This window comes from Ambystoma mexicanum, chromosome 3q, assembly GCF_040938575.1.
Source record: "Ambystoma mexicanum isolate Mex_15411 chromosome 3q, UKY_AmexF1_1, whole genome shotgun sequence".
NCBI classification, from domain to species: domain Eukaryota; kingdom Metazoa; phylum Chordata; class Amphibia; order Caudata; family Ambystomatidae; genus Ambystoma; species Ambystoma mexicanum.
Genome location: NC_090926.1, coordinates 352,238,084 through 352,382,262, shown reverse-complemented (window position 1 = coordinate 352,382,262; position 144,179 = coordinate 352,238,084). Strand labels below are relative to the sequence as shown.

Below are 144,179 nucleotides of genomic sequence, written 5' to 3'. Positions count from 1 at the left end.
GTTGGCCTTCCATGCCATAGCAGGCATGCCAAATTGCATAGGTGCAGTCGACTGCACCCACGTTGAGCTGACAGCACCACGTGCAATTGAGATGGTGTTCCGCAATAGGAAACAGTATCACTCGCTGAATGTACAGATAGTATGTGATGCCACGCAACTGATAACACACTGCTGCACACGTTTCCCAGGCTCAACCCATGACTCAATGGTACTGCGGAATTCCACGCTGCCACGGTACATGGAACGCTATGCCGGACAAAGCACATGGCTATTGGGTGAGTACAGCTGCCAATGCACTGACCCTGTTGAAGTGGTGTGTGTGTGTGTCCAGGCCAATGAGCAATGTGAGTGTGCTGCTGTGACTGCACATGCACCCCCCCCAGGCATTAACTGAATAGACAGCGGATCCTAAACATCACAAAGCAACACATGACAGGTCACCACAGTGTGCCCCTACACACCCTGCCACATGACACACACAGCCGATACTATCACTGTCCCATACACCTTGTGCCACTGCAAACACCCACCGACAATATGGAACACTGCCCTCCCAATGCACATGATGCCTGTACATGAGTCGTCCTGCATCGACTACTTCATCACAGTGGAGTGACTCTGCCATGTGTGCACATCACTGCACAATGCCATACTCACAATCAAATGTCACCCGCAGGGCAGAGTACACATGCACACCAATGGGTTGGTCAATGTCCAGTTGCCAACGTCCTCTGTGATGGCCAAAGAAAAAACCAACCACTGCATGGCACATATGCATGAATAAACAATGACACAAGATAGCACAGCATCAGATGAAGACATGATACCACAAACACTGACATGTCCCCCCCATCTACATCCCATGTAGGTGATGCTAGATATGCACTCACACCATGGATGATGACACCTGTACGGAGGCCAAGGAACAGGCATGAAGAGGCGTACAATAGGGCACATGTACGCACACATGCAATGATGGAGAGGACATTCGGACTGCTGAAGGCCCGGCTCCGCTGTTTGAGCAGATCTGGCGGATCACTGCTGTACAGCCCAGTGAAGACGGGTAAAATCACGCTCGTATGTGCCATGCTGCACAATCTCTGCCTGCGCAGGAACATCCCAATGGCCCCAGACGCAGATGAAGACGATGGGGATGGAGATGGGGATGGAGATGGGGATAGGATGGCACCACCTCTTCCTGGGGGTTGTCATGCATCAGCCCTGGAGGTTCGTTCACCAATGGAGGTACCACTAACATGGCCGACTGTTACTCGTTAACAGTCTAGTCTTATTTCCAAGATGGCCGACGGGATCTATAAGTTGCAAGCCAGACCGGCGCTCTGCGCGTTGTATCGTATAACGTTACGTGCGCTGCCAGTCTCTCTTAGCGACTAGCCTTTCAGCGTATTTCCAATACCCCGCTTTCCTCTGGCCTCTGTATTTCACCACAGCCTTCCCGCTACTTTTTCACTTGCAGTGATTCCTGTTTCTCAGGGAAGGTATTGGGGACTCTTTCGCTATCCTTTCTATCACGGCGCGGTTAGTACTTTTACTACGCGTCCTCAGTTTGTATGTCTATCGAGGCTAGCCTTCTCAGCCTACATATAGAGTTCCGATTTCCTTCTACTCTGTTTGTACGTTCTTTTGATCTATATTTTCCTAGTATCCTCTTTCCATTTCTTTCCTTCTTATCTGTGGTCTAGTAGGAACATCTCTTCCACCCCGTTCCATCAGTTTGATTTATACCCGCTTACTTGATAAGTATGCCCGGAGGACTGTGACCTCACTCCGAGCTTGTTAGCCCGGAACATTTTGCATCTACTCTTCCTCCTTGCAGTGGGCATCATCCATCCAAGCCATCTTAAAGCTACGGTACCTAAACATTCACGGATACTTCTCCAAGGACGGACTACATTTCGATTGGGTTTTTTTCTGCCATCTCGGCTTTTTCCCCATACAAAGGGCGTGCTCCCCATGTATCCTCCAGGTTTGTGTTCCATTCAGATCACGGAGGCCACCGAGGGAGCACGACCCTATCTACGTAAAAAAAAAGAGAAGAAGTCACAAGAAGGAGTCACGATCAAGAAGAAGAAAGGAGTGGCAAGATTGGAGGAGGTACGAGAAGAAACAGGTGAGGAGGAGTCAGGGGAAGAGGAGGCTCAGCTTGACAGGGGTCCATTAGATGGACAAAGAGCACGGGATGAACTGATTCGCATTTACTTTTGAGACATAGCACATTCACAGCAATGCATGGATATGGTGATGCCAATAAATGAATTGTTGTACAGCAAATGAAATGATAGATGTCCACTCATGTATGTTTTTTTTAAATGATGATATATTGATGAATTAACAACAGGGGTGGGGGCGTGGCTTGGCAGCCATGGAATAGGCTGCATATCCTGTTAGCTCCGTGATCCGACAATTGATCTGAGGAAGCACGTGCAATCTGAATGCAGAGCCCTGCCTCAAAAGAACACCAAGCGTACATGAAGGAGCAGGGACCATGTGACGTGTACCAGCGGGAGAAATGATACACTGTGGCAGAAGAAAATGCACTTAGTAACTCGGGTCGCGAGCCGTGCAACTGGCAACAAGATGGCGGTGACCCGAGACTGAGACCCTCTAACAAAGCTATTGTGTTGGAGAAGCGGGCCGCCGGTGAACAGCTGGCCTGCACGGCACCGGGTGGAGTGGAGCGGCTGCAGCAGCGCTGCTAAATTGGCCTAGGAGGGGAGGGGGCTGTGGATGGAAAAGCCTGGTTGCGGGCAGCTGGCGGCCTGGCCGTACAGAACATTCGGCGAGCGCTCTGTGAGCGCCCCGCAAGTGAAGGACGGCTCGGCGGTAGGAGCCGCGGCCCTGCGTTGCTGGCGGCGAGGCAGCAACCCCGTGAGCAAGTGTGTAAACGCCCAGCATGCTGATGGATGGAAGACACCATGCTGAAACACTTCCTGGCACAGGTGGCCGCTTTCCGCTGTGTACAGCGACCCCCTTTATTTAAGGCTAGGCAGGTTCTGAAGGCTCCCGGGGGGTGGCTCAAAGTGCACCCGTATCTCTCTACTCCGGCCGACGCTTCTAGGAGGAGCTGAATGGCGGGTGCGGCGCGGCTGCACCGGACAAGCAGAGCATCGGATGCCCTCTGCCGAGGGCGCTTTGGGAGTACTGTGGGCGGTGAACCGCTCAGCAAGCTGGCCGCGGATCTGGCCGAGAGCCCAGCAGTGCAGGAGACACGGCGAGTTGCGCTCAAACACTGGCTGATGACGGCTGCACCCAGGGATGCACCTATGGTGGGTGCAAGACTGTAAAAGAGTAGCCAGAATTGGGAACCCCACAGCTCATTGTTCCGAGCAGGGCTTAATAGCCTTAGCAGGAAAATATGCACACGGCCCGTGGAGGGGCTTGAACTGGAGGCTCCAGGGGCAGCTCTTCACACTGTGGGACGGAGAGAGGGCTGGGTACCCTCTGCACCGAGCGGACTGTAGTGACAACCAGGTGGGCAACCCAGGAAATAGGTCATAGCACACTGGCCCCAACAGTGGTGCACAAGGGCAAGACTTCAGATGACACAGGGCAAACCCGGCATGCGTAGTCACCACAATCATGCGTTGCACATGTGACGCGCCCTAACACACATTGGCATAAACTGTGTTGTACAAGGACATGGTGTGTTTGGGTGCAAGTCTAGTGGGCTTAACCTCACGCAGTGCCCTTGTGGCCATCTGACCTGGATTTGTGAGGGCACTTTGAAGTTGCACCACGGCGGTGTAACGAAACTGCCGCAGTGGAGGACGAGCGACCCAGAAAAGCATCTGAACCAGCGAGATGGCCGGGTGGGGGTTCGTGGGCAAGAACAGAAATAAACAACCCACTTTGGAAACGTTCGCTAAGGTACAGCTCTCCCCAGCGACCACCGTGCCTAAAGGAATGCCAGCAACAGCAGCAGAGAGCACTGTAGCTACGGAAAACCATCAGATTCTAGCAGCTATCACCGAGCTGAGGGACTCAAGGGGGGCAGCAATGGCGGACCTACGCACTGCATTGGAGGCCAAAATAGACGCCGTAGGCATTGACATTGCCTTACTACGACAAGATGTGAGGACATTGTTGGAGAGAACGAGCAGTCTGGAAAGTACAGTGAAAATTAACTCAGACACCGGCGCAGACAACGCAAAGGAGATTCACATATTGAAACATCAGGTTGTTAATCTGGAGAATCGTGCGGAGGAGGCGGAAGGGAGAGCAAGGAGGAACAACATTTGTGTGGTCGGCCTTCCAGAGGGGGAGGAAGGCTGTGACCCCACAGACTACATCGAGAACTTACTCTTGTAAGAAATAGGGGCCGAAAAACTCTTGCAAGGTTTTACCGTGGAGCGGGCGCACAGAGCCCTCATGAGGAGACCACAACCGGGGGCACCCCCCCGGCCAATTATAGCGAAAATACTGAACTATAAGGATCGCAAGAAGGTTTTGGAATACTTCCGCAAAGGAGGAACCATCGAAAGGGCTTTGTCCACCGTCACGGCGTATCCAGATTACACAATGCTGGTCCAAAGGCAGTGGTATAGCTATGTGGCGATCAAAAGAAGGCTACCTGCGGCGGGGATCAAATATATGCTGCTGTACCCTGCGAAGTTAAAAGTGATCCACAAGAGCAAGATCTTTTTTTTCCACACTCCCGAAGAAGCAACGGCCTGGCTCGACCTTCAGGGTTGTACGGAACAGGAGGCGGATCAAGCTCGAGAATAATACGATAAGTGTCCGGGACATTGCATGTGGCGGGATATGATGTGCAGTGGGTACCCATTAGAACTGCGGGTGATAGCTATGGCTAAGGGGTATCACGGGGTACGGGTGGCACCCGAAGCAGATCCCACGGACTTGGGCAAACATAAAGACTTGAATATAGCAAAGTGCATATATGTGATAACTGTACAGTTAAGTGCGCTGAGTTTATTGCGAATAGGAGCAGCAGGACGTGAGCACCCTATCCCCTCATACTAGTCCTAGTAGGCTAGCCACTAGGGCGGCCTTACCCTGCGGAGCATCGAGTACAGGCAGAAGCCAGAAAGTGCTAGATGCGGGGGAGCCTGAGATCCAGGGATGGAGCTGGGCAATAGTTGGGGAAGGGTTTGGGGGGGTTGGGAGACGGAATGGGGGGCGGGAGGCATGGGAGTTGGGCGTGGTTGGCCGGGATAAGGGGGAGAACGAGTTAGAGTAGGGGATTGCGCGGCCGGGGTGGGGTTGGGTATCATATCAGGCCATGGGGGACCTTAAAATAATCATGTGGAATGTCAGGGGTCTAAACAGTTATTTGAAGAGAAATAAGGTTATGCTCTACCTGCGCAGACAAAAGATAGACATTGCGCTGTTACAGGAGACTCATTTGACAGAAGAGAGACTGGGTATGATTAGAAGAAAATGGAAAGGGGTGGTGGTGGGCTCAACATATTCGGCCTATGCGAGAGGGGTCCTAATCTGGGTGGCCCTGCATGTCCCCTTCCATGTGTTACAGGAAACTGCTGAAGCGGATGGGAGAATGGTCATACTTAGGGGATTAGTAGAGAACAGAGAGATAAGTATAATCAACACATACGCACCCAATCAGAATACAGTGACGTATTTCAGAGCTCTGAGTGCTAACCTCGGTGTGTGCATGGGAAGTGGGGTAATCTGGGGTGAGGATTTTAACTGTGTACTAGATCCAAGGGTGGATAGATCAGATCAAAAATTGGAAAAACCTGTCCCGGCAGCACGTGTGTTACAAAAGCTGCTTAATGACTTTGACCAGGCAGATGTATGGAGAATGAAGCACCCCCTAGAAAAACAATACTCTCACTACTCGGCCCCAGACTAGACTGTGGGCCTCATTACACGGAAGGCAGTGATCCAGGGTGCTATTAGCACCCTGGACCATGCCGGTAAATTACCGGCACCGCCTTGGCGGAAAGGGGATTTACCGCCCCATTCCAAGGTCGGTGGGGCGGTAAATCCCCCTTCCGCCATTGCCCTTCCCCATTCCCATTTCTGCCCCATAGGGCTCTATGGGAATGGGGAAGGCGCTAATTACGGCACCGCAATTTTGCGGTGCCGTAATTAGCTCCGAGGTCCCTTAGCGGGTTGGTTTTTAACGCCTGCAAAAAGCAGGCGTTAGAGCACCAACCCGCAAAGGGACCTCGTAGTACGGCGGTAAGGGGTAACGGTCACCGTTGCCATTAACGGTGACCGTTAACCCTTACCGCCGTCCGTGTAATGAGGCCCTATGTCTTTGTTACGTCAGGCTTAATAATGGAAATGGTGCGGGTGGAATATAAAGCGAGAGTCCTGTCGGACCACTCGCCCTTAATTGTAAGCTGGCAATACTGCCCTCCAAGAGCAAGGATCCCGACATGGCGGCTCCGAGCGGAAGCGCTTAAAGATCCTGTGTTCAAAGAAGAGGTAAGGGAGGAGATCATAAATTACTTTGAGGAGAACACGGGTAGTGTAGATTCAGCGTGCACGTTATGGGAGGCTTTTAAAGTAGTGCTGAGAGGCGTAGCCATAGCAAAATCCTGAAGTCTGCAAGGCGGTATCCTGGCTGACTTACAAGCGGCTGAGAGGGAGTTGGAAAAAGCGCAAAGGGAAGATGGCGATACTGGTTTGAATGCGGAACTGATCCTTCAACTACAACAGACGTATGGAGAGCATTGGGATAGGTTGTGTAAACTGAATTATAAGAAATACATAGAGAGGCAGCACGCGGGTGGTGACAAGACAGGACGGCTTCTGGCGTGGTTATATAAGAGCGAAACCCCCAGGCCCACCATCAGGGCAATAGCAAGAGACGATGGCAGTGTGGCTGACACCCAAGAGGGAGTTAATCAGGAATTTGCCACGTACTACAGAAAACTGTATGAGGATGGTGAGGAGGATAATCAAGAGAGGATAAATGAGGCACTCGAAGATATAGGACTGCCCAGGATAAGTGCGGAAGAGAAGGAAGAGCTGGATGCACCAATCACCTTGGAGGAGCTAGAAGCGGTGGTGAGACAATTGCCTACTAGTAAGACCCCAGGGGCGGACGGGTTGCCGAGTGAGTTCTATAAAGCATGCATGGCACAAGTGCTCCCTCCGATGCTGAATATGCTAAATGAAGCGTTTGAGACGGGACAGCTGCCAGAGTCGCTCAGGGAAGCAATTATAATCCCGCTTCCTAAACCAAATAAGCCTGGGCACAGTTGCGGTTCCTACAGACCACTATCGATGCTGAACCAGGACAGCAAGATACTAACAGCTGTTTTGGTGGGCAGACTGCAGAGAGTCATAGACAAACTCATACACCCGGGTCAGACGGGGTATGTTCCAAACAAGAACATAACTCATAATCACCGGCGACTCCACAGAGTCATTGAATGGGCGGGGAGTAATGAGGGTGACATGGCAGTAGTGTCCCTGGATGCGAAAAAGGCTTTTGATTCTGTCAAGTGGCCATGGCTGCTGTCGACTCTGGCGGAATATGGGATGGGGCCCGGATATATAAGATGGGCAAAGATGTTATACAGTGCGCCGCTCGCTAGAGTTAAGACGGGAGCTGTCATTTCAGAGAGATGGCGGTTAGGCAGAGGCACTAGACAGGGATGCCTATGGTCCCCTATGTTATATATATTGGCATTGGAGCCTTTGGCCATATACCTACGACAGCAGTATGACACCATAGGCATCGAGGTGGGAGGAGAGCAACATTTGATCTCCCTATATGCAGATGATATGCTATTGTACCTGATGCACCCGGAGGAGAATCTCCAGTATATTTTGGAGGTTATGGATCGGTATGCGGGGCTGTCTGGAATAGCTGTGAATCCTCAGAAGTCTGTAATTTTCCCATTGGGTAACTATAAGGGACCCCCCGTAGAACAGCTGCCGGTACTGCAGGCTCCTTGGGCCGCTGATACCTTTCGATACCTTGGGGTAGATGTGTATTATACGGTTGAACAAGAACATACGCACAACACGGAGGTGGCCATGAGAAGAATTGCGAAAAGTATGCAATTTTGGGGGAGGCTGCCGCTGGCTATGATGGGGCGCAGTGCAATGTTTAAGATGGTGGTCTTGCCCAGACTCCTGCATTATTTTGCAAACATTCCATACCTCATACCTGGGAAGTTTTTTGCCAAGCTCAATAGTATATGTAGGGACTTTTTGTGGCAGGGAACCAGATGCAGGGTGGCATTGTGGAAACTGCAAAATTTCTACGAAAAAGGGGGGATACGGCTCCCCAACTACGAGGCTTACTATGTAGCGGGCCAACTGCAGTACGTTGCTAAGTGGCTCTCGGATGAATGTACCCCTGAATCCAGATTGTTTAGGGCAGACTGTGCCCCATTTTACTTAAAAGAAGTGATCTGGTTATCCGAAACAGAAATGCAGGAGCGCCCCAGGATGATGATGCTTGGGTGGAGGATTTGGCGCCGCGCGTGCAAGATGATGGAAATCCCGTCTCCGTGCTCCTCGCACATACGGCTGGTGGCACTGGCTAAGGGAGATGTGCAACTGCGTAGGATGATTAGAAACCACTGGGAATCAGTGGGGGTGGCAACGGTGGGAGATGTTTGGCGGGAAGGAGCCATCTTAAATTATCATAGACTGGCACGGGAAATTAAGAAGACTTGGCCCGAAACTATTCTTGAAGCAGAGCCGGATGGTAGTGCAGACGCTATCTATGACATAACGGAGGGAGGGCACGAGATTTCAAGATTGTATGATATGCTGATGCTTAGGATTGGTAAAGAACCAATGCAACTTAGATTAGATTGGGAAAATGAGGTGGGGGCCCCGATGGAAGATGGGATGTGGGAGCGAGCTCTGTGGTATCATCAGAAGGTGTCGAGAAACGCAAGGTTGAAACTAATACAATTATATATTACGCACAGGGCGTACATGACACCCCTGAGGATATCAAGGTTTAAAAATGCGGGTAGACAAGCATGTCCCAAGTGCGATGAAGAACAGGCTGACATGGCACACATGTTTTGGTCCTGCCCTGTGGTTGGGCGCTTCTGGAGAGAGATAGCAGCGAAACTGGCAGATAAAGGAGTCACACTGGTTGTGGAGTCAGCTTGGGCCTGTCTATTGGGGGGGTTCCCTAGATCGCAGAAGCTGAAGCATGTTAACAAATTGAAGGATTTGGCGTATGTGTTGGCTAAGAGGACGATCGCCATGGGGTGGAAGACTTGTCATAAACCGCAGGTGGAGTAGACCATGGCATGGCAGGAGTCCAGTATGATGGGAGGGGGAGAAGAGATAGGAACCCTGTTGGCCTGGAAATTACTGATAGCGGAACTGTTTGGAACGATGCCAGACTTGGCGAATTCCAATGGAGAACAGACCTCACCGCGCAGCCCGAATCCAGAGTAAACAGACTTTATGGGATTGTAAGGGGGGTGGGTTTTGGGGAACAGAGACCAAATTGTATAATGTACAAACTTGAAATTGTATTGTGGCATCTTGCACTGTACATGTGGTCTGTATTGTTTTGTTGGTTGAAATATAATAAAAAACGTTTAAAAAAAAATTAACAACAGGGAAGGAGGTGCAATGGTTAGGGAAGCTGTACACACATGCCCACCCACCACCCAAACGTACCCACCCCCAACCAGGCCCCAATGTTCAAACCCCCCAAACGACCTCCCCCACCACCCAAATGTCCCCACCCCCAACCAGGCCCCAATGTTCAAACCCCCCAAACGACCTCCCCCACCACCCAAACATACCCACCCCTCACACCCTTCAAGTCCACATGTGTCCTGCAGTGCCCGACACACATGCCATCACTTCCGTGTGCGCTTCTGTGCTTGTGCATCCTTGCCCGAGAGCCCTGTTAGCCGACTCGAGCGCCTCCTTGGACTGGCAGTGGTGGAGCTGGATCGGGTGGTGGTAATGGATGGCACAGAATCAGGAATAGATGGCATATGTGCAATATTTGCCAGTTGGCCAATCAACATGGACTCTATGAGCCTGGCGGTGTTGTCATTGCCCTCCCGGACATGGCGTGCCAGGCTGACTATAGTGCTGGCAAAGTGTCCAATGGACCTTGAGAGGCGACGTACTGACGTGCTGTAGCACTCCCTCTGCAGCCTAGATTCCAAGAGCTGCCTCTCCACCAGCTGGGTGAGGGTAGCCTGCTGCTCCTCCATCCGCTGCATGCGGGAATTTAGCCCTGCCATTGATGGGGTGGGTGACCTCATGGGACTTCGGAGTGATGTGGGGCTGAACTCCAGCTGATGGAGGGATTCCAAGTCATCCAATGTGGGCATCTCCCCCTGTGGGCCAGTATCAGACTGCACTGCTGGGGCACTGTTGTCACTACATGCCACCTCCTCTGCAGTGCAGCTGCTTTCTGTGGTGGGTTGGGTGGGCATGATGGGTGCCCGTGGCACCTGTGTTGCGTCAGGCAGCGTGGAGACGGTGGGGATGTCGGTGATGGTGGCTGGCACATGTGTTGCAGTTGCTACTGGGGGCAGAGATGCCGAACTGCTGGCAGCATCCTCCTGTGCAGGGGCGCTGGCTTGGACATGTGCCGGTGCTGATTGCCTGGGCTGTTGTGCAGTATCACTGTCACTTGATACGGCTATGGGGACACAGAGGACATGCAATTAGTTATGTGGTGGTGCCTGATGGGTGCATCACATGCATCATACAGATTGATCATTTAATAGTGGTAGTTACATGCATCTGCTTGTTGGGGGTATGCATTGTAGGGATATTGTTTGCCATATGGATCATGATGGGTCCTTTGGCCCAGTCATGCACTGCCTGGGCGGGGGGTGGGGGGTTGTTAATGGGTCCTTTGGGCCAGTCATGCACTGCCTGGGGGGGTTGTTAATGGGTCCTTTGGGCCAGTCATGCACTGCCTGGGGGGGGGTTGTTAATGGGTCCTTTGGCCCAGTCATGCACTGCCAGGGGGTTGGAGGGTTATTAATGGGTCCTTTGGCCCAGTCATGCCATCAATATATACTCATATGGCATTCATGTTTGACCACTTACCAGCATCTGCAGGTGGGCTCACTCCTGCCTCAACCTCCCCGATCCCATGGATGCCCTCAAGGTGGAGGACACTGCTGCAACGCTCCTCCCATGCTTGCAGTCTCAGTGGGGAAGGGGGTCCTCCACCTGTCCCACTGCTGCGTTGGCGGTGTGTGGAGATCAGATTCCGAACCCTCAGCCTGAGGTTGTCCCACCGCTTGTGGCAGTCCTTTACACTCTTCACAGTCACGCCCACAGCGGTGCACTTGCATGCTGCTTCCGCCCACACTTCCTTCCTCCGCTGCTGTGTGGCACGCCGTTGATCGGCACTGAACAGCATCTCTGCATGCTCCACTATGTGCTCCACCAGAACGGTTAGCTCCGCCTCACTAAAACGCTGTTTGCGGTGCCTCTGGGCTGGAATCCTGGCAGACATGCTGGTGGTCCCTTTTGGCTTCTCACAGTATGGATTCTGCTTGTGCTGACTCTGGATGGCAAATGGATTGTGCTTTATATGATGGCCGCCTCTTTGTTTTCTGTTTTGTCGATCATGGTATTTCCGGTTCCGTGTCCGTGGCGACGGTGGCGGAAACGGGTTTTGCGCTACTTGTGGCAGCGCTATGTCCATTTCCGTGGCTTTTTCTGTGATGGCGGTAACAACGTTTCCGCGTCCGCGTGGTTCGCACGACCGACAGCACGTAATCGGACGGTCTTTCCGCAACCTTGCGGACGCAGAAACTTTGTTACCACCGTCACGGAATCACTGCGGTCCAGACCTGAAAGGTTGTAATGAGGCCCTTTGTCTTGTATGTGCATCTTTCATGAACGGTTTTTGAAAAAGAAAATGGAACATTTGTGATATCATTTTTCTGAGTCTTCTACTGCTTAAATTGAGATTTTGATGTTTGTTATACATATTTTTTAAAGTACACCATTGTATTAATACAATTTGTAATATTTCATCTTTATATTGATTTTGTAGTATTCCATTGATGGATTTTTTTAGTACAATAAAATTGTGAGAATAAGATGAATCGGATGTGAATTGAATTTTTTCTTGTCCAAGTTCTAAATGTTGGTTGGAATTGAACACTGTAATAGTGGTGGAGATTTCTGTCTACTTGCATTCTCTACACAGATGCACTTTAACTCCGGTCCTCTTTTTTGTCTTTATGTCGGTTGAAACTAACCAGCTATGACGGGAGATTAAAGTACCTGGTGTCCCCGTTTACTCTTGTGTTTTGATGGTCTCGGCATCAATACCAATTTTAACTAGTAAAAGTTATGAATCGGTAAGAGCAGTAGTCTCACCTTCCCAGATTTTCAGCTCATGTTTAAAAATTATTGCCACACCACCTCCTCTTCCTTCTGCTCCATTCTGGCACAAAATACTGTAGCCTCCAGGGATGGGCAGGCCCATCAATGGACCAGCCGCACTGTGACCTCATGTTTCAGTTATGGCGCAAAAATATCAGTGTATTCTTCTCAATGTAAGTGGCCACCTCCAGGGCATTTTTGGAGAGAGATCTACTATTGAGTAATATACATTTTTAATTTCCTCTCTGCATTTTAGCTGACTCCAATGTCTCTTTCCCATGTGTACTCAGTAGGGCTTTAACTGTAGGTGCAACTACAGATGCAGAGTCCAGTCCCTGCGTAATGATATGATATGATTGGTTATTTATAACGCGCTTAATACCCAGAGGTTTCTAAGCGCGGACCCGGGGATTGAACCTGAGTTGCTCTGTGTCGTTTTGCTTCAAAGGCGAGCACGTTGCCGCTGAGCTATCATCCCGAGACACATGCCTAAATTGCATGTGCTTTGCTGTACAGGGGTGTAGTGTATTTCCTTAACCTCCTCCCCTATTTCAGTTGTAGCTTCCTCCACCTGTTGGGGGTTATCCCTATTAGCATGTGAATGGGGGCCCGCCAGATTGTAAGGCAGAGTAATCCCCCCACCACCCTGTAGCAGAGGGCAGCCCTGTCCCATTAAACATGTCCATTGTTTAATACAGTGGTTCACTTCTACTCGCTGAATATTTTACGCTATTGGCAAAGGAGCTGGCTACTGTTACCAGCAAGGCTCGCAGAATGCTTAAGAAAGCTGTGCTTCACTCACCGGCTTTTCAAGCGTTTTCTCTGAGGGTCGCATTGCTTTCGCGACTTCTACTACAACTTCTGCTGCTTCTGGCTCTCTGGGGACCCATGCCCTTTTCCTGAACAGGTGTCTCTGGTCCGGCCACATGTCTTGGGAGTTTCCTCTACTCATGAGACTTTCGACTTCTTGCCTCAAGGTTCGACATGCCTAAAGCTTGGCCACCACAGCAATGAGGCTCACATGGGGAAAACTATTTCTCCAGCATGTCTTCCAGCTGTGCAGCCTCTGCACTTCAGAGTTTGGGAGGACAGGACTCTCTCAGAACATGTAGGTGAAATATGCGGTTCCTTGTTCTGGCATGCCTCTTGTGCTCCCACTTCTGTTTGGTTTTCCAGCCTTGTGTCTTCCTTTGGCTTCCACTGCCACAGTCTGCACTTCAGCCATCGTTCCAGCTCCTTCCACTCCTTCCGCCTTTCTCTCCATGATAGGGCCTTTTATGCCTCCCAGATTCAGTGATAATTTTCAGATGTGGGCTATGAGCCTCAATCGCCTGACTACTGCAATGGCTACTAGACTTAATTGCCTGACTTTGACAACTGCCTGCCTCTTCAGCCCTCTTCCTCGTCTCAGTCCATCTAGAATTCTGGGACTTGTAGTTTCCTTCCACAAAGTTAGATTTTAGCAACACTTCTACATCCCTTAATAGTGTACCCTTGGGTTTGAGGAAGGTATTTATTTTGGGATACCAAAAAGGATCTTTCTTTTGGTAAAGTTTGGTCGGATTTTACAATATTAAGGTCCACAACTCGAGATCTAACATGAGTTAGGGACATTAAAATTACAATAAGCCATTACCTCTTCGGGTATCTTGGGAAGATCCTTCCTTCCAGAGGAAAAATTGTTACGCTCACCTGGCTCCCACAGGGGCGTCGATCGGACCCGGACAGCTGCGACCTCCTCCAACGTGAAGCGTAGTGCAGAGATGACAGACTGCACTGGACCGCCTAATCTCGTCTGCTTGACCCGTAGAAATATTCTCCTGCAAGTGGAGAAAGGGATTCAGCCACCCGTGGATTTTAGTAATGGCACCCCACTGTTCTCCCCACTAATCACCACCGATATTCACTTTCTGTAAGCTCACCTTATGTTTGTAAATGATGAGCTCTCCATCCTGCGTGGAATGCAGGGGCGCGTAGATACCAGTTACTTCACTGGTTTGAGGGCGTTGGAAGAGTTCCGGGTGAATATTGACTCTGAGGTTCCAGACGAGAACCCGTAAGTATAAAGTTCAAAGAGTTCAATATGTCCGATGTTCACTCTTGTACATTCCTTTCTTGTGTTGCAGCTGGGTCCAAGGGAAGATTGTCTTGTGGCAGCTGATGGTGTAGAGGTAAGAGACTGTATTACCCAACACTGTCCGGCAAAAGATGCGTGTGTTTAAATTGCTGGTTTCTCTCTCCTTACAGGTGCGGTGTAAGAAGTTGCGGTTTGTTACAGAATAATGCCTCTGGTTGTTAATCAGGTAAGTCTATGGTGGAGAGGTTGTACTTGTTGGCTCTCTTGGCTCACCTTATCTTTCTTTTGTCCCCTAGATGGTGGAATTCGGCGGAGAAAATGATGGAGGCTCCGCGGGATCGAAAAATGCTGTGAGGACTGGTGAGTATGGCTCGGCGCTGCAGCTGACGATGTGACGCATGTAGAATAATGTCCTTTTCAAGTTCGAAGACGTGATGGATCCGGAATTCAGGTAAGGATTGAAATAATATCTGTTTTCTAACCTTTCCTTCTTCTTTCTTCTATTGCTAGGAGCTCTGGATTCGAGACGGGCGTGGCTGAAGACTGGATGCTGACTGCAGGCACGGTGAGCGTTACGCTGCTGGATGCAGAATAACACGAAGCATGTGCTGCTGTTCGGGCGTGGTTTAAATAGCCTCCAAAGTAGTTCCAGGTAAGAAGTCCCTAGAACCACACCCGAGTAAAAAATAGTCCCTGTAGAAAAATAGTCCCATCCAGGCCTCACGTTGGCTTGGATTCATTTGCAGCATGGTCTGCATGAGGTAAGTAAAGTCTATGAGCCTAGCGCCATAGGCACCAGGACTGAACCCAGACAGCCCCCAGCCGGGGCTGCTGGGGTTTTATTAAATACCTGGATGCCTGCTCCTGGGGCTGATGGGCTTGATCCGGATGCCCCGGGGTAGGCATCATGACAAAAATACTGTGTCTCACCCAACAAAACCTCCTCACCACCCTGGGCCCTGTCTCATCACAGGTGATCCTTGCAGTACACCACCCCCAGTGTTAGGTTCAGAAAGTGTCTGCCTTCCCCCGGCCACCTCGGAGGAGACTTTAGGCAGGGTTTCAGTGAGGGATCCATAGGATTCTTCACACAGGCAAATTACTCCCTTCTAAAACAATCTCATACATCTCATACAACCAGGGTGAATGACTCCCTTACCCTGGTCTTCTCTCCATTTGGTTTCACACTTACAACACCCAACTCTGAGTGTTAAGCAGGCCCATGGCCCTGATTTCTCTTCTTCTTTGGTTTGGCCCACTTGGTTCACTTTCCTGCCAAGTACTGACATGAGGAAGATGACTTGTATCCTTCTCTTGGTTTGTGTCCTCGACCCTTGTTTCTCTCCCCTTCTCTTTAAGTCCCCTTGGCTGCCTCACTTGCCAAGCACTAACACTAGGATGATAGTCTTGCTCCTTATATCAGTATAGGTTTTTTGCCTCCTGTACACTTCCAGCCCCTACTGGTTCCTGTGACTCTCTTGTTACCTTGCTTGTTTCTGGGATCCGCAGCCGTTTCTTCCTGGGGTCTTTCCCCCACTCCTTGTGCTGTGTGGGCATCTCTGTGTCTGGCTGCCTTCACCTCGTGGATCTCCTGCCTGATCTTCGTCCGACAGTATGGACGCTGCCTCTTGTGGTCGTGCCACCGTCTGCCAGCCTCCTGTTACTGTCTGGATGCCGTTGGGCAGAGAAGTTCTGTTGTCCCCTTGACTCCAGGAGTGGACAGCTCATGGCTCCATCCTGGCCTTCTCTGTGTCTCCTTCATACTTACCGGTCTCTCGTCCTGGTTGGCTGTGTCTCTCTGATAGGCAGTCCTTCTTTGGTTTTTATGGCATAAAAGGAACCACGCCTCCAGGGAAGTCTATACCACTGCAGTTTCTTCTTGGTATTGCCCATTTTGTTCCCTTCCCTGCCAAGTACTGCCACAAGGAAGGTGACTCGTATAACTCTCTTGGGTTGGGTCATCGACCCTGGTTTCTCTTCTTCTTTGGTTTGGTCTACTTGGTTCTCTTCCCTGCCAAGTACTGCCATGAGGAAGATGACTCCTATCACTCTCTTGGTTTGGGTCCTCAACCCTTGTTTCTCTTCTTCTTTGGTTTGGGACCCCGATCCTTGTTTCTCTCCTCATCTCTTTCTGTCCCCCTGGCTGCTGTGCTTGCCAAGAACTGACACGAGGAAGATAGTCCTGCTCATTATATCCACACAGGGCTTTTGCCTCCTGTACCTTCCAGCCACCACTTGTCCCTGCGCCACTCTCATGTTACCTTGCCTGCTCCCAGGATGAGCGGCCAGTTCTTCCTGGGGTCTTCCTCCTACTCCATGTGCTGCATGGGCATCTTTGTGTCTCAATGCCTTCACCTCTCAGATCTCCTGCCCGGCCCTTGGACCAATGCTATGGACACTGCTTTTTGCGTACACGTCACCATCTGCCTGCCCCCCGTTACCGTCTTGACGCCTTTGGGCAAAGGAGTCCTGTTGTCGCCTTGACTCCAGTAGCAGACTGTTCTTGGCTCTGTCCTGACCTTCTCTGCATCGCCTTCATACTTCTTTGGTTTTTATGGCATAAAAGGAGCTACGCCTCCACGAAAGTCTATACCACTGCAGTTCCTTAGTGGTATTGCTCTTCATTGTGCCTGAGTCCCACCTCGTCCCAGTACTTGGATTACCTATCTTCCTGATGTTTTTCTTTGTTTCAGTACTTTCCAGAACCTTGAGGTAGTCTGCTTTATAACAGTAAAAAGGTCTACTGTCTACAAAGAGGTTAGCAGAAGAAGGAGAGGCTAGAGTGTGTGAGGGTCTGATGTTCTCTTAAGGCCTATACTATAGATGGTGGTCCTTCTCCCGTGGGGGTGGTCCCTACCATGAGATCCTTGCACATTATACCACCCCAAGAGGGACTATCGGGTAGCAGCCTCACCTCCCTGACTTTTGCGCCCCCTCGGGGAAAAGTGACACTGGTCACTGTGAGAAACCAGGTGTCTAGTCTGTCATCCAGGTGGCCAGGACACGGCCATCGCTTTTGGATCCAGTTCCAGGGGGCGAACCAGTGCGGGACGAGGGGTCTTCAGGGAGTGGAAGTGGGACACCGGATGGTGAGACGTGGTATCCCCTTCCATATAACACCTTTGCCCCATCCTACCAAGTACGATATTTAGGAACTCTATCCCCCCACACCCCTTTACAACATGAACACTTTCTCACGGACAGCCCGCAATGAGAGAAAACGGACTAACACCCGAGCCGTATACCTGACGTGTCCCAATACAATGGTGAGGCAAGGTCAGGCAAATACTGGCCATCACACACACCTGACTTAAACTAAGCTTCCCCATACAGATAAAAGGCGCCGCATGAGAGCACACTCTGAGCGAGGAAGAACACACGAGGAAACAGCAGTTCCAAGATTGCAGTTTAATAAGAGAAGAATGACAGCAAAACAGAAGGGGATCGCAAGGAGGGAAGTTCCCTTGACCTTTTCGACAAGGAACCTTTGCTTTCATGAGCCCTCGAGATTTGAAAACAGGCTGAAGAATGCTGCATTGTGTGTCGGAGATACCCGGGGCCCTCCCGTGTAAATAATCAAGGCGGGGAGAATCACCGGCCGCCGTGGTACTGTCCTTGGCTCCAAGAACAAAGCAGCATCAGTGAAATCAACACAGCCGATGAGTTGGGAAGACCGATCCAAGACCAGTCTGTGTTGAAGCCAAGGTTGCAAGCAGCACCATTGTATGGCGAGCACTGGAACGATCATTGTTTGAAATACGTATGATAAAAGACGCAAGCAAAGTTGAACTGCTGATGAGTGATTGAACTTTGAAACCAAGATACGACACCTTTGACAGAGTGGACAGGCACCATTTGTGTACTCAATCAAACGTCTCTGTAAGGTATCCAGCTGCAAGTGAAATAGTTGTAGAGAATTGTGAATCGAAGTGGTCCTGCGATGGGTCAAGCTAAATCCTGCGCACAGTCAAAATTCTTCCTTGTTGATACAGTAAAGAAAGTTTGTGGCAAAGTAGATGAAGTTGGTCTGAGCCTGGCAGAGGGAGATCAATTGAAAGCTTTGTGTTAAAGTGGGTCTGAGCCTGACAGAGGGGGCCCGGGGTGAAGCAAAAATCACCCAACAAGGTTTTGTGTTAAAGTGGGTCTGAGCCCAGCAGAGGAGGACCAAGGGTGACCAGAAAATCACCAGAAAATGTGTACATGTGAAATCCTAAAAAGAAACAAACTTTGATGCTTGTTGTGTTGCAGCAGGCCCTCTGGAAATGAGACTTTGAATGGCAAAGAGACTTTAGCACAGAAGGCAATGATGTTTAAGTTTTGAATGCGCCCTCGTGCTAGAGAAACCAGAGACTGTGCTAAGCTTGATTGTGCCGCCTTGTCCTGTGCTAAAAACGTGGGGAAGGGAAGCCAATGGTTTGAATATCCTGGCATATCATTTCTTGAACACTTTTCCTTTGCATAATATTGTTTCCTGCACTATTTTTATTTAGAAGTAAGGATTGGCAATATGTCTATTAGTATAGGCCCTTTTATTTTGACAGACTCGACTAGGACTGCGTTATTATTATTTGATGGTCGTAGCTTGCTCCATCTTTAGTTTTAGGATTAGATAGGCGTTTTTCAAACCCAACTGAAATTCAATAAACACCCTTGAACTGTGATCACTTGTGTCTGTCTTACTGTTTGATACCATGCCTTCCTTACATCACACAGAGAGTTAGCTGGCACATTTGGGTTTCAGGAACCAGGAGCCAGACAGTGCCCCTTTGTTGCTAAGCTAGTTAAAAGATGTAGGCTTTGATTAAAACTCATACTTCAATTTTTCACCTAGTGCAGTGCATGGCGTGTCCCTGCAGCACCATGATCATCATGCACATTTGGTATGCGTGGTGATCCAGGCCTTCCTGCAGTCTGGTACGGTGTCAGGAGTAGGGGAAGGAGAAGGTATATTAAGACATGAACTACATTACCCAGCAGTCATGGGACCGTTGGTAGTTCTTGCCGTGCGCGCGTGTGTCCAGCTGACACTCATTAGCACAGTTTATCGAGGGCCAATGGGGCACGGCAGGTGTGGCTTATTCTATTTACTGGGGCAAAGCCATGCTGGAGGACTCAGGGAGGCTGGTCGTGCCTGTATTGATTCTCTCATAGACGGGCACCGTGAACTTGCAGCATCAACCGACGGAGAGATTCAAGGTCGGTGTTCATGTGCGAGGAGCAGGTGCGGGACGCGCAGCGGTGAAGAAAAGACACGCGCGTCTTCTACGGCTACTCAAGATTACGTCCGGGAAGGTGTTTCGAGCTTCCTGGACGAAAAGATAAGTGCTGCATTGAGTTTCCAACGCTTGTATTATACAAGCTATGTTGGATGTTTACTTGTAGGGTATAGCATTGACTTTTAATAAGGAATTGCTTAAGAGCACGTAATGCAGCAGTCCCCTTCTATTAGGTTGGAGGAATACACGTTGCTCTCCCCACATGGTTTTCGTTATGTTGTTTGTGCTATCATGTAAGGGACATTAGTTTTGAGAAGTAGCACTGGTGGGATTTGAGTATCAGTGCTGTAACTAGAGTAACCATAGGAAATTCTGGAAAAACATCAATGTGGTGATGTCAGTTTCATGTCCATGCCAAGTTATGTTCCATGTTTATATGTGTTCTAATACTTGCCCGTAGGGCCATGTGTTACGTTCTTCATGCTGGGAAAACCTCCCAATGTGTATGTTCCATTTTTGTGCTTGCTTATATGTTTGTCAGACAAGTGTATGACCACCATTGCCTGTAACAAGAGGTACTAGATAGGAAGTGATCAAGAGAAGGGTACCAGGAACCATATTAAGGAGTTTTGCTGAACCTTGAATTGTATTGATGTTATATGGTATATTAAAGGAATTAGGAAGTATAGGGTTTTTTCCTTGTCTCTTCCCCAGTCCTATCCAAGCTAGGTTTTCCTTAACCCTCTATCCAGTGTTCCTAATATTCCCCTTCTCATCCACAACCTCTTCCTAACCCTCTTCCCCCCATTGTCTGCCACGTGGTATCCTGTAATTTGCAAATCAGGTATCTGCGCCAACCACGGGTGGAGGGTTGACTTCATTCGGCTTCTGTGGTTCGGGGGAGAGTGTTGACATATCTCACCCCATTATTGTGTTCCGGTTTCCTGACACAAGGCCCATGCTTTGTTGCTAAACTTGGGCTCGCAACAGTGACATATTTGGACACTCAAAGGATCATAACCTGCAATGCTGATCTTGCTCCTTATTTTCAGTGAAGAATGTGTTAGATAGGGCAATATTGGCAGATGTTGTGTGCTTATAGTGGAAAGACTAGCATAACATTGTGGCCAAAGGTCAATGAAAAAAGTGCTTTACTGTGGCAATGCGGGCATGTAACCACGTAAGAGTGCTTTACAGTGCAAAGGCTGGCATGGATTATCAGCACAGTAATCATGAATATGTACTTCATAGTGGCAATGCCAGAATACATTCTGGGTGCAGTCATTGGGACATTTTGTTGTACAATTCTCCTGTACAGTGTTGGTAACCTAGCATCTATTGCATGTTTTTTTAATGTGTTCTCCAATAGCATCAATTATAAATTGTAGACCTCTTACTAACCTTTCTGAACTCTGTGCTTTAAAATTTACCATTTCAATGCACTATTTTAAAAATAGTTCAAGAAGAGCACTATCCAGTACAGTTTGGCTCTCTTGCTACAGTGATTGCTCCACAGGGCTCTTTGGTGTGTTATAAATGAGAGTTTGTATCTTTATAGCATTATTGATGGGACCCATGTGCCCAATAGGATGGGATGTATGCTATGCAGGCATCAGTTCTGTACTACTGGTCAGTCTTGAGTTCTACACGTGTGTATTGGTACCATCTGCGGGAGGCCTTCAGGTTTATACTGCATACAAGTAATGTTATTTAAGTGATTTTTGTATAGCACCCTTTTTGCCACTTTGGTGGTCTCTTTACACTTGGTTCTGTAAGAAAATAAGGGTGGGGGACAATGGAGGAGGCAGATATGAAACCTGTGCTGAAGTACCTGGTTCCTGTGTGCCAATCTCCTATGGGTTTTGCGGAGAGACCAGGGAATATGATATCCATAGTGAACAGCCTAAGAGCTAATAGACTACATCATTTTTGGGTCTTGTTAGCTGCTCGTGTGGGAGGTTATGATAGTGCTAAAGCACTAGCATACCAGGGGACGCAGCAGCCCCCACAGGCCCCACCACCCCATGTCCGAGGAAAGAGGACATGTGGGAGAATATGCATGATGTGTATGAATGAGTGAGTGTGTGATGTATGGGTGGCTGGGTGGGCTTATTTTTTATTATTATTATGTGGTTGAAACACACACAAAAATCAACCTTTAATAAGTTACATTGTCTTACTTGGAATCAAAAATGTACATTACAAAACATTACTGTGGTACATTACGTAACCATCAGTAAATTTCATATAAACATCAACAGATTTAATGAAACAAAAAAATCACTAGCAAACACATACATATCATTAAAATATAAAACATAAAGCATAAAGGATATATCATCAGGATTCCCAAGCACGCTAATAAGATATAAAACAATAAAATAAAACACAGCGTCAAAATCAGTAATAGGCCCACCACCCTCTACTCCAATAGAAAGTCTTCCAGTTTCAGGGCAATTAATATTGATGTGATTCGCCCAGTAAGACAGAACAACCATATTTGATTGTCTACATCCCGTGTTAAAATTTGAAAACGTTCTAAACCAAGCAGAACGCAAGTTTACCAGTTTCTTACAGTACATCAACCAATGTTTAACTGACTCCGGAACTAAATTACAAAATAGACGAAGGTCATTAGCCAAATTGATCCTACTATAGCGAGCAAATACTTGCTTTCAGGCAAACAGATTCCAACGGAATCGAAGAAAAGTTAATCGTACAAATCTATCAGGATAAATACTTAAGTGCAACAATGAAGGATAAGAATACAGAAATTCCTGCATATTAATTCAGTCATACCTATATAGAATACATTTTACTCTCGCAGAGCTTGAATCAATTCAATTATGAAGCAATCAATGCTCAACAGCATCAACATACATAAATCCTGGATATCTTTTATTCTTGGGCAACCCCTGGCCAGATAAATAACATTAAATTCTAGATATAAAGAATTCTTAGCAGGACATAACATCTTACTCAATAATGATAGTATCCTCCAGTGTGCTCTTGCCTTTAGTGAAACCTTTCCCAAATCATATCTTATTGCGTATTCTAGGAGTCCGTTTCCATATTTTCCCCTCCAAAACTGGGAGAAAATCCAGCAACTTAAGAGGGTAGGTCTCTATGCCATATAGTAATATTTGAACAATCTTTGTTTATTAGTATCGAATTGCTGGCTTCAGAGAAAATTTACCAAATTTGGTATCTACTCTCGCTAGTTGACTAGCCATGTCAACTGAACGGGTTTTAAACCACTGATAAAGGTTTGTCCTACTTGGGCATGCATTAATCAGAAAACCGTAATACGTCATTGATTACACCCTAGAGATTCTGACCTTCCTAACAAATCAACTATACTTTGTTTTTTTCCTAGATTTAGTTAGATGCATAAATGTTGTCTTTTCTGGGACGACCCTCCACGACAGACCTTCCACAAATTTCACATATGGGTTGATCACTCGCTGAAAGCCGACTGCAGTAGAATCAAACCAGAGATAATCGTCGGCACATGCCAGCCATCTAAAGCACACATTTGCTCTCTTAGGGGATACCAAGGCTGCGGGGACAGGTGTTGATCAATATCAGCCAAGTAAAGGTTGAACAGACAGGGGGCTAAAATGTACCCCTGCCTAACACCCCTCACAACCTTGATTTTTCTGATAGATCCCCAGAATGATTCAAACGCACTTGCATATGAGGGTCTATGTGCAAAGAAATTATTCACTTTAGCAGGCCAGGTGGAATACCCCACGCCTGCAGTTTGCTCCAATGCCTCCCCCTACTAACTGCATCAAATGCGGCAGACAGTTCCAATGAGGCCAAATATATTCCTTCATACGTACCATTCCATGTCATTTGTTGCAAATAATTAATCGTGAACCCATTCAATGATGTACCCATATTCCGACAGAAGCCTGTTTGTAATTTCTCAATTCTGCCCGTTGACTCCAACCACGACTCTAGATGAGAAGCAAGGCAGATGCAAACACATTGCTGTCTCCATCCAGAATCGAGATGGGTCGATTACTCAATGGCTGTATCCTTTTTTTTATAGATCAAGACTACATATGCCAACGACCAAGTGGCAGGATATAATTCTGCTTGGAGGATGGTCCTAAAAAGGGATGATACAACTTCTGCCAAACTAACCAAAATCCCCTTTGAACAGGTAGTTAGATAGGCCGTTGGGTCCCAGTGCTCTAGAGACACTAATTCTGCATAGTATCTCATAAACAATCTCAAAACTAACATCCTCTTTAGAAAGCTCCTGACTGTTAACCTGGATTGGCTGTTCAAACATTTCCGCTGGGAACTCTGCAAAAACGTACCTAAAATGTGTTACGCAATTTGCTTCGGTAACACCATTTATCTGAGAAGCGGGCTGGGATGAATCAACAGCATTAATCAGTAGCCAAAATGTTCTTGAGTCTTTGCCTCTTTAACAGTGCAAGCATGTCTTCTGCGTCTTCTTGGGACCTTCTGGCTCTTTATTGCTGTACCAATTTTCATACTGCTGACGCACATACTTTAGCACGGCCAATCTATCCTCAAATGAGACAGAAGACAACTTCTTCATATGGCAAATCTTTTGCCTCATGATTCTTTTCTGGGCGACTATTTCCACATTATAGGTGTGCAGATGATTATCTTTCCGACCCCAAGTCATTACCTTTTTTCTGATCCGCCCTCCCTTCCAATAGTAAACCAATAAATTGTTCAAAATACGAAGGGGCTAAGGTCATGTATTTCCATTCATCTGATATCTATCTTAAATAGGAGGCCAGGCATGCATTGACCCTCACAACCCCCAAATTCCAAAAGACATGGTTTCCCGCAACACTGGAGACTATAGTCTCTTGAGCAGCCCCAATGCGGTGCACTTGCCCCACAGCCCACCTTAATATCAAAGGAGGTTTCCGGTATCGCGTGGTCACTGTAGGAGGTTAAATTAGTAGCAAAGTGTATACATCTCACAAAAGTCCACTCATCGGTAAAAATGTAATCAATGATAGTTCTTAAGTGCCCATTTCTCCATATAGCTGATTGATTGGGAGGCGCAATACCATGATCATTTAAGCATGAAAGTCCCAGTTGACTTAAGCACACAACCTTAGTGTTTCCCATTGCCCTTCTTATTATTACACCAGGTTCCCTTCTTACACATAGCTTCCAGTGTCTCAACATTTATGCAATCTGAATTAAGGTCTCCGGTTAAGATCAAATGGCCTGGAGGAATGAAATCCATTTTACGAAAAATAGGGGGGGGGCGAAAGAGTGAGTTAACAGGGAAGTGCCCTTGGTTGAGGGCAGAATTAGTTTAAAGGAGACAACAGGGAGCTGCTGTGGATTTACCCACTTGCAGCCATAAAACAAGGCTGTGAGAGAGGACAGAAAAGGATAGAGTTGAATTTCTGAATCTCCCTTCCTCCTACCCAAATCTGTCCCTGTGTAGCGCTGGTGTATCGCCTACAAATAGGGGACAGAATAAGAAAATAAACTATTTCCTTCTAGTTGTTGTTAATAACATTCAGCCTTGTTGAAGTCATGCTCCTCAACCACTCTCTTCCACTATGTGTCTGTATTGGAAGAGACAAATAGCCAAGTTAACACTCAGTAGTGTAGTGGTTGAATGTGCACACATCCTCTGGGTTACAAAATCTTTAATGACCCAGGGATTGTGTAACAACCACTCACACCGAAGTTTAAAAAGAAACACAAATAAAAACACAAATTATCAAAAACTCACAAATTGTGTTTCAAACCAACATAAAGACGATCCTCACTTCACTATGAGTTTCCCTAGATGTTATTCTTACTGCATCCAGTGGAGTGAGGTAAAAAATTGCTCATATATAGAAAATTACCCGTTTCAGCGACAGCGTGTGTAATGTGGTCGCTTTCTTCAGGACAGTCTTATGGTTTTCAACTCGGAGGTAGGTCTAGTTAGCACATACCAATGGTTGGATTTCAAGTAAGTGAAGAAAGGCGGGAGAATTACTTTACCACCTCCTTAGTGTGTCTTCTGGCTGAGACAGACGGGTGACCCTGTGTAATAAAAACAACAATATACGCACGTCACCGTTTGGTTTTTAACTGCCATTAATGGCTTTTGAATGAACAGTTATATTTGTACTCTTCAAACTGTGAATACACAACACAAGATATGATTGATTCTTGCCTATAATTATAATTCTCAAACTGATGTTGGTCTATGATCCAATTACTATTTTCCAAAGGAAGCCCCCACTTTGCAGGTTTACGACTACTGGTGTCGTATTTTGTAGTCTATGTGTGTCATTTGCAGAGTGCTGTTCAATAGGATCCTGGTATCTATAATATCTATAATATACATATATATACATCATGTCGCATTGACGACCATGAAGGATCACTAACCTGCGTGTTACAGTTGAATTGACATGGTGTTTTCATCTGGGGTCATGCAGTAAGAATCCTTCAGTGAGGTGTATCGTCGGTGGTTGGAGGTGGAGTCCTGACCTGGCAAAAGAGGGGGAGCGGGGGTTAGTATGCCCCCTTTCTCTATGTTCTGGTCTTTTTGCTCTCAGAATTGGAAAACAATTAAAAAACAATGCGGGGAGCATGATGGTAAAAACGGCCCGAAGCCGTAAGGTATGTGACGCGAGTCACATGCTCCCGGGCCGTAATCCCTCTGCATTTGTCTTTGTTTCTGACCCGTGGATATTAGGTCTTACCTGATTGTTTCAGGTGCTGTGTGCCATAGTTCGTCCGTGCACAAGAGGACATCTGCAGCATCCGTCTGCCCGGCCCGTTGTGCAGTCCGTCACTGGTCATGTGACTGTTATGTCGAACGCATCGCGATATAATATCTACCATGTACGTGCGCTAGCCGTCCGCCGCAGGTCATGTGACGACTGCCAGGAAAAGGTTGCATTTTAAAGGTTGTCGCGAATACGCGTTCCCGGAAGACAGGCACCGCTGTCAGTCAGACACTGGTGCCTAATCACTTTGGTCTCGGCTCGCCATGCACATATTATTGTGCCGGGGCCGCGTTGGATAATTAAAGATGGGTGCTCTCCCTTGTTCAAGCTAATCTCATTCCTTGTCCATATGTTGTTATATATGTTATCTTATAGCCCAAAGATGAGATGGCTTGATTCCAGGTCTATAGGTTATCACTGTTTTTTTAAATTTTTTTTAATTTTTAAAAAACGTCATACCTGCACAATGTTTTGTGGGTAAATATCCACATTTGATATGGATTAGGAATTTGCGGACATGGTTCTGCACGTGTTGTGTACATATAGGTGACTGAGTTAATGTCATTTGTTGTCATATCTGGGGGACACTTAGAACATATTGGGCCTCATTACACGGTAGGCGGTAACCATGGCGCTATTAGCGCCATGGTTGCCGCCGGTATTTTACCGTGTCCGCCTTGGTGGATGGCGGAATTACCGCCCTACTCCAAAGTGAGCGGGGGCGGTAATTCCCCATTCACCAAGGCACTTCCCCATTCCCATTTTTGCCCCCATAGGGCTAAATGGGAATGGGGAAGGAGGTAATTACGGTACCGCAAATTGTGGTACCGTAATTAGCACCAAGGTCCCTTAGCGGGCCCGTTCCTTAACGGCTGGTAAAACCAGCCGTTAAGGTCGGGTCCCGCAAAGGGACCTTGTAGTAAGGCGGTAAGGGTTTGCCGGTACCGGTGCCCTTACCGGTACCGGTAAACCCTTACCGCCTACCGTGTAATGAGGCCCATTGTATCTTTGCCCAGAGACTTGCTGATCATAGCTAAAGTTTGCCAGGCGATATTCTCATTGAGCCCTAATTGGTCTGATCTCAAGCGAAAGACCCAACACTACTGAGTGTTAACTTGGCTATTTGTCTCTTCCAATACAGACACATAGTGGAAGAGAGGGGTTGAGGAGCATGACTGCAACAAGGCTGAATGTTATTAACAACAACTAGAAGGAAATAGTTTACTTTCTTATTCTGGCCCCTATTTGTAGGCGATACACCAGCGCTACACAGGGACAGATTTGGGTAGGAGGAAGGGAGATTCAGAAATTCACCTCTATCCTTTTCTGTCCTCTCTCACAGCCTTGTTTTATGGCTGCAAGTGGCTAAATCCACAGCAGCTCCCTGTTGTCTGCTTTCAACTAATTCTGCCCTCAACCACAGTAGTTTTATTCAGAAAATAGGTGGCTTACCTGTTTTTGGAGACCAGACGTGTTTTGGTTTTAACCAAATTAGAATCACAGCTGGCAATTGCCCTACATTTTCGTGCAATAAAATCCATGCCACCACAGCATCCTCAATACATTTTAACATGGAGTCCAAGACCCCCAACACTTCATGCCAATATACATTGATAATTAAAAGGTCAATTAACCCCATATTAGTATTGACTTTAATGTGTCATGCCAGAACTCCCCAACCAACCCCAGTTGTCCGCATAACCGCAACTAAACTTAAGTCCTTGACCATTGTGAGGAGTCCCCCAGATGGACATCCAAGTTGTCCCTTCTTAGCAGCCTGAGAAAAAACGTGCTAGCCCTCAAAAGACGGCTGATTAATCAACCACGTCCCCTGAAGAACAATTATCATATTTTTTAATAATTTAACGGCCACTTCGCATGAAGAAAGTAAAGCCCACATGGGCCCTGATGTTCCAAGAGAGCAAATTTCATTGGACATAATTATCGTTTACTTTTATAACTTCATGATTCTTTCTCAAGCGCTGCATTCAACAACCATACCCAGTCATTTTGCTGTTCTGATTGGAACATTTTTGGTTTCAAAAGTGAGATTGCGACCTGAGTGATCCGTTGCTTGACCCGGCCCACCATTAGTTTTAGTTAGTTCCACCCAGTATTGGTTGACATCGAAGCCATAAACTCTCAAACTATCTCTCTCCTTTAAAATAGCCTCAAAGATGAACCTTGAGTCAAACGCAACTAGAGCGCGTTCCGTAGAAGCCTGATCAATGAAATCAACTCTCTGTATGTCAGCTGATGAAATTCCTGCTAAGCTAGGAATTTCTGACAAGAGATTCAATATCATTGATCGTCTCAAAATTATTGATTTATTCTCTAGGTGAACACTTTCTATAAGCAATACATGCAGGCATGTCTTAATATCCACCGCTGGCTTAGTACTCTTTTTTTTAAAAAAATTGCTTTAAAAGAGACCCTACTTACTCCTGGGTCTTGATTACCTTTCCTTAGCCCCGGTCCAAGTGGTTTATTCTCCCATTGGGGTTTATCATTATTAAGTAGATCCATTTTGGTCTTAATAATCCTATCAATTGTTCTTCTACATTCGGGCTTAGTATACTTAAGGAGGAAGACGAGTGATTTTTCTGATTATAGTCACCTTTATTCACACTCGGAGAGGCCACCTTTGGGCTGGGATCTCTTAATCCAGTCCCACTCAATAAACCCGATATAGTCACACACTTATATGGTGAGGGAATCGAAAGGGCGACCTCATCCTGATTAACAGACAAAGTGTTTCTCACCAGCCCTTTACTCAGCACCCCACCACTTGTTGCACTTTTTCCTCTTCCCACCCCGAGTGAATATCACATGTATCTCTCGGTATGTTAATCCCTCGCCTACTTCCGACCCACCCAGCATAAAAGATGCAGCTCCTCCTTGTGCAACTGCTCTACTTGAACTGTGGTCCTAGGTACCCTCCCCATGTTCGTCACCAAGTGTTTTATAAAGCTTCCACTGTTAAGAGGATCTGTGCCTAACCACGTCTGCAGAGCCAGAAATGGTAGTGAGGATAATGCCTGGTTTACCCAGGGATATTTTTCCAAGGGGTACCCTTTATCCAACCGGGCACCCTTAGCTAAATCCTCCCTCACAATCGGTTGTTTCAACAAAACATTAATACTTTGGCCCTCATTACGACCCTGGCGTTGGACCATGGTGCTAATAGCACCATGGTCCATGCCGGTCTCCGCCATGGTGGATGGCGGAATTACTGCCCCATCACAAGATTGGCGGGGGCGGTAATTCCCCATTCACCATTTGCCCTTCCCCATTCTCATTTTGTCCCATAGGGCATAATGGGAATGGGGAAAGCGATAATTACGGCACCGCTAATAGCGGTTGCCGTAATTATCGCCAAGGTCCCTTTGCGGCATCCACTTGAACGGCTGGTCTACACCAGCCGTTAAGTACGGGTCCCGCAAAGGGACCATGTAATAAGGCGCTAATGGTTTAACGGTGCCGCCGCCTTTTACGGCGCCGTTAAACCATTAGCGCCTGGGTCGTAATTGTTTCGAAATACCACTCTTATTCTTATTATCAATACAGTTCTTGGATTTCTTAGTATGCTGTGCTCCATTATTTACTGTTTTCTATCTTTTTCTGGAGGTGTGAGTTACAAATGTAGGTAACACAGAGTTCTTAAGTTCAAAACATGACACCTCCACCTCTGAGTCAATTTCTAGGAGACTTGTCGACGAAAGAGAATCCAAAGTCATTTGAGTTGGTGTGCACCGCTCTTCCACCCTTGTTTCTTGCACACCAACTTCATGGGAGTCTCCTAATCCTAGGCCAACCTTCTTAATGGATCAGTGGTCACAGTTACATTTTTTTTACTGATCTGGATGTGGGTAATGGTAAAGGAGCGTTTTTACTTTCCTTAACCGTTTCCATGGTCCTAGTTATGTCAATGGTTGGGGGTACAGTAGGCCCAAGGGGGGGCCTTACTGTTCACATTTTCATATACTGCATCCTCATACACCCTTCAATACTTTCCATTTTGCAAAGAAGAGATTCTAAGGTAACTGAGTTATTTACAATTTCCACTTTGACAATCTCATACAGAGTAACCATGATGCAAAGGACCTGGTTGATTTCAACCAGTGTCTCATCAGTCGTAGCTTTCCAGCAGAAGTTGGTTCCCGGGGTGCATAATGATGTGCATCTCAGTTATTCTAGGGGAAGAGGTGTGTATCAAAAAGCAAGGACTGCATCCCATTTCCAAATTCCTCCCCCCTACCCAACTGAAGAATCCTTGTCGCTGATGACTGTGAGAAACCTCAAGGTGTCTCCCTAGCTACTCCCCGGGGATCTGTCATCCAGGTGGTCAGGACACAGCCATCGCTATTGAATCCATTTCCTGGGGGTGGTCCAGTGAGCAGGATCACCTGGATGGGGGGTCCTCGCGGACTGGGACACTGACGGATGAGACGCGGTATCCCCCTTCCTTTGACACCTGTTCCCGCTCCTCCCAGAAGGCCATAGGAGAGTCGCCGAAAGATGTCAAAGTGGTCATACAGGAGGTCTAGTAAAATCCCTGTACAATTCAAAGACTTTGATCTAAAAACTAAGTGAAAGAAAGGGAAATTAATCCCTCAGTGGGAAGAAATAAGGGAAGCAAATCCCAAGAGGGGCAAAGTCTGAAGTCCCAAGAAACAATAGCTTTGAAACTGTTTAAAAAGACATTAAGATTTGTGGAATACGATACAAAGTTTCAACGCCCAGAAGAGAGGGACCCAGGGGTGAAGCCATTACCCTACGTGAAACTGTGATAAATAATTGAGAATGGTCAGCACCTAGAAGAGGGGGATCAAGGGGTGAACCCATCACCCAACGAACATTGTAACCAAACTTTTCATTTGTTAAAGGAACTTTTGTTTTGTTTTTTGAACACGTCAGGTCCTCAAAGGCAAGAGACTTTCAAGTGAAACAAGACTTGGCCATTGACGCCCCTGATAGGTGACAGCTCGAGAGTGTGTCCTGAGAGCTACCATTGGAACTGTCGTCTTGTGCTGGAGAAGCCTGAGACTATACTGTGCTCCAAGCTCCCATCTTACCCTGTGTCCAAAACGTGGGGAAGGGAGACCCAGGCTACCGCATCCTGACATATTATTTAAGAACACTTCTTTCTTTTCTTGAGAACTATCCCACACCCTTTTTGTATTAGTTGTAAGGTTTGGCAATAGGTTTCTTAGTAAAGGCACTTTTATTTGACACAACACCACTAGGACTGCCTTATTTTTCATTTGATGGTCGACGCTTGCTCCCATCTTAGATTTAGGTTTAGATTAGGCGTTTTTCCAACCTGCACACAGCATTCATTATTTAATAAACACCCTTGGAACTGTGATCACTTGTGTCTGTCTTACTTGTTGTCAACATGAGTTCCTCACATGACATCTCGCTTCTCCATGTTGGGCACTGATTTTAAAGTACTTTGCCCCAGCTCAGATCTGGCCCCAGGGAAGACTTGCACTGGGAGAGGCCCTACACACGTTCCTTCCGTCTCTAAAACATTATCCAAGTTCTTGACTTTAGTGATAGACTTTTTAGAAAAGTAAGAAGTGATTTCCCTGTTGTGCTTCAATCTCGGGGGAGTCACCGCCGCCTGATGGCACTCAGTTATTAAATCATTCATAATAGACAAAGCTCTCACTCCTTCCCTGGGAGGAATCCTCATTGCAGGACCTGGGCAGCCTTCCGGTGAAGGAGGCATTGGTAGATTTATGGCAATAAGCATCTCACCGTCCGTGATATAGGGTAAACAGTTTTTCCCACTGCACAGGTCATAGATTTCAAACCCCATCTTGGGTAATCGGTGAGTAAGGGAGCTAAAAGGCACTTAACACGCACAGGCACCCCCCTACTTAATCTGATCACAACAGAATAAGTCACAAGGTGATAGTAATACCTCACCATCCAGATGCTTGTCGTCCTCTGCTTTGCTCTGTTTTGCTTGATCTTCGAAAAAGAGACATACAGGAAAGGCGGCACGAGTTGTCCCTGACCATCTGCCACCGAACATCAAACACGCGGCTCACTCCATCACGCTACATATCTCCTGGAGCTTTTGTAAGTGGGTGGGTGAGTAGTAGAGAGCAAAGACAGACCCTGAACTAGAACACCCCCTTATGTCTGGGAAGTCAAACAGAAGCTACACCAACACTCGGCTCACTCCCTGGGTCGGCCAATGTGTGAATGTATGGTGAATGGGTGGCTGGGTGTGCATTTCTGAGTGTATGGTGAATGGGTGTACCTGTAAATGAGTCAGTGGATGGGTTATGAATGTGTGTGTGCTTGTGTTTAATGCTGGGCTAAGGAGTTGATTTTGTGGGTTGGAGAGGTGAGTGGGAGGGAGAGGGGACGTGTGGGTGGAATATGTATTTTCTGGTATGTGCCTGAATGAGTGAGTGTGATGTATGGGTGGCTGGGTGTGCTTATGTGTGAATGTATGGTGAATGGGTGGCTGGATGTGCTTGTCTGTGAGTTTATGGTGTATCTGTAAATGATTGAGTGGGTTGGTTATGCTTTTGGGGGTGCTTGTGTTTAATGCTGGGCCAAGGAATTGATTTTGGAGGTTGGGGAGGGGTGGGAGAGGGGAAGTGGGGGCGGAATATGTATACTATGTAATGTGTCTGAATCAGTGAGTATATGATGTATGGCTCGGTGTGCCTGTGTGTAGGTGTATGGTGGCTGGGTGTGTGCGTATGTGAGTGTACGATAAACAGGTGCACGTGTAAATGCGCAAGTGAATGGCGTGGGTATGCTGTGTTTAATGCTGGGCTGAGGAGCTGATTTTGGGGGTTGGCAGAAGGGATAAGTGGGGGGGCATATGTATTATTATGTAATGTATTGAAATGAGTGACTGTATGAGCTATGGGTGGCTGGGTGTTTGTGCCTGAGTGTATGGTGAATGGGTGCATCTGTAAATGAGTGAGTGAATAGTGTGTGAATGTGGGTGTGCATGTGTTTAATGCTAAGAAGCTGATTTTGGGGGTAGGGGATGATGGGATGTGTGGGGAGCATGGGGGAGCATTACAACGTATGTTTAATGGGCAATCAGGCAAAAGCAGGCAAATGTGTTATTAATGGCTAGACTGGCATATTGGGACAGCCAGTCTAGCCCTTTCTAACTGATGGACAGCATTTTTTACATGGCATCTATGATAAACCAAGCATGATATGTGTTATTACTTGGCGAGGCTGGCATTTTCATGCAGCCAGTTTATTCATATTTTTTTATTGTGGCATGGCATTTTGAATGGCAAAGCCAACAGGTGTATGTCCTTGTGTGGGGTACTGCTACATAATGGCAAAGCCAGCCTGGACATGTTTTCTTATAGTATCATTACAAGCATTTTGCACAAAGCGAATATATATTCCCATGTTCTAATATGGGAATGCTGGCATATATAGCTGTAGCCATCAAGAACTTGTATGGGCCCAGTCATCGTCAACGGTTTTTTATACTGGCATACATTGTGAGCAAAGGCATAATGGAAATGTGTTGGGGAAATGCTCCTGTATCATGTTGGTGAATTGATTTTTGGATTAGAGTTATCGTAAAAAACAACTGAAAACTGTCTGGCTTTTTACCCAATTTTTCACTGAAAGTGTGCTTTATAATGCACCATTTTGACCTATTATTCAAAAATATTTCTCGGGGAGGGAGAGAACTCTCCCAATCCCCTGAACCACCTTTGGTTTGGTGGAAATCCCTCGCCACGGTCGCACACTCTAGAATATTTGTGGGAAATGTTTACAACCCTCCAATTAAAGTATTCCCCAGCGCTAATGGGTGAGTGGCTGTTCGGTATGAATGTGTGTGTGCAATGCTGGGGTTCAAGCAAGGTGCATTGGAACATGGGCGTTTTTATACGTTTACTGGTATTTTTGGGGAAAGCCAACTTAATGAATGTTATTACATGGAAGAAGTTTTTAGATGGTTGTTTATAGCACAATGGGGCAGGCAGACTGGACATTTTCTTTCGTTGGCATGCCATTTTGTACTCACATAAGGGACTAGGCCAATATGATGTGTGTTCTTGCATTGGAAGGGTGAGGGCACGTGTGAAGTCAGCAAGGCATTGCATGTTTTATTGGGTTTGAAGGCAAAGTCAACATGAGTATTCTTACATGGTGGTGCGGGGGTTGGGCAAGCATTTGTGCAGCAATAAAAAAGAAATCTTCTTGTGGCAGGAGAGCCTAGGTCCTCTCCCACCTGGATGGTGGCAATGCCCTTTTGGAAAGCCTTCCGGCGACTACCCTGGCACCCCTGAAATGTGTCTTGCATCGAGCAGCAAGACTCATTAAAGGATTCTGCAAACTCGACCACATCACCCCTACCCTCATCGAACTGCGCTGGCTTCCACTGCAAGCCTGTATCATCTTCAAATCCTGTTGATCTACAAAGCTGTTATCCTGAAGCCCCCAAGCTACCTCACTGAGAAACTTAGCATCTCCGGAGGCCTGCGAACCACCAGAAGTAAGGAAATGTGCAGACTTGAATTACGATATTGCAGGAAGGAAAGAACCAGAAGACAGGCATTCTCTGTCTACGTTCCAAGACTCTGGAACCTCCTCCCCATCAACATCAGACTTGACCCATCACTTCTACAGTTCAGGAAAAAGCTCAAGACCTTCCTCTTGAAGCAATGGCTCCTCCTTAACACCTAGGTCCATATACCCTGCACTCCCTACCCTACCTAAAGCTCAATTATCTACTCCCCACTGTCTTCCAGCCCATGCTGCCAATTGGTCACCCTATGCTGTTAGGTCGTTTTTGCTCTGGTTGCCTCGCTGTGTTCCTCCCCCTATGATTGTAAAGTCCCCCATTGCATCCCAAAGCTAGGTCTGCGCTCAATAAATACCCTAATAATAATAAGAATTTTACTGGCATTAAGGGCAAAGCCAACAAGAGAATGTTCATACATGGGGATACTTGCATATACTGGTAGAGCCAGCATGACCTTGCTTTCTGATATCATTACTGTGCATAATATGACTGGCCCCACAGAGAGTTGGCTGGCACATTTGGGTATCAGGACTCAGGAGCTAGACTCAGCCCCCTCATTTCTACACTAGTTGAAAGATGTAAGGTTTGATTAAAACACATATTTCCATCTTTCACCTAGTGCAGTGCATAGCGTGTCCCTGCCGCACATGATCATCATGCATATTTGGCGTGCATGGTGATGAGGCGTCCCACAGTGTGACACCGCCCATGCTTTGTTGCCGAGCTTGGGGGAAGGGGCACAGCATGGTTCACAGGGCCCCCCCCCACATTTTATGTTATGCCACTGTGCTAAAGAGCAGCGCTTAGTCATGGCTCGATTAGTGTTGATATGCTAACGGCCAGTCCTTTGGCAGCCCTCTCTGGGGCATTTGTTTAAAATGTGTGTAGTTTAAGGTGATAGGAGATCTTAGAGGGGAGGCAAGAATATTTGGTTCAGAGAGAAGACTGGTTGAAATTTTAGAGCAGGCATCCGACTATACCTTCTTAAATATGGTGGTGGGCAGTCCGAGGGACTCTAACATGCTAAGGTTCTGTGCTCTATGGCCTGCTTGGAATTTGGCCTGTCAGGGGCATCGCCCTTTGGGGGCAGCGCAAGGAGTGTGTCAAGTAGTCAGGGTGCAGAAGACCTGTTAAGTTTTACTACAAGGAGAATAGGAATTATGGGCCATAAGTACTTTTACTGCACTATGGAGAGGAGTCTGAGCCCTGCATATTTTTACTACAATAAGCATGAGCGCTTTGGGTCATGTAGCTATAGGGCCTCATTACACGGTAGGCGGTAAGGGTTAACGGTCACCGGTAATGGTACCGGTGACCGTTAACCCTTACCGCCTTACTACGAGGTCGCTTAGCGGGTTGGTACTTTAACGCCTGCTTTTAGCAGGCGTTAAAGTACCAACCCGCTAAGGGACCTTGGTGCTAATTACGGCACCGCAAATTTGCGGTACCGTAATTAGCACCTTCCCCATTCCCATTATGCCCTATGGGGCAAACATGGGAATGGGGAAGGGCAATGGTGGAAGGGGGAATTACCGCCCCGCCAACCTTGGAATAGGGCGGTAATTCCCCTTTCCTCCAAGGCGGTGCCGGTATTTTACCGGCATGGACCAAGGTGCTATTAGCACCTTGGTCCACCGCCTACCGTGTAATGAGGCCCATAGTCTTCTATGGAATGGATACAGGCTCCAATAAGCTTAACTGGTGCTTATATTGCAATATGAATCGAAGCCACAAGTCCTCCATGTCTATGCTGCACTGTGGATAGGAACTGTGGGCCTGATAGGTCTATCCAACATTATGGGCCTCATTACGAGGTTGGAGGCAGCCATGGAGCTATAAGCTCCATGGCTGCCTCCAAACCCTTCCGACTCCGCACTGGTGAATGGAGCAATTACCGGTCCATTCCGAGGTCGCAGGGACCGGTAATTCCCCATTCACCAGGGCCATCCCCATTCCCATTTGAGCCCCATAGGGCTCAATGGGAATGGGGAAGGCGCTAATAACGGTATCGCAAATTGCGGTACCGTTATTAGCTCTAGAGTCCCTTTGCGACTCCCGTCCTTAACGCCTCAAGAACCTGGCGTTAAGGAAGGACCCGCAAAGGGAACTCGTAGTATGGAGGTAAGGGATTACCGGCACCGGTGCCGGTAATGCCTTACCTCCCACCTCGTAATGAGGCCCTATGCATTAAAACCCTAGGGGGGTCATTACGAGTTAGGAGGTAACCATGCCGCTATTAGCGGCATGGCTACCCCCTTACCGGGTACCGGGTCCGGGTTCCTTGAATGAGGAATTACCGGGCCATTCTTGGAGGGCCCAGTAATTCCTCATTCAAGGAACCCATCCCCATTCCCATTCGAGCCCCCATAGGGCTCAATGGGAATGGGGAGGGTGCTAACAACGGACCCGTTAATAACGGGCCCGTTGTTAGCATCGTGGTCTGCTCGCAGGACCCGCTAAGGACGCCTGGTTTTACCAGGTGGCCTTAGCTGTTCCCGTGAGCAGAACTCGTAATGAGGCGGTAAGGGGTTCACGGCTCTGGCACCATTCCCGGCGCCGTTAACCCCTTATCACCTAACTTGTAATGACCTCCATATGTCTTACATATTTACACTGTACTATGAATGGTGGACTCTGGCCCTGACAATATATATGCTGCACTGTAAGCTGGCGCTCTTAGTATAATAGACAGCTCTGTGGCACTGAAAGTCTGTTACACTGAAAGTGCTTCTGTTAGTTGGTTTATGTGTGGTAGGTCAGAAGAACTAGACAGACACAGAGGTGCCATTTCTACCTGAATTTGTATTCAAATGATAATCAAAAGGCCTATCTAGCCCTACCAAATGGTTTTCCCCACCTAACAACATCTAACTAGAGTGTTAGTCATCAGTGAGGTCGTCCAAATCAAAATAGTCCGTCCTCCATCCAAAAACGACCCTACTCTGAACCTACCACTAATTATCAACTAACAAAACAAAAAGTGGTTCCAGGAGACTGACTCCCTTGTCCTGCACAGGCTTTCTCAGCCTTAATAGTCTATCTGAGATAGTTCCTTGTAACGTAGTTAATCAGTTCCTGCAATTCCTTAAGAGGACTCTTCCACCTTCTCTCAGGTGTCCCCTGTCTTGACATATTTACAGTTCCTCTTTTCTCTACTCAATGCTCTTGACCTTTATTCCTCTGGATTTCCTGTACATCAATTTCTCTCTCGCTTCTACATGTTTCACAGTCTATCACTCTCCAGAGACCAGTGTCCCTGTTTTCTTTGAACACTTCATTATCTTGTAAATATTTACTTTTTTGGGAACCACCACGTAGATTCTTCTGTTCCTCTTTGCTATTGTCTTGGTCTTCCCAATGATTGAGACAAGTATTACCAGTCTTTTGACTTTCTTCCCTATTTTGACTGCATTTGTAATCACGGGGACGAATGTGGCAAGTTCCTCTGGATTCGCTATATAGTCTGCTGCTTTCACACTTACTGGGACGAATATAATGAGTTCCTTGGGATTCTTTATATGGTCTGCAGCTTTCACATTTACTGGGATGAGTATAATGAGTCCCTTAGTATTTGTTATACTCTTTGCTGTTTTCACACTTACTGAGACGAGTTTGATGAGTCTCTCTGTATTCGTGATACTCTCTGCTGTTTAGCGTCTGCCTGTGGCCCCTGCTAGTTCACCCGCCATTCCCGTTACCTCTAGCTTGTCGGGTAGGCATCACAGGTTCTTCCAACAGGGTCGGGATCACGCCATCTCGAGGACCGCTTCCATTGTCTTCTTTTCCTTCTCTGATTCGGGCTCCGCTGAATATCTTCCTGGATGGTCTTGACGTCGTTGTCGGACAACGTAGTCCAGCTCCTTGAGGTTACGCCACCACCTGGCAATACTTGCCACACACACACGAGTTGGCTCCCTGCTGGTTCCTGCATCGCTTTTCTGCTTCGCTCTGCACGTCCTTTTGCCCGATGGCCTCCTGGAATGCTGTGGCTTCTCTCTCCCAGGTTTAAACTTCCCAGGTTTCACCTTTGTGATGAACACCACTCTCTTTAATGCAAGTTCTTCTTTGATTTGTATATATCTTATCTGGGTCCTACCCAGCAAAGGATTGTTGTCTTGCTTCTCATTCTCTGCAGCATTCTTTCTTACTCCATAGTTAACACTATTCACAGTATTTTCTATTTGCCATAGAGGAGCGATCAGCATTACTCCTCCACTTTTCTTCTTATCAGTAAATTTGCGTTGCGTTCTGATAATGGAAGTGGTATAACAATAGCACACAGTGGTCTGTCCCGGTTGTGTCTTCTGAGGCAGTGATGGTCTGAGATGTTCATAGGAAAGTGGCGGAGGGAGTCACGGAACAAGAGTCCTTGTCCCCAAGAAGGGGAATCCCTCCCTGTGAGGTCCCGCTGACCACCACCCCTAGGGGGAATGTTGCATAGTGGGCTCACCTACCTAGAATCGATGAGATCCCATGAATCGTCACATATGCCATTGTATAAAAATCCCAATGTATGGACCTCCTCCTTTACACCTCAGCATGCAGAAATGTTACTTGAAATAAGAACAAATACAAGAGTCACATTTTATATTTTATTGTTTTCTAGCAAATATCAAAATATGTGTAAGTGTACACAGTGAGAACAATGACCGGCCTCTCCTGTGGGCGGACTATGGCAGTGCGGTCAAACCTCAGATATCTCTCTCCTGCTTCAGCAACTCATCAGTCCTTATCCTTTTTCTTCTTCTTCTTTTCTCCCTGTGTGAAGAAATAAATAATGTATTAGAAGTGAGTGAGCTGTACAGCTTCTCAGAGAAGCATCCTAACCCCCAGGTGCCTGTCAGGAGGGACAGAGAATCACTAGTGAATGAAAGCCAAGGCCTTTTTTTCCCCTTTGTAACTAAAACTCTCCAATTCCTTCGACATGCTTTTTCTTTCTATTTAAAATAACGTGTGTATCTGTTTTTAGAATTCCCTCTGTACGGAGCTTTCTGGCAAGTTTCCATGCTCTTCTCATTTTTACAGGTAGTACTCCCATTTGATTGGGGTAAATCAGCCTGAGTGGAGAACTGCTGCAGGTGCTATCCTCCCACCTCATTTCCCTCTGCCACTGGGGACACTTGGGAAACAGCTGATAGAACCACACTTCTGTCCCCCTACTCCTTGCACTCTCTATGCACCTGTGAATGTAAACTGGTGGACCTAAAACTGCCAGGCAGCGGAATGCCCCTGACTCCTGGTGTGCCATGGCAAGCCTAGGAGGCTGTTCTGAGAGCATGGCAGCAGATGGTGAGAAAAAACGCCATAATGAAAGGAATGTAGCCCAATATAAAAGAGTGCTGACTCAGCAACCTGATCAGTTACAAGACTGGGGCTTCTGCATCTGCAGACTCATGTTCTTGGGCAACCTAGTTGAGGGAGCATTACTGTCCTTCCCCAATTGTCATGAGGGATTTTATACCCTAATCCAATTCCTTCTGTGCCTCCACCCACATTCATGTTGGTCATCTGGGTAGAAATTAGGCCGCCTTCTTTGGTGCAAGACATTACCTCTCACACCACAATAAATACGCCATCACACAAAAATCGTATGATGATTGTGACAAATCGAGCAAATCCGTCTCTTCTCTCCAAGGGGGAGCCTCCCCCTTTGAGGCTAGGGAGGTGAGCCTGCTCCACAAGACCCTCCCTAGGGGTCTTGACAAGTGGGACCTCACTGGCAGAGACTCCCCCCTTAGGGGACAAGAACTCTCATTCCTGTCAGGAATTCCCAAAGCCATTCCCCCACTGGCATACGTGGGACTAACTGAGAGGCAAAAAAGCAACAATTCTAGACCATGATCATCAATGAATAAAATCTGTCTCTTTAAGAACAAACTTCCAATCAACTGTGATGAGGAGGTTATTATTATTATTATTATTATTATTAATTTATTACGCTCAGCTCGCCCGTAGGCCTCAGTGCGCACATATAAGAACAGACAGACAATATGAATAAAAAGAAGTCAGGCAGCAAAGATGATAAGGAAACCAGAAAATCATAACAGTACCATGGATCCCAATCAATCACTGGAGTTTAAAAAAATTGTCTTTATTGCCTTCTTAAAGCAGAGCACACTAGGCAAGACACAAAGACATGTTGGTAGGTTGCTCCAAAGATCAGGTGCACACACATTAAAACTTGTTCTGCCAACGTTTTAAAGTTTAAAACGGGGATTGTGGAGTTTGTTCTCTCCATTGGATCTTAGTGATCTAGATACAGGAGCATCGTGCCGGCTGAGGCGGGCAGTAAGATAGCTTGGGACTTTCCCAGCTCAACGCTTATAAGTAAGTGTAAGAATCTTATATGTGATGCTGCGGCAAACCAGAAGTCAGTGAAGTGTTCATCTAGCTTCCGTAACATGATCCATCCTGCCCAGTCAACAAACCATTTGTCATGCATGCTGGACGCTACGCTCGTAGAACAGCTAGACCGTTCTACTCCAAATGGAAGCTATTCGATACGTTACCGGGAAAACGACGTTTGCACTTTTCACGTCGCTAACTTCACGTGACTTTTGCTTCGTCACGTGAACTACGGTATTACGTATTTAAGCAGCGTAGAAACTTCACTCGCTGCTTCTGATCGTCTCTATTGGCGTTGTGTAGCTGAACCTCTGATCTGCATCCTGGCATATTTCTACAGCTACTTTTGGGCCTTCGATAGCGTGTGTTCCGCCACACGCTGATTCCTGGAGCTATCCCTTCGCGTGATAATTCACACGCGTTCTCTGTCTTCAAGCGTGGCTGGTCCGGACTGCGGGAATCCTGCCCGCGTGTAATTCCACACGCTCACGCTGTCTCTAAACGCAGCTGTTCTGGACTGCGGGAACACCGCCCGCGTGTTATTCCACACGCGCTCTCTGTCTTCAAGCGCGCCTGGCTAAGGCTGCGTAAATCCTGCCCGCGTGTAAAATCCACACGCGCTCTTTGTCTTCAAGTGCGGCTGGCCAAGGCTGCGTAAATCCTGCCCGCGTGTAAAATCCACACGCGCTCTTTGTCTTCAAGTGCGGCTGGCCAAGGCTGCGTGAATCCTGCCCGCGTGTAAATCCACACGCGCTCTTTGTCTTCAAGTGCGGCGGCCAAGGCTGCGTGAATCCTGCCCGCGTGTAAAATCCACACGCGCTCTTTGTCTTCAAGTGCGGCTGGCCAAGGCTGCGTAAATCCTGCCCGCGTGTAAATCCACACGCGCACGTTGTCTTCACACGCGGCTGGCCCAGGCTGCGCGAATCCTGCCCGCGTGTAAATCCACACGCGCACGTTGTCTTCAAACGTTATTTTCTTCGAGGCTGTTTATAACCGCGTGTACTTCTAACTCCTGCATCTGTGGAATTAACAGAAGGATTGATCCCTATAGTGGGAAGGAAGCCTTTCAAGGATTATTGGAAGTGACTTTGAACTGAACTTTGGACGCTATCCTGTGGTGAATTCAACCCGTATCTAACGTGAGCCTCGTTCCGTTCGGGATAAGTCTCCCTTACTAATTTTCCCTTCCCTGTCGTTTGTTCTTCATTCAAATCCATCAAGAGACTTCTGGATTATTCTACCCAAATATAAAGGTCAGTGTGATCATTCCTGTCATTATCTAATTCATCATACTCAGGTTGGAGCAGTTATTCATGATACTTTAATTTGTCCTAGGCTGGATTACTATACCTTACCCACGCCCTTTCCAGTGATCCATCGCTCTGCCTGTTTTATCAGCCAGAGGGTTGTATCATTTGGAAGGTCTTTTATTGACTTCACGACTATCAAATCGTGTGAACAGGGATCCGGAAGACCCTACCTCCTGTATCCTTTTGAGTATTGTATCCTTTTCAGTTAATACTTTGGTACATTCTGACAGAATCAGAAGCCATGGAGGGTACGGATCCTTTAACTGTTTTGACACAGTTGATCAACGATTTGAGAAATGAAATGGTTACTGCACAGGACATGTTACGACACCGTATGGACGTTATGCAAGACGCCCTACATGGTAGTCCTCAGGGAGCACAGGCGCCGATGGCTACTGCATCTGGATCTGGGACTACGGCACCCCCACAGGAAACTATTAATGTGGTTATGCCCACTCAGTTTCCCTTGGCCCCTCCGGAAAGGTTCACGGGTGATCCCAAAACCTATAGAACCTTTGTAAATCAGTGCCGGCTCCATTTTCTTTGCCGTCCTACATCTTTTCCTGATCTAACCACAAAAGCAGCCTTCGTGCTTTCCCATTTAGGGGGCACAGCCGCTGCTTGGGCTAACCCTTTGTTGGAAACAAATAGCCCTTTGTTGTACGATTGTGACGATCTCTTGACTGCTATGAGTAAAGTCTTTGACATGCGTTACTCCACTCAAGCCACAGATTTAGAGTTGCTTAACCTACAACAGGGCAGCCAACCCCTTATGTCTTACGTTGCCCGGTTCAATCAACTGACGGCGGAAACCCAATGGCCTGACAGCAAGAAAATGGCTGTTTTTTACAAGGGTCTTTCTGAAGAACTGAAAGATGCCTTATCTACAGTTCCTGTGGTTCCTACGGGTTTCCCAGAGCTGCTCGATTTGGTTCTACAAATCGACGCCCGAAGGAATGCTCGAAGGGGAGAGAAAAAGCCCTTCATGCCAGTCTCGGGGCGGTCAGAGACACCAGCAGTCATCTCTAACGACCCTGAACCCATGCAGATAGGTGCCGTGAGAGGCCGATTGTCCAATGCAGAACGGGAGAACTGAAGAAAAAACCACTTATGTATGTACTGTGGTTCTTCCGAGCATTTATTGGCAACATGTCCTAAAAAACCCATCAAGCGTGCGGGAAACGCCAAAACTCGACATTAGCAGGAGTCCCTATGTCGAGTGTTTCATCGGACTCCAGTACCATTCCTAAACATGCGCCTGTAATAGTTCAGGTGACGTTACGTTGTGATGAGCGAGAAGTGGTTTCCAAGGCCATGGTTGATTCTGGAGCCACCAGCAATTACATAGACATCACTTATGCCAAGAACTGTTCCTTACCCCTTGTAAACAAAAAAAGACCTGAAACGGTGAACACCGTGGACGGATCTGTTTTGATTTCTGGTATGGTAACCCAGGAGACGGTACCTGTTCAGATGACGTTATCAAATAACCATTCAGAAGAAATCATCTTCGATGTTATTGCTGCTCCGCAGTACGAGATCATACTTGGTCTTGCATGGTTAACCCTTCACAATCCTGCTGTTGACTGGGTTTCGGGATCGCTCCATTATCCTTCGACTCATTGCAATGAACATTGCTTTACCAGTCAGGAGGTGTCAAATAAACAACACATATTGGCCTCTATGGTGGAGGATTCTACTATCAGCGTTGTACATCAATGCGACAATATCATACCATGCGAATACGCTGATTATGCTGATGTCTTTGATAAAGGCCAGGCAGAACAATTACCTCCTCATCGACAGTACGACTGTCCTATCGAATTGATTCCTGGTGCCAAAATTCCTACAGGCCGTGTTTATTCATTAACACCTAAAGAAGATGTCGTGTTAAAAGAATACATTGACAAAGCGCTAGCAATGGGCTTTATACGGCCCTCACAATCTCCTGCTGCATCTCCTCTATTCTTTGTTCCTAAGAAAGAGGGAGATCTCAGACCATGCATTGATTACAGGGCACTTAATGATATCACCATCAAAAACCAATACCCCTTACCACTAATAAACGTTCTGTTGGATCAGTTAGGCACTTCCAGTTATTTCACCAAATTGGACTTGCGAGGTGCATACAATTTGGTTCGCATTCGTGAAGGCGACGAATGGAAGACCGCTTTTAAGACACGGTATGGTCTTTACGAATATTTGGTGATGCCTTTTGGTCTGTGCAATGCTCCCGCCACATTTCAATTCTTCATGAATGATATATTCAGAGACATAATGGACCAATTTGTGGTTGTCTATCTGGACGACATTTTGATCTACTCATCATCTTTATCGGAACACGTCAAACATGTTTCTACAGTCCTACAAAGACTTAGGGAGAACCATCTTTATGTGAAAGCCGAAAAATGTGTCTTTCATTCACAGGAAGTGGAATTCCTTGGTTACGACATTACCAATCTAGGTGCTCGAATGAGTCGTTCCAAGGTAAAGGCCGTCTTGAGTTGGCCGATTCCGCATAACGTCAAGTCACTACAGTCTTTCTTGGGCTTTGCGAATTTCTATCGCAGATTTATCCATTCCTTTTCCAAAACAGTAGCTCCTTTGACGGCTTTAACTAGTTCCAAAGTTCCTTTCTGTTGGAACCAACATGCCCAAGCAGCATTCGAAAAGCTGAAGGAAGCATTTACCACTGCACCCGTGCTTCAACATCCGGATCCTGATCGCCAGTTTGTCGTTGAAGCGGATGCATCCAGTGTCGCTATTGGTGCAGTGCTCTCACAAGTTTGCACAGAAACCAAGGAGGAACACCCAGTGGCTTTCTTCTCTCGCAAACTCACCTCATATGAACGGAACTACACCGTTACTGAGCGGGAACTATTGGCTATCAAAGATGCTTTCCGAGAATGGCGTCATCATCTTCTTGGGGCCAAACAACAGGTGTTGGTGTACTCTGACCATAGAAATCTCCAAGCATTCAAATCCATGAAATGCCTTACGGCCCGTCAGGCCAGATGGCATGTCTTTTTTGCCCAATACGATTTCCAGGTCACCTATCGTCCTGCCCGAGAACATGTTAAGTCGGACGCTTTGTCCCGTATGAGTAAAGAGGCGCAGGAAGAAAAACAAGTACAGATACAGCTGTTGGCAGATCATGTGGTTTGTAGTTGTTCGGTTCAACCATCCTTAAAAACCGAAATACAAGAGTGGGTAAAAAATCATCCACAAGTAGTCCAGGATATGAATCTGGACGTGCATAACGGTTTACCATTCACACAAGGAGTACTTTATCTACCAACTCCTTCAATGCGGAATAAAGCCCTCAAATGGAATCATGATTCCTTGATTGCAGCCCATCCTGGACGGAAGAAAACACTGGACCTGCTCAAAAGGTGGTGTTGGTGGCCATCCATGGCAAAAGATGTTATAAACTATGTATCTTCTTGTTCTGTATGTATCCAATGTAAAAATACTCCTGGTAAACCAGTGGGCTTACTCCAGTCCCTACCTGTCCCTAACAAACCATGGGACATGATATCTATGGACTTTGTGGTAGAACTCCCCCCAAATCAGGGATATGATACCATATGGGTCGTAGTGGATTATTTCACTAAATTGGCTCTATTTATTCCCTGTATTGGTTTACCAACTGCTACTGTTCTGGCTGAACTATTCATCCAACATATATTTCGTTTCTTTGGTCTACCATCAGTAATCATTACTGACAGGGGCTCGCAGTTTGCGTCACGTTTTTGGAGAGCTTTAACATCTGCATTACTAATTGATGATAGAATGTCCAGTGCTTATCATCCTCAAACCGACTGACAGACTGAAAGGGTCAATTGTACTATGGAACAATATCTGCGGTGTCTGTGTTTGCAATACCAATCGGATTGGCTCACGGTACTGCCGGCGGCTGAATTCGCCTATAACAACTCTTATCATAGTGCCATAGGCACTTCACCGTTCTATGCTCTCTATGGACAACACCCCCGATCAATACCTCTGGATTCCGGTCTATCCTTGGACACACCTGCCGCAGGCCGTACTCTTCGTGATCTGAAGAGATTACAAAGAAAGGTGAAGCAGCAATTGGAGCAGGCTAAACGACGTGACAAGTTCTATGCCGATGCTCATAGAGTATCCGCACCTGTCTATAAGGCTGGTATGAAAGTCTGGCTATCCACTAAGAACTTAAGAATTCCAGGCAAAAAGAAATTGTTGCCTAGATACATCGGTCCGTATGTAGTGCTCCATGTTCTTAATCCTGCTGCTGTACGTCTGGCTTTGCCACAACGATGGCGGGTGCATCCTGTATTCCACGTCTCACTCATTAAGCCATTCTCTGACACTACTAGACTGCCTGTACGGCCTGTTGCTATTTCTGTGCGGGGGTCTGATGAGTACGAGGTACAAGACATACTGGATATGAAACTCCGTTCTGGTAGACCATATTATCTGGTGGATTGGAAGGGCTATGGTCCCGAAGATAGGTCCTGGGAACCTCTTTCCAACATTCATGCTCCTGCTTTATTGAAGCGCTTTCACACAAGAAGGGGAGAGGTTGTCCCTTTGGGGGATGGCACTGTCATGCATGCTGGACGCTACGCTCGTAGAACAGCTAGACCGTTCTACTCCAAATGGAAGCTATTCGATACGTTACCGGGAAAACGACGTTTGCACTTTTCACGTCGCTAACTTCACGTGACTTTTGCTTCGTCACGTGAACTACGGTATTACGTATTTAAGCAGCGTAGAAACTTCACTCGCTGCTTCTGATCGTCTCTATTGGCGTTGTGTAGCTGAACCTCTGATCTGCATCCTGGCATATTTCTACAGCTACTTTTGGGCCTTCGATAGCGTGTGTTCCGCCACACGCTGATTCCTGGAGCTATCCCTTCGCGTGATAATTCACACGCGTTCTCTGTCTTCAAGCGTGGCTGGTCCGGACTGCGGGAATCCTGCCCGCGTGTAATTCCACACGCTCACGCTGTCTCTAAACGCGGCTGTTCCGGACTGCGGGAACACCGCCCGCGTGTTATTCCACACGCGCTCTCTGTCTTCAAGCGCGCCTGGCTAAGGCTGCGTAAATCCTGCCCGCGTGTAAAATCCACACGCGCTCTTTGTCTTCAAGTGCGGCTGGCCAAGGCTGCGTAGATCCTGCCCGCGTGTAAAATCCACACGCGCTCTTTGTCTTCAAGTGTGGCTGGCCAAGGCTGCGTGAATCCTGCCCGCGTGTAAAATCCACACGCGCTCTTTGTCTTCAAGTGCGGCTGGCCAAGGCTGCGTGAATCCTGCCCGCGTGTAAATCCACACGCGCTCTTTGTCTTCAAGTGCGGCTGGCCAAGGCTGCGTGAATCCTGCCCGCGTGTAAAATCCACACGTGCTCTTTGTCTTCAAGTGCGGCTGGCCAAGGCTGCGTAAATCCTGCCCGCGTGTAAATCCACACGCGCACGTTGTCTTCACACGCGGCTGGCCCAGGCTGCGCGAATCCTGCCCGCGTGTAAATCCACACGCGCACGTTGTCTTCAAACGTTATTTTCTTCGAGGCTGTTTATAACCGCGTGTACTTCTAACTCCTGCATCTGTGGAATTAACAGAAGGATTGATCCCTATAGTGGGAAGGAAGCCTTTCAAGGATTATTGGAAGTGACTTTGAACTGAACTTTGGACGCTATCCTGTGGTGAATTCAACCCGTATCTAGCGTGAGCCTCGTTCCGTTCGGGATAAGTCTCCCTTACTAATTTTCCCTTCCCTGTCGTTTGTTCTTCATTCAAATCCATCAAGAGACTTCTGGATTATTCTACCCAAATATAAAGGTCAGTGTGATCATTCCTGTCATTATCTAATTCATCATACTCAGGTTGGAGCAGTTATTCATGATACTTTAATTTGTCCTAGGCTGGATTACTATACCTTACCCACGCCCTTTCCAGTGATCCATCGCTCTGCCTGTTTTATCAGCCAGAGGGTTGTATCATTTGGAAGGTCTTTTATTGACTTCACGACTATCAAATCGTGTGAACAGGGATCCGGAAGACCCTACCTCCTGTATCCTTTTGAGTATTGTATCCTTTTCAGTTAATACTTTGGTACATTCTGACACGATTCCTATTGTACCATTTTGTATAACCTGCAAGGTGTTAATAATAGTTTTTGAAGTGCCTGCCAACAAGCTGTTACACTTATCCATTTTCGAGCTGACCAGGACACCAGCCAAATAAGTAAGATTATTAGTAGATACCTAAGGTCTAATCTGCTTAAACAGCTTGATGGTGTATTTGCAGGTTGATCTTAAGTGCACTATATGTTTTTTTCATAGATAGGTTGGAATCAAAGTAAACCTGAAGTGTCTTAACTGATGACACAACCGGTATGATAAAGTTGGCGATCTTAGACTGACCATAGCGCTCATCTAACTAGTTCAGATGTTGAGCAGTTCCGACAATGAGCATCTTGGTTTTTCTATCACTGAGCACAAGGTAATTCATAGCCATCCACTCCTGAACAAGCAAGTAGGTTTTATTTATTGTAGATGATTCGAGATCATAGTTACCGGTCAACTCAAATATCACCTGCATTTCATCAGCATAATTGGTATATGTCACCCAACACTGTCCAACAGATCCAATAAAGGACATGTGTAAATGTTAAAAAGTGTTAGGGATAGACGAGACCTCTGACAGACAAAAAACACAGAAGTGGAACTGGTGGTACTGGTGGTGCCTTAAAACTCATCAACTGAAATTTCTTGAAAGCCTTGGCCCAAGAAAATACCTAATGCAAGCCATTGCAGAATCAGAGCAATTAATAAGCTTAGGCATCCTCTTCAACAGCAAAGGTGGTCCAAAAGATAGAATGCTGCAGAGATGTCAAGCAGGTTGAATAAAGAGGACATGTTGAATCAGAGAGAGGAGGAGAAATGCATACGCGAGCAGGAGAGATCCCCTGACAGCGCAAGATAGGCGAAAAGCAGAGCTGCGAGGAGCCGCGAAGTTCAGAGCTGCTCAGAACAAGAAGAGCAGATGCCTGAGACCCAGTGATGTACAGTCAGTGCACAACTGAGGAAACAGGAGTATGAATTCCAATTATGGCATGACCAGGGAAGCTCCCTGATGGGCAGTTTGCCCGATTGACTATGCGACACCAGCGCACTGAAATATCAGCCAGAAGGGTAACCGGAATGCCGGACGAGAAAAGAGTGAAAGTCAGACACCAGACTCGTTATGTAATCAGAGAAACCCGTCCCAATGAAATTGACGAAGTCCAAAATACAAAGTTGACAAACTTGAACTATAACCAGAAGGAAAAAAGGATTATAAGTAAACCTGAGAAAGAGACTGTTAAACCGTGGAAAAGATTAGCCTGATAAGAGGGGAGAATATTCCGTTGTTCAAGAGATACCAAGAGGAATATATTAGAGAGAAGATACTACGAAGTGAAGGGAACTCATAGTAGTGGAAGGGATGAAACCCTAATTACCACGTTCACTAATTTGAACTGTCATAAACGAGGAAAGAAGAGTAGGAGAAACCTTGAGCAAGATATTATTAAACATTGGGTAACAACCCCTTGGGAAGAGGGGAAATCCGCTGGTGTTCAGAAAGTACTGAATGAACCAGATTAGAGAGTGAATAATAGGAAAAGAAGACAAGAGAAGCAATTAGGATAAAAGATTCCCTGGATAAACCTAAGCTACAAAGAGAGACCGTTAATCACCCAGATATGATATCCCAACTAACAAAATATTTCCCACAAGGATATATAGGGCCAAACAGCCTGGACCAAAAGACCAAACAGAGTGCAGGAAAAGACATTTGAAGTACACTCCCTAAGTGAAAATACAAAGATATTATAAAGGAGTTACAGGATCGGATATGAAAGGACCAGAGACTAAATACTGGATATTAAAAAGATATATTCTAAAAGTACAAGCAGACCACTGCACCATCAGGAGAAGGCAGTCATTCTCCTGGTGTTAGTTTGTTTTGAATAGTGGTAGGGTCAGTTGGGATTCGTTTTTTTGGACAGAGATCTCTTTCATTTGGAGATTTTTCTGCAAGCTTCTCTGGCTTCCCCTGTGCTCTCGTGGTCTGATCTTGGCTTTCAGTTGCTCTGCTCTGCTGGTTTCTCGCTGTACATCGCAGGACCACTTGGTTGGCTTCCTTCCTGCCATCGGACGTCGAGTTTCCCAACCTTCAGGTGAGCCCTTGCTCCGCTCAGCCTTCTTGGGGGCTTTTTCCCTACTCCTAGCATCTGGGCCTGCAGCACATTCTCCCTGAGTGGCTTTGCTCCCCAGCTCGATGCTCCTTTGGGGCAGGACTGACCCTGAGGAGTGTTCTTTTGTTGGTTTTCATGGTAAGCCCCCCTTCGAACCTCAGATATCTTGTATGTTTGTCTTGGTTCCACATACGGCTTTTCATGGCCCTGCTCTTCTTTGTGTCAGTACTTCTGGAGCCATCTACCTTTACTCTTGCCTCGTCACAGTATTGTTCACTTGATAGACAGGGTTACTATGCATGAAGTAACAGAAGAAAGAGGAGACCTAGAGGGTGGGGGTGCTTGTGCCTATCCGTGCTGTTAGCTGAGCCATGCATGGTGGTATGGTGGTTGATTTACTGCATTCTCCCTTGAAAGTCTTTCCTTCTCCCACGGAGGCAGTCTCCTTCCATTGGATCCTCCAGTTGAGTACCACCCCAGGAGGACTATCGGGTAGCGGCCTCACCTCTCTGGCCACATGGGAAGGGTCGTCTTCTGGAAGAGGAGTGACGACATCAAGGGATTCATCACAACTGGTACAAGAAATAGCTAAGCACTATTTGAAGATCCTATATTGAAAAGGACATTGTTGGAAAGCAAGCCCCAGGAGAAGGGAGCCATTCTCCTGGTCTTTAGTTGTTTAGTATAAGTGGTAGGGTCAGGATAGACTCATTTTGAACAGAGGACAGGTTGTTACTTTGGACTGTAGAATGGACAATGAGCACACTAGTTTAGTTTTTTTAAGTAGGGAAACCCTGAGAGTAAGGAAAGTCAGGCATTTTTTTGTCTAGTTTAAATAAATCCTTCTTGAAATGGCAAACCCTAGTATGTCTCCTCCTTCTAAGCTACCACAAGACCCAGTGTGTACATTCAGTGTGGAGCCGAGGAAACAGGAATTGAAATCCCGGGGGTGGTAGTGTGACCAGGGAAGCACCCTGGTAGGCAGTCTGCCCAATTGACTACACCTACATGTGATGAATCAGTGATGATTCCTCACAGAATCCTTGTGTGGGACCCTCATGTGGCCAGGGAAAGGCAGACGCTTCCCGGTCCCGACCCTGCGGGTGGTGTTCTACGGGAGGATCACATGGGGAGGACAGACCAGGAAGATTGGGAATTCCCGCTGTTTAAATTTACCCATAATCCAACACTTTTGATGGCTGTTTGCCAAATTGCAGAAGTTGGAAAAACTAACTTTGTTGAAGGGGACTGCATGTCCCATAATCCTAGAAGTACTGGGACGAGGAAGAGGGCTGAAGAGGCATGCATTTGCAGCAGTCAGGCAATTAAGCCTAACGCCATTGTAGTAGTCAGGCAATTGAGCCAAAGAAACCACACCTGAAGGAACCTGAGGGGCCTGAAAGGCCCCCTCAGGTACAGGCAATAGGAAGGAGAGGAGGGAGCTGGAACTGTGAAATGCAGGTCGTAGCAGTAGTAGCAGAAAGAGGAAGGTGCAAGGCTGGCAAACCAAGCAGAAGTGGGCATACAAGAGGGATGCCGGAACATGGAAACAGCAGATTTCACCTGCGTCTTCTGTGAGGGTCCTGTTTCCCTAACTCTGAAGTGCAGGGGCTGCACAGTGGAAGTCATGGAGGAGAGTTGTCTTTCCCCATGTGAGCCTGATTGCTGTGGTTGCAGTGTTCTGATTGTGCAGAAGATCGAAGCGAGGAGCAGTTACCAAGCCGTCAGTTTTAGGAGCAAGACAGGCTCCAGAAACATGTGGCTGGACCAGAGACACCTTCACGGAGGAAGGGTGTGGGTCCTTAAGCAGCCAGAAAGAGACAGACGTGGAGGTTGTAGAAGAAAAGCGACCCACAGAGCAAGCGTTAACGAAGCCAGTGAGTGAAGCCCGGCATTCTAATACCTTGCGTGACCATTGCCAGCCACAGTATCCAGTGCCCTGTTTATTCGCGAATTAGTAAAGCAAGTAGAAGTTGTCTATTAAATCTGAAGTACCTGAACAATGGGAAATGTAGCACTGGCATGTAAATGAAAAAGCTGTTTACTTGCGTGTAAATGAAAAAGCTGTTTACTCACGTAGAAGTAAAAGACTGCTTACATCCCTTGGTCACTGTTCTGTGGGCCTGATCACGAGTTGGGCGGAATCCCAGCTGGGATACCGCCCAACTTTATTAGTGTTAGCACCCACCTGTCCGGCGGTATGGTTGGACGCTAACTGTTAGTCCCCATTGGGTCCATTGGACCAAATCAGGAATATTCTGTGCAATTACCATTCGGTAATAGCGACAGCACTAGTTGCGCGAAACACCCAAACACCCAGACTTCAGATTGGGCAGACCCTTAAATGCAGCAGTAACACTGTTGCACAGAGTGGCGGTGCTTCCGTCCTCCCCATTCCCATTCTGTCGGTGAGGATAGAGCCCTGTGTAACACCACAGGTAGAGAGTGTGGTGGAAGAGGAAAAGGAGCCCAGGAGCACCTAGGAGGAGCGGTCAGTAAGGAAGGAGGTCAACCAATCCAGTGCCCGGTCTGAGATACCAAGTGTATCTTTGAGCCGCTTTATGAGGACAGAATGGTTGACTGTGTCAAAGGTTGAAGAGAGGTCAAGGAGAATGAGAACAGCAGGAGAGCTAGAGTCAAGATTTGCAAGCAGTTCTTCATGGGTGTTCAGGAGAGCAGTTTCCGTGCTTCTGGATGCTCAGAATCCAGATTGGTGGTCATGTAAACAACCAGCGAGCTCAGTGTGTTGGGCCAGTTGGAGGATGACCAACATCACCAGGAGCTTCCCAAGGAAGGGTGTAGTAGAGATAGGGCAATAGTTGGCTGAACACGAGGGGTCGGCAGAAGGCTTTATTAGGAGGGGCTGCCCAAGGGAGTGCTTGAGAGAAAAAGGAAAAGAGACAGATTCTAAGGAGTGGTTACAGAAGTCAGCAAGTGCCGGAAAGGGGGAGGAGATGTTGTCCTTATTGGTCCTGGAAGAACAAGGGGACACCTGTTTGGATGAGACCTTCATAGAGCAGACTAATCTAGAGATCTCATCCGTTGTGATAGGTGAGAAGGAGGAGAGGGTGGGTGGGGTGGCAGAGAGGCCAAGGGAGGCAGGGAGACAGGCAGAGGGCTTGAGGGAGGGGATGAAGAGAAAGAGATCAGGTTGTCCTGAGTTTTAGAGGAGAAATGGGTTTGCCAGTGCAGTACAGAGGGCCTGAGAAGGAAGAGGGGAGGTGTAAACTGCAGATTGATTGGCTAGTACCATGCAGATTTTGAAGACTTCATCAATGTTGTTAGAGGCTCCAGAGATGCGGGCCTGGATGTGATCCCTCTTCCTGGAGCAGATTTAGAGACGAGATTTTTTTTGTTGAAGCAACAGGCCAGTTTGTCAGGGGATGAGCCCAAGGTCTGCCACTTCCGTTCAGCAACTCTACACTTGCGTTTCAGAGTGGCTAGATCGGAGTCGTACCAGCTGTAACGCTTGGAGGCAGGTTTCAGGCGGATCCTCATGACAGGGACAAGAATGTCGAGAGTGTTAGTGATAGCAAGATGGAGATTGGCAAGGACAAAATCAGTGGGAGAGTCAAGAGGAGGGGAATTAGGAGGGAAGAGGTGGAGGCAAACGTAGCAGCTGACACCCGTTTAATTGGACGGATGACCTCGAAGGAGGGTAGCAGTGCTGGTGGAGGCTCGGTCAGGGGGTCGAGAGGTCCCAAATGAGAGGAGAGGAGAGAGCGGTCAGACCAGGAGAGAGGGGTAGTGAGAGGGCTGGAGAGTGGGAGATCAGTTGGAATGAAGACATCAAGAGTGTGTCCTGCAGATTGGGTAGGGCCAGATGGGAGAATAGTGAGGGAGGGAGAGGTACAGAGATCACGGAAGAGTGAAGAGGCAGAAACAGTGGAGTCAAGGTGGATGTTGAAATCCCCAAGGAGGAGGAGTTTAGAAGTCAGAAGAGAAGCGGTGAAGTCAGCCCATTCCGAGAGGAAGACAGACACTGGGCCAGGGGGTCTGTAGATAGTGGCAAGGGGGAGAGAGAGAGCCAGAGACACACCAAGCTTTCAGACAAGACTTTCAAAGAAGGTGTAGGACTGGGTGGGTATGAGGGAGGTAGGGACCCACTCAAGGAAGATCAGGGCTACTCCACCACCAAGTCGGTTGGGCCGGGGTTTGGAGAGGAACTTGTAGCCGTCAGGGAGTCAAAAGCAGTGACTGAGCTGGCATTGAACCACCTCTCAGTGAGACCAAGGACGTTGAGATCAAAGTCTTCAAGAAGGAGGCAGATGTCAGATGAATGTTTGACAGCAGATCAAGCATTCAGAGGGGCTAAGTGTAGCCAGTCACAACCTTTGAAGGTTTTCCGAGGAGGGATGCAGGGGGGTGGTACACCCGTCGGAGGTGGTGAAGGAGGTGCAGAGAGAGAGAGGAAGGAGGAATAGCAGGAGAAGGTAGGAAGTTGATGAGGGCCGGCAGGCGCCGATCAAAGAGAAAACGATTGGGTTGAAGACCCTGGGCCATGACAGTGTCATTTTGATAGACGTTCATGATACACCTAGAGAATGAGAAGTGTTCCAAGAGTACTTCCCCTCTAGTGCTGCCATTAATGGGTGAGGAGGAAAAAGGGGAGAGGGTAGAGATCAGATTAGTGGTCCATAGGCCTGGAGAAGAGACAGAGAAGAGGACACCCGTGATAGTCTGTCTGGAAGTAGCACTAATGTAGGTATCAGCGATAGGTAGGCCCGAGTTAGAGGCCAGGAGATCTCTTTTTAATTGAATTTTTATTAGTTTTACAACAGTGTAAACTTCAATAAACAACTTCACATTACATAGGCACTTTATCCGACTATACCCAATCTTGTAGAAAGAAGATGCAAACATGCTGTTGAGTCGTGGGGAATACATATCTCTGAAAGTCAGTTTTAGACTCTTCCTAGTGCATCTGTGTAATCGGTGCAAGTCAGGATAAGCTCATATAAAAGGAATTAAAATAATAATGAAAAGGGAACAAACTATTTCCCTCTTCCCTCTCCCCACCCCTACCCCTATGGCGTACCTGTAAAAAGTAACTATCTGGATTCAGGAGGGAAGGAATATTCGGTAGGACAACATAACAATGGATATTGGTGGTAATTTTGTTAAAGGTGCAATGTGGTGCTTTTGCCTCTGCTGCACACTGCAGCACCTTATTGGTAATGGTAATGTCATAGACTCGTCCATCAAGAACGGGCTGGGGCCCAGACCGCAACTATTTCTCACAGGTTAGGTGGGTGCTCATCTTATGACTGACTCATCCCAGCTCGTTCAGTTCTGTAATAGTCCAAGAAAGGGAGCCATGCTGAGTCTATGTGTGTGTTTGTTTCCATTAGAGGTGTTGTGTCCATCTTCATATGATTCCACACATAAATGCCACCTTCTTCTGACTTACCCGGTCTGCAGGCACTCAGCGGGTAAGCGCTCCTTCATATTGATTGCACAACTTGCTTGGAGTACAGGTTCAGTCCTCGCCTCACGTACTCTTTTGGTCATTATCCGCAGATTTGACTCTTGCTGGAATTTCTAATGCCTCATCGGATGATTTGTACATCTAGATTGTTGCCCCTCTGCAACTCATTACGGTAAGATCCGTTTCCACTCAGTCTCTTCCGAGGGACTCATAATAACAGCATTTATTGCTCTTTGAATACAAAAATGGACCTCGAACCCTACACACCTCTGACTTCCATCTCTGCCTATTTCTTTGACATAATCCATAGGAAACCTCGTTTATATAGTTCTCCCATCCTGATGAAGGCCGACCAAACAACAGCTACACCAGCCTAGCTCTTTTAGGCTGAAACACAGTTGTTTTGACTTTTATCTCAGTGCTTCACTGATGCACCGCCCAGTTCAGTGACTTCTGCACCTTGCATTACAATTGCACATTTGTTTCTCATGATTGTCCCAAGCAAAGGACCATAGAGAATGTATTTGTTTTGAATGTTGATCCTTTGAGCACTTTTTTGTACCATGTTGTGTACATTATATGTAATTTGTCGAGTGTCCTATAATTTTTGATGTATTTATGACATATGCTTCTTATGTATTAAATTTTGCAAAAAGTAGCAGTCATTGTTGCCACTTGGTTTTTGACAGTCAGGAGCTAGTGTTTTTCTGGGTTCCATAACCTTGCTCAATTGTGTTTTATAAATTTAATCAAATTTCTACAAGGCAAAGGAAAACACTTTGGGCCTCATTACACGGTAGGCGGAGAACCATGGCGCAATTAGCGGCATGGTTCATGCCGGTAAAATACCGGCACCGCCTTGGTGGAAAGGGGAATTACCGCCCCATTCCAAGGTTGGAGGGGCGGTAATTCCCCCTTCCACCATTGCCCTTCCCCATTCCCATTTTTGCCCCATAGGGCATAATGGGAATGGGGAAGGCGCTAATTACGGCACCGCAAATTGCGGTACCGTAATTAGCTCCCTGAGTCCCTTTGCGGGTTGGTTTTTAACGCCTGCAAAAAGCAGGCGTTAAAATCCCCAACCCGCAAAGGGACCTCGTAGTAAGGCGGTAAGGATTTACCGGTACCGGTAAAATACCGGTACCAGTAAACCCTTACCGCCTACCGTGTAATGAGGCCCTTAGACTTCCATCTTCTATGTGCTACCATTTCCTGCATCTTTCATTCTTGCTGGCTCTTCCTCGCCATTTCGATAATGTAACTCTACACTCAATGAGGGCATAATCCCCACCAGCCTCAAAACTGCAAGCATCACACCTTTAATAAAAAAAATGCTCACATTACAGACCTCACTAATTACAGGCCTGTATCTAATATTACCTTTATGGGAAGAATTCTAGAAATACTCCTCACCATTCAACTCCAAGGATTCTCTGAGCCAACTAACAAGTACCACAAGAAACAATACAGGCTCCCACCAAAAAGATGCCCTGAAAGCAGAAAGCACACTTGTGTGCATTACAGAAGAAACCCGTCAAAGCAGCAGATAACAATGAACACTGCATCCCCATACCCTTACACATGTTTGCAGCCTACAACACTGTAGACCAGAAAATTCTCATCACGCCACAGGTTTAGAATGGGCACCCCTTAACTGGGTGAGCTCCTTTCTAAAGGATCGGTCATGTATGACAAAACTTGACATTTCCATCCCATGTCCCAAACTCTCACTTGTCAGTTACTCCGAGATCCACATTGGCTGTTCAATAACTACATGCATGATCAGAGCAATGATTTCACAAAATCCTTCCAAATGTATGCATATGACATCTAAATGCTCCTTCACCTTCATGAGACCAAATCAGGCAACATCATCGTCTATGACAGTCACATGATTATTCACCAGTAGCTCACATCCAACACCATTTCACGAAATGGCAATTACACTGCCCCTAGGAATCCTGAACCCAACACAAACACTACTCAAATGGTCCCCAGCATTAGGCTCATCACCCAAATCACAGACTAAGATATAAACATGTGAATCATGTTTGACTCTTGCATTAATTACATTCCCTATATTAACACAATATCCTTGCAGTGCCCATCTTAAATTGGACCTGTTAGAAATAGGTACTTCTTTTCTGAGCCCTGAAACACAACACATAACTCATTCAGGCCCTTTTACTATCCAAACCAGATCATTGTAATAACATCTACCTAGTCTTACCAGAGAAGTCAATCTCTCAACTCCAGTTGATAATGTACAAGGCCATAAGGGGGATTCCAGGCCTCAAAGGATTGTACCATATCTTCCCTACAACCTGAATTGGTTACTGTTAGGACCCCTCGATGGGCCTGGCCGTCCGCGCCACTCTCCTGGGAATGTTATGGCAACCTCAATGGACTCGCTGATATTTAGCGGCCAAGGCAAGAGTCCACCAAGGGTTACCAGGACTAGGAGGATCCTACCTTTATCACGAGATTGCCAGCCCTATAACAGGCAGTATACCAGCCGTCATACTAGCTGGTGTGTTCACGGATCACCCCATACACCCTTTCAAGATGGAGCTCCCGTAAAGAAAGGAAGCCCATCGTAAAATGGCCGTGTCAATAGCGATCCCCGACCATGTGATGGGATCATGTGATTACGGCTACCTATTTGATTACAAAGTTCACAAAAGAGCATTGTCTTGAAAACCAGCAACAACAACTATTACTCCTCCTTTTTAGGTATTTAGCTTTTTGTTTCTACATACCATGTCCAGGATTTCCATACTGTTGGGAAGTTTATGACTCACATTTTTTCATGCAATTGCTTAAAATGATGATTGGTGGTCCAGGGTAGGGTCACTCTTATTCAAGGTAATTATTGGCTTTGATGGAAGGCAGGGAGAAAGGTGAGGAGTTTCACCTCTGATTTCCCTGATACTATTCTACATTTCACCCTCTCCAGCTCCTGACTCCAGTTACCAAGCATCCCTAAGAGGCGTATTCAATCTTCTGCCTCCACCTGTTTGGGTGAAGTCCTGCTAATGTTGCTTTTATCCCTACAGGCTCACCTGAATACGGGGTGGAGGGTCCTGGCCTTCTTCCTTGGCTCCCAGAAGGTCTCCAGCTCCGGTTCAGGATTCTATCAAGCTAATCAAGTACGCAACAGTTACCCATGGACCAAAGATTCACTCAGAATGTTATCTGCCTAGCACAGAAAGACTGATGTAAAATACGTACCAGAATACCTCTCTGAGAACTTCAAACACTATGGTCCTACAAGAGCACTCAGATTACTATCTTTGATGCAACTTCAATTGAAAAGAACCTGGAGAGCCAGAATTCATTCAAAACTGCTCACAAGATCCTGGTCTGTGGAATTACCTAGCAGTTTGCTTGAAATGTATCAAAGATCCTATCAAGAGTCAATTCAAGAGGACATTTTATCAAAGCAACCAGGAAATACATCCCAGGTTGTAGCTGCATTGAATTGAAACGTTCGTAGAGACTGGTGGAAGCATACCATGACATACATTCCTTCTTTGAACTTTATAGACTTTTATAGCACTCAGAACACCATGAATGTTTTCGGCAATGTTCTACCTGTGAATATTGTAGCCTAAATAGGTCTCCCCCATCTTAACATATCGCCCCTCCCCATTCCTTCCTTCACTTTGATCCTCTGTTTGGTGTTATATAAAATGCTGATAAAATTTAAATCTACACATATTGGCCTGAAAAGCAAGTGTCCAGTATTCAACAAAAGCAGCCTTTTCAATCTGCTGATCATCTGGCATCCGACTATGATCAACCTATTGAAACATCGTTACAAAGTGTGGAGCATAGGAGCTATCTTCAATGCCTGACTTTCCTTCAGCTCTTTTTCCTTCAGCTCTTAGTCTACGCAGTAATAAAGGGCACACAACTTCATCTCCTTAAACATGTTCTACAATTATTGGGCTTCAGAAATGAAGTGGACCTAGTCTGGTCCCTGTCGCTATCATGTCCCGAATATTGTAGAAAATATTTAAATATGTCTGACCAAGAAAACTATAAAACAACTACAACTATTACAAAATTGAACCGGGAGTCTAATTTACTGTCGAAAAATAAAGACCACAAAACACCAGCTCTCAATGTCCTCTCTGTTCTCCCAATGGAACAAAGGATTCATTCTAAAGGGTTATGTTCGACCCAAAGACCGCACTGGCCGCCCAGTCCCATGCATCTGAGAAAACTATATATGGAATGGTACTACAGGTTTGCTTTGCTGAGAAGGATGGGTTTTGGTCTGGCATATCATGAATGGGTGAGGCTTCTCTATGTAGACCCACGGCAGGGTTTAGGGTCAATGTGATTTTTCTCAGGCAAGTTTGATCCAACAAGGAGTAGCATGACATGGTTACCTACTGCCCTTAGTGCTTTTTGCAGTGCCACTTGAGCACCTTCCAGAATGGGTATGGAAAAATCCAATTTTTGTGGAGTTTTTGTAGCCGTCTGGGGCAGGGGAGCATATGTCTCTATCCTAATAATATCCTACTACACCTGGGGAACCCACAGTTTTCGGGGTAGAGAGCCAGGAATGTTTATGGAATTTTGATGACATGCAAGATTAAGAATAAATTGGGAAAAATCAATGTAATTTCATGTTAAGGGAGCAGCAAGGCAATCCTAAAAGAGTCCCTACCGAGTTATGGAAGGGATGTTTTGATATCTAGGGCTACAGACTGGTCTTAATGATAAAATGTTCTGTGATTTTAATTATTCACCAGTGACAAAACGCTTCACCTCATTAGAAGAAACTCCAATTGTCGTTAATAGACAGAGATGCCCTTTTTCAAAAGGATTTCACTACCAAAATATTTGTATTTGGCACAAAACTCTCCCAGAATACTAAAAAGGGCCAATTTCCAGAACATTGAATCAGTTCTTCCATCCTTTCTATGGCAAGTCAAAACATCACAAAAAACTCCAGGCTTTACAATTCAGTCTGGGAAAGGGTTTCCAATTCACAGGTTTGATACTTGAATTCTCCACATTGGTGAATGACTGGAGGTATGAAAATTGGCTCCAAGCCAATCTCAAATTTGCACAAAGCACTGACTTCCTTCATGATCAACCCATTAGATAAGCTAAAGCAAAATTAGTTTGTAGACGAGGGTGAGTCAAAAGATGACTGGAAAAAAGTAAAAGCAACATCTATCAGATGCACCCACCTGTGCAGGACTTTGTTTGGTTCAGTTTAAACATGAGCATCAAGTTAATTACTTAAAGGTCTGACATGGGAAGGTGTTGTGATTATTACTGCCCAACATGTATTAAGGAGAAAGGTACTTCCTTTCATACGATTTGGAAATTTGACATCATCCAAAGATACTGGTACACAATTCTCTGGAACTTGTCAGTGATGATAACCTGGACAATAGAAACTGCCAGAGGTTGGCATTACTGGGTGTATGGGCTGTCATTGATGCCAATCGATTTTTTCTTGCAAACAAAAGCTCTTGCAGCACACTGGAGCACGATTAACCTGCCAAGGGCATCTGCTTGGAAAATGGGCCTGGATATGGTAATGGCCTGGGACAACAGGAAAAGAAGCGGTCCTGAACAATTTGAGACGGTTTTGGACAAAAGGTCTCAATATCATCATTGATGAGGAAGAGAATCTGGAAATGAAGCTGGGTAACCCAGCAAGGCCTAAGAGAGCATGCTGCGTTTTTTTTTTTATTCTGATTTGTATATAATATCAGTTTTCCACTGATGGGGTGGGGATTGTGTGTTGTGTGAAGGTGGGTCTCAATCCTTTCTATGATGTATGGTCTCTTATGACAGTTTCCCTTTGTGTATTCAGTGTGATAGAATGCTATTGAAATGTCTAATTAAAGAATAATCTTCACGTGACAGGACTCTGCAGAGGCAGCAGGGCTTTCTTCACTGCAAGGAAAGTCTCTAGGCGGTATCCTAAGACCCCAGACTATTTAACAGCCAGTGATAAAGAAGCTCTTACTCAAGAGACTAAGGAGGTACATGTTTCCAAGTAACCTGCAAGATGGGTGTTCCACACAGTAGGCATAGAGGTGGCCAAATACTCAAAGGTGCTATAGAAATGTAACCATTTACTCATAAACTCGCTCACCGTAGGCCATTCAAGAGGGATTAGCAAACGCATACTTCATGAAGATGGTCCAACAAAACGGATCTTTAAGGTGGGGCATGACACAATGCTACTTGTCCAGAGCAGGTATGCATACCTATCACAAGCAGGGTGCTCCCATAACCAATGCAGCATCCATCCATAGACAGGCTGAACTAGACTCTAGCAAGCAGCTGGTAGTGCAACACTAAAAGAAGACCAGCACACTTTCTCATGCCCGGGAAGCTATGCCCCTATAAAGTAGTGCCTTTCAGTCTAGAAGACCCCATGGCCATGTTCCCCAGCAGAGACCCAGTAAAGCAATTGTGCTTTACTGGAGCGGTTTAACCCTTGCTTTTTTCTGGGATTGCAGCACGCTGCAGATTCCTAGGCATTTTCGAACAGCACAAAGCCAATATACTAATTTTGATCAAGATATGCCAGCTTTCGGACAAGCCCAGGTGCCTTAAGACCACTACAATGGTGATGGGTGCAGTCTAAATATCAGATAACATAACAAATTATCACTATCTGAAACATCAAAACATAACCTTTAGTGAAGCATGGCTTAGCTTCAAACTGTGTGAAGATTGATTCAAGAGTTTCTAGTTAGCGTTAGCTCAACACTTAATTCCATTGGGCACTTCACAGAGGTCTGACAGCCAGCCAGCTTACAATTCTCTATAATATGTCATTCAAATGTGGCAATGGCAAGGAGTTGTAGCAACTCCTCCACTGCTGTGGTTTGTCACAGGCAGTTATGCTTACCAGAGTTGCAGCATAAAGAGCACAAAAGCAGGTGTCAGATTACTCTCATCGGTAGCTGGGTGGAATTTACATTTAAACACTTGGTCATAGGATCGGAATGTTCTCCTGATAAGCTGTTTTCAAGGGCCCAGTCACAGCTATGCTTCACACTTCATCCTTGCGAAGGATATTGACACCAACGTCAAAATTATCTCAGATCATGTAGGTAATTGCCACCACTAGCGACTGCAGGGAGTTTGACACAAAAGCGGTAAAAGATTATCAGAACAGGGGTTATCTGCAAAGCCAAGAACTGCAGTGCCAAACTGAATTGTGCAGCTGTGACATCAAGATGAAATATAGAAAATAATGCAGGCTCCATGCAGCAGTTCACTAGTGTGATTACCCTTTGTGGCCACGGCACACATTCTGATACCCTTTTAATGGTTCTGTGATAAGAAAATCCATCTGAATTACTGATGAGCTCAAGGGACAAGGTAGGGATGAGCTTCAAAGATGCAATAAGTCTGACCGCATCAGGAGGAGCAGGACAGCGGCCAGAGACACTTAGCTAAAGGGAATGGCTCCCACTTCTAGGTCAACAATCAGTATTTCTGAATTTAAAGAAAAGAAAGAACTGGTACCATTCCGTGCTAGCATTCAAGAATTTGATAATTAGATCCAAATGGTTCTTATTGATGGTCTTCTTGTATTAAGCAGAATTTGGATTTTACTGTGTGTAATCTTAATTATTTAGAAAATGAATACAGCACACATGGTTTATACGCATCCTGTGCATTCTCCAGGCTGCTCAATCATATTGTGGTGATATTGTGCATCGTCCGGCTCAATACTATTGAACATGAGGTCATATTTCCTCTCCCAAAATGCAGCTTCTTAGGTCACTTACTGTGACATCCAATATCCCTGCCTGGTATGTTCTGTGATGAATCTGATAATGTCATCACTTCTTTCCTAGAGGTAGCCTCTCCTCATGTGGCTAGGGGACGGCAGTTGCTACCTGAGCCGGACCCTGGGGGTGGCTATGCGAGGGAGCATCAAATGGGGGAGGTGAGCCTGAAGAGGCGGAGTGAGACATTGGGCCTCATTAGGAGTTAGGAGGCCGTGGAATGAACGGTGCCGGTAAGTCACCGGCACCGTTCATTCTGGGCTGAACTATTACGAGGTCTGCAGCGGGTCACGCTCTGGAACGCCTGGTCAGACCAGGCGTCCTTAGCAGGACCCGCTAGCAGACCAGGATGCTAACAACGGGCCTGTCATTAACGGGCACGTTGTTAGCATCCTCCCTATTCCCATTGAGCCCTATGGGGGCTAAATGGGAATGGGGATGTACCGGGTCCGGGTCCCGTGAAAGGGATTTACTGGACCCTCCAAGATCGAAATGGCCCGGTAAATCCCCTTTTGTGGGACCCGGACCTGGTACCCGGTATGGGGGGTAGCCATTCCGCTAAAAGCGGCATGGTTACTTCCATACTCGGAATGAGGCCCATTAGCAGATGAGACCTGGTATACCCCTTTTAGGGATATTCCCTCCATTCCTCATGCCTTTATGGCATATTGTCACATAGAAAAGGAGAAAGCAAACACGACTGATTGTCCTGTGCCTGTTCACGACTTAACCCACATGACTGGGACGAGGAAGAGGGATAGAGGGATGATGATCTGCAGAGCCCGAAAACCAACGGTTCTACGTTATTTTGCTGCGGGATTTTTCGTCGTGGGACTTTTCATCGCCGTTTTTTTATTGAACAAAACTCACTTTTTTTTTGTTTTTTGGGGGGGGGTTACCACCCCAAACCCCTCCTTTTTTATTATTATTCCCTTTCACCCACAAATATTTATTTTTTTTTTAACCCCCCCCCCCAAAAAAAAATACGATTTTTTTTTTCGATAAAAAAACGGCGATGAAAAGTCCCGCGACGAAAAATCCTGTGGCAAAAGAACTGTATACCAAACCAACAACACGTTCTAATTGTTGGAAGGAGTGGCGCTGTGGCAGGATCTTTAAAACCCCAAAACTTTTGCAGAGGATAGAGAAACTGACAGGAGCAGGCGACTCCCATTGGAAGAAGGAATGGCTAGGCGAGAGCCCAGCTGTACCCAAGGCCCACAGAAGAAGGAGGAGCAGACCAAGTGCTGCCCAACCCCGAAGGAGTGCTGATACCACGAGAAGGAGAAGTCGGAGAATCAGAGCTGTCATGGTGCACGAGCAGTGACAGCAGAATGCTGCCCCCAGACCTCGGAAGCCAGGCAAAGAGGGGAGCAAAGACGGGATGCTTTTCCGACCTACCGGCCAAGTGCAGCAACCAGGGAAGCTTGCAAGGGACGTCGAAGCAGCTGCACATAACGGGTGAGCCCAGCTGGGGAAGGTGGGACACCGGGGCGATTCATGGCAAGTGCCACGCACCATGGGAGAGGGCGGAAAGCTCTGTAGAGGTGACGAAAAGGCATTAAAAGCATGGCAAAGACCTGCACCCCAAATTCAGAGACTTGTGAATCTTTGTGAGAAGCCCTGGCAGGATATTAAACCAAGCACTTGTGAACTTTTGTGAGAAGCCCTGGCAGGATAGTGAACCTGGCACCTGTGAGTCTTTGGGGAAGAAAAGTCCTGGAACGAGAGTATAGTAGGCATTTGTGAGCTTGGGACCCACACCCAAATTGTGTAAAGCAACTATACGCAAGAACCTGGCAGGGGAGTACACCAGGTATTGTGTGAGGCTGAGACCCACACCCAAGTACTGGAACTTTGAAAAGAGAATCCCAAGGAAGGTTTATGCCCGTAGGATTTTTAATTGCATTTGTGACATTTCAAAAAGAGAATCCAAAAGGAAGATTCATGCCCTTAGGATGTTGAAGTGCATTGCATGTGGAAAGGACCTAGGGATGGGAGGCATTTCCCTGGAGTGAATTGCAACACCAAGAGGAGAGGGTTATCCTCTTGGGCTACAAAGAACTTGGTTTTTATTTTGGAACTTTTGTTTTGGTAAAGGGAAACCTGGGGAAGGGAGCCATTCCCTGGAATGTGAACAGCACCATTTGAAACCTCTGTTGGATTTATACCTTTTTTTGTTGAAATTGAACATTTGTGTACTTTTTGATCCAAAAACATTACCCATAGCACCTTATAGTTGCTTTTAGAATGAGAGGGGTAGGATAAGGTTTCGGGCACAGGACATTCTTGCTTTGGACATCTTGGCACAGGACAGACCCTTTGTGGCCGGTTGAGGTAGAGAAATACCTCTGAGAGTAAGTAAGGCACTAATGCATTTTATTATTTGAATAAAAGTTTGTAACCACAAACATGAGTCTGTGTCCGTGTCTCATTCCTAGTTCCTCGCAGTTCCTTGTGTGAAACATTCACGTCAGGGAAATCTAACGTTGTGCGACACACTTGGCTCTGCGGGTGGTACATCAAAAACTAATAGGAAAAGATATGAATACTTTAACTGCAGAATCAATAATAGAGGGTTAACTGGGTTATTCCAAGTGGGGGGGCGCTGATGGCTGAAAATGGTATGGTCGGCCACATCGAACACAGAAAGGGATCCTTTTGTGCCAAGGCTCCTGTGAAACATTGGTATTCTTCAGGTAGAGGTGGTGAGACAGACAGGGCCACAGTGGCTGTGCTTCATGCAGGCTGGAAACTGGAAATCTAAAAGGTTGTTTGCATCAATGTAAGATTGTTTGGGTTACTGCTGCACTCCCAAGACGGTTAGCGAGTTCGGCAGGTTCAAAATTGGCCAGAAGCTCTTCTGGATAAAAGGTAGGCTTTTTGAAAATGTATGTGGCTAAAGCCTTCTTATGTAAAAGAAAAATCAGTCAGAATGAATAGGTGGTTTTCTGCAACTTCCATAGGATTTAAAGAGCTTGGGTTGAAAGATATCCAGCGGTGAACCACTTTTAGATGCATTGGTCCCTTGAGAAGAAACACAGGGCCTTCAATTAACTTTCCTGTGACCAAAGTGTAGAAGGTTTACAGTCCAAGAATCAACAAGAATTCAAATAGTCCGTTTTATTACCTGAATTCTGATAGCTGGAACATGCCAGTAGCTCACTAGTTTAGTTTAGTTTAGTTTATTTATTTATAGAGCGCACCGAGCCCTTAGGCAGCTGGGCGCTAATCTTACAAGTTACATAAAGTACAGGCATATTATAGAAAAACAATAAGTTACACGTTTTACAGATATCCAATATGAGAGCATAGAGTAGTAAAAGTTACAGCGTTTGGTCTATACATCAGATCTTACCAGGATATTTACAAAGAGAAACTTACACTTATAGCAGTAGCACTTATAAATAGTAGAGTTGCACCATATCCCAGCTACAAGAGTTAGTGCTGCATCTCATCCAACTAGTGGATCATCGCCCTGTATGCCTGCAGCACTTTATTGTAACTATCAGAACCCTTGTGCAAGAACTGGAGGGCATCCCTGCCAATGCTGAAGTGTGACGTCTCAAACTTGAAACTTTGGCAGCTAGTGTTTTCCCAACACAAACAAGTGACCCCTACACTTAAATGGGGGCTGTTGGGGGTGAGAGGGAGAACCGGAGCCTTGGAATTGTATCTACCAATCTGAAGGTGGTTTCTATTAGAGGCTGACATCTAGTGGAGTGCATTCGATTCATGCATACCCTGGGGTGCAGACTAGCAGAGATGAATCCCAGATAATCCAATGAGCATTGGACAATGACCGTAACTGGGAATATCATTGCTGCATAACACTAAAATACTCTCTGTATTAAACCTTATTTACCAGTTACCTATAACCTGCACCAAAGTTACTTAGCTTCCTAGAAGATATTGTGTCTTTTCATAGCACCTTTTAGTGGACAATATTTTATGCTATGACCTTATTACCCCATTTCTATTCTAAGAGTTGCTTTTGACTGCTCAGCCACATTTTGCACTAGACGAGCCAGGCAAAGTGTGCACGCACCCCGGTTACCATGATTTAGGTTAGTCGCCATCCCTTATTATGGAGAAGTTAGAAACTATCCAAACAGTCATATCCATACATTGGAATTACTCTAGTAATTGTAAATTTGTAAAGCACTTATACACAAGTGAAGTGCTTCAAAGCGCTTCAAGGCGGGAAAGGAAGGGAACAAGGGAATACAGAGTCATTCTGAGGCCTTGAAGTTTCCGAATGATCTAACAGAAAATGACTAGCAAACTAGGCCTGACGGCATTACTACGAGTACAAGTGCATGACAAGAAGGAAGGCGAGAAAGGGGGGAGAAGAGGGAGAAGAACATACAATCCATAAACTACCGTACTAGGCCAACAACGTTTCAGATAGTACAAGTGCATGACAAGAAGGAAGGCGAGAAAGGGGGGAGGAGAAAGAGAAGAACATACATAAAAAAATAACTACCATACTAGGCCTGGCGAACTAGGCCTGGTGCATTCAAGGTAATGTAAGTGCGCAGACAGGAAGTGAAAGGTAGGGGGAAGGGAACAAGTGAGCTCAGTCCAGCAGGATCCCGGGTTAAGTGCAAAGAGGTTACCCTTCTCATGGAACGAATTCCAGAAGTACAGTAGTGGTGAGCAGAGTGCAGAGGTGTGGGGGCAAGTGCGAGGACTGGCGTGGGAGCCTGAGACCTGCGCGGCTTTGGAGGTGCACCAAGCGACCAGTCAGCAAAACGGAGCAGAGTTAGGAAAGAGAAGGCGGAGGGAAGTAGGCGTGAATAGAGAGGAGGTTAGCAAGGGAGAGGGAGAGAGAAAGAGGAATAATTTGCAATGTTGCCTAGTGACTGTGTTGAGTTCAGATTGAGCGGTTAATTTGAGACCGTTCAGGTGTGGCCTATCGTCTTCTACATTCAGAGTTGGAGAAGCTGCTAAATGTGACCTAATGGCTAAGTTGATATGTGGTCTAGTGTCACGATAAAATGTGCTCTAGTGACTTAGTTAAAATGTGGTCTTTTAGTTAAGTTTAGATGTGGTCTCTTGGATGAGATGTGGTTGTTGTGATCTATCGGATATGTTGAGATGGGGTCTACTAGTGAAATTTTTTTGAAGTGATCTGTTTGTTACGTTGAGAACTGGTCCAGAGGTTCCGTTAAGGCGTGATCTGGTGGCTACATGTTATGTGGTTTAGCGGTATGTATGGCCTCGGTATGGTTTCGAAGCTGTGGTTAAAAAAGTGTTAATTCCGTTAACGCAACTTTTTTGGCAGCAACAGAATTTCTGCCATTTTTACTGCACCGCCGTGTGTTTGACCTTAAAGCAGATGATTTACTTCCAGCATCAAGCTGGAGGAAAATCCAAATCAGAGAAATTAATGCTCACGTTAATACTGCCAAAATCCCCCTGGAGAGCTATGGACTCCAAAAATGGGGATTAACACTACCTTGCCAACACTCATAATCCCGGGGTTAATCCACAGAACTGAGGGTTGTTAACGCTAATTGATTTTGGCAGTGATTCAGCAGATTTACCACCAAACTTGTAACAAGGCCTACAGTCTATTAGCTATCTTGAAATGCATCCCATGGTTAAGCGGTCAATTGTGTAATCAGGAGTAATGAGTTCTAACCCTACCTCACACACTTAATGAAAATTTATCATGTTGAGCAAATTAGATTATGTCCCTGGGTCTTACTTCCCTCATGTGCCAAAAGTATTAGGCATCATAGTAAGAAAGCTGGGTGTTTACATGCCTAAATCACAAAGCCTTAATGCGCATTTCTAATGTGGCGTGGCATGTCCTGGTTAGCTGGTATCCAGCCCAGGCACCTGCTGCTGGCAGCTAAGGTACTTTACCTCAGAGTCGCTGTCAGAACTGCTGCTGCTGCTTCCACATTTGTCTCCTTCCTGAAAAACAAAAGGGTGAGAGGTGAGTTAGTGCAAAGCTGTGCCGCTGTTCCCATAGCTGCATAGCCTCTTGGCACCCATTGTAAAAGGAATAAGCAACCCCGGCCGGCACTGGCAGCCTTTCATTATGGCGACCACATCAGCGAGGTTGCTGCTTCCATGCATAAATAAGGCATAAGGCAGAAGACATAAACAAATCAACGATCTACTTAAAATGCAGTGTATCACTTAAAATAGAGTGCATCAACCTCAGACCACTGTGAATCCATCTAAATATAAAATGGCCATTTAAGATGTATAGTGACATCTACTATTCCCCTACAAAAGCGTACCCAACCAAAAACAAAACACATCTGCATCTTTGGTTTATCCATCTTAAATGCAGAGTATCGGCATAATGTGTGACTGCACAGCATCCGCCTGAAGTCTAGTGGAACCCTCTGAGAACAGTCTGCTTCTATCTCTCTTTCTGCTGTAGGCTGTGAGGGGTTTGACCTCATGCGGAGAAGAGGTTTACAAGCTTTAGACTCTACGAGGTCCCACTTGAGAGGTCTCATCCTTGGATCTATGTGGGTATCTGTTCGTCTTAAAACTGATAGTTCATTAAGTGGCCACCTTCCCGAGCCACTAGCCGGGCCATCAGCAGAGAAAATAAGTAATGCCCAGGCTCGGACTGGCCTATAGGGCTGTAGAGCAATGCCAGAACCAAAAACACAAAATGCTAGAGTTGGACCTTTTTTTGGTCAAAATGGGCCAGTTTGATAAATTACTTCACCATGCGGCTAGTAGTTTTGAACAGTGTTACTGAATAAATATCCTTTATACTGCACAGTTTGAATCATATTCTATCAAAAACCTCCCACTTGGGTACTACTCAAACAGTCTGTCACAAAAGGAATGAATAGCCATTTGCAACTGTGGGCCACTTTTTCATTGGTGCCAGAGACGATTTTATAACCTAGTCCGACTCTGGTAATGCCTATTTCCACAGCTATGGAAAGATGAACAGGGAGCAACAGGACCAATCAGTGACATATGTTTCGAAAAACCCTGCATGCTGCGGGACGCACACAGATAATATTTTGGGGGACGGTACCCGGGGATAAACTGTAGGGGACACCTTGTGTGGGTATACTAGCAGTGTATGATGAGCAAGGAGTACACTTGGTGAGGTACTAGGAAGGAATGCATTGGAATGGGATTTATTGTGATGTGGTAGTTATGGGCTACTCTGTGGGTGGATACCCTGGTTGAGACAAACACAGTGGCTGATAATGTAGGAAAGTGATAGTCTGAAACACATTAATTGAGAATGAATGCCCTCAGGGGTAACATCCTAGGATTGGATTGGGTGGGTGGATAATAAGAGGTGATACTCTTGCTGGGGGATAATTTATAGTGGGGTCACTCTAGGGAGGATATATTGTGGAAGGGGATATTTTGGGAGGGAATAGAGTGGCAGATTACCTGGTAGGGGATAACCTGTATTGGGATATTCTAGGAAGCGAATAGTCTGGACATTGTGGTAGGTCAGAAGGAGGAGACAGACTCGGGTTTGCCATTTCAAGAAGTGTTTATTCAAACTAATTAAGAAAATGCCTGACGTTACCTACTCTAAGGGTTTCCTTACCTAACAAAACTAACTAGGGTGCTCATCATCCCTCCTATAGTCCTATAGAGAGATAAAACTAGTTTCAATATCACCCAAAGAGGGGCAATTTCAGATTGGGTTTCAAAATGTTTAAGGATAGTTAATTGCTTTAAAATAAAAGCCTTATGGTATAATTGGAAGTTAAGGAATTTAATTTCCCCTGAAGGTTTAGGGCGTCTTAATTAATTGATAGCAGTGTTTGGTACTTTATGGTTTCACAAACATTTTAGAAGAAAAGAGTCAAGCGAATGAAGAGTGAATTGCAGTAGGGATCATGGACAGACAGTAGAAAATAGTGGGTCTAATCATCATTGTTATTGAGGTAATTTCTGTGACTTTTTCAATTAAGAAGTTGGTGTTGAGTGTAATAGTAGAGTGTATATCTTTAGCGATTTGCAGCCCAAGATAATTAATATGATAGGGTTGCCAAGACACGCCGAATAGTTGGGTATTGGCAGGATGTCAGGCATTGGTGAGAGGCATGACCTCAGATTTATCGACATTTTACTTGTAGCCAGAGACCATAGAAAAGTGATTTATAGTAGTTATTAAGTGTAGGATGGGGGAGGCAGGGTTAGAAAGATAGAGTCGGCATAGGCCGAGAGTTTAACTTCAAAATTATTGATGAAGATGCCTTTAATGTTGGGATTTGATCTAATGTTTTGAAGGAGAGGTTCTAGTGCAAGATTAAATAAAAGGAGAGAAAGGGGACAGCCTTGATGGGTGCCTCTTTTCATTTGAAAAGAAGAGGAGAGAGAATTATTAATAAGAATTCTAGTAGTAGGGGGGGCGTACAAGACTGACTAGGTTCATAAAATAAGGGGGAAGCAATGCCAAATTAAGAATTGAAACATAAAAGGCGAAGAGACGTGGTCAGAAGCTTTCTCAGCGTCAAGGGCTAAAAGAGCTAGAGGATCATCTGAATTTTGGGAATGGGTGAGTGTGTTAAACAAAGGTCTAGTGTTAGAGGAAGCATGGCGATCTTTGCTAAAATCCTGATTGGTCAGAGGAAGGTATGGTTCTAATCGTTTAGCTAGGATTTTGGTGAATGTCTTGGAATCGGAATTAATAAGAGAGATGGGCCTATAATTGTTAAAGAAGGTGGAATCTTTGTCAGGTTTGGAAAAAAGTATGAGAAGCACTTCACCAAAGGAACCGGGACTTTGACCAGTTTTGATAAACTGCTAATATAATTGTAAGAGTTTTGGAGTGATGGAATCAACAAAGGTTTTGGAAAAGTCAATGGAAAACCCATCAGGTCCAGGAGCTGTATTAGGTTTGAGGGCTGAAATGGCTTGTTTGATTTCTGCAAGAGAAATAAGTAATTTTAAGAGAGGAGAGGTTGACGGAATTAGGGGACACTTTTTTAGTTTTTGCTGAAGAATGAATGAATTTCATAAGTGTTAATAGAAGGATCAGAGGAATACAGATTGGAGTAAAAGTCATGAAAGGCATTATTAATATCCTTTGGGTTGGTTAATCTAATACCATCAGGACAGAGGATATGGGTAATGAGCAATTTTTCTTTCTTCTTTTTTAAATAAGAGGCTAGCATTTTTCCGGCTTTTTTAGAGCCAAAGTGTAATTTAGTTTTAGATCTAAGTATTGAATTAGCAGCTTTATCAGTGCAAAATGTATCACATTCCATACGTTTGGCCATGAGAGCTTTCAAAGTATTGGAGTCAGGGCTGTCATAGTACGATTGTTCAAGAAGTTTGATAGAGGATAATAGAGTGTTGTGGGAAAGTTCTGATTAATGCTTTTTAGTAGCAGCATATTGAATTATAAACCCTTGAAGGGTGGCCTTGAAAGTATCCTAATTGTTAGGGATGGATGTCTGCTCAGGGCGATTATTAAAAAAGAAATCATCAATGAAGGTCTTAGTCTTGTCAATGAAGGATTTGTCGTTAAGGAAAAAAGAATAAAATCTCCACGTGGGAGAAAGTTTGGAAATAGGTGGTGGAGACAGGGGCATGATCTGAAATGGTTATGGGGCCAATTATAGAATTTAAAATGGCAGGAGTTAGTGAGGAGTTAACAAAAATATAATCGAGTCTAGAAAATGATTTGTGTGGAGGGGAGTAAAACGTGAAGTCTTTTGTGTCTGGGTGGCAAAAGCGCCAGGAGTCAATTAGATTAAGATTTTGAAGTAGGTTTAAAAAATTACTGCGGGATTTGGAATTAATAAGGTTTGAGGAAGATTTGCGATCAAGGGAAAAGTCAAAGACTTCATTCATATTTCCACAAACAATAAGTCTATCAGAAATCGTCTGTGAGAGCTTTGAGCTCAAATTAGACCAGAAAAAAGGGATTAGGGGCATTGGGACCATAAATATTGATTATAGTGACAGACAGGTTGTTAATAATCGCTTCTATAATGATCCAGCGACCTTCAGGATAATTTTCTTCACTAACTATTGTAAAATGTAGGTGTTTATTGATTAATATAGTGACACCACCACCTTTTCTGTCTAAGGCATAGCGTGTGGCTGACCCAAGGGGATCTGATCTTGAAATGTTCACTATCGGTACTCAAGTGGGTTTCTTGGAGACATACAACATCAGGTTGAAGTTTGGCTAGTTGAGAAATTATCTTACTACGTTTGATTGGGTGGTTCAGCCCTTTGACATTCCAAGTTAAAAACTTTATAGACATTTGTAAAACTACAAAAGCTCACAGTACCAATAGAAAAATAAAAAACACAGTAAGAAGTAAAACAGATATGTAATACAATGGGTGAGATAAACAGCATTGTAAACCAACATCAATGTACACATTTCTAAGTACCAAAATAACGCCAGGGCACAAGGGGAAAAACATAGGGGCACAACAAAAGAAATAGAAACATGTACGATTGAGCAGGGTGGATAAAAGAGATGAAATAAGAATAAGTAATTATAATAAGATAATGATGAGAATAGTTAAATAGAAGGTGAGCAAGAGTATCATGGGGGATACCAGAGTATGGAGACGGAATAAGCACAGGAATAGAAAAGCAAGGAACAAGAGAAAAGCTAAACGTCAAAAGTTATGAGCATGAACAGACAAACGGCCAATGAAACTGTTAAAAAATGAACTGTAAAATTAGTTAAAGGATAAATAATTGATCGGATAGGGCAATGCTGAAGTATAGCCCACCTATGAAGACATTCAAGTTTGCAAAGTTGAAAAAGGAGGATCAGTGGACTTAATTGGGGATCTCGATTTGTCCCTCAGATGGGTAGAAGTAGAAGGAACATCTGACGGAATTGAGGAGGTTAATCTACTGTGCTTAGGTGTGTACCTGATGTGCTGGTTCTTAGGTTTTTTGTACAAAGATGAAAGAAGAGGGGAATCCGGTTTGATATTGACATTGACATTTGATATTGATATTGACTGAGGGATTCTGTATGGTTGTCTCCATCGGCGATTCTTGAAGAGTTTGAAGAAGATTGTAGAGGTCATTTGGGTCTGTGAACTCTTTGGTAAGGCCATCCAGGAAACTAATTATCATCCTTGCAGGATCTAAAAGACCATATCTAACATTGAGGGATTTCAGAAGAGGTCTCATATCTGAGAATCTTTTCCTCTTGGCTTGGGTAGTTTTGGAAAAGTCTGGAGGGATGGAAAAGAATGGGAGAATTTTCCCTAGCTGTAAGTAGAATTTGATGTGCCTACAGATGTCTCAAGAAGCAAGCGATAAATACTTGGCGAAGTATTATTGCTGGAGAAGCACGGTCTAATCCTATGAGCCCGCTGAAGCTCTAGAGGAGGTGAAAAGCTGATGCCAAGGGCAGCAGGGATCCGCTTAATGAGGAAGTTGATGGGGTCGTCTCCTTCAATTTTCTCAGGAAACCCGTAAAAGAGAAAGTTGTCCCTATGGTTCCTATCTTCCAAATCTGTAACTTCGCCTTCCAATCGTGCAATTCTTTTTTGCATATTTTCAAGGCCTTCTAGCCTATCCTCCACTATGCAGACTCTTTCTTCAACTTCTTCAATCCTGGAAGAGAACGTTTTAATTTCATTTTGAAAGCCTTGGAGTTCTTCTTGAATGGATGAGGAGCAAGAATCCAGGGAAGATATACAGGTTCGGATATTACCACGTTCTGCTAAAAAAATTCTAAGTAGGCATTGAAGGGTGAATTGTCAAGTAATACTTCTGAATTGGTGATATTCACCATATTTGAAGGTAAAAAGGAGAAGAGCTGTGATTATTAAATTGAATACTGAGCTGATAGGGATTCAAACAAGCCAACAGGTGTGAATTGCAATTTAACCACCAGAGTTCAGTATAGAGTAGGCGTGGTTTTGACAATGAAGCCAGGAGGTGACGTGAGAAAATTGTGAGAAGAGCTTCAGCGTCAGATGGAACAGGGTGTGGGGCCTCACTGGAGCTTGGCCACAGAAGCTGCACTATGAATTGAACAAAAAAAAAAATGCCCAGGGCAAAGGAAACTGTGTATAAATAGCGTGGAAAGCAAGCGACTATTCCGGCAACAGTACTTTGTATATTTATGCTGCGCAAGAAGGTTCTGCCCAGGAGGGAACGCATCGTACACGCAATACAAATTACAGCTGGAATGTACCTTCAAAAGACATCCATATCGATAAAAGTTACCTCCATGGACAAGGCGATGCTGACAGAAAGTCTTTGATGAGTGCGGTCTCTTTGTTAAGCAAACGGTAAGCACAGCGATAATGAGCGGGAGAAGCCGAGAATGAAAGCCTCTGAGGCGTGAGTTCTGAGAGGATCTGCTGAGAAATGGTAGTTCAGTCAAATGCAGCAGCAGTGATGGAGGGGAACGACAATAAATACAGCGTTTGTAGTTGCACTGAAATACGCTCATACTTTTTGCACCAAGGACAGAAACGCATGGAACAGACCACTGTAGAACAAGCTGGGATTTATCTTGTGAATGAAAACATAAGCTGTTAAGAAAACCAATCACACAACACACAACTGGCTCTGATTTGAAAAAGACGGACGTGCCGTCAAAAACGTGTCATCATAAAGGGCATTCTTTGGACATAAAAATATGAATCACCGTAAATTAGACTATTTGTCTTTTTTTTCGGGGTTTTGGGCGCATGAGCGTATTTCAGTGTAGCTACAAACGCAGTATTCTAGTCAAACGGAGTAGAGGAGCCAATGACTCTGTTGTTACCTTTGCTTATGCGACCTTGAAAAACAACTCTCTTAAAAATACGGAAGGGCGCTGAGGTCCAATAAAAGGTACCCCATTATCGGTTCCTCACAGCTCAAGACAATAAATACAGCCCTTGCTGTCCGCACCAATAATCTATGAAAATAAAGTATAAATATGTTGAATTAACTGCTCATATTGATTAAAGCTTTACAATGCCCCGGGAGCTCCGTGACTATGCGGCCATCTCTGATGCCGCTTGGCCACATCCCCCGCACAGTTCTCCCTTTAGCACTTGCTATATCTTTATGACTATTAGTTTCTGCACTGGGATCTGTGTCATGTACCCAGTGATTAGTCTCACTCTTCTTATGATTTGTCCACCCACTGGGACTGCATACTTTCTTATCATGTTCATCAGTGTATTGGAGGAATATACGGATTACAAATACAGCAATCAAATAGAACCCGTGCAGGATTTTTCCCTTTGTAACAGGTTTTTCCCGCTCTTTAAAGAGCCATCTGCTCTGGACGTTATTCTGCCTGTTTTCTTAATTTAACTGGCAGACTGTCTTCAGGAGGATACAAAGACCAACAGGACCCATTGGAGGACGCCTTCTTCATCAACCTAGATTTGCAGGAAATCTCAGGTGAGCACAAAACCAGACACTGTGTCCCTAAGAGTTTCTCACTCTTCTTATGACATGGTCCTTCACTGGGACGAAGAGGCTGTGTCCCTGAAGGATTCTTACTCTCTCTCATATCTGGTTTCTCATAGGGACAAGTAGGCTGTGTCCCTAAGAGTTTCTCACTCTTCTTATGACTTAGTCCTTCACTGAGATGCAGAGGCTCTCTCCCTGAAGGATTCGTACTCTCTTATCTGGTTCTTCACTGGAACGAGTAGGCTGACCCCAGGAAGATTTCTCTCTGTCTGTCGCTTCTCACAATTTACTGCGATGAGTAAGAGTACTCCAATCGTTATATTCGGTTTTCATGAGTAACCAAATATGTTTATGCCAATTGTTATAGATGCTGCATTCTCCTACTTTCCCTGTTACCTACAATGCTTTGGGATCGCAAGACTGGGTCGGCATTCGCTTCTTCTCGTGTTCCGTATCCTGTCATGACAACTCTGTTGCTCATGCCTCCTTCTCCACCTTCGCTTTGGTGTCACATTTTCAGTGCGGTATGTGACGATCCTACAGAGAACGTCACTTCTCCCGAGACGGGAGCCCCTTTCCATGAGGCTAGAGAGGTGAGGTTGCTAACTGATGGGTGGTAACATGCAGGAGGATCTCATGGGGGGGGGACATCCTTCTGGGGGACAAGGACATGCATCTGGGACAGTGCTCATTTATCTCCCAACCCCACAGGGTTAAAACAACACCCAACCCTTCCTTGCCTATGTTAAAGTCTGAGATGTGTTATTGTAATGTGGCAGTCTCACTATGATAAGTACTGTGGCGAGAAAGTACCCGTGAACGCTATTGTCAAGCATGAAGAGTGTTTGACCAGCTGTTGTCACTCAAACTGACGGTATGCTGGGGCAGTCCCAGCAACTTAAGCTAAACAGTAAAGAAGGACAAGAGGAGCAACATCTGGAAAGAGAGGTTGGCGAGCTAGGAGGCTTCCAAAAAGCCAGCAAGTTGGAAACAGGGTGTTCGAAGGCTGTGTCAAAGCAGCAGTGAAGAATGTTGAGAGCGAACTGAGGGGTACGAGGAAAGCATCTCATTCGTCAGCTGGGAGTTGTGAGGAGACAGGAATGAGACACAAAAAGCTCCAGAAGGATAGAGTTCCTTGTTGCAGAGGTCGGTTCCCTTCCCCTGGATTTCTCTTCACTCTGTTTTATACTTTCAAGAATATCAGTTCCTTGGGTTTCTCTTGGTCAACAACACAATTAGTATTGGCTGTTAGTCTGTATCTTTGTAGGATACCTGGTGCACTCTCCTGCCAGGTTTTCTCTCTTCTTGGGTATATTTTAACTCAGGCTTTTTCCAGTCCTGCTGCATCCTTACCAGGACTTCCTTAACTGATGCAGTGTGTATACACTGTTCAAAGTGAACTTGTCTGATATGCTTCCTTACCAGAACTTTCTTATATGAACAGTTTTGCAGCTTTCATCTGCCTGGTATACTCTCCTGCCATGGCGTTTCTCTATGAACACACTTGCAACTTGCATCGTCCAGGAATTCTCTCCTGCCACAGCTTGTCTCATATATATATATATATATATGTTGTTGTTATTTGAATCTGCCTGGTATACTCTCCTGCCAGGGCTTTTCTCATATGTATGTTCTTGTGATTTGAATCTGGAGGGGGTATACTAGTCGTGGATGTAGTGTGAGGGGATATGCTTAGAGTGAATAGACTAGGAGGGGTGTCATGAATCCTTGTCCAGACCACCCCATCTGGGCCCAGACTAATGGCGGCAGGTGTAGAAAAAGCTGCACTTCTGAGTCCTATGCGAGCCCATAGAACAATAAGTGAAGAATTTGACTACTTGAGGCTGAGGCCTAGTAGAATTAAATTAGTTGATGCCATATTCAGCTTGCAGTGATTGGCAGTGTTTAGAATCCATGTAACAAGCTTTAGAGCAAGGCACTAGGTGCAGAGAAACAAACAAACATCCCATCTAGAATGTAAATGTTTTTAAAACTAGTACTCGTGCTTTCTGAACTAGCTCAACTATTCATTCATGTAGCTCTTAGAAGTATGCAGTAAAGTGCTATATAACTTGAACCATAACCTGAAACATATACAAATGTCTATTGTGCATACATTATATATGAGTAGTGTGCAACACAGCCATTAAAAAGAAATGCCAGGCCTAGCAGCTCGTGCATACGATAGAAACCTTTGTAACGGATTCGCCTGACAAATCTAAGAACATGTTTTGATATGGAAAAGGCCCCGTCTTTTGCTTATATTAAGAGCAGCCTAGAGCATTTGTTGATAAAACCGTGAGCCTGCTGCTGTACATAGAGAAGGCTGACAAGCCATAGGCAGACAGCACCGCCAGGAGCGGAGGGAGGACGTTGCCAAATTAGGTGAAACTTTCCGGGTCAGGCATAAAGATTGTGTTTATTTTTTTTTAACTGTTTTTATTGACATTTTATACTTATTATCCACTAACAATATCACAACAACGTCAAACCTGTCTCTGAACGCCCTCCCCTCCCAGCCCCCACCTCACTTCCCAGTTGACACAGACCTTTACACAGTTAAGTACATTCATCAAGAGATTGTGCATTTCGAACAGTTTCCTACATAAATTTTAAATGACTGCCTCGATTCCACAGTTCGGGGCAACCATCATGTTGCTAGATGTTCGTTCCCTCTTCTTTTTCTTGTTGCATTATGTATCAATTTCAGAAGTAGGCGAGACCAGCGTCTCTGGTGGGCTCAAAGGGTGCCGGGTTTCCCCTTGACTCTGGTTCCAAGGAGTTATGTGGTCCCTGACCTCTTCCAGCTCTGCCATATAATGTCTGAACAGTGCCCAATAGTGCTTGGGTCTGCCGCTCGGTAGGAGCGTTGGATTATACTGCATCTCTCGCTTCTCACACCTTGGCATAGAGGAGATACATTCCTGAAGACCGGGGGTTCTGTTCGCGCCCCCGGTTCTGGTGATTAATGATCTTGCTACTATTGAAGCCATTCCCATGAGGCGCTTCTCGCTTCGGATACCGTTTTCTATCAAAGCTAGCAACCACACTGCCGGGGAGTGTTAGGGTTCAGCAGTTAGTATAACAGACATTGTCTGCGCAATCTTATCCCATAGTGCATGTATCGGAGGGCACAGCCAGGCAACATGGTAGAAGTCTGCAAGTGACTGGCCACATCGCTCACAGTTGGGAGATCTGTCAGGGTAAATCTTGTTCAGACGCGATGGAGAGTAGTATACTTGATTTATGTATTTGAAATTTATCAGGCGGAACCTATTGTTCATGGTTAAGTGTCTAGTTTGTGCACATATTATGTCTCACTGGGCTTCTGTCAATATTAGCCCCATATCTTCCTCCCATTTGTTTCTATAAATGCTCGCTGAGAGGGGCGTGTTGGAATGTACTATTTTATATAATGTAGATACCAGTTTATCTTTATGCAGCGGCGTGGCGGCATACGTCAGAAGAGGTGAGGGGGTAGTGGCCAATGGGAAGGCAGGCCACTTGGTACACATCACCTTGCGCAGCCGACAGTACAAGAACAGCATTATGGGTGTCCACTCCCCTCTCCCTTTGAGTTCGTCCCAGGTGATGAATCTACTCTCAATTGTCACGTCGCCCAACGTGTGTATGTGAAGGTTCGTGAAATGCTTTCGGAAAATGTCCTCATATGTGAGTGGATTGCCTCGAACATGGTAAATAGCCATGCACGGAGAATACCACTGTTCCAGGCCGGCCCTGTACGCCAAGCGATCCCATGCTTAAGTGTAACTGCCAATGGCTGTACCTCTGTTTTATCATACTGCTCCCGGGTACCCCACAGTAACCCCCTTATGTCGTCCAGGCATATAATTGCCTTTTCTGATAGTGTGTGTGGGAGATCAATCGTGGGGGACCACAACCAGACGGCGTATTGGGCTTGCACTATCAGGTAGTAGAGGAGGAGATCCGGGACGTCCATCCCACCCTGTGAATATGGGCGGCACATCGTGTCCAAGGGAACCCGAGAGTGCCCCCTGCCCATATCAACCTACTCATCAGGCCTCTGAGACGAGTCCAGAATCTTACTGGCGGTCATATCGGCACATTATTAAAGATGAATAACAATCTAGGTAGAATTACCATTTTGGATAATGAGATTCTAGCTGCCTGGGAGATAGGGAGACGTATCCAAGTGTCCACCTTGTGTTCCATACTTTCCATGGCCGCCACGTAGTTGTCTTCGTATAGCTTGGCGAGGGACGTGGAAACCCGGATGTCCAAATATCGGATTCTGTGTTGCACCAAGCAAAGGCGTCACCAATATCGTGCTGTGTTACATGTGTGGAGAGAGGGAGAATCTCCGACTTGGACCATTTGATCTGTAAACCAGATACTGCACCAAAGTTCACAATTTCCTCCATTATCGGGGTTCGGTTGATCTGTGGATGTTTTACGTAAATCAACATGTCATCCGCATATAGCGATACTACAGAAGTGCACGAGCGAAGTCTTACTCCTCTATGGGAATGGAATTCGCGCAGGGCACAGCCCACTGGTTCAATCTCTAGGGTGAATAGGATGGGTGAAAAAGGACAGCCCTGTCTGGTACCCCTCGTGGGGAATATTACTTCTGATTGCATTTGGTTGGTGTACACCATTGCTCTGGGGGTCGTATACAGTAGACGTATCCATTGTAGGAAGGTGTTGCCTAAGCCTGCCCGACGGAGTGCCTCTAACAGGAAGGCCCAATCCACTAAGTTGAAGGCCTTCTCCATGTCGATGGTGGCTACGAATATTGGGACGTCTGTATTAACTTTGTGCATTAATGTGAATAATCTACGTAGATTATTTTGAGTGGACCCCTGTCTGGCCTAGAAGAACTAGGCTGGCCATGTAGGGAAGGGGTCTATCTGCCAGGAGTTTGACCAGGATCTTATTATCAGTGTTTATCAGGGACAGTGGTTTATATAGCCGGTCAAGTGGCACGGCGAGTAGAGCGCTCGCTTTGACATCGGTGCAGAGCCTGCTAACGCAGGTTCGAATCCCGGCAGGGCCAAACTCAGCCTTTCATCCTTCCAAGGTTGATAAATGAGCACCACACACCGTGGGTAATAATAAGCAGCGCTCAGATACCTGAGGGTTCGTAGCGCTATATAAATGCCAAATTATTAATTATTATTATTATTATATGAGGAGCATTTGCACGGGTCCTTGTCAGGTTTAACAAGTACCGTTACCGGGGCTGTTCTAGTGGACTCTGGGAGTGTACCTGCTGATCTAGCGAACTCGAACATACAGCACAGTTGCGGAATAAGGAGATCGGGATAAGTCTTATACATGTCTGCTGTAATGCCATCTGTGCCTGCAGCTTTACCATTTGGGAGGGAGCGGATCACTTTAAGAAATTCCTCCTCAGAGGAGGGATCATTCAGTGATGCGCCCTGCTCTGGGTCCAGCCACCCCAATGCAATCCTATCTAGGTACCGTGTGATACTGTTGTGGCAGACGGCAAGCTGTGTAAAATATAGTTTTGCATAGAAGATCCGGAATGCCTCATTAATTTCCCCATTGTCTCTAACAATGTCCCTGCTATCCACCTCTATTTCCAGTATTGAGTCGGGTGTCATTCTTATTTAATTGCCCAGGCCAATGTTCTACTAGGGCGGTCTCCCTCCCCGTATCTGGCCATCACTATAGGGTATCCTAGGAATAGCTCTTCGTTGGCCATTAGCACGCGGATTTCCTCCGTTTTTTCCGTAACAGGGACTGTAATTCTTGGGTGTCTTTCTGAGCATGCCTAGACTCCAATTCTTTAATTTCCCTTTCCAGGGTCGATATGGACCTGCGGATGGATTTCAGGACTCCCCCCTCCAACATCCACGGATATAAACTTTGAAGGTTTCCCAGACAACTTTGGGATCTGGCAAAGAGTCTGTGTTCGGGTGGAAAAATGCGATAACATTTTGACTGATATCCTCCCGGAAGGCGATGCATTAGTGGAATATTAACCCGAAGTGGGGCTGGACATCGTGCTCACAAAGAGTATAAAAACCAATGCATTCTAATGTACAGCATCTCTCACTGAACACACTGAACAACGCTGGAGTTTGTTGTGTTGCACTGAGGGCCGATAGCTATCTGATTTTGCTCTGTTCTTAGTAACTGGATTCAGTATAAAATAAAGTACTTTGTATGTTCCTTTGTAACCCGTGTTCGGTGTATTTCCTTTTGGGGTACTCAGCCTCGATATTTTGATTTTGTTTTCACAGTTGGCACCCGAATAGGCACCCTCAAGATTGATGCCGGATTATTGAAGGTTGACGCAGGCCATCGGACCGGGATCGGACGGTGTGACAAAAGGGGGCCCCACTGAACGAGATGCGATACCTTAGCAGCGCTGCACGACCCGATCCCTGGACGATTAGCTTGTAGTCCGAGATGGCATCTTGACGAGGGACCACTTATCAAGGCGGGCAGATTTGCCGAAATCACCATACACGAGGTAAGATTAGTTAGGTAAGATTCTTTGAAATCCGCTCGGACCTCCTTAGGTTTGTTCAGGTGAGTCGTGACCGACTCTAATTCAACCCTGATAATTTGAATTTGGCGCATTGTATCTGCAGACACAATTATTGACCAGTTAACGCCAATAATTTGATATGCCTGGGAAATTGTCTACCTGCTTCAGGGCGTTGTTCCACAGCGATAGACAATCTTTGGAATTTAGCCGTCCCGCACCACAGGAGGGGTTGCCGGAATGTACTATGTACTGTAAGCATGGCATTGGAAGTATAGTATTTAATGACATTTGGCACAGACAAACCAGACATGCCTCCGAACTTCAGTGGCCAATCAATGGTAGTTTTGAAATCCCCCCTATTGAGTATTTAGAGTCAATTCTATTAAAGAAAAAGGCTAGACCTGCAGCATTTGATGTTTTGCAGAATTGGAAAAAAGAAGCATTGCAGCAACTTAAAAGTAGACAAAAACATGCCTGCCGTCATAAGACGAACGCTGAAAAGGCATTATTGTATGACCAAGATAAACATTCTGAATCGACTAGGAATATGGATAGGGCTTTCTCACTTTGAATTCATAACATGTATCCTTCCAAAGACCTCCATGCTTCCGATCAATTCATAGACAAATTGTTAAATGAACGAAGGCCTGGTGCCTCTGCGCCACCTCCGTATGTCCCTCTTCCTGCTGCTTTGCCTCTTCCTCCTGCTATTCCTGCTCTACCTGCTGTTGTTCCCATTGTTCCTGCTCCTCCTAATGTTCCCCTTCCTCCGGCTCCTCCACCTCTTCTTATCGCACCAGTTACATTACCTCCATTGAATTTGCCTGCTCCCTCTCTTCCAAGTGGTCCTGAGCCGCTTGTAGTCGATCGAGGTGCAGGGTCAAAGGTTGTCACTCGCAATACTGTACCACCAGAGAAGAAACGTGATTTGATTGCATGGGCTAAGCATTGTATGGAGAGGGATGATCAAGTTAATGCTTTTGCCACACTTTGTAATATGGATAATTTTCCTGAGAAAAATGTTTTTTATTGAAGGTTTAGGGATTCAATTATGTGTAATGTGGGGAAAATTAAATAATACAGATCTCCCGCAAGGGTTAAGGGATCTAAATACTTTAGCGTTTTCTAGAGACACTGTGGAGAAAGTAAATGAGCATGTCGAGAGGTTATTTGGGTATAGAAAGGAGTTAGAAAAGTTGCAGAATGAGGATGACGAGGGGGGAAAGTATGTATGTACAGAAACGGTTCCTTCCTTGTCGTAAATCGATATCTGAGGAAGCACGAATTTGTACGAAGGAGGCACTTAGATGGATTTCGGATATGTTGATAACTCCAGTTGAAGTATATGACACATATAGTCAGTATACGCCAGAAATGCAGAGGAACGTGATACAGGTAATGATAGAGTACCTACAGGATGATTGTGTAAAAAGAAAGATTAGTTGTCCCACAGAGTTCTTGAGTATATACAAGAGAGCTTTTTCACTTCACACCAGTCACAGATTATGTCTTCTGAGAGCGCTTGGCAGGCGAAGTCCCAATCAGAAGTTCAGAAGTACTGCACATGGCTCAGTACTACGAGAATCGTGTCAATAATGAAAAAGATAGAGTTGAAAAACGAAAAGGTGATTTGAAAAGGTGATTTGAAGACTAAAGTGCTATTACAGCAAATTGTTAGAGGCCCCAGAGTGGGTAGTTCTCAGACTAGAGGTCAGTATGTCCCGCAAGGGAATGTGCCCTTGGGTCCTGTGAACATTAACCAATGCGCCTATTGTCGTCAAGCGGGTCACTGGCGTGCACAATGCCCCGTCCTTCGACAAAGGTCGAATAACACATTCTGGAATATGGGTAGACGATCCAGAGGTCTCCCGGGTGTAGGGGGCCCTGGTAGAGGTCAGTTTACACAGGATCCTCAGCAACCTTTTTCACAGGATAATCAGATTTCGAGTGTGGACACCAGGAACATATTTGATCATCCTTCCGCTGCATATTTATTTGAAGAGCTTCCTTTCGATGACATTCTGTTTCGTTAGGATTGCCCGAAGTAGGGTTTGGAACCTAGACCTATTCACGTCAATCAGAAAGGTCCCTATGTTGAAATGGTGGTGGGAAATAGGAAAATCAGTTTTTGATAGATACTGGAGCACAGAAGTGTTCAATCGATCATTCACGGGTTCCAAACATTCCACTGTCAGGTCAAACCAATGTTTCTGTAGGGTTTTCTGGCACACCAGTTGTTTGTCCGGTTTATTTGCCGGTACCTATTTCTTTGGGTCCATTTACGGACCACTGTCCATTTCTGTTGACTTCGAATTGTGGGGAGATCTTTCTGGGGTTGAACCTGTTAAAAGAATTAAATTCAGTGATTTATTGTTCACAGCAATTTTCTGTCTCGCAATTATTGACTAGACTTTTGCCGCCAGAATTCATTGATGTACCAGAGAGCTTATGGGCTGTTGATGACAATGATGTTGGTGTTTTACAGATTGAGCCTGTTAAGATAGTTTTGAAACATGGAATTGAGCTGCCACACATTCCCCAGTATAAGATTTCAGTTGAGGGCGAGCAAGCTTTAAAATGCATTGTTTCTGATTTTGTGCATTGCGGGGTGATTGAAGAAATTTCAGGAAGTTTGTGTAATAGTCCGATTTTACCCGTGTACAAGAAAGGCGATAACGGAATTCCAATCCGTTTTATACTTGATTTACGAGCCATTAATAAAGTTGTTGCTTCACAATTTCCAATTGTGCCTGATGTAACGACAATCCTAACCATGATCCCAGCTACAGCTACTTACTTTAGTGTTGTGGATCTAAAGAATGGTTTCTTTAGTATTCCTATACACAAGGATAGTAGATACTTGTTCGCGTTCACCTTAGGGGGACGCTCGTTCACATTTACTTGTGCACCTCAAGGGTACACATAGAGTCCTAGCATCTATAGTAGGGCTTTGAAAGAACAGCTTGATACCCTTGAACTGCCCTCTACTTGTACATTGCTTCAGTATGTTGATGACTTGCTTTTAGCTGCTGACTGAGAGCGCCTGTAAGGAGGGCACTGTGTTATTGCTTATCCATCTAGCCAAGCATGGTCACAAAGCTTTGCGTAAAAAATGTCGATATTGTTGCCAAGAGGTTGCCTATTTAGGCTATCTCCTGTCAAAGGAGGGAAGAAGATTGACACCTGAAAGAATAAAACACATTTCTGGCATGTCTGTCCCAAATACACAGAAGGAAGTTAGAGCCTTGATAGGTATGGCTTCTTACTGTAGGTTGTGGATCCCAAACTTCTCACTAGTGATTAAACCAATGTTGGCTTTGACGAAGAAGGGCATTTCTTCGCCATTGCCGTGGAACGCGGAACACCAGCAATCGTTTGACTTGCTTAAGACTGCATTATGCTCTGCACCAGTTTTGGGCACACCAAACTATGAGAAAAGTCTTTGGGCCTCATTTCACGGAAGGCGGTGATTATTAGCTATAGCTATAGCTATTAGCGCCATGGCTCATGCCGGTAAAATACCGGCACCGCCTTGGCGGAAAGGGGATTTACCGCCCCATTCCAAGGTTGGAGGGGCGGTAAATCCCCCTTCCGCCATTGCCCTTCCCCATTCCCATTTCTGCCCCATAGGGCTCAATGGGAATGGGGAAGGCGCTAATTACGGCACCGCAATTTTGCGGTGCCGTAATTAGCTACGAGGTCCCTTAGCGGGTTGGTTTTTAACGCCTGCAAAAAGCAGGCGTTAAAGCACCAACCCGCTAAGGGACCTCGTAGTAAGGCGGTAATGGTTAACGGTCACCGTTACCATTAACGGTGGCCGTTAACCATTACCGCCTTCCGTGTAATGAGGCCCTTTGTGTTGTTTGTGCATGAATGTGATGGATGTGCTTTGGCTGTATTAACACAGGAACATGGAGAGAAGAATGGGCCGTGCGGTTACTTTTCTTCCGCCCTTGATCCTGTAGCATGCCCTTTGCCAAGAGGTTTGCGAGCTGTCGCTGCTGCTGCTGCGTCTGTAAAACAGAGTGAGGGAATGGTCCTAGGCCATGATCTAACCCTGATGGTGCCTCACTCTGTAGATGTGCTACTGAACCAAACCCAAACGCAACACCTCACTTCTGCACGGTTGACAAGATATGAATTGATCTTGTTTGCTCCTCACATTCAATTTAAGAGGTGTTGTGTTCTTAATCCAGCTGAACTCCTACCTTTCCCGCAAGGTACTACTTGCGGCGATGAAGAGTCACATGACTGTCTGTATACTACCGAACAAGAGACAAAGGGTAGAATTGATTTGAAAGACACTCCTTTGGATAATCCGCAAGGAGAGCTGTTCTGTGATGGCTCTTGCTTCAAACTTCCGGATGGTACATCCACAGCTGCTTATGCAATCACCACATTAAGCATGGTTGTAGAAACTAAGAGAATCACGCATAATTCTGCGCAGGCCGCAGAGATTATAGCATTGACCCGAGCTTGTGAACTTTCCAAAGGGCTTGCAGAAAATATATATACTGACAGTCAGTATGCCTTTGGGGTGGTTCACAACTTTGGGAGACTTTGGTCGGAGAGAGGGTTCTTAACTTCACACGGCACTAAAATCCAACATGGCTCCCTAATAGTACAACTACTCTCAGCGCTTGCGCTCCCTACTCAGTTAGCAGTTATGAAATGTGCAGCACATGGAAAGATTACAAATGACATAGGGAAAGGGAATGCTTTCACTGATCAGATTGCTAGGCAAACTGCTACCGATCCCCTTATGGAGATGTATGTTTCAAGGGAGACTGTAAATGCTTATGCAATAGATGAGGGTGTTGGGTCTGTACGGGATATCCAAGCCGATGCCACGTTAGAAGAATCCAAAAGGTGGGCTGAAGGCTTGGGGAAACTTGATGATGACGGGTGTTGGGTGGACATAGCGGAAGGGAAATGGCTACTCCCTGACGCGTATATAATGATGATGGTCATTATGGCCCATGGTCCTACGCATGTATGTGCCCAGAAGATGACAAAAATGTTAGCGAAAGTTTGGGCAAATGACAAAATTTTGAAAATTGCCCAACGATACGTCCAGGATTGCATGATTTGCCTACAACACAATGTGGGAAAGGGGACAGTAACTCCAAGGGGAAGTTTTGGGCCACCCTCTTTCCCCTTTGAAGTTATCCACTTTTACTTTATTGAAATGGAACGATGTGACAATAAAAAATATGTTCTGGTGGTCATCTGCGCTTTTAGTAAATGGGTTGATGCGTTCCCCATTAAAGATGCTACAGCCACGACTACTGCAAAAACCATGTTAAAGGAATACTTCCCGCGGTTCGGGCTACCAAGAGTTATCTGGTCGGACAACGGTCCACATTTTGTCGCTGCTGTAATTCTGCAGATATGTGCGGCATTACAAATTGACAAATGGTTCCATTCGGCCAGACATGCTCAGAGCGCCGGACTAGTAGAAAGACACAACGGTATCATCAAGAACAAGCTCGCTGAAACGTGTGCCGGCAAAAGAACTAAAATGGCCGGATGCCTTACCAATCGTGTTATTATCCATGCGTACAACCCCTCAAACTAAGACTGGGCTCTCTCCATTTGAGGTGGTAATGGTGACACCTGCCAATATCTAGAACCTTCCTAAATGCAATTCATTGAGAAATGTTGAAAATGTATTACTTTCAGATTATTGCAGCCAGTTGACTAAAAACCTGTATTTGATTTATCACCAGGTACGAGAAGCTTTACCTGTGCGATTCGATGGGCCCGGGCCACAGTATACGGCCTGCAAGTTGGGTGCTCATCAAGGCATTTGAGCGCTCTTCCTGCCTTGCTCATCGCTGGCGTGGCCAGTTCCAAGTCCTGTTCGTCACCCAAACAGCGGTGCCCGTCTCTGGAAGAAAGAACTGGATCCACGCGTCCCACGTCAAGAAACTTCCTCACCCAGTGCCACACGTTACAGAAGAAACAAAACCCCTCGCTAATGCTGCAACCAACGATCACAAAGCAGTAAATAGCGCCGAGAGTTTGTCGGAGAATCGCTCCGAGCCTGTGAGGCTTGGGGAAGTCGCCATTTTGTCTCCACACTCTCCAAAAGTTTTGCATCCGGAAACTGCTGTTTCAAATTCGGCATCTTCACTTGTCTCTGGCACGTTGCTTCCAATGGGAAGTGATGACATATTGTTTCCGGATCAATCAGTACCGGGAAAAGTAAGGTACAATTTGCGTCCAAGAAAATAGACTTACAGCACGGTTCAGCTGTGCATTCGAAGAAGAAAAGGATCATTGAGGGCTTGTTTTTGCCTACATTTGAGAAAGGGGATTCTGTTGGCTAGGGTTGTGGAAGGACTAAGAAGTCACGCGACCGGGAGGTCGCCTGCAACGAACATTGGGGGTATCCGTTTGAAGACTACAATGCCTGCCACCGCTACTGCTAGTATGGCACTTGCAAATGAGGGGGTGACCGACCGGGACAATGGACAAAATGCCTGGGCCCCAAAAACGTATTGCTGTGTTTTTATAATGATATTTAGGTTTATAATAGTCACTGGGCCTCATTATGACCCAGCCGGAAAACCATGGTGCTAATAGCACCATGGTCCATGCCGGTAACTTACCGACTCCGTCATGGAGAAAGGGGGAATTACCACCCCATTACAAGGTTGGCGGGGCGGTAATTCCCCCTTCCTCCATGGCCCTTCCCCATTCCCATTTTTACCCCATAGGGCTCAATGGGAATGGGGAAGGCGCTAAGTACGGTACCGCAAATTGTGGTACCGTACTTAGCACCAAGGTCCCTTTGCGGGTCCCTACTTTAACGGCTGGTGCAGACCAGCCGTTAAGGTCAGGTCCCGCAAAGGGACCTCGTAATCAGGCACTAATGGGTTAACGGCGCCACAGCCTTTTACGGCGCCATTAACCCATTAGCGCCAGGGTCGTAATGAGGCCCACTGTCTTAGGATTGTGGTACCTTGAGGAAATGCATCCTTTAGAATCCTTGTTGCCCACTGAAAATGTATCCACTGTTCCTACTCCCTTTTTACATTTGCATACTCTGTCCCCTAGGGACTCTCAGCATAGACAAAGGTACCACAATAATATTCTACTACTTATCATGAATGCTACGCATGCCATTTTTAATAAGTCTAACTGTTGGGTCTGCTCACATTTACCGCAACACGGGGATAAGGGGCTAGGTTGGTATATTCATCCTTTACCTCTGACAACTGCTTGCTATGCTTCTCTTAGAGCACTGTACTTTGGCCGTTGGAATGATAGCATCTCAGGGAACTTTGATGGCACCAATTTGAATAGTTTTGAGAAACGTGTTTTGACTCCCCTGGGATGCTCGCTTTTCGCAAACAGGAGTAAACCTAACGTTGCTTCTATTAGGCCTTCTGATAGACTGTCTCATCCTTTCCAATCTTTGATTTCCTTTAAGATGGCTCCAATAGGCAATAAGGATGCCATGCCTCCTTCTTACACTGTTAATCATAGCCCTGATTCAGTTTCTTTTTGTATACAGAGGAATGGAACTCAGTCAATGGGAGATTTTCTAGATTGTTCCAACATTGCAAATTTGACTGGGGAAAACAGACCTCTGTATGTAGGCGAACCTGTCTACTTTGTCTGCGGTAATGTAGCATTCCCATGGTTGCCCAGGGATTGGCAGGGAACCTGTTATTTAGGGATCCTGTTAACTGGGGTGTTTATAGCTAGTACAAAAGAAGTTTCAAAGGCTCGTCCACGGCGGGACGAGAATGGTGACACCCCAGCACAAATCTTGGGGGATATAGCAAAATCAGTTGTGCCATTTTGGGGGCAGATAGCGAATTCCCTGGATAACAGAAGACTAGCGAGAGTACTGGAGAGAACCATCAACCGGACCACAGACATACTCTATAATATGACATTAGAAAAGAAGGCGATAAGACTAGTAGCACTTCAAAACCGGATGGCATTAGATGTCATTCTAGCTGAACGTGGTGGAGTCTGTAAATTAGTGGGGTCCGCTTACTGTGTTTTTGTGCCAGATTCCTCCCCAACCATCTTCAAGGCAATACAGAATCGGCAGGTCCTTAGTTCAGAAGTGCACATTCCCGAGGGAAACTGGGATCTTAGCGCTTGGTTCTGGGACTTCTTGCGATCTTGGGGTTGGAAAGTCCTTTCGGTCTTGCTGATTATTTTGGGAATCCTTTTGTTTCTATGTTTCTGTATTCAGTGTCTACCTAGTATATGTACGATGCTAGGGGGATGTTGGGCACAAGCGATAGGTACGATAGGACATAAAGTGTGTGCCCCAGATAAAACTTCCAAAGAATATGTGTTGAAGGAAATTTTAATGAATAACCTAATGGCAATAGATATTTCCGACAGTAATTCAGGGGGCATGGACGATGATGCATGGAGTTATTTGCAAGGAGATCCAAAGTAGTTTTAGAACTTGCCATAGGCCAAAAGGAGGGTTTGTCAAAAGAGAAATTATATCGTGCCTCCTATTGCAATTAATAAATGTATATTGGCCTACGCCAAGCTGCTTGTAAGTCGCTTGCGAAGAAATCCGTGTTGCAAGGTCCTGACCTTAGAATCAATGTAAGCCGCCATTTTAGGTCAATCCGCCATTTTAGGTTCGCTTTGTAAAGTCACCCTGTGAGTTAAAATGGTGGACGATGTCATTCCAAAATATAATATGGCTGTTTTGACCTCTGTATGTAGCTAATATGTAACTTGCCTCCAGGCCACTTGTTGAGGTCGTGAACTGAGACCTTGTCCTTTGTTGACCTGTGTGTAAAGGATTACTCGTGCAATGAAACTAATCCACGAGCATACGTTAAGAACAATGTATTCAAATACTGAACGTAGAACACTTGTTTCACTACATTGTATTAATGTTTGAGAAGACCTACATGGAAAATCCCAGAATACACAGTTGCCGTATAGGCCTGTTGATATATGTATTAAAAGCAAACCAGTTATATGCGGATGTGCGAGACTTGGCATGAACAGTAGATCGGTGATGTTTAGTGGAATATGAACCTGAAGTGGGGCTGGACATCGTGCTCACAAAGAGTATAAAAACCAATGCATTCTAATGTACAGCGTCTCTCACTGAACCACGCTGGAGTTTGTTGTGTTGCACTGAGGGCCGATAGCTATCTGATTTTGCTCTGTTCTTAGTAACTGGATTCAGTATAAAATAAAGTACTTTGTATGTTCCTTTGTAACCCGTGTTCGGTGTATTTCCTTTTGGGGTACTCAGCCTCGATATTTTGATTTTGTTTTCACAGGAACTGTTGGTATACATACACCATTTATGGCCTCAAAATGAGGGGAAATTGATTTTTATGAGAAAAGTATAATGCATTAAGATGTATTCTATTAATGTGGCAGGTTTATGAAAATGCTGCTTGCAATAAGGCCAGGCGTGGACTGGGAACTATAAGAGGCCCTGGAAATAATGTTCAAAGTGGTTCCATATTACACATTTTCAGCAATTTCAACCCTTGTCCTGTGAATAAATGTGGAAATAACATAGGTTTCCACACAAGAGATGCCCAGAGTTTAGAGGCCTACTGGGAAATCTCCAGAGTTCCCTATGGACCAGTACACCCCTCAGTAAGGCTAATTACTGCATGCAGTATTTCTGCCCAAAGATCTGTCAGACTCTAGGTGATGCCCTTCATAGGCAGGCAAGAATACTGTGATCAACATTATTGTAAGATGCAAACAAGTCCAGATGGAGCAGTGCAATTGCTAGCTCTTGTCTCAGGCTATGGAGAGTTCTTCCCACAGGAAACAAACAGAGAAGTCTGCAAGTCTGAGCCCTGACTCTTTTGTGATATATTTTGTTTTTCCTCCTTGTGTATGTATTTAAGTTTTCCAAATGGTTTTGCAATAAAAGTTTGAAGTGGCCAGAAGTCGGATGTTTCCTAAGGACCTATGTTGCATTTCTTGAGCAATGGATTGATGGATTTCGACATCCCCAAATCAGACTTGACCCCAAGGACACATTGCAGAGTCGGAATTGTTTTCTTTGATCAAAAAAGCAGGTCACAGCTGGCAAACCTCTGAAGATGCCTTTCTTGTTTTGACCATTTGAATTAGCTCACAAGAGGTGGTGGAAGAGGAAGAAGTCAGACCTAATATGCCATCGCTATCCTCGGCCAATGAGGCTTTGGGTCTCGTTTGCTTAGTAATGCTTACTGTATTTTTTTATGTGCTCTTGGAAATGGACGTAAGTATATTTACTAGGGTTTCAGAAGGGATGAAATCCACCACTGTTCAAAAAGGTTGCTTGGTTCCAAAACTATCTTAAAGATTTCAGTCCTTTTATTGGTCAGTAAGTGATACATGTAAGAAGGTCATGGTATCAAATAGTAAGACAGACACAAGTGATCACAGTTCAAGCGTGTTTATTGAACTTCGATCAGGTTTGAAAAATGCCTATCAAATCCTAAATCTAAAGATGGGAGCAAGCTACGCCCATCAAATAATAATAACACAGTACTAGTGGAGTCTCTGTCAAAATAAAAGGACCTATACTAATAAACCTATTGCCAATCCTTACTTCTAAATACAAATAGTGTGGGAAACAATGTTATGCAAAAGAAAAGTGTTCAAGAAATTATATGTCAGGATATTCAAGCTGATGGCTTCCCTTCCCACGTTTTCAGCATGGGGCAAGGTGGCACATTCAAGATTAGCACACTCTCTGGTTTCTACCGCATGAGGATGCAGTTCAAAACCTCAACATCATGGCCGTCTGTGTCGTCAAAGTCTCTTTGCCATTCAAAGTCTCTTATTTCAGAGGGCCTGATGCAACACGACAAACATTAAAGTTATTTTCTTCTTAAGATTTCATATGTACACAATTTCTTAAGTGAATAACCAGTCCCCTCGGATCCCCCTTGGGTTCAGACCCACTTTAACACACAAACTTCACTTGGCCTCCCACTGCCGGCCTCAGACCACATTCATGCACTTTTCCAAAACTTCTCTACTTCATCAAAAATCGAAGACTTTCGACTGTGCGCAGGATTTTGCTTGACCTGTCGCAGGACCACTTTGATTCACATGTATTCGTTCTTTCTACATTGACCTCCCTCTGTCGGGCTTTGACCAAAATTATCTCCTAGAGTCACTTCTCAGCTGGTTACCTTACAGAGACCTTCGATTAAGCACCCACGCGGTGCCGGACCACTCAAAGGTATTGTAGCTTGTTTTAAAGTTCAATCACTCATCAGCAGTTCAACTTCACTTGCGTCTCTTATCATACGCGTTTTAACAATGTTTGTTCCAGCGCTCGCCATACAATGTTGCTGCTTGAAACCTTGGCTTCAACACAGACTGGTCTTTTATCGGTCTCCCCAACTCACTGGCTGTGTTGATTTCACTTGCGCTGCTTTGTTCTTGGAGCCAAGGTCAGAACCACTGCAGCTGGTGATTCTCCCCGCCTTGATTATAGACGCGGGAGGGCCTCTGTACCTCCGACACACAATGCAGGATTCTTCAGCCTGGTTTCCTGGTCTTACGTTTTCTATTCTCGAGGTTTCATGAAAGTAACAGTTCCTTGTCAAAAAGTTCAAGCACTTCCCTCCTTGCGATCCTCTTCTGTTTTGCCGTCTTTTGTCTCTCGTTAAACTACCACCTTGGAACTGCTGTTTTCTTGTATGTTTTGCCTCGCTCAGAGTGTGCAATCGTGCGCCCTCCACCTTGTACCCATGTGGAGAAGTGTAATTGAAGTCAGGTGTGTGTGATGGTCAGTAATTGCCTGACCTCGCCTGACCATTGTATTGGGACACGTCAGCTACACGGCTCAGGTTTTAGTCTGTTTTCTTTCATAGCAGGCTGTCTGTGAGAAAGTGTTGGTGTTGTAATGGCTTGGGTTAGAGTTCCGAAATATCCTACCCAGTAGGATGGGGTAGAGGTGTTAGAAGGAAGGGGATACCGCGTCTCACCATCCGGTGTCCCACTCCCACACCCCGAAGAACCCCTCACCCAGGTGATCCTCCGCACTGGTCCACCCCCAGGAACTGGATCCAAAAGTGATGGCCAGAAGCAGGGAAACTTCTCTCCTGAACATCAGTAAAGACCTGCTCTCAAACCTTGATTCTAATCTCCCCTCTGTCCTCCTCCTACTCAATCTCTCTTCTGCCTTTGATACGGTCAACCCTGCCACCCTGCTCAACCACCTCTGTGATAATCTCGGTATCACTGACCAGGCCCTGGCCTGGCTGACCACCTTCCTCTCCAACCAACCATCCCAGGTCCAACTTGGGTCCTTCCATTCCTCTATTTCACTCTCCACCTGTGGTGTTCCCAAGGGGTCTAACCTCTCTCCAAGGCTTTTTAACCAATGCCTGGCACCCCTCATCCACCGCATTGCTGCTCTCTGCTCCAATTTTCAATGCTATGCGGATAACTCTTAGCTCGTTTTCAGGCTCCCCTCTGCCATCTCTTCTCCCTCTATCATCTCTGACTGTCTGTCTGCAATCCAGGAGTGGTGTGTCACCAACAACCTCTGCCTTAATGCCACTAAGTCAGAGATCCTCATCATTGGCACTCCTGCACCTTCCTTTCCTGTCACTCTCTGGCCAGCTTCTCTTGGCCCTCTCCCTGCGCCCACCTGTGAGGCTAAGAACCTGGGGGTCATCTCCGACACCATGCTTTCATTTTCCCCACACATCTCTGATGTCTCTAAGAAGTCAAAATAACAACTGAACCTCCTCAGAGGTATTTTTCCTTTCCTCTCCTTCCCCCAGAAGCTCACTGTCTCTAGAGCTCTGGTTCTCTCTAGACTGGACTACTGCAACAGCCTCTTCCTAAATCTGCCTGCTACTACTCTACGTCCTCTGCGACTCATCCAGAACATGACTGCGAGACTTGTCCTTGGCCTCAAGCCCAGTGATCGTATCTCTCCAGCCCTGAAATCTCTCCACTGGCTCCTTGTGGCTGCAAGGATTAAGTTCAAGACCCTTTGCATTGTCCACAAGGCCTTCTGGGGCCTGGGTCTGCAATACCTTCAACTCTGCCTTCGGAAATATCTTCCTACTCAAGCTCTTTGCTCCTCCACCTCCAACTCCCTCAGGGTCAGTCGCTTCTCCAAGCAACGAGTTGGGGGTAGATTTCTTTCTTCGTCTGGAGCCTCCCTCTGGAACAGCCTCCCTTCTTCTCTGAAACTTGAGGAGAACCATTTTAGCTTCCGGAAGCACCTCAAGACCTTCCTCTTTGCTTCTGCCTTCTCTCTTCTTCTCCCCTGATGATATCTGTCTGTTTCAGCACCGGGCACCTGGCTACCCTTTGATTTTGGGCCCGGATCCCTGCCCACCCAGCCACACTGCCTCTTGGCAACCCTTGCACTTGGGTCTGTATCTGCAACCCTACAGTCCCTTTCCTGCACTTATGAGACACCTTTTGTCTGCGCCTTATTCTTGCACTTGCCACCTGCCGGCTGCACTACCTGTTGTTGTTGATCATATGTTCAGCACTTTTCCACTCTTCCCCTAACCCTTGCACTTTGCCCCTCCCTCTCCCCTGCAGTTGCACATTCTCAATGTCACTGCGCCTTGTAAAATCGTTGTTTTGTTCCTCCCTTGTATCCCTCCCTTGCCTCTTCGCGCCCTGAAACACATGTGTATGGGTGCGATATAAATAGAATATCATATCATATCACCTGGATGACTGATCCATGGGGACTAGTGGGTAAGACGCCTTCTGGTTTCTCACGTGCCCTTCCCCTAAGTGATGTAGCCACATCTGTTTCACATGGAAACAGAGAAAGGAAATTGACGTTCCCCTCGTCTTTACCTTTTAGGTGCTCCACAGTTAAACAGTAGGGTTGCAGGTCTAGGAACCAATGCATGACTCGATGGTTAGAGTCCTTTCACTGGCTTAGCCATACTAACGGAGAATGATCTGTGACGAGTGTGAACTTTCTTCCTAGAAGATAGTGTCTTAGATGGTGATGGCCCACTCAATGGCAAGGGCCTCTAATATTCTAACACAGAGTGATTTCTTTTCACGTGGGAAGGTTTTCGACTAGTGAATAGGATAGGGTGTTCTAATCCATCACAAACTTGGAACAAAACTGCTCCTAACCCTGTAAGAGAGGCGTCCATGTGTAACACAAAGGGCCTCATTACACGGTAGGCGGTAACCATGGTGCTATTAGCGCCATGGTTGCCGCCGGTATTTAACCGTGTCCGCCTTGGTGGATGGCGGAATTACCGCCATACTCCAAGGTGATCGGGGGCGGTAATTCCCCATTCACCAAGGCACTTCCCCATTCCCATTTTTGCCCCCATAGGGCATAATGGGAATGGGGAAGGCGCTAATTATGGTACCGCAAATTGCGGTACCGTAATTAGCGCCAAGGTCCCTTTGCGGCACCCTACTTTAACGGCTGGTGAAATCAGCCGCTAAGGTCGGGTCGCGCAAAGGGAACTCGTAGTAAGGCGGTAAGGGTTTACCGGTACTGGTGCCCTTACCGGTACCGGTAAACCTTTACCACCCATCGTGTAATGAGGCCCAAACTCTTGAGAAATCTACTAACTTTAAGATCGGGTTCTGGCACAGGGTTTGTTTTAAACTGTGGTAACATATATTGTCCTCAACAGTCCAATTAATCTTCTGGGGTTCGGCGTCCTTTAATTTTTTTGTCAACCTAGTTGTTCTGTCTGAGAAATTAGGGATACACTTACGGTAATAACCGGTAACCCTAGGAATGCTCTAAGGTCTCTCTTGGTTTTAGGTGTGGGGGTATCTAGGACTGCTTTCACTTATTCTCATTGGAGCTGGACACTGCCCTTCCCTACAAAGAAGCCGAGGTATTTCACGGCGGATTGAGTCAGCTTACATATGGATGGATTGGTGGTTAAGTCATCTTCTATGGGGGCTGTATGGGGGCTCTCATGATAGTAAAGAGATGGAAAAGATGGTCTTCCCAAGTTTTACTGGTCTTAGGTTTTCTATTCTCAAGGTTTCATGAAAGTAACGGTTCCTTGTCGAAAAGGTCAAGGGCACTTCCCTCGTTGAGATCCTCTTCCGTTTTGCTGTCTTTCGTCTCTCGTTAAACTGCCATCTTGGAACTGCTGTTTCCTCATGTACTTTACCTCGCTCAGTGTGCTCTCGTGCTCTGCCTTTTATCCGTGTGGCGAAGTGCAATGGAAGTCAGGTGTGTGATGGTCAGTAATTGCCTGACCTCAAATGACTATTGTATTCGGACACGTCAGGTACACGGCTCGGCTGTCAGTTTGTTTTCTCTCATAGCGGGCTGTCAGTGAGAAAGTGTTTGTGTTGTAAAAGGGGGGAGGAGTTAGAGTTCCTAAATATCCAACCCGGTAGAATGGGGTAGAGGTGTTACAAGGAAGGGGATACTGTGTCTCGCCATCCGATGTCCCACTCCCACTCCCTGAAGACCCTTCACCAGGTGATCCTCCCGCACCGATCCACCCCAAGAACTGGATCCAAAAGCAATGGCCGTGTCTTAGTCACCTGGATGACAAACCCCTGACCTTCTGGTTTCTCACATACAGTTCTGATAAATCACAGTCACATAACATAACACATGCCTCCTTTTACTGATCAATATTCATACGGGAGAAGTGTGAATGGCTTTTTCAGGCCATTTTATCATTGGGAAGCTTTGTTTTACACCACCCACACTCATATTTCCAGCCATGGCACTTTGATTTGGACAAATCCCTATCAATCCACTGGGGCAAAGGTATCCAACATTCTCCCTAACTCTAAACAGAAGGCTGAGCAAAGTTCTGGATTAGTTTAAGTTCTGGGGTAATGTAGTAGATTATATGAATGGTTTAATGATCTCTGTTTTTACCAGCCGGCCTTAGTGGGACCTGCTAAGGGACCTCGTAATGCGGCGGTAAGGGGTTAACAGCACCGGCATCCTTACCGGCGCCGTTAACCCCTTACCTACAGCCTAATAAAGAGGCCCCATGTCCCTCAGAAGGTTTTATGCTGGTTTGTTGGTAGGAATGTCTAGCCACAAGATGAAATTACCCATAATTAGAATTTTGCTGGGACTGATTTGCTAATCAATCAGAAGTTCCAAACTTTCTTCGATTAATTCCAGGTTGCATCCAGGAGGTTGATAGACAGTATAGTGATCAATGTATTCGAATCGATGGTCAGATTTTCAATATTTAGAAAGAGGTACGCTAGTCGAGATGGCATTGGGAGAAATACTCTCAGAGGTGATATACTCAGAGGATGTGCTCTTCGGTAGCACTGTGGCAGGAGTTTCTCCTGGAAGGGGATGCCACTGAGGGGGGATACCTGACAGTGAATACTCTTCTAGATGCTCTGGAGGAAGATACTCTAGGAATTATAATTTTCAAAGGTATCTTCTTGTGAAACTCGAGGAGATTCTCTAGAATTAGTGCTCCAGCAAGTGATACTATGGGAGGATCCATACGGAAAGGGGCCATATTGGAAGGGTATCCATTTAGAGGGTAAGCCTGGGAAGGGCTGTGAGGGGTCAGAAATGAGGAACAGACACACGGTTGTTGTATTGATGGTTAAAGACATTCTTATTAAATAAATGCCTCTCTGGCCCTATTCTAAAGAGGAACTTCCCTACATAGAAATAAAACTAAGGATCTTTCTGTGTCAGGCTGTCAGTAACTGAAAAGCCGTCCTTGTGTCCAAAACAACCTAGGCTGACCCTCACACTTATTAACAAACAGCAAAAGGTGCAAGGAAATGTCTTTAACTTGATGTTAGAAAAAGTGTTCAAAACCAAAAGTGTAAGAATGACTCCAACAAAAACGTTCTCCAAGGTAAAGACCCCTAGATCCAGAAAGTGATCCCCTTCCCCAAGATTCTTAAACAGGGTGGCAAAATGTCTCTTTAGCTAACAGTTTATTTGTGTCTTCACTGGACTCGCAAAGTTCTTGTTCAACCAAAAGGTTCTGTTCAAGCAATATCTTCTGTAACAGTCTTTCTGTAATGGTTCTTGTAATTTTACAGATAATCTGGTAAAATCCCCTGCCACGAGTCTTTGAACAATTTCAACTGCCTGCTATACTCGCCTGCCAGCACTTCATATGTGTTTCACAGTTCCTTGATGCCACTTCAGCATACTTATTTATGTAATAGGTTTTTATAATGCGCCCATACAGCCAATGGTGCTTCGAGGTGCAGCAAGACAAGAAGAGTTTGGGGGGACGGGGAAGAGGAGAAATAAAAACCCATCCTACTAAGCCTTGTGTCATTCGGATCATGCAAGTGCAGTAACATAAAGTGCGGAAGAGAGGAGAAGTGCCGGTCAGTGCGGAATGTGCTAATGCTGAGGTGGTAAAGGAAGTGCAGGTCGGAGTGGCGAGCACGCAATAGCTGGGGGAAGGGGAGAAAGTGTTAGAAATTCTGTCAGGTTTTGGTCAGTGTGGCAATGCTGGAGGAAACAACATCCTGGCAGAGTTTTTAGCACCTCAAGAAGGTGGTATGTAAGGCTCCTATTCAGAAGCTATCTCCACGCTCTAGTTGATTCCAAGATGGCGCTTTGAATCGGTGCAGTTTCCAGGGACGCCTATACTGCGGAAGAAGGCATAAGAAGCACTGCATGGGTGAGCTACTTTTGTCGCTTCGTGTTTTACTGACCATTAGACGCTGTGTTTCTGTTTTCCTTCCTTGCCTCTGTCTTTTTTCTTAGCTCCCGTTACTTCAGACTGCTTTCCTTTCTGCTGTGTATCTCTGATTCTATTTCTTTCCTTGCTCTGTGCAGTTCCTAATGTACTGGATTTCTCTGTATTCTGCCTGTCTACTCCTATGCCCATATCTCTGCACTACCTCTCCTAGGTATCGCTACTTTTCCTCATTCTGCCTCGGTTCAAGAGCAGATTCTTTCCTTGCTGGTGTTTTTCCCTGCGATTACGAAACCGATTTGGGAGATTTATACACTTCAGGGTGAAAAGACTCCATCTTAGAATTGGGTTTTTCCCTTCAGGGTTTTTCCTTTGGGCTCTGCCCATGGGGCCACACGGCCGCCCTGGTACCCTCAGGGCTAAGTGGATGCCTATGTGGCACAGTCTACTAGCATCTTTCGGGGTAGGAATCCTCGTTGGAACCACGGGAGGATTATAGGGTGGGCCAATCATCAAAACCTTACAGCAAGGGACCATGTGGTGCCTGGTATATCTTGCAATGATAATATTTTGCTCAAATGTACTTGCTCAAACTTCTCCCCTACATTGGCATCTCATGCATATGTATTTGATTGGGGTTTGCCTTCATACTTTGTCTTGTCTGCATTCAAACATTCTTCTTATTGAATCTTGCCTTTGTACTTTGCCTTGACTGCATTCAAACAAACTTTATTTTGTGCATATTTTCTGCATTAGCAATCTTGTACCCTTCAATCACTTGTTGGTGCACTTGTCAGAATGTCCCGGGGTCCCCGGCTGCTTTGGGCAGAGTCACTGATTTCTTACAGTGTCTCTGATGCTGCTTGTGCTTCTCCACCCACCTATCAGTTTGCAGTGTGCTGATGCTTTGCCAGCATCCAGAGCTGCTCCACGGTCACATGCCAGTTTTCCCTCGCAGCCCGGGATTGAAGACTGCTGTCCCGACGAGCGGCCAGACCCCAGGAGCTTTCTGCACTGTTCCTGGCGTCTCCACGACCCTCCTTGTTCGCACGCAGCATTTCTCCCCCTATGCTGGAGGCCTTTCTCTGCTTCTCCAGCTCTCTCATTGTGCCTCTTCAGGAGCCTTACCATGGATAGCAACGTCTCCTTCTGAACTGCTTGCTGCACCTCTCTTCCAAAGTGCATTTTCCATTTTTAAATGTCCGGCTCATTGCAGGTTTGGAAAAACAACTAGTCTGCATGTTGTACTTCAAGCTCCTGTCACTTTGTACAAACTCTCTTGTCCTCCTCCTCGTCTCAGTACCTGACTAGTTATGGGAGTTGAAGTCCATAACTTTCTTTGGGCTTTTAACTCCTGAATGGTTTTTCTCACAGATGTCACAAAAAGGCACATCAAACATAAAGATCATGGTTACCTTTGCACACTTAACTCTTAAATGGTTTTTCTCCTGGACTTTACATAAAGGCACATCAAGAACAAAAGGTGTTATGTGTGAGTTATGAGTGTTTGGGCGGAAAGTGAGGGCCTGAATAGAATAATGTAGAGAAAAGGTTTCTTGACTTCCTCTAGAGGGGGGAATCGTTATCTGACAATAGGCCATTAAGGTCTCGGGGTTCAGGGGTCTTTCTCATGGGAAAGAGAAACCACTAACTCCTTCAATGTAGTAATAACATCTCCCCGGTAGTTCTCTACTCCTATATGATCCTCCCTCATATAACCAACCCCAGGGTAAGGATCAGGTATCGGCTACTGTCCCCTGGCCACATGGGAGGAGGTTCCCAATGGGGAATCCGTGATGACTCCATTTTATTCATCACAGGGCCCTGTGACAATGGGCCTCATTACATGGTAGGGGATTACCGGCAATGGTAAGGACACCGGTGCCGGTAATCCCCTACCGCCCTACTACGAGGTCCCTCAGCGCGTCCCGTCCTTAACGTGTGGTCTGCCCAGGCGTTATGGACGGTTCCCGCTGAGGGACCTCAGAGCTAATAACGGTACCGCAAATTGTGGTTCCGTTATTAGCTCCTTCCCCATTCCCATTGAGCCCTATGAGGGCTCAATGGGAATGGGGAATGGTTCCCGGAATGGGGACTTACCGGTCCCGCAAAGGTCAGAATAGACCGGTAAATCCCTATTCCGGGAACCCGGACTCCGACGGCGGTAGGGGGTAGCAATGGCGCTAATAGCGCCATGGCTACCGCCTACCGTGTAATGAGGCCCAATGTCTCTACATCTCAGACAAATAACCTGTTAGTAAAATGAAATGTATTTTCCGCCTTTTACGATGTTGTCTAGGGCTTGTGTGACTGATAGATGTATAACAAGGAAGACACATATACTTGACGGTAAAACACAGAAATATGCTACTTGGAAATAAAGCATTTAAACCCCCCTAGCTCCCCATCTGGTTTAGAAAATGCCAGAGACAGCCGCTCACTCACCTTCTTCTGCTTTTGCTTCTTGTCCTTTTTGTCTTTCTTATGTTCGTCTTTTTTCTTGTCTTTGTCCTTATCTTTGTCTTTATCATCATCCTTACCGAAAACTGTTGAAAAAATATACAATGAAAGAAGAGGATGGGCTGGCATCAGATGGAGAATTTGTCACATTGTTTTTGTAATGGTTTCTACAGCTGTGGTTATGAAGCTATTTTGTTTCTTTTAAATATTCCTGTGCTCTGGGCTCCAATTATGGCTAGATACCATCTGAGTGTGTCGGTCCTGTACAACATGACTAAAATGGGAGTGTGTGCAGTTCAAATCCCAGCAGGGACAACTCAGCCCTTCATTGTACTGATGTTGATAAATTGTACATCAATACACTGGATGATGGTCACAGCTATTATTTACAGTGCTTAGAATCAGAAGGAATCTGGCATAAAGCACTATATAAAATGTGATAATATTATTAGGAGGTCCCTCACCCTTTTGGCACTCTTTCATTCTACATAGTACCTGGGATGGGATTAAGAGAACTTGTCAGAACCGACCGACACCTTCTCCCATGTCTCACCACAGGTGCCCCAAACGTAAACACTTCTTTAGAGGTTCCACCAAGATAAAATATCCATACCATGCCCATCTAGCCACTGAGATCCTCAACCCCCTTTTATTTGGACAATCAGTCTTATGAATATAGTAAGAAGCACGGATCACAGACCTAACAAAATAGGCTCCCAATGATGAGACCACCTGCACAGTAAAGAGAAACCGCACGTTGCTGAGCCATTGTTTGATCTGGTTTCATGGAATCCCATACATATTTCCCATTGGCTTAGGGTGGCTACACACCTAAATGAACCTCTCAGCGCTAACCTGCCTCAATAAGGACCGCACTCCAGGGAAAAAGAGGGGATTTGGAAAAGAAGATTCTGTTGCTGGAAATGACCTGTCTCATTGAAGGGGATTGATGGCCCATGAACTGATTAACCTACTTTGTAGCTCTCAGAATGGGACCCCCTTTCCGCGAAGTGGACTTTTTCATCTAGCATCTCCCTAAGAGGACTTTGTTTATATGTGTGATTGCTTACTTTTTGCCCTGTTAACTGCAATGTTCACAAGAGAGCAGTTTGGGGAATATTGTCTGTGTTTCTCTCAGACGTTTGTACGAATCTGCTTGAGAGTCCACCAAAACGGTGCCCAAAAGATTCCTATTAACTAAGCCTGGGTGAACTGTCTCAAAAGGTATCTGCGAGCCCCTGCAAATCTCCTAGTGAGATTCGAGTAGGGGTGTGGGTTCCAGATTCAGGCTGATTCTTGGGTAACACGCTTATACAAAATAACCTAAACAACATCAGGAAGGGAGAGAAATGTTAGGGGAAAGGGAGCGGTTGGGTGAGGCAGGGCGGGCTTAGCAAACGGAAATGGGGTCCTGTTCGTCTTTGAATGTTATCCAATTAGAACAGCACATTAAACTCTGGAGTAGGATAGACCAATACACCTATCACAGAGATCTGTGTGTAACGTGCAGGTCCAAGTTTAAATCTGGGTAAGAAAAACTCAGCCTTTCATCCTTTTGAAGTTGAACAGATTAGTAAACGTGAAGTGGGAAATTGTAAGATTGCATGTCAGACCAGAAGGTCAGTCGTCTGTCGGGCATGCCTGTGTCTGCTTTTCATCATTCAGAGATTGACACATTGATTATTGTTGAGGAGGTTTATATTACAATTTAGTGAATTCATAACAGAAAGCGGACATTTGAAAAGCCCATATTGCTGGGGAAGAGCCAGTCATGAAGGCACATGATGTCTCATCCTGCTGAGCGTGCTTCCATAAGGATTACCAGGGTTATGTATTTACTAAAAGATAAAGTTAATGGCTGGAGGACAATGACCTCAGAAAGGCAGGTAGAGCTGAGGCAGAGTCAGTCACATGTCAAGTATTTATGATGTAGACTCTGTTGTTTCTTAAATGAATACCATATAGTCAAGTACGATTGCAATTTTATGAGTCAGTACCCGGGAGAAGTGATTGGATGTGCTAGTGCATCATGTGATGAATCCAGTGGAGTCATCACGGATTCGCCGGTGGGGATCATGAGGCCAGGGGAAAACAGATGCTACCTGAACCTGACCCTGGGGGTTGCTTTTTGAGGGAGGATCACATGGGGGGGAATGACTGCCAGGGAAATGTTATGACTTAATTGGATGAAGCACACTACCCACCCCCCTTTTTCTAAGGAAGACCCTCTGACACCCAACACATTAATGGCTCATTGGCATTTAGCGGTTCCCCCTTTTAGAAGAAATCAGGAAATCTTGTCTTTACAATATTCAAGTCAGGCCTCAACCTTTGGCCTAAACACCCACTTCTCACACATACCACGTTCCGTTTGTAATATGTCTTATTGTAAACATCTTGAGAAAAACCACTTGAGAAATAGAAGCCCAATGACATCTATTGACTCCAACTCCCATTATCACTCCGTTGTTTTTCAAAGCCTACAGCGTGCGGGACATTTAAAGATGGTGACCGCACTAGGAAAGAGCAGTGCAGGAGAGGACGGAAAACTCCAGGTGTGGACTCGCGAACACGAGACACAGCGAATGTTCCCGGGAAAGAAGGAGGGATGCTGCAGATGATCAGGAAAAGCCATGGAGACCTGTGGAACTGCACAGAAGGTCCTGGGTATCAGGCAGCTCCTGGAAGCAGCGTTCGTCAGTCCAGATTAAGACAGGAAGTGAGGGTGTGACCGCGGAGCCGCACAGAACACTGGAGAGACCTCTGCTGACTCCAGGGTAGAAATTGAATGAAGCAGCTGTTCCACAAAGGCACAGGCAGAGTCGGAGACGCAGGAAGAGACCGGTGAGTCTGCCCAAATCAGCGGGGGAACGCAGAGCATTCCAACAAGTGCGCCTGCCCTCATTTGATAAATATGAGATTGTTAACGATGAAAAGAGCATAAGAAGAATGTCTGAATGCAGTCAAGACAAACTATTAACGCAACACCCATTAAGTAGAATGTTTGTATGCCGACAAGCCACAGTACCAAGAGAAATCCAAATCCAATACAGGTGTATGAGATGTCAGTGTGAGGAAGAAATTTGAGCAGGTGCTACAATAAGCAAATATACCAAGTACCTCACGGTATAGGTCATTTTTGTATAAACCAGGAACCGTGAATCAATTAAGAAAGGTCCTGGCCGATGGGTACACCAGGCAGTTGAAGTAATATAAAGATTCCTGGCAGGAGAGTTTACCAGGGAATCTCAAAGGAACTATAAAAGAAATCCTGGTAGGCCAGCATACCAGGCAATCTGCAGAGTTAAAGGAAATCGTATGGAAAGACTGTTGAAAAACTTGTAATTTAAACAAGAACTTTATGAGTCCAGTGAAAAAACAAAGGAACTGTTAATTAAAATGGAACTTTTGCCATTCTAGTTAAGAAACCAGGGAATGGGAACCACCCTCTGGATCTAAGGGTCTCTACCTTGGAGAACATTTTTGTTGGAGTCATAATTACATTTTGGTTTTGGAACACTTTTGCTAACAGCAAGAAAGAAGACGTTTCCTTGCACCCTTTGCTGTTATGATTTGGTGTCAGGGTCAGGATAGGATGTTTTGGACAAAAGGAAGGCTTTTCAGTTACTGACTTCCTGACATAGACTGCTCCTTAGTTTTGATATTTGGGTGGGGAAATTCCTCCTAGAATAGGGCCAGTTAGGCAGTTTCCCAACCCGTTTTTGTTTTAATAAATGTCTTTACTTGAGAATATGAATGCATTGTGTCCGACTCCTGTCACAATCACTTGCGCTCAAAAAAGGTGTGATGGGCTGACAAAGTTCCTTGGAATGTGCATCATAGATCAGCACATTCAGATTCCTTTTCATCCCCTTAGCACATGAACTGCTGCTGTCCCACTTACATTACTATTCCTAAAACATGGATAAAGATACTTTTTTGGTTTTTTTACACATTTCACAATGACAAGCACTTTTAAGGCCTGGCATGATGAAATGCACTACTAGCATCCCCCTAGTTGCAGGGAGTGCCATAAATGTCCACGACACTAATGTATGAAAGGGGGCAGGCCAGCACATCATTTGCCTCTAGAAATGCAGATGCCACCTTTGTGAATTTGATGACCTGCGCATTTCTCAAAGTAATGCAAATTTTAAAAAAGTCTTCATCTGCAGGGTTTTTATTTGCATCACTTGTTGTGATTTTGACAATAAGTACACTATCGCAACCTTAGCTGTATCCTGGCAGCAAATCCGCTGGGATACGACAACGCAAATTGCGTTACCGCAACTCAGTCCGCAGCAGGGAACGCTTGTGTACAGGCGCATTATAAATTACTTATATCATATCCCGAGTTATAACTCCCCATTCCCATTGGGTTTATTAGACCCAATGGGACATTCTGGGCACTATTAGCGCTGTGGTAATAGCCCCGACGCGCGTTGAAAGTGCCAAGATTTAAGTCCAGCAAAAAGCCGGAGGTAAATCTCCCATGTTCTGCCCAAAGTTGGGATTGGGTGGAGCAGTAATGCAGCAGTAAAAGTAATAATTCTGCATTTTTGATGCTGCACCCAACCCGTGATGACCCCCAAAACCTTCACAATCTTTGTCAGCTGCAAACAGAGAGTTATTTTGGGGTTCTATAGTACAGAAACAGCCAGGTGCAAGCCAATAGTCATTTAGACACTGTGCTTTTCTTGATCATCCCTGCCAAGAACCTATTCAATTAATGCTAAACTTTGTTTGCTTTGAACATGTGCTGGCAGGAAAAGGTCTGACCCCTTTTTTACCGGGTGTTTACAGCAGCATTTCATCAGCATTAAACGGTCATGAACTCAACACAAACCTGTCACACAAATCTTTTAAAAGTTCGTCCGAACCAGAATCACAGAAATGCAATGAATATTCTGGTGATTTGGGGTTTGGCCAAATGTATTTGCCCATGCTTCCCATTAACCCATCAGGGCATGGCAAAGGTTGTAGAACAGGTGATCTGATAGTGATGGATCTTGACCAGTGGGGCAGCATCAGGAAAAAAAGAATGGAATTCAGGGGCAATCGAGTATTTCTCTTCGCAGGCATGAGCTAGTCCACACAAGAATAGAACTTCCGGTAAGCGTTACTGTCTCGGGGCAGTCAGGCATTGGTCTGTCAACATGCGAGATTGAGGTTTTAAGATTAAGGGAAAATAACTCTGTTAACTGCTGGTTTACTCTTGTGCCCCTTTCGACTTTCGATCCCCCTGCACCCGATCACTTCATAGTAGGGGATCTAGGAGTGTCTTCTAACATGTTGATGATCATTAAAAGTGTATAATTCTGATCCTGGGGAAATGTGATTTGATGTAATTATTATACTTTATCCTTTATTCAGGCTCCTGTTGTATACCTTGTGTGTGTTGAACTGACATGTTGGCATGGCCGCCCGTGTTCTTCAAACGACAGCGTGGGGAACTGGTGTGCAGTGTTTAGAAGTGACAAGGTTTATCAGGTAAGCAGTGGTATCTTTGATAGGTGACCATCTTCAGAGTTAAAAGCAGAGCGCTTTGGACTGCATTGGTTGCTTTGATGCTAAGCAGCGTGTTCTGGTGTGATTATTTCGGTCTGAGAGCAGAGCTCGGCAATCTGCAAGTTCCTACTTGCACCTTCAAAAACATCAGCCTAGCGCGAAAGCGTGTGCAAAGGGCGCAGTGAAGCCGAATGAGTTAGCAGTTTGGCAGTTCGCCAAAAGGAAAGTGAAGGAAAGGGGTGTGTTCGATTTTGCTCATAAATTTCACCTGTTGAGCACAATCATGTACTCCTAACGTAGTGTGGCTATAAATACTGACACTACAATTGCAGAACAAATGTTTGAAATGGCTCAGAACCTACCTTTACCCTTATCACCAGGCACTAGTGGGAGTATTTCAGGCATATTGGCTATCTAACAGGAGAGGGAAAATAATGAACTAAACAAACCGGAAACCTGATGTGACTCAGAAGCTTTGGTTAACAGGAAAAAGGAGGCGGAAGCGAACACTTTTGAAGCTGATTTAAGAGTTGGCTAAACTAATGGATAACCAGGCAGGCAAAATAGTTGGGGGCCACTGTGAGCAGTTTACAATCACCTCCAATATACTCTGAAATAGAGGGGGAAGATGACGATTCTGGCATCTCAGTCTCTTCCTATGCATCAACCCCAGGGCCGAAACAACACAAACGGCAGGCGTTAAGTCCAACTAATAACAACATTGTAAATAATCCGAGTGCTGAGAAAGCACTGACTGCTTTAAACTATGGCCTCGCAACAGGAACTTCAAATGCACACCATTGTTTTGGGGGATATACAGAGCAAACTGTATACAGCCTCGAATGTAGCAGACCTCAAGGCTTATTTTATGCCAACTAAATTGCCTCAGCAGTTGGGGATGTCTGACGTATTACAAGCCATCCAAATGCTAAGAGGATGTTATACATGAGGAGGCTGAAATATTGAAAAATGTGATAGTTTGAGTAATACAGACAGATGGTTCTGTTATTTTGGTTACTTGGGAGGAGGTGGATATGGAACCAGTACCCTTGTATAAAAAGGCAACGCAAAAGCATAATAACATGGACACCCGAATGGGGAAAAATAATAAACTGTAAGACCTCCAACAACAATCGAGGAAAGCATGTGTGGAGCTGGGAAAAACACCACTGACAGTAATTATCGACAGCTTTTGGAAGGAGACGAAGAATCTGAGAATGACTCGGACGAGCCTCACAGAGCAACAACTGCTCATCAGAGTGTGCAAATGAAGATCTGTGCTTCTACCACTGCTACACAAAGTGAACAGCCATCCATGCCTGGAGGGGCCCCAAAGAGCAGTGAGGTGTTTTACTATGGTTCTTAGAACTGTGTCTGTGCAAACCAATGCCAGGGTTTCCGTTGCTGTTCCCTTCCGAGCGAATGACGTGGGAGGCAGAGCTGGCCCTGGAGGAGGCATAAGCTTAACCGGGGCCGCGGCCCTGGAGGCAGAACAAAGGAAAGGGCGGAAACCTGCGAAAACAAACTAAGGCCTGGAAATCAGGAGGGGTCTCTGCAGCCGGAAGAAGAGAGGGCAGCCACTCACCAAGTATAAAAAGGCGACCAGCGTCTACAGGAGCCTCTTTTCCGTTGTGCGGCCGCCGAGATGCAAGGAGGGCATCATCACCGTAACACCCTCTTTGGCAAATTGTTCTCCTGGTGCAGCGACTAGCCGACTAAATCATCCCTTTCTTGCTTCCCCCATCTTTCCAACCAACTCTACTTTAGGCCAAAGCTCCCCCAACCGCCATTGATCGTGATCCACCCAATCCTGGGCTGGAGAAGTCCCATTTCTGACGGAGGAAGCTGGGCTCTCTTAAATTCCTCAAACGCCCTCGCCACTGGGCCTCGGAGGGGCACTGATCCGGGAGGAACGAAAACTCCTCCTGATTTTCCAAGCTCATTTGTACTTCTTACAGTGCCACTGGTCGCTTACACACCGCCATGCCACCAATGGATCCACGCCCATCTGTGGCTCCCCCAGTTGTGGCCTCATAGCTCCAATAGTTTTGTGCCTACATTCTGGAACAAAAGATCCATCCCGGTTTTTGATAAATGCACCACATCTACTTCGTAGTACTCGGGTCACTTCAAGCTTCCCCCGTCAGGAACGGCCCTCCTCCTGCCCAGTATCTCCTGCAAGGTCAGACAGAATGATGACTCTTTTGGTTGAGGAGCTTTGGCCTAATAAAATATGGAGATGATTGATTTGAGGGGGAAGTAAGAAACTTTTGATTGTAATAAAGGAATAAAGCTCAGCTTCCCCCGTATGGAACAACGCTTGCCCAGCCCGGGAACTCTTGCAAGGGCAGGCACAGCAATGAGGCTTTTGGTTGGGGAGCTTTGGCCTAATCAAATATAGAAGATGATCGATTCGAGGGGGAAGTATGAAAATCATTATTTAGTCCGCTGGTCGCTGCTTAAGGAGAAATGGTTTTTATTGCAAATATGTTTGGAACCAAGGATTAATAATGTAACCAAAGTGTGATTTGCAGTATGGACAATCAAGAAGTACAACGGAATAAATGTGATTGTATATATGTAATAAGCCGGCAGCCTTTTAAGCCACAAACAATAAGACGGGTAGTGACATTTGTTATTGCTGCAAAGGTTATGCCGCAGGTGTTAGTAATTCAAAATTACCAGATAGGTAACCAGGGGGATGTATGAATCGAGAAGTGGCCAAGTGACAAGGTTATACAGACACACACCCTTTGGCTTCCTGCTCAATCGGGCTCCGCAATCTGGAGAGGGCAGTCTGTGTAGGTAAAGGGTGTATTGCTCCCCTTATAAGCCTTGTAAGGAGAGCGGGGGCAGTGATGAATCACAATGAGATGGTAACGAGAGGGATGAATTCGAAGTGCTCTGGGTCAGACACACTTCCTGTTTCTCACTCTAGTGCGGACTCCATGCATGCTAAGCTGTGTGCTAGCTGAGTCGCAAGGGTTGGAAAGAAATGAGTGAGTGCCACCGAAAGAATCCACAGCTTTTAGTATACATTGGGGTGCTAGTGGCTGGAGTAACGACTCAGATGGTGGGAGGAATATGACAGAGCCTACTGACATTGGTCTAATTAATATTAAGTCGAAAAGGCGATGTGGAGCGACAGCAACATCAATTCCACGGACATTGAGAGAGTGGAGTTTAGTCACCTTACTCCAACCAACATCGTTATTATTCATGTGGTCTCAAATATGGTGGCTGGGGCTATTTTGTGCGAGATACTGCTTCTTAGTAGCCTAGGTCTTACAGTGGCTTAAGTTACTACTTCTACCACAGACAAAGGAGCGGAGAAGACTGCAACAGAACTGCTCATTTAGGGCAAAATAAATTACAGTGACCTTCGCTAACAAAGCAAGAAATCGAAGGGAGGTTAATTACTTAGAAGTCTCTGACACAGGTGGTGGAGTGGAGCAGGAATGATTATGACTGTCAGGAGCGCTCACAATCGATAGGAGTAAACCCACCAACCTAATTACCTCTCGCCACTGAGTCTATCTTGAAGATACTGTCTTGGAACTCCAGAGGACACAGCTCCTATTTTAAAGAGACACAGTTAATATTTTCCTTGAGAACGCATGATATTATTTGCCCTCAAGAACCATGGTTCATTTGTCCTCCTATTATTGATGAGTACATCCAACTCTCTCTTCCAAAATACCTTCCTTCTCGAGCCCTTCGCCCAGCTACCTCTAACTCCCTTAGGGTCAGACGCTTCTCCAGGCAGAGTAGGGGGTGGATGTCTCTCCTCCGCAGGTGCCTCCCTCTGGAATGGCCTCCCTGCCCCTCTCAAACTTGAGCCGGACCACCTTATGTTCCGAAAGCAGCTCAAGACCCACCTTTTCTCCTCTGCTTTCTCTCTTGCTCTCCCCTACTGACCCACCTGTCTGTTGCATCAACTGGTTGCTTGGTACCCTCAGAGTCTTACTGGGTACCAGGCCCCTCCATGATCAGTCTCCCCTGAACTGCCTCTGAGCCTACCGCGCACTTAGGGGCTGTAACTGCAACCTTTAGAGTCCCCAGCCTCCTTGCACTTACCCAGAGCCGCTCTGCCCTAGCTGCAGTTACTCAGAGCAATGCTGCCCTGATTGCACTCCCCCCGCCGTCTCCCTGGCACTTCCCTCCCTCACATCCCCCTGCACTCTGCGTATAGCACTTGCACAATCTGAATGACACAGGGCCTAGTAAGATCATTTGTCTTGTCCTCCCTCTGTCTTCCCTCCCTTGTTTTGTCGTCGCGCCTAGGAACACTTGTGTACAGGCGTGTTATAAAGGACATATCATATTATATTATATCACTACGTGCTTTCAGGCTGCTCCGAAAGGTAGTGCAGGCTGTCTGATGGGGAGACTTATCGCCCTAATAAAATCGGGCGGTAGTATTATAGAAGTAAATTAGCTAGAATCTCTGATGGAGCACTAGTAATTGAACATGCAATGAAAGTTACTGGGGGAACAAACCGGGCCCTGTTAATTAACATCTATTGGCATGAGGGAGTTAAGCCATTTGGTACGTTTTTGACAAAATGAAGAACAATTATTGAAAGTGGGCTGTGCAGAAGGGTCCCCGGACATGTGATTGTTGTGGGAAAGCTGAACTCTTCTTGTAAGCTGCCAGTTGACGCTAATACAGAGAATTGTACCGACTTCTTTAACGATGACTGCACAAAGAAGACTCTTAATGGGGTGAAATGGCTCGCTTTCATGCACTCCATGGGTCTGCTTAAAGTAAATGGGGCAGTGAAAGGGGACGTCCCCGAAAGCTGCACCTGGTTCAGGGGGAGGCTAAATGTACCTTAGGCTTTATCTGTATGGGCAAGTACTCATTCTATATATGTATTGAATTATCAGTGTCGGCCAACTCCTGTAGTGATCATTGCATGCTGAGTTGCTCACTGGACCTGCAGCCCCTAGATGCACAGAGAGCATCTTTCCAGGAAGTAGTGGGCAACAGGGGGCAACAGACTGACCTGGAATACTGGTTCAATCAGGAATTTAATGACAGGATTAACCATGTATTAGATACAGCAGATTACCAACAGAAAATAGGCTTGTTTTCTGTAGATAACATCAACCAAATACTGTGTTCAAATCTTTCCTTAGCATTGGGTGTAAATAGCAGAAGGAAAGGTTCTGTTCAAGTGGAGAAGGGCAACTCCCATGTCTATGATCTGGGCATTGTGGGAAAGAAACGAGAGATGATTGCCGATGAGCCTCTGTTAGAAACTCCAGTCCACCCAGAACAGTAAAAAACAACTTCATTTCCAAAATAACCTTAAAATATAAGAATTGGATTAAGGGGCAAAGGGTAAGGCTTTAGCAACAGGATGCAGAACGGATGCTGGACAGTCTTAGAGCTAACAACGCAGTCACTTTTTGGAAACTTGTTAACCCTTCAAAGCATTTCAGCAAGAGTTTACAAGTAAATGCTGCATTAGAGCCCATATGGGTTACCCATTTTGAATCCTTGTATGCAAATGATAAAGCAGACGCATTTACACTGTGCCTCTCTAATTACGGGGATAATGGTCAATATCAAATGTGACTTCTCGCCGCAGACCGTTCTAGAATCATTAAAGGGAAAGCCACTGAATGGCTCCTGGGCCTAATACATTATCCAATAAACTGTTCAAGGATAAGCCGCCATGTTGGGCAACAATTTTGTCCTTATTGTTTTTGGACATAGAAAAAAGGGGCTGCTTCCCGCCTACTTGGAGAGTTTCTTATATAATACCGACATATAAATGTGGCCCTCGCTCATTCAGATCCCAAAACCTACCGCTGCATCTCATTCTTGACGCAGATAGTAAGATCTGCGTAGCATACCTTTTAAAACATGGGTGAAAAGTACTGGGCGTCTGAGCAAATGGCAAACTGGATTTAGGAAATCCCACAGTACCACTCTAACTGGTATATATTGAAATATTGATAAGAACTTGTACACGACGGATGCTATGCGTCTATACATTTTGCAACTATAGATTTAAGCTCCACGTTTGACCTTGTTAGTAGAACTCTTCTATGGTTGAAACTGAGTAATAGGGGAATACCACCAGGGTTACTGGCACTTATAATACTGCTCCATGAATAAACTGTCATACAGGTCAGACTAAACAAGGCCGGTGACATGTCTAGAGAAATCCAAGTCGGGAACGAACTAAGACAGGGGCGTGTACTAGCCCCCTGTCTATTCAATCTGACGTGGGGGAAGTTATAGAACAACGCTGCCTTTATCTCACCCAAAATTGGCCATCTGAGGGCCTCTTGGTTGGCTTACGCTGATGATTTCCTTCTGCCGGATTGTATGGCAGTAGGACTTCAGCGCTTACTGATTGCTTTTGAAGGTTATGTTAAAGGTACTTATATAGCACACCGTCACCAACGGAATTGGTCACCAGGCGCTCTGGTGGATCTGTAAACAGGAAGGAGGGTGGGTAGGGTTAGTCAGGAGGATTGGAGTAGTAGAGTGGGAGAAGTGGTGTGCTGTTGGCAGCTTCAGCTCAGTATACACCGAGTGCTGGGCTTTGGTGCAAGTATCGGATCGGACGAGACCTCATGTGCTGTAGATGCTGTTTATGTGTTTTTGCTGCGGTGTGGTAAAGTGCGTGCAGATTGCTGGGAGAGACATGGTTGTGTGACTTGTGTTGGTTAAGTAAGCAGAAAGTCGAGGGTTGGGTTAGTGGGGTCTGTATCCTGATGGCAGCTTTGATGTCAGGTACTTCCGGTTCCTTTGGAGCTGCATCCTTGTGGGTGGGGTTGTTGCGGGTTCCTTCTGGGCCATCTCGCTGTGGTGGTGCTGCGCTGATCCAGCTTTATTGTAGTGAGTATTGTATGGAGTGCCTACCATCTCCTACCATGGAGCGATAGGTGAGTCTGAACCTTTTCTTCGGGTGTGGGACTGGGTTGGTACTATCTATTCTCTTGTTGTCTAATGTGAGCCTGGTCAGTTGAGGCTTTGAATGGTTCAGGGTCAGAGTGCTGTTGATGGGGGAGTCCTAGTGCATCCGTCTAGGTCAGAGCCTATATGGGAAATGAAGTTGTATTCAGTCATTAGTTTCCACCTATCATGACTATCTTTCAGTTGATTCTTTGGTTTCCGTGGGGTGACTTCATTGGGCTATTATTTAGTTGTGGTTTGTGTGTGATGGCGCATTGTGCTGCCCGCTGTATCTTGATGTACATTGTGTAATATGGGTTCTTATTCTGTTTCTCCCCCACTGTATTGGATCTAATGGTGCAAGGTTTCCTGTTCCCTTGTTATCTGCCGTGATTAGGTCTGTTGACCTATGGGGATGGTTATAGTTTAGGGTCATGGTCCTGTTGATGAGTCGTCCGGGTGTTTCTGTCTTTGTCTTGCTAAGTATTCGGTCTTTGGTCCTGTTACAGCTGCCTCCCGGTAAGTCGTTTGGTATGTCATGGGATATTTTCCTTAAGGTTTTTCCATCGATTGCTTGGTGTGGATCATGGTCTGTCTATTCGTTCATCGACGTTTTAGTTGTGAGTATGCCCCTGTGACCGGGCTTTCTAGTTATGCCAAATCGAACTTTCTATAAATGAATGCAACTAAAACAAAGGTGTTGACCTTCACAGCAAACAGAAAGCAGACAAGCGGAAAGTGGGTGATGGATGGAATTTCAATGGAGAAAGTTCCCGGTGTGAGATACTTGGGTTTTTACATCAGAGCTGCTCCAGATAGGATGAACGCACTGGGATATTTTGGACATAAGACTGATCTGTTGATTTCTCAGATGCTTTACATCAAAAAAGGATATTGTAAGTATATCATACTGCCTCTTCAACGTTTTATGTGTGCGCTGTCCTCCCTAAGCTGACTTATGCAATTGAGAGCTATCCGGTTTGGGTCCTTCAAATTCTTGAAAGAATGGAAAGCAGAGTTTGGAGAAAGGTTTTGGGATGCCAAATACTGTTCCAACAGAAGCGATTTTATATGACCTGGATTTGTGCAGTATAATGACCCTGGTTAGGTGGGAAATGTTGTTTTTCTATAAATTGCTGGTGGCCTGTCCTAATTCACTCTATTGGACCTTAATCGAATCCTATTAGCCGCGAGGAAAAAAATATGAAGAATTTTGGAGGGTTTTGGAATCACACGTTGGAGGAAATTGGTCTCACAAGGGCACACCTTATGAATTCTCCTGATAAGGTGAAGAGAGCTTTAACGCATTATGAATGGTGTGTAATAACAGACAGATTCCATACTCAGAAAAGTATGCAGCATCTGCCCCATTGACACAAGCGGTTGGGCCCCCCGCTCAACATTGGAGACTCTTTCCCTGTCCCAAACTCAGACAGGAATTTGTAAGATTCTGTTGGAATCAATTTAGAACACTGGAGACCTTGAGGAGATATAACTCTATTGATTTAAACAATGATACCTGTCATTTCTGTTGTGAAGAGGGAACCAGTGAAACGCTGGAACATGTAATCATGCATTTCTCAAATCTGGGCCATAAACCAAAGGTTCATTTGGCAAAGTTCTTGGGGAAGGGGCCGCTGTTCGATAAAGATTTATTCTGGAAATGCTGCTTGAGTGGTAAACCAGTTTCACTTGCTATAGCTACCCTGGGCTTTGTGAACTCCTTAGGTCTGAATGATGAAGGTAACGTGAACGGGGCCTAATTGAGAACAAATAACTCTATTTAGTTTCAAGTTTTGGGGAAAAATAAATCTGAAATGTTACTGTTTTATGAATAATTATTTGAAAAACTTGTGATGAAAACAATGTATGAATGGAAATATTTTATTGATGATTGTACTGTATTTTCTATGAGAAATATTCTTAAGGTTAAATTATGTTTTAGCCAATAAACCATTTTTTTTAAACGAATGTCACATTTAAAGTAAAATATAAACCATACACTGGATACACCAACAGATCATGCCCCAAACCTTAGAAATGGGGCATAAAACTTACATTTTAAAACAGCAGACATTCTGCTTCCTTCCCCGGTCTTCTGCTGGAATAGTCTGTAAAGTAAACAATAATAATGATATCAATCATGTATTCGCTTTGGCTGACACTTGGCACATCCAACTTTGCCAAAGTATTCCTGTGTGTGTAGGCTTTGAGAGTGATATAGAGCACATAATTCGGTTTATGCATAATTTAGTGTATGCATCCTATCTGGCTGTTTTGGTTGTGGCACATATAAGCACCACCTTCGGGCCAACTAATGCCACAGAGAAGAAAAGGGGTGTTGAGAAGCAGACCGTCTCCATCATGCCATTCCTTAGTCAATCCTTCTTCTTAAGATAAAATTCTAACTAATCTGTCCTTTTTCATAAATTGACTGGCATCCAGACTTTACTGAAAATCCCATGGTGACCAGGAGTCTCGAGAAGAAGGCTAAAAAATGCGACAGGATCTCTCTCTCTCTCTCTCTCTATATATATATATATATATATATATATATATATATATATATATATATAGGAGAAAGAAATTGGTGATTCATTATTCTGTGTATGTGATAAACGACATGAAACCATGAAACCACAGAACTACCTGTGGAAATTCCTCCCTTCCCCTAAGCATCGAAGGTGATTCACGTTGCTTAGAATGAACCAATTACCCACTTTATCAGTACTGGGTGCCAGACTAAGATTCCCAATAGAGGTACGTATATGCAGATTACCCAACAACAATTCTATTGTGGAAACATCTCAAAATCGATTGACACGTTGCCCTGCCATATCCCATTTACACAAAATATATCCTGGTCGCTTTGTACATAACATAAAAGCTACTGGAGAAGGTGCTTAAGGAATTATCAAGTATCCCTCGCTTTAGCCTTGATTAGTTTATGGTTAAGAGCAGAAGGTTTACTAAACAATACTGGAAATAATACATTAACTTGATTTAGGATGAATTACTGCTCTTATGACAAAAACCTTTTATTCACGCTTAATATATAACAAATGTTACTTTCTTAGCAAAATAAATGCATTCTCATGTTATGCTACGATTGTATGTAATTTATTAAAATACAGTGTGAAAAGTTGTATATTTTAACTAAAGAACACTTTAAAAAATAAAAAAATTATTTAAAAAGACCTTTGAGGCCTGCCTCTGTCTCTGCGCCAAAGCAAAAGGCCTTGGTCGCTGACCACAGCTTCAGAAACGTATGAAAAGGTCTCTTCCAACCCGTTTCCCAGTCATTGTGCCAAAAGACACGCATATGGTCTACACTCTGGAAATTCTACAATTATTGTTAATACTGCAATGTGCCAATCTAAGAGTGAAGTAGATAATAGTCAGCTGCTCAAAAACTGAACTATATTAATAAATGAAAATAATGGCAAACCCATGCAGGCTACCAGATGAAATCTCACAATGTGACCGACCTACAAACTATGCACCCACTTGCTCATCTGTGGACATTCCTTAATACAAGGTTCCGCCATGAACCAGGCCATCTGCATCTATGGGAGCAGTGAGAAACCTGAGGGTGTTCTCCCAAGTAGACCTCGGTAAACCCTTATTCAGGTGGCATGGGGAGGGCTGGCGCTCTCAGATCCCAACCCTGGGGGTGGACGAGTGAGGGAGGATCACCTGGATAGCGGTAGTAGGGGTTATGCTCAGGGGAATTCCCCAGGTGAGAGGCGGTATGTTACCGGGGAAGAAGGCGAGAATGGCAAGATCCCTGAGACCTTTGTGGGCTGTGCCACATTTGGCCCCCTTTCTCCCATAAAATCTCCCCTATTAACATCTACCAAAAAACCCTCATCTGGTAAATCCTCTAAGAACAAGAACCCAACTATAGAGTTTGAAAACCACATCTCCCAGAAACCCTGCTTTCCCACTTTCTACCCGAAAACTCTCAACCATTCTTTTTCACGTCCTTCTGATTATTCTTTTCCGAACACCCAGTCTACCCTGACAAAACACTACTGGTCCCAAAATCCCCTGTGGTCATTTCACAATCCCAGTTATTCCCGTATGCCTCACGAACCCCAAAGATCCTGTCACTCTGATTATCATTTTGCAAACTCCCAGTAAAATGTAACCAACAGCTACCATTTTCATAAACCCTACAAAATCTACCTTTCCGAGATCACCGTAAACCCTAATCCTAGGGTTATGATTCCATGTAACACCTATTTCCCTTCCGACTGTGTAGGATGTTTGGAAATTCTAGCAACCCCTTCTTTTTCCGACATGAACACGACTTTATGGACTTGTAATAGAACTGTGTACCTGACATGTCCCAGGCAGAGTCAGGCAATTAACTTGGACCACACCCACCTGACGGCCCTTCCTTTTCCCCACAGGGATAAAAGGTGGAGCAAGAGAGCGCAGTACGAGCAAGGTGAGCACGGCAGACAGCACAATGAGAGGGCTAAGAAGGTGTGGCAGTTCAAGCGAAGGGGAAAGACAGCAGGAATCGAGAGGGTGGCGAGGAAAGAAGTGACCTTGTCCTTTTCGTACCGAAACTGCAGAACCTTCGTGGAAGACAGCCTAAGACCGCAAACAATAGCACCAGTGTTTTGTAGCATATGTCAATGGTACACGAGGCCAGTTTACGCTGATAAGCAGGGGCGAGGCAAGCTCCTGCGCCCATGGTACCGGCCTTGACTCCAGAGAAGCCAAACCCAAGCGGTTCATCACAGCCAGTGAACCGAGGGGAGAACCGATAAGAACCGGTCTGTGTGGAGTGAGAATCGCGAAGTGGCAAGTGTTTGAACTGGTTTCAATGAACTTTGAATGAACAGTAAAGTGTTAAGGAGAGACAAGCGACAGTGGGCAACCGGCACCACGTGGGTGCAAAACTCAAGAGACTCTGGACAATCCCCATCTGAAAGAAACTACAATTACCAGAAGGCCGTAGGAGGGCCAGCGAGAAAGGTCAAAGTGGTCATACAGAGGGTCAAGCAAAATCCCTACAAGCACTGTCAAAGAAAGGGAGGTGAATCCTGCAAACACTGAATTGTGTAAATGAGAACATTGAAAGAAGAGGGGTCAGCGCCCCGAAGAGGGGGACCCAGGGATGAACCACTATCACCCTGATTGAGAGCCACAGTAATCCTGGTATAGGGAAGCTAAGAATCGAGAGGGGTCGGAGCCCGGCAGAGGGGAATGCAAGGGGGAAAAGTTGTCACCCCAGGATTGAGAAAAGTGAAAGCAGAAGTTAAAGAGAGGGCAAGAGTGAACTTGAAGGAGGAATTCCTGAGATGAAGCTATCACCCAAGTACTAGCAGTCAAGAGAGGTCTGAGCCCGGCCGAGGGAGATTCAGGGGTGAAACCATCACCTGAGTGCTGACAGTCAAGAGGGGTCCGAGCCTGACCGAGGGAAATCCAGGGGTGAAGATATCATCCACACTTCAAGTAAGAAAAGAGGTGACCTATAAATTTGTAATACGATACGTGAATGGTCAGCGCCCAGAAGAGGGGGACCCAGCGGTGAAGCCATCACCCTATCGAAACTGTGATAAACAATTGAGAAGGGTCAGCGCAGAGAAGAGGAGGATCGCGGGGTGAATCCATCACCCAGTGAACATTGGAAACAAACTTTTCATTTGGTTAAATGAACTTTTGTTTTGTTATTTGAAAAGATCAGGTCCTCGAAGGCAAGAGACTTTCAAGTGAAACGATACTTGGCCATCGACGGCCCTGATAGCCGACAGCTTAAGAGTGTGTCCTGAGAGCTGCCATTGGAACTGTCGTCTCGTGCTGGAGAAGCCTGAGACTGTACTTTGCTACAAGCTCCCATCTTATCGTGTGTTCACTACGTGGGGAAGGGAGACCCAGGCTACCGCATCCTGACCTATTATTTGAGAATATTTCTTTCTTTTCTTGAGAATTACCCCATACCCCTTTTTGTATTAGTTGTGAGGTTTGGCAATAGATTTCTTAGTATAGGCCTTTCTTATTTTGACATGACACCACTAGGACTGCCTTATTTTTCATTTGATGGTCGACGCTTGCTCCCATCTTAAATTTAGGTTAAGATTAGCCATTTTCCCAAGCTGCACACAGCATTCATTGTTCAGTAAACACCCTTGAACTGTGATCACTTGTCTCTGTCTTACTTGTTGTCACCATCAGAGGCGTTGCTAGGGGGGGTGCTAAGCAGTGGCGTCTCCAGGAATCAAATTTAGGAGGGGCACAGAGGGGGCCAAAGACAAAAGTAGGGGGGGCACAGACAAATGTAAGGGGAGAACATGGTCACTGCTTGTCTTAGGCAGGGGGGGTCAAGCGGGCACATGGTTTCACAGGGGGGGGGGGGCGGCCCCCCTAATCCCCCCCTGGAGACGCCACTGGTGCTAAGGGGGTTATAGCCCCAGGTCTTTTGGTTGTAGTCCCGGATAGAAGCTCAGGGATACAACCAAAAGACTAGCTAGCCCTGAGACCCGACAGTACCAACATTAGCCTAGCCCCCCAATCCTTTCCAGAGCTAGCAACACCCCTGGTCACCATGGGTTTCTCACAGAGCTTTTATATGATGAAGTGGAGACCCCACCTGCAGTTCCCTACATGCTTCCTTGACCTTAACAAGAATAGCCAGATACATTGCTGGAAATGTAAATTCTTAACTATGGGATCCCACCAGCGACATGGGTTGGAGGGAGCGGGCAGTATTTAGCAAACACGTCTAAACCCGACTTCCCCAAAAATTCCATTTCAGGAGATTCATTAATTATTAACACCTGGAAAATAGCCCAGGAGAGAAAGAGTGTTTCCGTTAATGATGCAAGCAAAGTATAAAAGGTGCACACCTTTTAAACATTAAAAGCTTGCTTATATATTTTCTGCAGAAGGCAATCCTAGCAATCATTTCACATGTACTCGGAGTAGATGCTCACGTGCTCTAGGGGCTAAGTCTTTCCACCTTCTGTCCTGAAGACCTGTGTTCGAATCCTGGCTTCAGCAACATAACAATGTAAAATCATTAAAACCCCTGAAAGCCAGTACATTGATTTCCCAGATTCTAGATTAGGGGAAATCTGGCCCAATGACCAGCGCTGAGCCAGAATATACATCCACCACCGCCTGCTGTTTCCTGTATCCTGATGGATGACGGTCAAGCACTTCTTCCCTGATAATGTCACCCACATGGCTGTAGGCCATACAGATGGCAGACTTAATGGCAGGGCTTCAGAGAACCTTCCCAAGAAAATGTTCTTCTATGCTGAAATCACGCTTATGCCCTTTTTCAGGTGTTTTGAAGGAAGGGCGGTACTTCTAACAGGGGTGGTTTTCGGGGTGCAAGCGAGGGCTGCTACCTTATATGGAGACAGAGCAACACAAATTCCTAATAGCTATTACGTCATCATTTTTATGCTGTGTATTATGGTGTGAGTATGTATCTTTATGGAATGTCATGATCATTCGGAATAAAGAAAACTATGATGAGATTTCCGAGCACCCCCTAATGGTTCCGCCGTCTGCCCCTAATATTCCGGTCCACCTTAACATGGGCCTCAGGGCCTGAGGCATTGAGGCACACCAGACACCATTATTATTCTGGCCGAGATTGCTTAGTACTCCGGAGCGTGCCAAATATAAAATGTAAAGGTGCTCTAAATCTACACCAGCTGGTTCCCCTGCACTGCACGGCAACTGCACTTAAGGTAGCGTACATGGACTGAGTTCTCCAGAATTTACTGACCAAAATACAGGGACTCCCAGACCCCTTAGATTATCTGATTTCAAAGGATACTCTTGAGCCTGAGAAATACCACTGGGGTCTGGAGCCTGCCGCTCTCCAGATGTTTTGCCCTGCAGTTCCCACAGCCTCTCACCATTGCCTATGCTGGCTATAGCTGACCATCCAAAACAGCTGTGAAGCCAAAGTTAGGCGACCACCCCAGACTTAGAGAGAATGGAAACGTTTACCATGAACATTTTAACGTGAGGTTTTGGTTAAAGAAATTGCCATTAATCGACCACGCGTGTAGATGGGGCAGGCGGCAGTCGGACAAATGTTTTTTTTTGTTAACAATCAGAGAGTATATCGCGCATGTTTTCTTTGTGTGCCCCTTATACTCAGACCCTAAAGCAGTGGCATTCAAACGTTTTCATACCGAGCCTCGCTTGAGTAAAAATATTGTTTCTGCTCACCTCACCTAGGGGTTGGCCCAGCGCCCAGAGGAGCCAACGGGTGTCCAGGGGGGCCCAGGCTCTTTCAAATATAAGACGATTGTGTACTGCTTATATTTTCTATTGAAAGCAGTCACCTTAATCATTATTTTATATTAAAAACAGTAATCTTAATCTCTTTTTAAATAGCTGGTCCACCCCATGGACAACCTTCAAGACCCCCCACCCCCACCCAGTGTGTAGACCACTGCACTAGAGGTTGGCAGGCCCTCTTCTGAGTAAGCATGCCATTAGGTTGCAGAGGGTCGCTCTACTATTTTGTAAATCAGCATTAAATTGGGTGCCAGTGTGTGGGGTCCCATTGTGTATGCTTATGTTATGGAACCCGAGTCAATTTCTTAAAATGAGTTCAGTAGTTACATTACGTATTTTGCTTTCACCAGGGCAGGGAAAATGATATATTCGCCTACAATGGATAGTCTCTTGTTTGTGGGCTTATGATCTAGAAAAGCTTCAATATATATATTTTTTTAAATGGTATAGTTTATTATAAACTTTTCATTTATCGGTTTTAAAATGTTACACATTGCGTTTCTCTATAGACATCCGTCAGCTCAGACATCTATAATCTCGCAGAAGATCATTTACCGTTCAAGGGACCCGTCTTGTGTTTCTTAAGTGTCCTGCAGGAATTGCACAACAGTGAAAATTAGTTTGTTTTCTTGTCCCTTCATTATCAATGTCCATCGGGGTTTCAGCATCCATATTCTGAGATGAGATGTTAAAGTGTTTGCCAAAGAGAAGTCTTTTTTGGGTAAGTTCTGGGCAAACCATTAGCAAATGGTGTATCGTTTCCTGTGATTGGTATTGGCCGAGACATGGCTACTTTTTCTCTGGTGGGCAGGGTGTTCAAGCGAAGTTCTACGTAGGTTGCACGTACCGTGGGATTTTTCAATGAATTGAAATACCTAATAGCAGGAAATGTGTGTTTTATTGCATGTATTTTAAAGTTTGGACACTGCTCTTATTATGTTAGATGTGTCTCTTTTTTCAACTTTTTCTGATGGGACAGGGTGTCCAAAATAAACCCACGTTTGACTTGACACTACAGGACTGAAGTGCTTGGAGAGGCCAGGCGCACATCCTTATATCTGCAGCCTTGGATGGGAAAAGGCCCAACCAAGTTGGACGTATCTACATTCACATTTTAATGGGAAAGCAAGGTCTCCAAAAGCACCGCGTTTAGAGGTGCTGGCCACAGCCACATTGTCTGTGGCCCACAAACCAGTGAGTGATGTAACATCAGGCAAAACTGGTTTACTCCTCCCTTAGTATCTTGGGATGGGCGGGGCATTATGACATCATTATGGCGTTGTTGGAGTTGGGCATATGTGTGGAGCGATAGTAATGTAATTGGTTATTTATGACGCGCTTAATACCCAGAGGTTTCTAAGGGCGAACGGGGGGATCGAACCTGTGTTTCTCCACGTCCTCTGCTGAGCGCGTTGCTCATGAACTATCCTCTCAAGTAGAAAAGAATATACAATTGTAGTGGCTCATGAATCTTTTAATGTAAATATACCAAGGCAGAGAAAATGGCAGTGTTTGAACGACACACTTACATTTGATGGACAGGCCAAACATGACTGACAGAGCCAGGTTGAGCTGCAGTCCCACTTTGATTGACAGGCCACCGGCGGATCGCCACCCTTCCTACTCTGTCCGCCTGTTCCACTGCCCGGTCTGTTTCCTGAGGCGGCCTTGGCATCTCCACTGCAGCAGAGTTCCGCTCAGCTCGCCCCCCTCCTCCCACAGCCCCATTAATGAGCACCCGGCTATGCTACGAGGACTTCTCGTATTGCATGGGCTGTGAACCAGTTCCCGTGCTGGGGATTGGACAGTTGGGTGTAGGGTGGCACACCCTTTATCCTAACTCCGCCATGTGCCGTATCAAGATGCAATGAGTGCTTTCACAACGGCCTATGTATTTGGTAAGGTGTGGCGCGTCCAGAGCACGCCGAATCAAGGACCCAGAACTACTCGGTTGACTTTACAGGGCCGAGAAGTGTGTCTATGGGTAGCCAGGTGGATCGCATAGCAGGGTGTAGCTTCTTGGAGGTAGCTGCGTGGTAGAGCCGGTGTCTTAAGCACTTGAAAAAGTCACACACAGTCACACTATTATAAGATCAGAAGTGCTTTAAAAGGGGACAGCAACCCAGTTTATTATTACACATGCGTCAAAGGGGTTCTAAACGCCGTATGTTCACAAAGATGCGCCAGAGAAAAGCTTCTTTTACCTTTCTCACACACTTAAGAAACAGTCGGTGTTCCAGCAGCGATGCGCATGTCTCTTCTTGAAGACTGAATCGCGCACTGCATACTTGGCTGTCTATGTGGACCAGGTGCCCTCGTGGGCCCCACTCAGCACTCGTGGGCCAACTCAGCACAACCGTTTCCCCACATGTTTATGGTTGGGGCGGAGGGGGGGGGGGGGCGGTTAAAGGCCCCATCCCTCCCCACAGCCTTTAATATTAATATATATATTGCCCAAACCCGCACCCCCTAGGCTCGCGCTCTCTCTCTCGTTATCGGGGGTGTGGCCTAAGTACAGGTGTACTTAGGTCACGTCCCCTCTTGAGACCCCCTTCCCCCTCGCCTGAGGGGTGGGGGCTGCTAAAAGAAGTAGGCCTGGGGCGCACTGGCATTATTACATTTGATTGTGCCCAGCCCCTCCTTTTAAACAAAAGAAGGGGCTGGGTGCCACAAAGTGTGACACTGGTGTGCCCCAGCCACACCCAGCAGGCAGCCCCTTCATTGAAGGAGACACGTTGTGCAACACTTTAACCACGGGCTGCTTGAATGAAAGGGCTGCCTGCTGCTGATCGCTCTGTACTCTGAAACAGGAGGAGGGCTGGACTGCCCAGCTCTCCTTGTGTTTCCGAGTAAATAGCCATCACCCAGCATGAAAAGCTCAGGGGCAATGTCTTTTCTTTTTTTGTAATCAGAAGTGCTGACACCTGCAGGCAGCTCGTGTAACCTTGAAGCCGCTACATAGGCTGCCTCACCTTGAAGCCGCTACATAGGCTGCCTCAGGTGTCAGCGTGGCTGGGGCTAGTCGGGGGTGGAGCCCGGCAGGGCCCCTGCTCGGGACCCCGGCTAGCCCTGGCCCACTTAAAGCACTGCATTACATACACACTCCTTGCACACATGCATACATAATGACCTAACATGCAACACCCTTAAACACTGCTAGCTTCAGAAAAGGCTTCCCTCGCCTCTGCGGAACAAAAAAGCAAGTGCACACATCAGCCGCTTCCCCTCGGATGTAAAATAACACATAAGGTTGTTATTTGTTCGCTTGCATCCGTGGGGAGGGGGCTGATGTGTGCATTTCATTTTCGTAAGGCAGTGAGGCGACGGAGGCGTTTCCTGAAACTAGCAGCTTTAAAGTTTTGTTGCGTTTGTGCAAATAAAGGTTTCGAACACAGTAACACTTTAAAGCTGCAGGTTTCAGGAAAGGCTTCTTTCCCCTCAGCGCCCCGGCCCCCGACCCTCGGGGCTGAAGCCCGGGCAGCTCAATGGCGTCCTAATTCATTCGCCACCATTTGACTAAACTCTACGTTCTGGTGGCATTACCACCCCGTGTCTCAGTTCCCTTCTCTACCAAACTTGGGGGGCATTAGGACAGGGAGAAAGCTAGTATGAAATTATATAATAAGTTGCGCATTTACTAACAAGATTCAGAGAAACAAAAGAAAAACAAAATCAGACAATAAAGAATTACCTGTGCGACGGCTGCTACTTCCTCTGGCTGGCTTCACTAGCATCAAGTGCTTCCTGATTTATATCTACTGCAGGTGAGCAGGATTCCCAGACCGGAAAGGCAGGTTCCCTGTGCGCCTCACTCGCCTGCAGGGATGCCAGCCCTTCTCCCCCGCAGACGCCACCAATGCAAGAACACGCCGAGCAGGGCGTTGGTGGCCAGGGGGCTCTGGCCACCCGCCCTTCCATATTTCAGATTTAGCTTTCAAGAGGGCAGGTGTGTGCTTGAAATGCAGAGCAGAGGTTGTGAGGATATGAGTGTCCCGCCTCTCTTTCCAAAGGCAAACAGGGCCAAAACCAGACTTTATAGCAGCAGTGCAAGCAGGACAGTTTCTAGCCAACTTGGTGCGCAGGGCGAAACGCTATAATACACCCTCCTCGACCCCCCTCGCAACCCTCCACCCCCATTGGCACACATCAATCCCAAACTACACCTCAGTGTGGCACGAAAAAACCTCTGAATCTCAATAAATCATTGCTATACACATGAAGCTGGTTTCATTACATTGTAGTTTAAGTACTGAGAAATCTAATGTGAAAACATAGCTGTTGCTGCCCAAGTAAATGGTTCTTCTGTGACCTGGTTTTAGGGAAGGTCTTGTCTGGATGCAGTTTCAAACTGTCTGTACTGGAACACTGCGGTTTGACCAGCATGCTAGGGTCTGAGGGCCCTGTGAGGAATGCAACCATACGCACAGTGGGGGTGCGCTCATCTGGGCTTTTTCGAAATTTTAAATTCAATTAAATGATGGTAGATGAACCTCCAGAAAATGTGTGGGGCTAACCCGAACACATTTTCCTATGCTCACTGCACCACATACACAGACTCAAGGTGGACAAAGCCTACAGACACATACCCCAGTCATATTTAGTTGAGATATGACAGCCAAGAGTACATCAAGGCATCTCAGAAGGGGGAGGACAAAACCTTCCTTATGCCACAGCTAGCCTAATTAACTAGCAAAGGCTCCATGGATCCATCCTGTCCTTTAGTGGCTCAGCTGGTGGCAACTCGCATACTAATCAGTCGCAGGACTAACAAAAGAGACAGTACACCCCAACAACCTTTCATGTGCACTGTGTCTATATGAAGCCAGCTCCCACCCCTCAGTATCAAGGCAGTGACCTGCCATGTCTGGGACTATGTGTTTTAATTAGGCTACCCCTGCAGGGGGACCCCATTCAGAAGGTACAAGTATGTGGATTGATGGAGACAGAAAGTCTGTTCTTGCCGCCGCTTCAAGGAAGACCTGCCGCTTTATTTGTATTTTTTTGTATTTTGTTTATTTATAGTGCGCACCTTGCCCCGGGGCATCTGCTTTAATCAGGAGCCACAGAGAGCTTCAATAACCAGAGAGACCCTTTGATCCACAACAGACAGGAAGATGGATGAGACTTAGTATAACATGTTTTCACCCCTCCATCTTTTCTGTTGCAAAGCCCTCTAGTTATGACCTCATGCATAAAGGAGATTGTTGGTGGGGACCCAGGATTGGTTCATTAAGGTAGGCTTAGCCTACACCAATCACTGTGACCCATTTGGCTTTAAAAGAGGGCCGAGCCCCTCTTTTGGACAGATCATCTGAAGGCTTTGCAAGGAGTAACAAGGAGAACTCAGCATTGGACCCTGGCTGAAGGTACAGTCTGCCTTAAATCTTCCGCCAGTGAAGAAAGGCCAGGAAATCGAAGAGGGAAGCAGAACCCCTCCCCTAAACATCTTCCATGGAACTTAGGGAGATACTGTTCCAGACGACCCTCCAGCACCTCTAGAACCGGTACCCAGCCAGCACACAGCGTGCCCTGCTAGGCTCTGCAAGCAAGCTTCCTAGGTGGGAAGTGACAGAGCGTCTCTGAACCAAAACAAGGACAAGGCCATTGCTTGAAACATTCTTCTCAGCTTTGGGCAGTCCGATCTAAAGGATGACACAAGCCCAGTGAAGTAGCTAGGGGAGTGCATCAACAAGCATCAACCAGCGTCCGCGTTAAAGAACATTTCCGAGCCAGTCGAGCCCCTCGACGTCCAACTGACTGCACTGCTGACTGTTGTAACGTTACAGTCGCAAACGTTGTCCGAGACGCCCCGACCAGTGCTTCAGACCTGCCAACCAGCACTGAGATAACGATTCCTGACCCAAGCCGCCATGTAGGCCAGCCTGCAGCCATCGGACCAGCCTCGCTCGCCGAACTGCCTGCCGCCTGATACCCGCAGCTTTCTCCCATCTCAAACTCTTTTGCTGGAGCTGCAAAGCACCTGAGACTGACTTGAGCCTGTCGAGCACCAAGAACTTCTACAAGCACATGGTACAATGTGGTTCAGTCCACCTAGTCCTTCGCCGAAGGCCCATAGTGACATTTTACAACCCATTGCTCCCTTTGGGTTGAAACCAAGTATTCTTGAACTATTGCAATTAATTAAATTAATTACTGTACCAACCACTCTTCTGTCAGTATCCAGAGTGCATCCCTTTTCCTTCTTGAAACTGTCTGTCTTCTGAATTCCTTTACAGCGTGGGTTGTATTTTGGAGTGTGCTAGAACTGTCTGTTGTGATAATAATAAAGTAGATGTGTATACAACCTTGATTGGACAGTCCCTGTTATCATAGGGTAATAATTGTATTTTTGCTGTGTTGCAATTAACCAACGATCCATGACCTTGTAGAGATAAGCCTGCCATTCTGTCCATGTTACAAAAATTGGACAAGGAGGTTTATTATTTGCTTGTGTTCCAATCTGCTCAGATCTCTTCGGGTGTATAAACGGCGTGGGGCTGATTGATGGTTTAGAAACCATTATTCATCCCTGGACCACTGGTGCCCCGGAAGTTGATTTGTCAAAGGCCCTCTGACAACTGCCTCTGTGTTGCAGGAGTTCTGTTCATACCACCTCACTTGTATTTCACAAGGGGCAATACTAGACTAACCGTATTATTTTCTGATAGAAGGTTATCATTCCAAGATGGACAGTCCCGTACAATCCTATTGTACTCTTTCAAAATACCTCTAGTAGAGTGGGAAAGGAGACAAATAGCACCAATGCGTGTTTCTGTCTGCTTTGTATTCAATTACAGAGCATTTCAGGAATATAACAGTGATCAGAGATCTCTATATTTGATAAACAAGTCTGTAATAAAAGTGTTGTATGTGTGAATCTCTAAATATATAACATACACATGGCTTGGTGGTCACATTACTGTTCACAACATTCAGCCTAACATTAAAATGTTTGTAACCATGAACCAAACATAATCATTCAGATAGCTTATGCTTTTGGATGCGAGTATAAAATGGTTGCAATATCAGCCACTCAAATGGGGTATGCGTGTTCTTTTGCTTCTTGTCTCTGGAGAATTTTAGATGAGAATGGGCTGGGTCTCAGTGTGAGCATGCCCAGCCCCCTATACAGAAACATCTTTAGGGAATTATATCTTTAGATGGGAAATTATACCCTACAAGAGACACCCAATAAACAATGCACCGGAAGGAGGATTATTTTTGAATGAATCTCCAAGCAATGCCTTTATTATTTTAATCTACCTACCTACAGAATGTCTACTGCTGGGACCGCAGTTTTCAATGATTTCAGGGCAGGGATTGGGCCTGGGCGGACAGGGCAAAGTGTAGTGTGATCGAAGCAGACCTTATTTATCAAAACGGCTATACGGCAGTGAGAGTAAGCAGTTTCAAAGATCTTCAGGTGTTCATAAAATCAACAGGGCACAAGACATAAAAACTTGTGGGGGTGGGGGTGGGGCTGGCTCATTGATATACATACAGGAAGAGAACACCTCAAATTTAAATCTGCAAATTTAATTCAGTTGGTCCTTTTGTAATAAAAGAAAATGCAAAGGACAATTGGCCTTTCAAAAAATGAATCACCACCCGAAAAATAACTCAAGCGAGAATATCAGAGACATCATTTGGGGTTCGCCAGGGGTTGCACCTGCGATCCTTGAGGTCTCCCTTGCTGCCCCTTTGGTCTTCCTTGCTACCCATAAACAAAAAGAATATATATATCAGTCCTTGGACTTTTCTCATGTGGGGCCAGCAACATTGCTATATGTGGATAAATATAGGCCATTACAGCGTACAATATTTACTTGTGGCAACAGTTACTGTGGGCAGCACAACACAGCGTTCCTCTACATGCAGAGGTCATTCTTCATTTGTGTCGGCACTAACTAGCGATAGTTTGATTAAGCGTTCCCATGCAGACATAACATCTGTTTCAATCTGAGACATATTATTATGATATATGATTATGCTGACACTAGTGGCATGCACGTTTAGCCTACAAATGTAAAACTTCAAGAGGTTTCTGATTTGGGTAAATGTTTTGCACTATGCAATAAATATTCTCGTACTTACATCTGCACATATTTAACCCCCCAGTTAAAATGCTGACTGTTTAAATGTACAAGCAGTATGTATGCAACACTTTTTCTTACTGGCTTAAAGTAACCAGGTTATTCTTTGCATGCCTTAAAATGTTTGCCATGGTGCAATCTGAGAGGTATAGAGGCTTTTATGGAGACACTCTATCAGGAGTGTAGGGGATAGAGACGAACATGCTTTTTAACAGTCACCTTGTCTATGTTTGCACTTTCAACGTGACCAAGCGGTCTGTGCACGGCGAAACGCGTCGTTTTTCTCCAACTTTCCTTGCCATGCTGACTTGATAAAATAAAGGATTGTCAGTCTGGATTCAACTTGGTGTATGTGCCTCTTTGCAGCGAGTCACCCAGGCATTCGCTGCTGTTCTTTGGAGTGCATTCCGCTAACTACTTCCTGGTCCCATCACGGATCAGCGCATTGGTTTTTTGAATATATATATATATATATATATATATGTATATATATATATATATATATATATATATATTACACAGCCACAGTAGTGGCTGTGTAGTTATGGTTAAGTTGCTGTTTCCATAGGAAGAGCACTTTTTGGGCGGCATATAACTTCGCTCCCCCTGGACGAATCCTCACCAAACTTTGCAAAAAAAGAATATGGGCCACTCTGAATTTTTGTAAAGTTTGGTCCAGGGGGGGAAAAGGTATAGGGGGGGTCCAAAACATCTTTTTTTTCCCATAGAGTGAATGGAGGAAAAACTTTGCACACGCCTACAGCCCAAACCGCTGGATGGATTTTCACCAAATATGCAGCAGGAGGACCTTGGTCCCGAAAGCGTGCTTTTGTAAATTTGGTGCCAATCCGTCCAGTAGTTTTCTTTAAAACGACCAAAAAGTATGTCTCAAAAAATTAGTGATATCTATGTCTGCTCCGCAGTCACACTTCCCTGTTCACTCTGCGGACAAGATACCGATTGGCTAAGGGGCTTGTGTCATGACCGCGGACACGCGACATGTCCTCCGATTGGCTGGAGTGAGGGGTGATGTGCGTCAGATTGTTTGGATACGCCCGACATCTTGGATCCGCCGACAGCGCGGTGCCGACCAGAGGCAAAATGCTGTTTCGGGGAGTGTTTTGGTGTGTCAGAGTGCTTGGGGAGGTTCAGAGAGTAAGAGATGGGTGAAATACTGTATTTGTTTAGGCGGCAGGTGCTAATGATATATTCACCATGCCCGCCCTGTCTGGGATGTTTGTAATTACTGAAAATGAGGGGTCTCATAAGGATAGTACTTCAGTCCGTGCTGTGCGCAGGCAAGTTGAAACTGTTCTAAGGACACGCGTGGTGTTAGCGAATATTAAAATTTAGTACATGCCGCAGTTAAAACTTTTGTTTCTATGGGTGTGGTACTGACTTATAAGCCGCCATGGGTGTATTATGCTGCGGTGGTTGTGGCCAGGGCCTAGAGTCTTGGGTGCATGGCCGTAGGCCATACTCCCAAGACTCTAGGCCCTGGCCACAATCACTGCAGCATTTCACAGCAATAGATACACCTGTAGTATTGAATATCGATCAGGTGGTTGTGGGGAGGGCCTAGAGTCTTGGGTGCATGGCCGAAGGACATGCACCCAAGATCAAAGTTATACGTAGTGAAGTTATAAGCCACAATGGGTGTGATATGCTGTGGTGGTTGTGGCCAGGACCTAGAGTCTTGGGTGCATGGCTTATACCTTTTTAAGTTGTAAGCACTGAAGTTATATGCCAACATGGGTTTTATATACTGCAAGCCCATAGATTTGATTATCTATGGCCATACACCCAAGACTCTAGGCCCTGGCTACAACAATCGCAGCATATCACAGGTATAGATACACCCGTAGTATCGAACATCGATCAAGTGGTTGTGGGGAGGGCCTAGAGTCTTGGGTGCATGGCCAAAGGCCGTAGGCCGTAGGCCATACACCCAAGACTCTAGGCCCTGCCCACAACCACAGAAGCATATCACATTCATACATCACACCCATACAATCGAATATCTATCTGGTAGGTGTGGGTAGGGCCTAGAGTCCTGGGTGCAAATTGAGTATATGCTGCAGTTAAAATGTTTCATTGTATGGGTGTGCTAAGGACCTATAAGCCACCATGGGTGTGATATGCTGCGGTGGTTGTGGGCAGGGCGTAGAGTCTTGGGTGCATGGCCGTAAGCCAGAGGCCGTAGGCCATATACCCAAGACTCTAGGCCCTGGCCACAACCACCGCAGCATATCACACCCATAGATACAGCCATAGAATTGAATATCTATCAGGTGGTTGTGGCCAGGGCCTAGAGTCTTGGGTGCATGGCTGAAGGCCATGCACCCAAGACCGAAGTTATAAGCACTGACTTTCTAAGCCACCATGGGTTTCATATACTGTGGTGGTTGTGTCCAGGACCTAGAGTCGTGGGTGCATAGTCGAAGGCCATGCACACAAGACCAAAATTCTAGGTACTAAAGTTATAAGCCACAATGAGTGTGATATTCTGCGTTGGTTTTGGCCAGGAGCTACAGTCTTCGATGCATAGATGAAGGCCATGGACACAAGACCAAAGTTATAAGCAGTGCAGTTATAAGCAGTGAAGTTGGGTGCATGGCCAAGGCCCATGCACCCAAGAACAAAGTTATTAGCCCTGTAGGTATAAGCTAACATGGATTTCATATACTGCACTGGTTGTGTCCAGGACCTAGAGTCTTCGGTGCATGGCCGAAGGCCATGCTCCCAAGACCAAAGTTGTGAGTACTGAAGTTATAAGGCACAATGGATGTGATATGCTGTAGTGGTTGTGGCCAGGACCTACAGTCTTAGGTGCATGCACCCAAGACCAAAGTCATAAACTGTGAAGTTATAAGCCAGCATGGGTTTTATGGTATGATGTAATTTCATCGCGGGATGTTTTTTCGCGGGGGTTTTTACCACAGATTTTTTTGGGGGGTTAAAAAAATTATATAAATTGGGTGTACGGGAATATAAAAAAAATTAAAGGGGATCCGGGGTTTAGGGGGGTAACCCCCCCCAAAAAAAAAATTAGATGAGTTTAAAAAAAAAAAAAATCTGCGGTAAAAAACCATGCGAAAAAACATCCCGCGAGGAAATGACATGGAACCGGGTTTTATATAATGTGGTGGTTGTGGGCAGGATGTAGAGTCTTGGGTGCATGGCCATGCACCCAAGACCAAAATTGTAAGTAGTGCAATTATAAGACACAATGGGTGTGATATGCTGCAGTGGTTGTGGCCAGGACCTTGAGTTTTGGAGACCTAGAGTTTTGGGTGCATGCCCAAAGGCCTCCCAAGACTGAAGTAATAAGCACTGAAGTTATAAGTCAGCATGGGTGTGATGTGGTGCAGTGGTTGTGTGCACGACCTAGAGTCTTAGGTGCATGGCGACAGGCCATGCACCCAAGACCAAAGTTATAAGCAGTGAAGTTATAAGCCACCATGGTTTTGATATTCTGCAGTGGTTGTGGGTAGGACCCACAGTCTTGGTTGCATGGCTGCAGGGTGTAGTCTATAGGTTATACATCCAAGACTCTAGGCCCTGCCCACAGCCACTGCACCATATTACAGCCATAGATCAGACGTATAGATTAGAATATGTATGAAATGTGTGAAATTATACTTACTGTTTAATTTGTTGAGATTCAATATATTTCTTACATGACTTTAGTACTTGGAGGAAATATTCTTTTTCAATTTCTGTGAGAAACGAAAAGAGCATGTTAGTGTTTGTATTTTATAAAGACTTATTACATTGTATAATAGACATTTTAGCTTTTTTTTTACCCTCATATTTAGTTTACAAACCAGTGTACTGCGCATTTTGCTCAGTTTCTTTATTTTTCAAATCATTGGGTCTGGGGGAAGAAAATCCTTGTTGGATTAAAAAAAAACCCCTTTCTTTTCTATGCTACAAACTATTACTTTGTTTCCTTTGAGTGTTCACTTGTTGTTTCTGATTAATGTTCTGTATGTTGGCTTGTTGCAGATTATTAAACAGTTAGATACCTGTTGGCGTATTCTAACTGTGTATTTTTTGTTACAAATCAGTGGTATTCATTTATCTGTGTGGTTGTTATACAATCTTGGCCAGTTAGATACCTGTTGGCGTATTCTAACTGTTTATAGTCTTTTAATTGAATTATTGTTAATGTTGAAGTACACATTAGTTATAAAATTTTGGCTTTAAGAAGATTAAATACGCATTTGTAAGATTTGCTGGTAATCGCTGCTTTAGAGTAATGCTACTATCATTACATTTGAACCATCCACATTTCTTTTTAATATATGCAGTGTAGTGATCTGCATTGGTTGAGGCTCCTGCTTGGTAGATTATACCTATTGTTGTGAAAGTTTTCTTACAAGTGACACTTGACAGTGTGTGAATCCAGTCAGCTTGCAGTTGTTTTTGGTTCCATCTGCATTGTAACGTAGAAGCATTAGTGTTATGTAGTTACTATGTGTTTGTATCAGTAAGGTGGAGCGATTATCTGAATTGCAGATATTACATAATCTGCCATGGTTTGCATTTTGTAGAAGTTGCTGAAATAGAATGGATTCACAATTAGGTATGGATACACACACACATCGCTCATTAGGGATTTGTTCCTGTGTCACATTGTTACAGAGAGTGCATGTATGTTTCCACATGTATGAAATCTGGAAAATTTCATTTATAGGTATGTTTTTGTTTTCGATTACTTGTAGTAAGTACATTAGAAATTCTTGTGGATCTTGTGAGTTTATAGTGAACCTCACCATTCCAGCACAGTAGTCCAATTCTTGTCTTATTCTGTGAACACCATACGTGTTGGCAGGATTGTTTGTTGTGTTTCTATGAATGACTAACATTTGCAAACACAATTGGTCTGTACTGTGTAAGTAAATGTTGTTAACAGTTGGTGGCAATTGAAATAGAATATTAATTGCTACATTTGTGTAGCAATTTACACCAGTTTCATTTGACAATTTGAATGGACCAGATAGTTCTGTGTCCAAGTGATTTTTTTCAGAGTTTCTGTTCCTTCTTTGAAGATGTATCTGATTTACTTTCACTAATAGGTTCTTCTTTGCTTGTGGTAATTGATGAAGTATTAGCTTCTTTTGCTCTCTTTGAAGGATTTGCAGTCAGATCCTGTTGCATTTCTGTTTGAATTAGTTTTCTTTTGTAACATTTTCCTTTTTCTGGAACAGGATATGATTTCAGATAGGGGGTGTACAGTGAACGCAGTCTATTGTATTCTAAAATGCAAGGAATATCAGCGTTCACTTTACTTGCATCAAAGTTGATTAGAAATAGACCGTCAACGGTACGCGTGATAGTGCTATGTAGCTCATGCCTTCTTTAAAGACTGTGTTTCCCAATATCTATCAATGCTGTGTTTAGGGTAAGACCTTGGGATTTATGAATGGTGACTGCATATGCAAGGGTTAGAGAAAATTGTTCTCTACGTACATACATGTCTTTGAAGAGAAGGAATCAAGCTGTTGAGCGCCCTATCCTTTTTACTTCTGAAAGTTTGTCAAAGAGAATATTGACAAACTGAATGTTGTTGTCATGTGGGTATGTTTGAAAGCCAACAACTGTACCCAGTGCCCCATTAACTAGTCCTTGCTCCACGTCAAGGTTACGTTTAAGCATTACTCTACAATTTAATTTTAATATTTTTTCCAACCCAGCTGTGTTGGAGATTGAATTTTCTAAGGTATTTAGTCCTGTTGTGGCTTGCTGACACATGGGTAGTGTCATACCATGTACGTCCAGTTTGTCTGTGGAGCAAATTTCAATTATTGGTTGCATTTCTTTTTTAACATTGTTTCATTGAATTTGGAACAGCTTGCAAGAGTTGGCATTAAGGCCATACAATTGACATTTTTGTGCACTAATTATTCCATAACATCAGTAGCACATGCGTTATCGCCATAAAGTGCATGGATGTGCCGGTTGTTCAATATTGCTTGTGCTTTTTGAGATAGTACACCAATTCTAATACTTTTTAAAACGTTGGCGTAAGTGAGGTCTGCAGATTGACGCATGTTTTCTGTTAATTCTCTGTATTGGAAATGTTGCCAAAGGTTGACATTTCCTACGCTGCCAACAGCTTTACGGAAGAGTTTGTGTCCGAAGGTTTTAAAAATAGGTTCACCTTTCACTGGTGTCAATTGTAGAAGATCTCAGAAAACGATAATGTGTTTTCCTGCAAAGAGTTCTTCGTAGTTTGTTTTAAGTACTTCTTGCAATCTGAGGTGAATCAAAGCCAACATTAGGTTGGAGACCATGCTCACTTCATCTATTAGTAGCATTTTAATTTGTTTTAATACTCTGCGTAGTTCCATTGCAGCTTCTGTAGAAAGTTTGTAATAGTCTAATTTGTTTTGGTGTTCTACTGGAAGGAGTAGTAATCGGTGTAAAGTGACACCGCCTATGTTGTAGGCAGATAAACCTGTGGGGGGAGTTACAACAGCTGACAGTTTGTTGTTTGTCAATTGTTGAAGGAATTTGCTGATGATTTTGATTAAAAATGTTTTTCCTGAACCAGCTTCACCACTGACGTACAGCAGTATAGGTTTGCAATTTTGGCAGGTATATTTTTTATTTTCGTGTTGTACACCATGTGCAATTTCCTTTGTTAGTTCTTCAAAAATGTTGCGCTGGTCTTTGTTAAGTTTTGATTGTAGTACAGTTAAGTCTTCCGTATCTTCTTCATAGTGACACATGGTGTTTTCCACTTCTGTCAGAGCTAATTCTGCCTCATTTGCTATTAGTGGCTGTCCTAGTGGTTCTTGACTTCCTGTTATAGAAGGTTGACTACTGTCGGAAGTGTCCTTATCTAGTTGGGCCTGGAGTTCTTCTTCGTGTTGCTGTTCATTGTGCAACATTGTTCTTTACTGCGTAAAGTTCACATCGGTGATAGCGCTTTCATTTGCTTTGAAAGCATCTTCATAGCAGTCATAGTTATCTAGTATCTCTTCCTCTTTTCTCCTTGGTTTAAAAAGTTGTAGCAGGGACATTCTTATGTAGCAGGGTTCCAAGGAGAGCCAGTGAAGAAGCAGGGCCTTAGTGGGAAGATTGTACTCCTCCTGCTGGGGGTCGTCTTATGTCATCAACTTACAAATAAAAGGTTCTTTACCTTTAAACTACTGGTTATGTGAAAGCCTCCCTTTGTACATAACATTTGGCGACGAGGATTTTGACTGGGACCCGGAGGACGACCCCCAGCGCCTTTTCTACAGATCTAGTGTGCTGGCTGTGGAGCGGAGCCAGCCTGACTTGCCTGAGGGAGGGCCTTTTTCAGTGGATTATTGACGGCCTGACATCCAGTGTGTGGCATCCACCGGAGGGACATTGCTAGCGCCAGAGGAAAACCCCTGGAGGCTCCGTGGTCTGTGGGAGCTGGAATTGGAGCCCTGCAATTTTGTTGAACTTGTGTAGACCGGGCTGGCAAAGACACGGCTTTGGCACTTTTATAATTGGATTTTGGGTTGTGTGTTTTCCGAGCGGCCATTGGACACCCTGGCCCCACACTGAGCAAGGTTTAGAAAGGAGTCACCGCTGATGACCCTGGTGAGGCGCTCCAGGGTGAGTACATAACCAAGCAGCTATCTTTTAATTAGTGTCACCTACCTATTTGGGTGGGAGCTCTATTGGTTAAACCAGAATTGCAAGCTTGTTATTCTATTCTGCAACTTTGAGACATGGCAAATGTGCCTGCTCCTGTGTTTTTTCTGGCAGTGCCAGGTGAACCCAGGGTTAGATGGGAAGACTGGAAGGAAGGATTCAGCAAATATGCCTTAGCAGTGTTTGGTGCCAACTACTCCAATGAGCGCAAGGAGGCATTGCTATTTCACTGTTTGGGAACTGCAGGCCAAGAGGTCTTAAAGAGATTGCTGGAGCCTTCTGACATTTTGGATGCTGGTCCATATGAAAGGACATTAGCCAAACTGGACAGGCATTTTAGAGTGGAGGAGAACATTATATTGGAAAGATATAAATTTGCCACGAGAGAGCAGAAGAATGGGGAGAGTATCGAGGATTTTGTCACGGCTTTAAGGGGCTTAGCAGTGAAATGCAAATTCACTCACTGTCAGGATGAGCACTTGAGAGACCAGCTAATGATTAAATGTTCCAATGACAGTATTAGGAAAGAACTATGGAAAGAGAGGAACCCCACTTTGGATCGAGCAATTGAGATAGCGAAAATGGTGGAACACACAGATAAGTGCATTGAAGTTCTTCAATCGGATACTGTGAACAATGGTAAACCCAAGTTGGATGAGAGTCAGGGTTCAGTGCTGAAGGTGTCAAAGGTTGTTCAGAGGCAGAGTACGTGGAATCCAAGACGCGCCTCGCAGAATGCTAAAAGGAGCGAAGAGAACAGACCGGCAACTGGCAGAGGATGGCGTCAATGGGTTCCTGCAAAAGATAGCAGAGGGATTCCCAAAGACATGAATTCTTTCAAGATGGTTAGGGATTCAGGACAATCCAGAGGTTTTCCAGGGAGAAGATGATTTAGATGTGGAAGCTTGTCGCATATAGCCTCGGATAAGGATTGCTTTGCTATTCATATCATATGCAATGAGTGTGGTGTGAGAGGGCACATTGCCCGATGTTGTAGAAATTTTAATGCTGGGTCAAATCAAGTGCATGAAATAAGTGCAAGTTATGAAGATGAGTCATATTGTGAGGATGGCAGAGAAGTGGTATTTACAGTGAATGCTGTCAATGGCAGAGTGAAAATGCAGAAACCTTATGCTGAGGTTGTAATTCGAGGTGTACCCGTACGCATGCTAATGGATAGTGGTGCTGACTACACCTTGATAAGTGTGGAAGTGTGGAGGAACAAATTCGATAGTTGTACTCTGTGGGAAAATACTGTTAAAGCAAATGCTTATGGAGATGTTCCCATAGATATTATAGGTTGCTTTGATGCTGAATTACAGTTTAAGGACAGGAAGGCCAAAGGTTGTGTGTATGTTACCAACAGAGGGGGTGAATTGTTGTCATGGAGTGATCAAGCTGAATTGAAGATAAGGCTTGAGGCAAGTCATCCCGAGCAGGTAATGTCTGTTGCGGGAGGAGAGCCCACAGAGATACAAACCACGTTATCTGGGAAATTGGGGTGTCTTAAGGGCTTTGTACATGTAATTCGCCTAAAGAAAGGAGCTGTCCCTAAGATTGCAAAACTGCGAACTATTCCTCTTGCTCTTAGAGGAGATGTAGAGGAAGAACTCAAGAGAATGGAAAGAGATGGTGTCATTGAAAAGATAGAAGCATCTGAATGGGTCAGTCCTATAGTTGTAGTCAGAAAAGGCAATGGGTCTTTGAGGCTCTGTATAGATCTTAGACATCTAAACAGCATGGTTGTGGCAGACAGGTTTCCTCTTCCCCGAATAGATGATTTGATGGTGGGAGTAGCTGGGTCAAAAGTGTTCTCCATACTAGATCTTAAATCGGCCTACCATCAGGTTGAATTGCACCCTAATTCCAGGGATCTCACCGCCTTGATCACCCCGATTGGATTGTTCATGTGTGTTCGCATGCCATTTGGTTTGGTCTCAGCCGCAAGTGTGTTTCAGAGTATTATGCATAAATTACTTGGGGGTGAAAAAGGGGTGATGTGTTATCAGGATGATGTTCTTGTATGTGGGAACGATGAGAAGGAGCATGATGTTCGTTTGAAAAGAGTTTTGGATATTTTGAAGGAGGCAGGCCTCACCGTTGCCTTGGAAAAATGTACTTTTAAAGCCAACAAAGTGGTGTACCTGGGTCATGAGATCACTGGGGAAGGGGTTAGACCCAAGGAGGAGGCTATTGAGGCCATAAAAAGAATGGAGGAGCCTAAGTCTAAAGGGGACATACTATCATTTTTGGGACTGGTGGAGTTTTATGGCAAATTTGTCAAGGGGTTAGCAGAAATGTCGAGGAATATGAGATTTCTCACTCGCAAGGGAGTCGTTTTTAAATGGTGTGACCGGTGCAAGAAAGAATTTTTGATGATAAAAGAGGCTATTGTCAATGCTCCCATTTTGAAAATATTTGAGGAAAGTAAACCCACATTGCTTTTTGTTGATGCCAGTGATTTTGGTGTTGGGGCTGTTCTGATGCAGGAGGATCAGACAGGTTTACAGACTGTGGCTTTTGCGTCCAGGTCTTTGAAGGGCCCAGAATCTAGATATTCAGTTATTGAGAAGGAGGCTCTAGCATGCGTTTGGGGTGTCGAGAAATTTAAAAGATTCTTGTGGGGGAGGAGTTTCACCATTTGCACTGACCATAAACCCTTGGTTGGAATTGTTACGAAAGGTGGTTTGGAGGGACGGTCAAGACGCATTATGAAATGGGTCACGGCATTGCAAGGGTTACAGTATACCATGCTCCACGTAAAGGGGGAGGTTAATGTGGTTGCAGACGCCTTGTCTAGATCTGTCCAGAGGGAAATTTCTGACGATAGTGACTTTACAAGTTCAGAGGAGAGTGCAGAAATATTCCAGGTGCATGAAACATTAAAGAAAAGTGAGTGGGATGTGTCTTGCACGGAGGATGTTGTATATCAAGGAGTACTTACTCTGGTTGCAGAAGGTAAAATTAAGAGCCACAGGGGCGAGATGAATGGTTTTGCCAAAGTGAGGGAGGAGCTATGGATTCAGGATGGTTATTTATACAAGGGTCACCAGATGGTTGTGCCAGTCGGTATGAGGAAGTCTGTCTTGGAGTTGGCCCATGTTGGGCATTTAGGTCTGGCCAGGACGAAGGGAGTTGTGAGGTCTGAATTTTGGTGGCCTGGTATCGACAAGGACATAGAGGAACAAGTCAAAGACTGTGTGGAATGTATTGAGGGAAACAAAGGCTTGAAAGTGCAAAAAGTTCCCATGGTAGTGAGGGAGTCCCCGCGTGTCCCTTGGGACGAAATTGCGTTGGATCTCCTCGGTCCATTTAATATTGGTGGTGGCAGAGATAGCTACCTATTAGTAGTCATGGATTTATTATCAAAATGGCCGGAGGTATGTGTACTCAAGGACATATCCAGTAGTAGTATAATCAGATTTTTGGAACAACTGTTTTGGAGAGAAGGGTTTCCAAGAAAGTGTTTGTCTGACAATGGGACCCAACTTGTTTCCAGAGAGTTTAAAGAATTCTTAGAGAATCATGGGATTGAGCAGGTGAATACTTCTTTATATCATCCCCAGAGTAATGGGTGTGTGGAACGATTTAATAGGACTCTGATGGAGGCTATTAGGATAGCGGTGGCTACTGGAGGAGATTGGGTGAGAACAGTGATGGAACGCACGTTCCAGTATAGGCTAACTACCCATAGTGTCACAGGCGTGAGTCCATTTGAGATCTTGAGAGGAAGAAAACCAAATACTCATTTATGTCCAGGTTGGATGGGCAAATCAAAAATGGTGGATGTGGATCTAGAGAGTGTAAAAAGGAGAATTTTTGAAGCTGGATTTAGATCCAAGGAGAGGTATGAT

The 144,179-nt window shown here is 45.5% G+C and overlaps 1 long non-coding RNA gene across 1 annotated transcript; it reads right to left on the bottom strand.

Moving 5' to 3' along the window:
* Positions 1-39,462: 39,462 nt before the first annotated feature.
* LOC138582574 (uncharacterized) lies at positions 39,463-128,423 on the bottom strand. The gene is made up of 5 exons (XR_011305044.1): positions 128,286-128,423; positions 118,376-118,428; positions 103,879-103,979; positions 69,844-69,894; positions 39,463-39,642 (listed from the first exon to the last, which is right to left on the bottom strand). It is a non-coding gene; the product is annotated as an uncharacterized lncRNA (long non-coding RNA).
* Positions 128,424-144,179: the final 15,756 nt, after the last annotated feature.